The sequence below is a fragment of the Salvelinus sp. IW2-2015 genome, linkage group LG8, assembly GCF_002910315.2.
Source record: "Salvelinus sp. IW2-2015 linkage group LG8, ASM291031v2, whole genome shotgun sequence".
NCBI lineage: Eukaryota > Metazoa > Chordata > Actinopteri > Salmoniformes > Salmonidae > Salvelinus > Salvelinus sp. IW2-2015.
This window is the reverse complement of record NC_036848.1, coordinates 39,209,523-39,353,701: the sequence shown is the minus strand read 5'-3', so window position 1 is coordinate 39,353,701 and position 144,179 is coordinate 39,209,523. Positions and strand designations below refer to the sequence as shown.

The following is a 144,179-nucleotide window of genomic DNA, read 5'->3' as shown; positions in this document are numbered from 1 at the left end:
TTTGTAATGACTATYCAACACCACAAGATGGCAGTAAAGTAAAGGTCTTTGTCATGGCTATTGTAGTTTTACCACTAGTCACCAGTCTATGCAACAGACATGTTTTATAGTTCACCTGAATTACCAAGGTTTCTAACTCGTAATTAGGGCTTCAAATCAAATTGTATTTGTCACATGGGCCGAATACAACAGGTGGTAGACCTTACCATGAAGTGCTTACTTACAAGCCCTTAACCAACAATGCAGTTCCAGAAAGAGTTAAGAAAATATTTACTAAATAAACTAAAGTTAAAAAAGTATCAAAAAGTAACGAGACTGTATACAATAACGAGGCTATATACAGGGGGTACCGGTACCGAGGCATCTCTGTATACCTGTCGCAAGACCCACTGGTTGATGCTTATTTATAAAAACGTGCTTAGGCCTCACTCCCCACTATCTGAGATATTTACTGCAGCCCTCATCCTCCACATACAACACGCGTTCTGCCAGTCACATTCTCCCAAGAGCACACACATCCCTAGGTCGCTCGTCTTCTCATTTCGCTGCAGCTAGCGACTGGAACGAGCTGCAACAAACACTCAAGGACAGTTTTTATCTCAATCTCTTCATTCAAAGACTCAATCATGGACACTCTTACTGACAGTTGTGCCTGCTTTCCGTGATGTATTGTTGTCTCTACCTTCTTGCTGCTGTCTATGCCCAATAAATGTTTGTACCATGTTGTGCTGCTGCCATGTTGTTGTCATGTTGTGTTGTTACCATGCTGTGTTGTCTTAGGTCTCTCTTTATGTAGTGTTGTCTCTCTTGTTGTGATGTGTTTTGTCCTATAAAAAATATWTWTTTTTTAATCCCAGCCCCCGTCCCCGCAGGAGGCCTTTTGGTAGGCCGTCATTGTAAATAATAATTTGTTCTTAACTGACTTGTCTAGTCAAATAAAGGTTACATTTWWAAAAAACAAATGGGGGGGGGCAGGCTATGACTTGGGTGACTGGAGTCTTTGACAATTTTTTGGGTCTTCCTCCTACCCCGCCTAGTATATAGGTCCTGGATGGCAGGAAGCTTGACCCCAGTGATGTACTGGACCGTACGCACTACCACCTGTAGCGCCTTATGGTCGGATGCCGAGCAGTTGCCATACCAGATGGTGATGCAACCAAACTTTTTGAGGTTCTGGGGACCCATGCCGAATCTTTTCAGTCTCCTGAAAAGCTGTTGTCGTGCCCTCTTCACAACTGTCTTGATGTGTTTGGACCATGATAGTTAGTTGGTGATGTGGACACCAAGGAACTTGAAACTCTCAACCTGCTTCACTACAGCCCCGTCGATGGTAATGGAGTCTATTCGGCCCTCCTTTTCCTATAGACCACGATGAGGTCATTTGTCTTGCTCACATTGAGGGAAAGGTTGTTTTTCCTGGCACCACACTGCCCGGTCTCTGACCTCCTCCCTATAGGTTGTCTCGTCATTGTCGGTGATCAGGACTATCACTGTTGTGTCGTCAGGAAACTTAATGATGTTGGAGTTGTGCTTGGCTACGCAGTCGTGGGTGAACAGGGAGTACAGGAGGAGACTAAGTACACACCCCTGAGCGGCCACAGTGTTGAGGATTAGCGTGGCATATGGGTTGTTGCCTACCCTTACCACCTTGGGGCACCCCATCAGGAAGTCCAGGATTCAGTTGCAGAGGGAAGTGTTTAGTCCCAGGGTCCTTAGCTTAGTGATGAGCTTTGAGGGCACTATGGTGTTGAACGTTGAGCTGTAGTCAATTTTAGTGCACTCATTTGTTTTAATCGTATTGTCTGAAAGCGTTCAGAATACACTGAAAGCATCCAAAATACATAAGTGATGAAAACAACAATGCGATGTCAAAATAAGTTGATATTTGGATGTGTGGGCTTTATCAACGTGTGCTTTATCAATTTAGACTTCAATATTCTTGTAATGCTTTTTGTATAAAAAAAATCTTAATTTACAGTTCAATTTGAGAAAATGAATTGTGATTAACCACAGCAAATCCTGCAACTAACTCAATTTTTTGTCTATTGTTTGACAGCCCTACTCCTAATACATTGTTCTGTGAAGTGTAGAGATAATTAAGACCTGACGTTTAATAAAAATAATTTGGCAGCGGTGGGATTCGAACCCACGCCATCGAAATGACTGGAGCCTAAATCCAGCGCCTTAGACCACTCGGCCACGCTACCTTCCGAAGACTTCCAGCGTACAGAAACGGATTTGAATATATACAATATTTCGTAGGGGGTTCCAAAAGCAATAATATCTTACTTGTGATCTTACCTTACCAACACAACAGACGGAGACGTCCATAACACCAGTGGTGGTAGGTTTACTTCGCTGGAAGATTGCTAACTAGTTGCCGCCAGGGACCTACCCTTTCATGGGGCTAACTGCTGTAGCTAGACTTGGGCTAGAAAGTTCTAGCTGCAGAATCATGCATTGCAGTCTTTTGAAATGTCGATAACCTTAGAGAAGAGAACTTCAGGCAAATATTGTGATAACCCCTTTCATCTGTGGCTACTTACATGAGATCCACTTTTAACACTTAACAGTTGTTTTTAATTTTGACTTTCACCACGTGGCTCACTAATGCTGCGTTCATAACCAAGATGGAAGGTTGTAATTTACCTGGATAACAGAATTTACGGAAGTAAAATCAGAATCACCTTTATTCGCCAGATACATTTGCATGTAAAGAAATTTAACTGTGAAATGGTGCTGCCACAATAAAAAAGAACATGCACACAATAAACAGAATATAGAGACAGGATATATAGACGCAGAATTTACACAATCCACATACAGTATGTACACAATGAACACTAAGCAAAAAACTAGACTACACTATAAGCTACAATATGAATTGTGCATGTATAGATGTACTAATAAAGACATTTACAGGATGATGTGCAAATTGTTCACCTAATACCTTTTTTGCACTATTGGTAAGTAAGCATTTCATTGTAAGGTCTACCTGTTGTATTCAGTGACAAATAAACGTTGATTTGATTTAAAATTGCAATAATCTGTGTGTGTGTGACCTTGTGTGTAAGAGATGGGTGCCTTTTTAGAAGTGTAACTTGGTCCCAAAAAACGTTTGATTTCGCCTAATTTTAACATTCTGTCAAAAAGAGCACGTTCCACTTCATAAAAAACATGTTTACCCGTCTCAAGAGATTAAATAAAAWWAAAAAATACTATAGTAAGTGCCTGTTACGTGCCAAATAAAGTCACAGGGTTGAAAGTAACAGGGTTGACGATTTCATCTTAAATCAGCCATGAATCCGCTGGTGACGTGGGAATGGAAGCTTGTTGTATGCAACAGGGAGGGGCAATTGAATGCAAGCTTCACAAAAAAATAAATACATGTTATATCATTTCTAGCCTGTCTATGGATAAGAGGGTCGACTTGTTATGCTTGACCCGCTCAGTTTCCCTCCACAAAACACCAGAAAATGGCCAAATAGAGTAGAACCAGCTGGCCTGATATAAAGAATGATAGTAAAAAGCTTTGGAGTACCTTAAATAAAATGTTGGGCAAAAAGGCAAACTCAGCTCCATCATTCATTGAATCAGATGGCTCATTCATCACAAAACCCACTGATATTGACAACTACTTTAATGATTTTTTCATCGGCAAGATTAGCAAACTTAGGCATGACATGCCAGCAACAAACGCTGACATTACCCATCCAAGACTTGCCTCATTAAATAAAGGTTAAATTAAAATTTTAAAAGTATAACTGACCAAATTATGAAAGACAAGCATTGTAATTTTGGATTCCAAAAAGTGTGTGTGGAAGAGGTGAACAAATTATTGATCCAAGACATGTTAGCTGTTGTCTATCAACAATAACAAGCCACCTGGGTCTGACAACTTGGATGGAAAAATACTGAGGATAATCGTGGACGATATTGCCACTCCTATTTGCCATATCTTCAATCTAAGCCTACAAGAAAGTGTGTGCCCTCAGGCCTGGAGGGGGAAAAAAGTAATTCCCCTACTCAAGAATGGTAAAGCKCCCTTTACTGGCTCAAATAGCCGACTAATCAGCCTGTTACCAACTTAGTAAACTTTTGAAAATAAATGTGTTTGACCAAATGCAATGCTATTTTCAGTAAACAAATTGACATCAGACTTTCAGCACTCTTATAGGGATGGACATTAAACATGCACGGCACTTACACAAATGACTGATGATTGGCTGAGAGAAATTTATGATAAAAAGATTGTGGGAGTTGTTTTGTTAGACTTCAGTGCAGCTTTTGACATTATTGATCATAGTCTGCTGCTGGAAAAACGTATGTGTTGTGGCTTTACACACCCTGCTATATTGTGGATAAAGAGTTACCTGTCTAACAGAACACAGAGGGTGCATCTCCAACATAATCCAGGTAGAATCAGGAATTTCCCAGGGCAGCTGTCTAGACCCCTTACTTTATTCAGTCTTTACTAATGACATGCCACTAATGACATAGACACACAGGCTTTCAGTAAAGCCAGTGTGTCTATGTACAGTATGCGGATGACTCAACACTTTACAGATCAGCTACTACAGCGAGTTAAATGACTGCAACACTTAACAAAGAGCAGCAGTTCATTTCAGAATGAGTGGCAAGAAATAAGTTAGTCCTAAATATTTCAAAAACTAAAAGTATTGTATTTGGGACTAATCATTCACTAAACCCTAAACCTCAACTGAATCTTGAAATTAATGATGTGGAAATCGAGCAAATTGAGGTGATTAAACTGCTTGGAGTAACCCTGGATTGTAAACTGTCATGGTCAAAACATGTTGATGCAGCAGTAACAAAGATGGGGAGAAGTCTGTCCACAATAAAGCGCAGCTCTGCCTTATTAAAAACACTATCAACAAGTCAGGTTCGACAGGCCCTAGTTTTGTCGCACCTGGACTACTGTCTAGACGTGTAGTCAGGTGCCACAAAGAGGATTTAGGAAAATTGCAATTGGCTCAGAACAGGGCAGCACGGCTGGCCCTTAAATGTACACAGAGCGCTAACATTAATAATATGCATGTAAATCTCTCATGGCTCAAAGTAGACGGGAGATTGACTTCATCACTACTTGTTTTTGTAAGAAGTATTGCTTTTCAATGCTGGCGAAAACTTGGACAAATGTTGAGATTAAGTGAGTTAAAATCTTCCTAGAAGTCACAGAGGGTACATTGAGGGATGTCAAAATGCTGAATCTTGGCACTTTAGCAAGTATAATTCATATTACATTCTCCATGTGTTCTATATTAAAGGACACTTCATTTCATAAAACAGGCTTTTAAAACTCAATATTGGGAGGCAATTTCTACTTCAAATATCAAAGAGGTAAAAGGCACTCTTCATGGAATGACCCTTGTGCAGTTGAATGAGTATATAATAGAACAGCAGCGTCGATTGTGTGTTTATGTAAGCGTGTGTGTGGTTGTTATGTGTGTGGTGTGTGTGTGTGGTGTGTGTGTGTGTGTGTGTGTGTGTGTGGTGTGTGTGTGTGTGTGTGTGTGTTGGTGTTGGGTTGTGGTTGTGTGTGTGTGTGTGTGTGTGTGTGTGTGTGTGTGTGTGTGTGTGTGTGGAGAGATTAATGTGTGGAGAGTCAGTGCAAATAGTCTCTAAGGTGCAGGTCTGAGCTGATAGACAGCTAGGGTTAGGTGTTCAACAGTCTGATGTCTGATCGCCTTGTGGTAGAAGCTGTCTCGGGGGCTGTTGGTCCGAGACCCGATACTCCAATACCGTTTGCCAGATGGTAACAGAGTGGTGATAAATATACTTGTATATTGTGTACAGTACTTACGGTTTCAATTGGCTCGCTGCCAGCTGCACAAGAAGGGGTGTGGCCAAATTCTATTTGGTGTGACTATTGGCCAGAAATACTTTGTGGTTGTCACTGACAGTAAGCAATACGTGCAGGGAGTGCATGTTGCCATGGTGGACAGGTGGGCCACAGGCGTGTTTAGCAGGACACAAAGTTTTAAAACATGCGTTACATTTCACATATTAAGGAAATTACTTTGATAACAGAATTTTCATCAGTTAAATCAGAATCACCTTTATTCACTAAATACATATGCATGAAAAGGCATTTGACTCAGTAAAATGGTGCTGCCACAATAAACAGAATAAACGGACAAGACAAGTATTCAGACCCCTTGACTTTTTCCACATTTTGTTACGTTGCAGCCTTATTCTAAAATGGATTAAATATTTTTTTRTTTCTTATCAATCTACACACAATGCCCCATAATGACAAAGAAAAAACATTTAAAACTGAAATATGACATTTACATAAGTATTCAGACCCTTTACTCAGTACTTTGTTGAAGCACCTTTGGCAGCGATTACAGCCTCGAGTCTTCATGGGTATGACACTACACGCTTGGCAAACCTGTATTTGGGGAGTTTCTCCCATTCTTCTCTGCCGATCCTCTCAAGCTCTGTCAGGTTGGATGGGGAGCGTCGCTGCACAGCTATTTCAGGTCTCCATAGATGTTCAATCGGGTTCAAGTCCAGGCTCTGGCTTGGCCACTCAAGGACATTCATAGACTTGTCCCAAAGCCACTCCTGTATTGTCTTGGCTGTGTGCTTAGGGTCTTGTCCTGTTGGAAGGCAAACCTTTTCCCTCCCTCTATCCTCACTAGTCTTCCAGTCCCTGCCACTGAAAAACATCCCCACAGCATGATGCTGCCACCACCATTCTTCACAGTAGGGATGGTGCCAGGTTTCCTCCAGATGTGATGCTTGGCATTGAGGKAAAAGAGTTCAATCTTGGTTTCATCAGACCAGAGAATCTTTTTTCTCATGGTCTGAGAGTCTTCAGGTGCCTTTTGGAAAACTCCAAGTGGCCTGTCATGTGCCTTTTACTGAGAAGTAGCTTCCGTCTGGCCACTCTACCATAAAGGCTTGATTGGTGTACTGCTGCAGAGATTAACTCTGTCAGAGTGACTATCGGGTTCTTGGTCACTTCCCTGACCAAGGTCCTTCTCCCTCGATTGCTCAGTTTGGTCGGGAGGCCAGCTCTAGGAAGAGTCTTGGTGGTTCCAAACTTCTTCCATTTAATAATGATGGAGGTCACTGTGTTCTTGGGGACCTTCAATGATGCAGAAATATTTTGGTACCCTTCCTTTGACCTCATGGCTTGGTTTTTGCTCTGACGTGCACTGTCAACTGCGGGACCTTATATAGACAGGTGTGTGCCTTTCCAAATCATGTCCAATCAATTGAATTGGCCACAGGTGGACTCCAATCAAGTTGTAGAAACATCTAAAGGATGATCAATGGAAACAGGATGCACCTGAGCCCAACGTTGAGTCTCATAACAAAGGGTCTGAATACTTATGCAAATAAGGTATTTCTGTTTTTGCTTTGTCAATATGAGGTATTGTGTGTAGATMAATGAGATATTTTTTTTATTTAATCCATTGTAGAATAAGGCTGTAACAGAACAGAATGTGGAAAAAGGGAAGGGAACTGAATACTTTCCGAATGCACTGTATAGTGTACTTCTGTCTTCGTTAAAAGCAAGTTGTCATCCAGTAGACTTTGATAAAATGTCCAATATCCTTGCACACGTGGATATTCTGTGAATGTTAAAGGTTTTACTCACATCGGCTATGGAGAGCGTGGTCACACAGTCGTCAGAGGACGTAGCGGGATTTCTTTTAAGTGTCCAGATTATTGTTCCGCTCCTTGAAAGCGGCAACTCTAACCTTTAGCTCAGTGCGGATGTAGCCGGTGATACATGGCTTCTGGTTGGTAAATGTACGTATGGTCAATGTGGGGAAGACATCATTGATGCACTTATTAATGAATCCGGTGACTGATTTGCTTAGGGAGTACCGCTTCCCTCAGATTCAGCTCATACCGAGACTTGAACTCAGGACCTCTGCCTCGCAAACACACATGACCACCCTCGTGAAGTGTTCCAACGTACCGTGCAAGGCCTCTTCAATTGCGCAAGGGCACTTCAGGTTGATGAGTGAGTTCCACAGATTCCCATCTGCTACATTCTCCCCCTAAACTCACTCCACAGCAACCCCAGGGGTTGAACCAGCGCAGCTGTAGATCCAAGTCCAGTGGCACCACTGTAAAGGACATCACGCTGCCTGCCCAGCGAGTACTGCTTCCCCCTGATTCAGCTCATATGGAGACTTGAACTCAGGACTTCTGCGGAAACACACGTGGCTGTCCTCCTGAAGCATTCCAACACACCGTGCAATTAAAAAGTTGACACTTCAGGCTGATAAGTGAATTTCACAGATCCCAAACTGCTGCACTAATAACTAAGATCCAGCAAGGTTGATCATCAAAAGAGCATGGTTTGGTGATCCATGCTTATGTGATAAGAACCTTGCCTGAGACCTGAAGACCTGTTAGTTTGACATGTGTTAGTTTGTGTTAGACGTGTTAGTTTCAAGTTTCCGGCAAGGGTAGTCATTATAAGGTTAACATGTGACTGACTGGGTTAAGACTGTGTTAGCCTGTTGAGCTAAACGCCTAGGAATTGGCCCTGTGACATGGATCCGTCTCTTCAAGGAGAAGGTCAAAGGGGGGTGAAGTGTAAACCAGGTGGTTCGGTGACCTCGCTCTTGTGATGAGTAACTTGTCTGAGACCTGAAAAGTTACATTGTCTGGCGCACAGGAAACCTGGGTTAGAACCCCATCAGTCAAACTGTCACGTTGTTAGAGGGATTTTATTTCCTATGTTTATCAACCAATTCAATTAAAACACTCTGTCCATACATAAGAATTTGTAAGATACTTATCAGCATAAAATGGACAGAAACCAGTCTCAAAATCAATCAATCAATAGCGTTTATTCTCGAGAGTACTGATCATAATGCATTTTACATCAGGTTATATAATAATAATGACGTCATAGGTTTTAAAATGCCCTTCCTCCTTTCGGATACAATGGCAGTATAGTTAGTGTTCTCATTACTGTCTGCCACCTGTTAAACTATCTGCAACCAACCCAAGGTCTTTCCCCTCCCTGGGTAGATACATCATTCAAGCCTGTCTGAAGATAAACCCATTCTTTCCAACAAGGAACATATTACACTCAGCATTATGATTATATTAAGTTTCATTCATACAGTAACATCTAAGTCAAATGTATACATATTTTAGTCATTTATTCATAAAAATCCCATAACACACGTGTCTTCAGGTCTCAGGCAAGGTTGTTCATCACGTGCATTGATCACCAAACCACCTCTGGTAATCTGTCATTAAATGGGGTGCACAGATCCTTCTGCTTCTGTTTTCCACAGAAAGTGTTGTTGTGTTGTAGGCCTGATTTCCAACCCAGTCAGTTATATTGGTGCCGTGATCTCTGAGTAGGAGGTGAAAGGGGGTTGAAATGTAACTTTTGATGTGTAACCTTGCTGGAGACTTTATGACTTGTGTTAGCTTCCAGAACTCATCCATATGGGCTTTAGCTAAGTGGGCTAACACAGTCTTGTGACATGTAGGAGACCTGGTTCGAACCCAGTTCGTCACAAGAGCAAGATTTAATAGGGAGTGGACAGGCTATGCTTAGAAGGACTATGACAGGGCTATTCAACTGTATTCTTATGGAGGCCAATTTGTCCTTTTTAATGCGAACTGTGATCATCATAGAGMGGAACAGAAGGTACATTCATATTCCAGAGTCTTAGCTTTCAGGAATGGAGTTTATAGTTTATAGCTGAAACGGTTTGAACGCTAGAGCCAAATTCATAGGAAGAAAATAAATTCAACATGCCACATTAGCTTCAGAAAGCTAACCAGAAGCTTCTGTTTACCACAGTGAGCATTTCATTATATCTGTTCTCCTGTACTTTTCCTGGCTGGCTAAGTACCAGGATGTTTTTGGTTTTGAATCTGACTTTAGAGAAGTGAATTTAAAAACTTAATCTGAATGCATCTGAGAAGTTGAATATATGAAACTTTGATCAACTTGAAATGATAGTTTGTAAACTTGACACACAGACAATGAATGCAATAACTCAAATCATATCAAATTTTATTGGTCACATACAGTCGTGGCCTAAAGTTTTGAGAATGACACAAATATTAATTTTCAAAGTCTGCTGCCTCAGTTTGTATGATGGCAATTTGCATATACTCCAGAATGTTATGAAGAGGGATCAGATGAATTGCAATTAATTGCAAAGTCCCTCTTTGCCATGCAAATTAACTGAATCCCCCAAAAACATTTCCACTGCATTTCAGCCCTGCCACAAAAGGACCAGCTGACATCATGTCAGTGATTCTCTCGTTAACACAGGTGTGAGTGTTGACGAGGATAAGGCTGGAGATCACTGTCATGCTGATTGAGTTCGAATAACAGACTGAAAGCTTCAAAAGGAGGGTGGTGCTTGGAATCATTGTTCTTCCTCTGTCAACCATGGTTACCTGCAAGGAAACACGTGCCGTCATCATTGCTTTGCACAAAAAGGGCTTCACAGGCAAGAATATTGCCAGTAAGATTGCACCTAAATCAACCATTTATCGGATCATCAAGAACTTCAAGGAGAGCGGTTCAATTGTTGTGAAGAAGGCTTCAGGGCGCCCAAGAAAGTCCAGCATGCGCCAGGACCGTCTCCGAGTGCATCTCCACGCACAGTGAGGCAAAGACTTTTGGAGGATGGCCTGGTGTCAAGAAAGAAAGCAAAGAAGCCACTTCTCTCCAGGAAAAACATCAGGGACAGACTGATATTCTGCAAAAGGTACAGGGATTGGACTGCTGAGGACTGGGATAAAGTCATTTTCTCTGATGAATCCCCTTTCCGATTGTTTGGGGCATCCGGAAAAAAAGCTTGTCCGGAGAAGAAGACAAGGTGAGCGCTACCATCAGCCCTGTGTCATGCCAACAGTAAAGCATCCTGAGACCATTCATGTGTGGGGTTGCTTCTCACCCAAGGGAGTGGGCTCACTCACAATTTTGCCTAAGAACACAGTCATGAATAAAGAATGATACCAACACATCCTCTGAGAGCAACTTCTCCCAACCATCCAGGAACAGTTTGGTGATGAACAATGTCTTCTCCAGCATGATGGAGCATCTTGCCATAAGGCAAAAGTGATAACTAAGTGGCTCGGGGAACAAAATATCGATATTTTGGGTCCATGGCCAGGAAATTCCCCAGACCTTAATCCCATTGAGAACTTGTGGTCAATCCTCAAGAGGCYGGTGGACAAACAAAAAAACACAAATTCTGACAAACTCCAAGCATTGATTATGCAAGAATGGGCTGTCATCAGTCAGGATGTAGCCCAGAAGTTAATTGACAGCATGCCAGGCCAGATTGCAGAGGTCTTGAAAAAGAAGGGTCAACACTGCAAATATTGACTCTTTGCATCAACTTCATGTAATTGTCAATAAAAGCTTTAGACACTTATGAAATGCCTGTAATTATACTTCAGTATTCCATAGTAACATCTGACAAAAATATCTAAAGATACTGAAGTAGCAAACTTTGTGAACATTTATATTTGTGTCATTCTCAAAACTTTTGGTCACGACTGTACACATGGTTAGCAGATGTTAAAGCGAGTGTAGCGAAATGCTTGTGCTTCTAGTTCCGACAGTGCAGTAATATCTAACAAGTAATCGAACAATTCCCCAACAACTACCTAATTAGCTAAAGTAACAACAATAACATTTGATTTGATTTGATACGCACAAATCTAAAGGGATGGAATAAGAATATGTACATATAAATATATGGATGAGTGATGGCCGAGCGGCATAGGCAAGATGCAATAGATGGTATAAGATACCGTATATACATATGAGATTAGTAATGAAAGATCTTTAAACATTATTAAAGTGGCATTGTTTAAAGTGACTAGTGAGTCTCTATMTAGGCAGCAGCCTCTCTGAGTTAGTGATTGCTGTTTAGCAGTCTGATGGTCTAGAGAATTTCAATAAGCATTTTTCTACGGCTGGCCATACTTTCCACCTGGCTACCCCTACCCCAGTCAACAGCCCTGCACCCCCCACAGCAACTTTCCCAAGCCTCTCCCATTTCTCCTTCACCCAAATCCAGATAGCCGATGTTCTGAAAGAGCTGCAAAATCTGGACCCCTACAAATCAGCCGGGCTAGACAATTGTTTCAACCGTTATTATTAGCCTGTTCAACCTCTCGTATCATCTGAGATCCCCAAAGTTAGGAAAGCTGCCGCCGTCATGCCCCTCTTCAAAGGGGGAGACACTCTAGACCCAAACTGTTACAGACCTATATCTATCCTACCCTGCCTTTCTAAGGTCTTCAAAAGCCAAGTTAACAAATAGATCACCGACCATTTCGAATCCCACCGTACCTTCTCTGTTATGCAATCTGGTTTCCGAGCTGGTCATGGGGGCACCTCAGCCACGCTCAAGGTCCTAAACGATATCATAACCATAATCGATAAGAGACAATACTGTGCAGCTGTATTCATCGACCTGGCCAAGACTTTCGACTCTGTCAATCACCACATTCTTATCGGCAGACTCAACAGCCTTGGTTTCTCAAATGACTGCCTCGCCTGATTCAACCAACTACTTCTCAGACAGAGTTCAGTGTGTCAAATCGGAGGGCCTGTTGTCCGGACCTCTGGCAGTCTCTATGGGGGTGCCACAGGGTTCAATTCTTGGGCCGACTCTTTTCTCTGTATACCATCAATGATGTCGCTCTTGCTGCTGGTGATTCTCTGATCAACCTCTACGCAGACGACACCATTCTGTATACTTCTGGCCCTTCTTTGGACACTGTGTTAACTAAACCTCCAGACAAGCTTCAATGCCATACAACTCTCCTTCCGTGGCCTCCAACTGCTCTTAAATGCAAGTAAAACTAAATGCATGCTCTTCAACGATCGCTGCCGCGCACCTGCCCGCCCGTCCAGCATCACTACTCTGGACGGTTCTGACTTAGAATATGTGGACAACTACAAATACCTAGGTGTCTGGTTAGATTGTAAAACTCCCCGCGATTCAAACCGACATAATAAATAAAATTAAACGCAGACTAACGTGGTCAGAAATCTCAATGGCAAGCAAGTCGCAGCAATGAATAATTGAGTGCGTGCGTGTTCACGCGAAGGGGGCAGGGGAGAATTTTGGCAGGTGGGAGCTTTTCGCCACAACACCGGCCCAATGGTAAGGATAGTTGGTTAGCTAGCATGTCACCACTTTGAAAAATCTGACTACACGAACAGTGAGCTAATGTTAACTAGCTAGCTAGCTAAATATCACCTGGTAGGCTAGCTAGTAAGGCACTTGATTGGCTAGTTAGCTACATTAGCTAAAGTTGGCTAGCTAGCTCACAAAAGGATTTGTGGGCTCAATGTTTTCCCCATACAAAACACAGAAACAGTTTTGTTCCAAGAGTGCATCTGTTGTACATGACTAAGCAAATGACCTGTGAAGTCAGTTAGAAATGTCAGCAGGGATGGAAATTAAGCTAGCCCGAGGCTAATACTTTTCAGACTGGGGTAGTAGAAAATGTGCCAAACTAGCCTGACACAGCAGGGAAATTTTTGAATTTCCATTTCCAATTTCCAATAAATACCATTTAAAATAACACAAGCATATTGCTATTACGTTGTTATAACTAACTTCTTTCAAAACAGGGTTTCTCACAAACTCATAAGCAGATACTGAGACCCACACACACCACCAGAGACAGATGGCTGGCACAGACCTTTCATAACCTGATAAGGCAGGAAAGGCCTTGATCAAAAGGGTGCTTGGGTCTGCATTTCACGAGATACTGAGACACACACACCCAAGGACAGAGGGTGAGGCAAACCTTTCATAAAAACTGATAAAACAGGAACGTCTACGCACACACAAAATCTCCTGTTTTAGCTGACATTTCACAGAGACACACAGATATGTCAAAATAGGAACATCTACGCACACACCTAAACTCCTGTTTTAGCTGAACATTTCTGAAGACAAAGAACTCTACCTAGAGCCAATGGGACAGTGATACTAGCCTGAAGGGGACCTCGCCCAACTCATCAGGACCAACCAGAAGACCAGACCAGCCAGACTCAACCTACTTTATTACCTGTATAAAATACATTTGCACTATGTTTTCGGGGCTCTTTCCGACGGTTCCCTATGAGCCAGACAGAACGAGTCCATGCACGCTTGTACCAGATATCTTTACTCTGAATAAACTGCCGCTTGTCATACAATTTACCACCTAGTCTGAATCGATCCTTGACCGGCTCACCCTTCTCCATATCCCATTATCAACAGAAATTTGGTAGCAGAGGATGGTTGTCTAGATACCGCGGTCCAGAGTGGTTGATGTGGATGTGAGGGGGCGAGTTGGTGAAGGACGGTTCGCGGAGGACAGGTGAAATCTTTGGGGGGAGGACAACAGTTCTGCTCAGCTCGGGAAACTGATCTCCTGGTCGACCATAAACAAGGTAAGCAAGACCTGTTAAATCAAACTTTGCATATTGTCGTATAGTCTATCCAAATTTCGATCAGTATTACCGAGTGTGGGTAAGAATTCTTGTTTAAATTTATGTGCATAGATGACATGTGAATGACAGTGAAGTAAATATATGTGGCCATATAATTCTATTCAATAAGTCCGGCTGAGACCGGTCCGGCAGAGACCGGTAAGGAATAGAATTGTGTTTTGATAAATCTATTCAATAAGTCCGGCTGAGACCGGTCCGGCAAAGACCGGTAAGGAATAGATTTAATTTGTAATTCCTGATTAAGAGTTATCCATAAAGTCCGGCGGCCGTGACTGATCGGTAAGGGATAGACTTAATTTGTATTGTTGCTAAGTGATAAGTTATCCAATAAGTCCGGCTGAGACCGGTCCGACTGAGATCGGTAAGGGATAGACTTAATTTGTATTGTGATAAGTGATAAGTTATTCAATAAGTCCGGCTGAGACCGGTCCGACTGAGGTCGGTAAGGAATAAACTTAATTTGTGTTGTGATAAGACCTACTCAATAGTCCAGGCTGAGACCGGTAAGGAGTAGGTTTGAATTGTGTAGTGATAAGTYATAGCTATTCAATAAGTCCGGCTGAGACCGGTCCGACTGAGYTCGGTAAGGAATAGGTTCAGWGTGTTCGAGAGATCTTTAATGTAATGTGCAAGTGTTGAATGTATACTGATTAATGTGAAGTATTTTAAGTGACAAATATTGACTATATTGAATGAATGCTTAAATGATGAGTTTAAATGTGCTGATATAATCTGTTGGTTYCGCATTCCACAACGCCTTATAAATTAAATAATACATATAKAWTTCTGAGTGTACYAGGGAGGAGCTCTGAGATAAGACAGAGTACGTGTCTCCAAGAATTCATCACGGGTATTTACCAGTGACGGGCTAAGTATATTCAGATAGTCTAATATAGTGATGAAATTTAATCAGATGATTTAAAATATAGAGATAAAAGTTAAAATATAAAAAACATGACAATATGACGACCCCAAATACTCCAAAGCTAAAATTTWACGATTTTCTAGATCAGAAGATACAAGACAGGTCAGGGGGAAAAGAACAGTGGAAGTCTATAAAGAAGGTTTGGGAAGGGTTGAAGTTGAAATGGACACAGGCAGGTTATCTAGGAGGGGGGCCGCCAAGCCGGGTCCATTGCAATACTTCACCTCTTCCGGCAAAAGGTACCCTAGACTGTCCTGATCATCTAGTTGAGCATTCCAGATAATTCCTCCATCCCAGCAGAAATGTCCCATCCACATAGTAGTATTTTAGATCTGCAGATAGACCAAAGCCCAGTCTATTTTAAAATTACTATAGTCAAGTCTGTTGATTATAGTATTTAGAAACAGATGTTATCATTTTAGTAATCAACCTAGCTAGCTAGTAAAATTTACTTTTTTTTGTCTTTCAGATGTGTGGACCGGAAGCCCAATGACAACAGTCGGGTCTGCAGCTGCCATTTTCCGTTGGGAAAGAGAAATGGCCCTATTTTTACCAGAAAAGGTAGCTCATCCACCATGGCAGAAGATGAAGATTCAGACTGTTGATTGGGAAACAAGAACAAAGGCATGTTGAGGGACCACTTGCCACGTTGTCCAAGTTGGGTTTGTGTTATGATAAACAATGCATTTTCTGTCCAGATAAAGATGATGATACAGCATTGAAAAAGACCTACCAGTGCATCCCTCAGACCATTCGGTGCATGGATATCCTGTGCCAGTGTGATGACATCCTGTACCAGTGTGATCTGAGCGCAAGCGTCCAGTTGTAGAGACTACAGCAGATCGAGCCTGTGGACAGACAGGTCAGTAACTCATCGAATGTGATACAATTCATGTGTATATTTATCTGCAGAGTATGTTTGTGTATGGTTCCCATGATTTAAGATTGGGTGTTGAGGGACCACTTGTCACATTGTCCAAGCTGTGTTTGTGTTATGATAAACAATGCGTTTTCTGTCAAGATAAAGATGGTGATACAGCATTGAAAAAGACCTACCACTGACCAAATGTCTCTTTGTTTTCCAGTCTAACAGGAGTGCATCCTTCAGACCATCCGGTGCATGGACATCTTAGGCCAGTGTGAATGAGCACAAGCGTCCAGTGATACTAGGCGGTGTCGGAGGAAGGCCCAAAAATTGTCAGAGACTCCAGTCACCCAAGTCATAGACTGTTCCCTTTGGTAACGCACGGCAAGCGGTACCAGAGTGCCAAGTCYAGGTCCAAAAGGCTCCTACCCCCAAGCCATAAGACTGCTGAACAATTCATCAAATGGCCACCCAGCGCATGTGACAAACAGAATTTGATTCGATTTTTGATTTGATTTGGAGACTACAGCACATCGAGCCTGTGGACGGACAGGTCAGTAACTCATCAAATATGATACAATATTGTGTAAAACATTGAATTTGTAGATGCATCGAAATGTTGACTTTATGTTCCCTTTTCCCCATGTTTTAGACYTGAGGCGTGACATACGGAACATCAGACTCACCCCACGAGAAGCAGTGCATGATCAATGACACCCTCAGCAGGGAGATCTGCTGGTGGTGATGTACTGTACTCTCTCACTCTGGTGATAAGACATAATTTAAACATCCCAGATATAAATTCCCAATGTACCCATGATAAAATACAATGTGAATTCAGACCAGCCTTTGTGATTGAATTTACATTAACTAAATTACTTTAGTTGGCTGCTTTGAGCAAAACTTGAATGTAATATAACCTATTCTAGGAGCCTATTGTTTGTATGATCTTTATATCTTGTTCACTTGTTTTTCAACAATGTCATGTACAGGCAGGGATGACTGGGGCCTTCAGCAAGTAAGACACAGGGGTAAGATATAATTTGAACATCACAGATTTAAATTCCCACTGTGCCCATGATAAAGTTAACCACATTTCTTTAGTTAGCTCCTTTGAACAAAACTTGTTTGCAGTGGTGATTTTAGGATGTAAATCTTGGTGGGGCAAGCTCACACTGGCCTAAGATGTCCATGCACTGGACGGTCTGAAGGATGCACTCCTGTTAGACTGGAAAACAAAGAGACATTTGGTCAGTGGTAGGTCTTTTTTTTATATGCATGCCAGCAAAGCCATTACACAACACAACACTAAACAATGCATTAATTGGACTATAACTGTGACAAACAGTGCCCACAAACTGTGATGGCCTACATAAAGCTGTCCTAACATAGCAGTCCCAAAACCTTACAACCACTACACATGGCTGTCAGCGGAGCCTTGTCTGGCAGCAAAACACTTAACTCAGCCTCATTTACTGCCTTTAAAAAAAAATAGCTGATATGGCTGACTTGCTTTAAAATGTTTTGGTTTCTACTGACAATTGAGATGTACAAACATTCGACGATGACATTTCTCTAAAACAGGCTATAGGCTACATGTGCACCACCAAGTCAGAACAGTATGCTAAGTTATGAAGGGAAAAGGGACCAAATTAATAGGGTGAGGCACATGGGCTACTAACAGCTTACTACACAACATACACTTAGTGTTAATGTCTTAGCTACAGTATACATATCTCCCTGGCATATTACCTCATTTATGCAGCAGCATACAATTTTTGGAGTCACCTTGTTGTTCTCACTTGAACAGGAAGGTGGCACGGCGGTCCTTCGTGGGCAAATTTTGTCATCAAACTTGGTCATTCTCTGGATTTATGGTGCTTTCAATACAACTGGAAACTCATGATGTTAGTGATCTTCAGGCTGGAGCTCTAGAAAGAGGCCTGAGTTCCCGACTTGGAATTCTGAGTTGGATGACCATTCAAAACATATTTTCCCAGTTGGAGCTCGTTTTTTTCAGAGTTTCCAGTTGTCTTGAACTCATTGAAGTCTGAGATTTCCCAGTTCCGAGTTTCCAGTTGTTTTGAACYCYGCAGAGGTCATGCTGGATTGACAYCATGGCCAATGTTGAATGTTTATCCTTTTAAGCTTGGAAAAGAGACCCTTAAACRCAGACTTGGACCACACAACCACMCCACTGAATAGCAGGCTAGTGATTGCTTTGCAATGCTTGCAGTTAGCCACTAATTCCTTCCAAACTGCTCATTGTTGAATTTGCAATTTCCAACTTGTTGTGTAATGTTTATATCCAATGGCCGACGAGCACCGAAACATTTTATCTATAATTMATKTTTTTAATTTAACTTCAAATGACAAGGATTGAAAAGGATTTGCCAGTAGATTGTTTACTTGATTCATGATGACTGCTAGCTTGCTAGCTAAGATTTTGAAAGTATGATGTTGACATCAGTCCAYTCAAAGCTACTGTAGATATTGACGTCATTTTGTCTGTGGCCAATGACCTTGAGCCTTCTTGGATGGGCACTTCTAATGTAACTCTATGGTAGCACCCAAGGGGCTTGAATTTTCTAGCTCTCCCTTTAGATTTTGCGGTGACGTAGTGTCCCCATGAGTGAGAAAACACTGAGCCAATCATGGCGCAACTAGAAAACATTACCAACCCCTACGCTCCGTATTTTCCGCTGGCTCCCCCACAACCACAGAAAGCACTGAGTTAGGCTGAAACGCCTGCATTTTGGAACAGCCTTACACAAGAAAGCAAAAAAGAGACCATGTTTGTTTGTGGCTTTATTAACTCAATGATTATTTTTTATCATGTTTTACATTGTTTGCTTACTGATATGTGACACGTATTAATGCCAAAATAACATTCAAAACAGGCAACAAAAAACATTAGCTCAGCAAAAAAAGAAACAACCTTTTTTCAGGACCCTGTCTTTCAAAGTTAATTCGTAAAAATCCAAATAACTTCACAGATCTTCATTGTAAAGGGTTTAAACACTGTTTCCCATGCTTGTTTAATGAACCATAAACAATTAATGAACATGTACCTGTGGAACGGTTGTTAAGACACTAACAGCTTACAGACAGTAGGCAATTAAGGTCACAGTTATGAAAACTTAGGACACTAAAGAGGCCTTTCTACTGACTCTGTAAAACACCAAAAAGAAAGATGCCAAGGGTCCCTGCTCATCTGTGTAAACGTGCCTTAGACATGCTGCAAGGAGGCATGAGGACTGCAGATGTGGCCAGGGCAATAAATTGCAATGTACTCTGGAGCGGAATCGATTTGGAGGTGGAGGGTCCATCATGGTCTGGGGCAGTGTGTCACGGCATCATCGGACTGAGCTTGTTGTCATTGCAGGCAATCTCAACACTGTGCGTTACAGGGAATGCCAAGAGTGTGCAAAGCTGTCATCAAGGCAAAGGGTGGCTACTGAAGAATCTCAAATATAAAATATATATTGATATGTTCAACACTTTTTTGGTAACTACATGATTCCATATGTGTTATTTCATAGTTTTGATGTCTTCATTATTATTCTACAATGTTAGAAAATAGTAAAATAAAGAAAAAACACTTGAATGAGTAGGTGTGTACAATCTTTTGACATATATATATATATATATATATATACATATATATATATATATATATATATAGCTAAACAGGTGGGGCTCAAAATGATGGGTCGCCCCTGCTTGTTTGTAATATAATATATTGGGTCGCCCCTGCTTGTATGTAATATAACCTATTCTGGGAGCCTAGTGAGTGTGTGTGTACGAAATATTTGAAGTGTTTGTAAAATTCACGATGTCAAAAATGAATGGCGGAAAAACGATTATAACGATTTCCGTGTTTTACTGCTAGTTTTTATGGATATTATGACACGCCCACCCTGGCGAACTATAAAATCTATGACACGCCCACTCTGTCGAACTATAAAATCAAAAAGATTAAAAGCCGGAAAAAGAAAAAAAAATCACATTTCACCCCCAAAAAGTTGTGGATTTTTGTCAACCCTCCCGATTCAGGATATATCATTAACATAGTCATGGCACGCTTTGTGTAAGAGCTATTGAAGATTTATTTATTACTAAGGTGTGGATCGTTCTCCATTGTTCAGAATATACTGTACCATCTTCCGTCATATGCTTGGGTCAATAGCTTTTGACGAGAGAAAACCAAATATCCACCAAATATCAAATATAAAACACATTTTATCTTAGTAAATAACCTTGTGTATTTGTGTACAGTACTTGCAGTTTATATTGGCTCACTGCCAGCTGCACAAGAAGGGGTGTAGCCAGAAATACTTTGTGGCTGTCCTAGACTGCAAGGATACGTGCAGGGAGTACAAGTCGTGGTGGCGGACGGGTGGACCAAGGGCGCGTTCAACAAAAAAAAAACGTTTTGGAATGTTCAGATAGAGATGTCATGAATAGATGCAACATGATTCCTTGGTGTGGTTCTTCTATATATTTATTTCTGCAACGTTCGACAACGTTTGGTAACTGAACGTGGCCCAGGGAACAGACAAAACAGAGAAGCGCGACTCGCCCTGGATCCTCAGGCCATTTCCGAGGGCCAGAATCCACCACAGTCCAGCAGTGATCCTCTGATTTGGCATGCACCTGGTTTAACAGCTGTCAAGCTAGCAGAAATACCTGAAAACTGCAAATACCACCAGACAGACAAAACGCAGGAGACGAAGAGGAAATTGGTGGAGGATTTTCAGGGCATGCATATTTTCATCAAGTAGTCTCTGTCCACCGTTGTTCAGATTAGGTAAGCAATAGCAGTACTGTCTGTCTTTGCACACACGTGTTACGTAACTGCACTGCAGCAAATGTCTTTACAATAATATTGTTAACAGGTGAATTGGTGAGAAGGGTCTAGTATCAGCGTACAGCAGACTGGGGGTGTGTCGTGTGGGGATTTGTGTCGTGACGATCGCCTGCACACCAATACGTGCCACGCGAGAGTTGGTTTGACTACACTAGGAAGCTAACGTAACTTCTCACGCCATAACGTTATCAGAACTACGGGAAAGCAGTGCTCGACAGGCGGGGGCGAATGACACTGTACCGATGTTGTGAAAATCTGACTTTCCGTGCAGGCTGCTATGCTATTTTTTTTTAAACTTGGAAGAAAATATTTGGCCAAGTTAACTACTGCCGGCGTTGTGCCGAAAATCTCCACCTGCCAAAATTCTTCCCCCCRTTCGCGTGAACGCGCACACACTCAATTCTTCCACGCTTCGACTTGCTTGCAATTTGAGATCTTTGTTCTTCCCTCCGTTGTCAGTTTAGCCTACATTTCACTGATCTTAGCATTTTTTATTAGTATCCCTTCAAGGCAAGGCAGCTGTCAATGATCACGTTAGGCAGCATTTCATTATATTTTTGTTCTGGCGGTTTGATCGCAGGGGAGGTAATGTGCAGTTTTCGGTTTGGCTATTTGTTTCAAGTGTATTAGTCTATAATTACATCTCTTTGCCAAAATTCGTCATCTCTCCCATGTCTTATTCGACTAGTAGTTGTTCTTAACTTGTTATTGCTTGCCTACATTTTACTCCCTCTGTTTAATATGACACACATACATTAATTTATTATTTTCGGCAGGCAAGAAAATGGCCTTACCGACCGAACCCCCCCACAATTTTGTAACTAGAGTCAAATACTTTCTGTAGAACAAACTTCACGTCAGGATAGGCAACCTAAATTAATAATGAATGCATGTGTGTTATATTAAACACAGAGGGAGTAAAATGTAGGCAAGCGATAAACATTTCAGAACAACTACTAGTCGAATAAGACATGGGAGAGATTATGAATTTTGGCAGATTTATTTATAAACTAATACACTTGAAACAAATAGCTAAACCGAAAACTGCAGACATTGCTAGTGCCTCCCCTGCGATCAAACCTCCATTAAAAAAAAAAATGAAACGCAGCCTAACGTGATCATTGACAGCTGCCTTGAAGGACACAAATAAAAAAAAGTATTTCTGCTACTAAGATCAGTGAAATGTAGGCTAAACTGACAACGGAGTGAAGAGCAGAAATCTCAACCTGTAAGCAAGTCGCAGCAATGAAGAACGCGAATGGGGGGAGAATTCTGGCAGAGGGGAGATTTTCGGCACAACACTGGCACCGTGATACAGCTGCCCAGTGGGAAACACCTCAATTCGCCAGGCACCTTGATACAAGGGTTAGCCAGAACTGTTCCGATCTGAGATTCAGGCAGGCAGTAAATACATTTTAACCTTTCAGGTTGGAATGTACAGCTGCCGGGCCTGTGCCCGAGCATCGGCCCCTTTGCCCTCKTATAAATAAGTGCCCTCGCAGCTCATGGATTTTTTATTTAAATTTATGAATAACTTTTGAGTAATTTTTGTTGTTGTTTATTTTCAATGTTTTAATTTTAAATGTATCGAATTGCAAATCAAATTAGCTAATTTCGTAAACTCTTGAACCAATGAATATTCCCCGCCCCGTGTCAGCAGTATTAACTGGGGGGTTCGAGCCCTGAATGCTGATTGGCTYACAGCCATATACCACKCGTATGACAAAACATTTATTTTTACTGCTCTAACTAGTTGGTAACCAGTTTATAATAGCAATAAGGRACCTCAGGGGTTTGCGGTATATGGCCAATTTTCCACGGCTAAGGGCTGTAGCGTTGCGTCGTGCTAAGAACAGCCCTTAGCCGTGGTATGTTGGCCATATACCACACCCCCTCAGGCCTTATTGCTTAAGTGGCTATTTGCCTACATTTCAGATGTATCTGTAATGTTTGTCTTTCACTTATGGACAGAGAAGAGGGCAATTTTTTTTTTTTTTTTTTTTTAATTGGCAGCCGAACAAACAAGCATAACTAGCTAGCAGATAGACCTCATCATTCGCTATCAGCTGATAGCTTCTCTTTTCCTGAAGTCAATTGTCTCCAGTAGTCAAGTTAAAAGGCCTAGCTGGCACTTGCTTGCTAAGAATGTCAGGAGTGCCTGTGTTGCAGAAAATAAGTAGGCCTGTAAATATTGACATTTTGGCTACGGAGGTGGTTGGTGTGTATTTAGAGTTATGTATTATGGTGGTACCGTTTTTTTATTCTGAAGCGGCTCGGGATATTTTTGGGAAAACATACCTCAATCTAAAGATGGAAGATGTTGCTGTACCCCTAATTATACCATTATCCAAAATGATTGAAATGTGGGCGTGGCATGTAGTAAAATGCTAATGAATGTTTCGCATGGAAGTGTACCTTGTAGGAACTGCAGTCCGTAGATAGACATGGAATTGACAGGTGTGATTGAGTGAAKCCTGACCGAGCAGTCCTACAGTTCTGCTGCATTTTTTAAAATGGTAATGCCTGTAGTAATAAATATAACTTAGTTATAAAATAGTTGTAATATTGTTATTTTCAAAATTGTTCCTGTATGCAAAGTAATACTATCTTCCACATGGGACAATTTCATTGTTGTATTTGTGATTGATTGAACACAGTTAAACGCACTTAGCTAGATTGTCATTGACTCAAAAGCAGCCATCTGTCGGTTTGTCTCTGTGTGTACATTAATATTCACATCTTTGTGTGTGTGTATTTTTTTTCTTGTGTTAACCCATCCCAGTACTCATCACACAGACCCCTACCAGTCAACATGGAGGATGAACTGATGTTCAGTATGGACGAGGTGGGCAGTGCCCAGCGTAACCCACTGCAACAGAGGACCCCTGATCAACGGGCCCCATCTCTTAGCAACGCTTACGATAGCGACGAGGACGACTACTACATCTGTCCAATCACAGACGACCCTGTCAGCCAGGCCGAAGACATCTGTGGCTATTTAAAGAATCTCGTCCACAGCAAACAGCCGTCTAACTCCCCCAAAAACTCKTTCTCTTACAAGGTGAGCAGCAGTAGTGTAGGTGCAATATTCACACGGTTCAGTACATTCTGAATGGTGTGCTGGGCAAAAGRTGACCGGACAAGAGCTGACTTGTTGCTTTGTACTGTTGCTCTATTGTCAGTATGCAAAGTGGTGCCCCTGCTCTCACTGCTAGAGATGTGGTCAGAACCACTCTGCCTTAGAGAGAGGGCTTTCTCCTTATATCCATCTCTGCATGTGTGTGTCTGTCTGTGTATCTGCTGTGGCTGACAGCAGCAGCTCAGCTGCCTCTCATCTGTGTGCTCTTTCTCTCTCTCAGAACAGTAAGTACCCAAAGAGCGTCTCTCCCTTCGCATGATGATGTCATATGTAAACATCCCTCACAGTGCGACCCTTGGCCTTCTGATCCAGTAGGCCAGCCTGTAGAGTGGGCTTGATGTGAAGGAATTAATAGCCCTTCCTCATCAGAGTTATAGTTATACATACAGAGTTGGGAAGACTCTGTTTGAGATGTAGAATGTATGGGTCGCAAGGTTGGAACCAAGTTCCAAAACACATTCTACTGTCAATAAGACCAAGAATTCTGTTTTCATGGAATGTTCAACAACATAGTCAACTTAACTCAATAAGTATTTTTCTCTCCTGCTCGTGWATGGTTAATTTGCTGATATAAAACAGTTAATTTCTCTACTCCACATAGAATGAAACTCCACAACAACAGTCTGTCAGGTTTGGGGCGTTTTCTGACAATGCACGGGTACGTTAATCATCATGTTGTTTCATTTACCCCTCCTTTTGCATCAGTGACTGCCTCCTTCCTCCTCACCTTCCTAACATGAATTTACTCTTTAAATCATTTATTCCTTCCTCCTTTCTTTTTCCATTGTACTTGCATGATCGTTTCCCTACCGAAGAAATGTGTTTTTTTCTTTAGTTATTAAACAAAAATCTAGATCCTTAATCRACCTAACTGTCATTTTTAATCTCCCCTAACCCATGCAGCAGTCCTCAGGAATCTTATGAAGAGTTATGCTAATGTAAATGTAATAAGCAGCAAGTAAGCACATTATGATAATGGTTGGAACAAACAGTATTGTTTCTCTTATRCTAAATGTAATTTTCAGCTCCAGTGCAGTAGAAAAGCAACAACCAGGCAGGCTGTTTATACAGTACCATAGTTTACCATTACCATACCACTACTATATCTTATGTGGTCCAGTTTTGTGAGTGGATAGTGTCTCTCATCACAAGGGTACAACTGCACCAGAGACACAGTATATACTACCAATTGGGACGTGTGAAGGGACACACAAACGTCAAGTGACCAGGGACTGATGTGCAATATCTGGTGTATGTTTCTCACCAACCAGCAGTGGCCCTCAGCCTGTTAAAACATGACCTTCATATATCAATGTGAATAGTTCWGGCTAAATATACACCAGCCTAAAATGCCACATGTTTGTGAGTAGGAGGGTGCTACTGTAGGGGAGGTTCAGGTTACCAACAGGTTTACGTTAATAGCTAATGCCACTTGAACCACTGTTAGTTCTGAGAAAGTGGAGTACAACAGTCCAGAGTTTTTGATTGGGAAAACCCCTGGCCCAAGWGCTGGCTGTGGTTATTAGCTGGTTATTGTGCAATGTATGGCTCATGGGTGACTGCCAGATAGGACAGCTAGTGTGAGACTTCTTAATTTTCTAGTAGGTCATATGTGGTCAGAAAATACTTTTGGCCCTGTATCATATAATCATGATTGATTACGCTTTTCTTATAATGAAAGTTCCTGAAGCAACCTCCTCATGATCCTCTGTTGATGTGTGTGTCTGTTTGCCACATCTCTCCCTGTATTTTGTTTTCCTCTATCAATTCAAAAGAGTGATTTGCATGTTCCTCAACACTTCCACAGAACCGGAAAGATTAGCAATCCACCTGTCAGGACACTTAAAGATGGAATCCGCAGTAGGGTACCCCACCAGTGTTATGGTATTTATCTTGTTGATGAACCGGATGTGAGAAGCGTTACGCAATGTGGTAAATAAAAATGGCAGCTCATATTCTGCTGTTCTATTGCGCGTGAAATGATGTCGGAGGGGYAAAACTGTTCGTTGTTTGCAGTAACTTCTTTGTTTTTGTAATATTGCAAACTGTCGTGGCAGTTTCACCATTAAGGAGTCCAGCTTTAATCCTTCTATCTGGGTTTGTGTGTAGACAATGTATCTGTCTGTTRCATGTATATATCCCCAGTGTCTGCAGCTTCCCTTAACATAAGCTGTATTACACAGTGAGTGTGATAGTTACCTAAAATATTTGCCATATTTCCCATTGTCCCAGGCGGTGTGGAAAAGAGCCATAGAGAAGGCCAGGGCCATGCCTGACCCATGGGCTGAGTTTCACCTGGAGGAAGTCAAGACAGAGCCATGCATACGATACAGGTACATATTCCTGTGTTTGTGTGTCAGTGGGCTTGATCCCTACCCTGTACTGGAGTTGTTGACAAATACACACCATRCCCCACCCCTGCCCTTTCTGAAGGTACAGTACATGATATCACTCCATTTCCAATGGCCCTTCCAAGTTTTCTTGGCCAGTGCGCAAAGTTCCCTCGTGGCAGATATCAGGGCTGCCTGCCCACACCAAAACACTTCGTTTGAAGCCAAAAGGTGCATTCCGGGTCAGTCTTTCCAGTAACGTTGCACAACTAAGAATAATGCTATATTGTTGTTCCTGAGACGTTGAACATTTCTCCAGGCATTGAGATTACATGGAACTCGCCCAAATTCTTCAGGTGAGAACAACTAGAGGGATGCCCCCCCCCAATTAGATAATAYGGGTTAGACTTCTGCATTCTCTAACGTGTTTGTTTGTATTACTAATCACCTCTTACTGTATTACAAAACCCTGCCTAGACGGAGCCAGGTTAGGGGAGAGGTGTGTCTGGGTTGATTTTTAACCCGGTTGTAACCTTACTCTTCCTAAGCCTCTCTGGTCTCTTGGCACGATGCCAATAGCTATCTTCCTTTCCCATGCGCCTAATATGACAACCATGGTACACAGAGTTCTAGGCCCGAGAAATACGCACGGAAGGGCAGGACCGACTGTGTAAATATTAGCCTTAGCCTCTGGGTCTGCTGTGTATCTTCTTATCTGTGTATGGCTGACCCAGTCTCAGTCAAACCAAGCTTTCAATATCAGTGTGCGTGTTTGAAATGTTCCCCTAGTTTATTGTGACATGTAACGTCAATATCATATTGGTGATAATGGTATTCCGACAGAACAGAGTACAAACAGGCATATTTGTTGAGTTTGTTGTTGGTAAACACACACTCAATTGGTTGACAATAATAACAGGCTATTACCACAGACCTGAGGATAAGCAGCTCAGGTCCTGGTCAGAACAAATCCATGTACTCTGTTTCTATTTTCTGTCCTAATCCGGACCCCTTCAGTGTACATGGATCATTGTGGTCGAAGTTACACTTCCTAGTCATCACCATATTGGTTACACAAGTCCAGAATTCTGGCCCATATAGAATGGAATAATAATGTTTGAATGTTATTTGCTTTATCTTTCCTCAGGTACAATGCTATCACGGCGGCGTGGTCTCAAGACACAGTGCACATCAAGGTTTCTGGCCAGGTATGCCTCCGCTCCTAAATCATCAGTAATCTATATTTGTATTATTGATCAGAACATATGTATGTGGAATATACACTGAACAAAGATATAAATGCAACATGTAAAGTTTGTTTCATGAGCTGAAATAAAAGATCCCAGAAATGTTCCATACACACACAAAGTTTATTTCTCAATTTTGTGCACAAATTTGTTTACATCCCTTTTAGTGAGCATTTCTCCTTTGCCAAGATATGCCACACCTGTCAAGTGGAAGGATTATCAAGAAGATGATTAAACAGCATGATCATTTCATATGGGGAACCTTGTGCTGGGACAATAAAAGGTCACTCTAAAATGTGCAGTTTTGTCACATAACACAATGCCACAGATGTCTCAAGTTGAGGGAGCGTGCAATTGGCATGCTGACTGCTGGAATGTCCACCAGAGCTGTTGCCAGAGAATTGATTGTTCATTTTTCTATCATATTTTTCTATCATCTGGCTGTTGCCAGAGAATTGATTGTTCATTTTTCTATCATAAGCTGCCTCCAACGTTGTTTTAGAGAATTTAGCAGTACGTCCAACCGGCCTCACAACCACAGACCACGTGTAACCACGCTAGCCCAGGACCTCCACATCCAGCTTCTTCACCTGCGGGATCGTATGAGACCAGCCACCCGTACAGCTGATGAAACTGTGGGTTTGCACAACCAAAGAATTTCTCCACAAACTGTCAGAAACCGTCTCAGAGAAACTCCTCTGCATGCTCGTTGTCTTCACCAGGGTCTTGACCTGTCTGCAGTTTGGTGTTGTAACCAACTTCAGTGGGCAAATGCCCACCTTCGATGGCCACTGGCATGCTGGAGAAGTGTGCCCTTCACGCCTGAATCKCGGTTTCAACTGTACAGGGCAGATGGCYGACAGTATGGCGTAGGTTGGGCGAGTAGTTTGCTGATGTCAATGTTGTGAACAGTGCCCCATGGTGGCGGTGTGGTTATGGTATGGTCCAGCATAAGCTATGGACAACAAACACAATTGCACTTTATCAATGTTAATTTGAATGCTCCGAGATGCCGTGATGAGATCCAGAGGCCCATTGTCGTGCCATTCGTCCGCCGCCATCACCTCATGTTTCAGCATGATAATGCACAGCCCCARGTCACAAGGATCTGTACACAATTCCATGAAGCTGAAAAGGTCCCAGTTCTTTCATGGCCTGTATACTCACTAGACATGTCACCCATTGAGCATGTTTGGGATGCTCTGTATCAATATGTATGACAGCGTTTTCAAGTTCCGGCCAATATACAGCAACTTCACACAGCCATTGAAGAGGAGTCGGACAGCATTCCACAGGCCACAATCAACAGCCTGATCAACTCTATGCAAATGAGATGTCGCACTACATGAGGCAAAAGGGTGGTCACACCAGATACTGACTGGTTTTCTGATCCACGCTCTTAGTTTATTTTTTTTATTTTAAGGTATCTGTGACCAACTGATTCAAATATGTATTTCCAGTCATGTGAAACCAATAGATTAGGGCCTAATACATTTATTTTAATTGACTGATTTCCTTATATGAACTGTAACTCTTAGAAATTGTTGCGTTTTTCATATTTTTGTTCAGTGTAGTGACACTGTTTACTTGAATGTGAAAGTTTACAAAAGCTTGGTGAATTGATTGACTTTCTCAAATGATTGATTTGTAATTGTTGTTTCTCACAGCCTTTTGGACGCGGGGCCATGAGGGAATGCTTCAGAACGTAAGTTTCACTCATTATCTAACCTGTACCCCCGCACATTGACTCGATACCGGTACCCCCCTGTATATAGCCTCGTTATTGTTATTAATGTTTCTTATATTTTTTACTTTATTTAGTAAATATATTTTCTTAATTCTATTTCTTGAACTGCATTGTTGGTTAAGGGCTTGTAAGTAAGCATTTCACGTTAAGGTGTATTAACGTATTCGGCAAAGGTGACAAATACAATTTGATTTGGATTTAATTTGATTATCGTTCAGAATAATTAGTCATATTTGCCATACAGTCTGATTTCCTATTTCTGAGGCGGTTGGCCTTTTGTTCCTGCTAGTTTCAGAGCCATGTGCACAGTCCTCTTCATGTAGTCTAAATAAAATGAAAAGACGGCACAAAATTCACAGGTCCCCAATTCACATTCCAGAAATATCGCTCTCAGACCCATTTAGTCCYGCTGAGAGCAACACATAGATATCCAGATGGAACCAAACATTCCATAACTACAACATTCTAGTTCACATTTTTTATGGAATGTGATCACCATTAAACTTGCCATGGCACCCGGTAGAGTTCTCTATCTCAAACTGAGTTTGCTGAACTCTGTGTATATAGTACGTAACTCTGGTCTAGCCTGACATTTGCAGCTATAGGCAGCGGGAATATTATTAATATTATGACCTTATTATGATTTGACCTCTTTCTGTGGGAACAGTGTAGGGGAGGCAATGAGYCATCCGTCATGTCTWGATCACACCACTGGCAGTCCATGCCTTCCACAGAAGAACATCCCTCTCACAAACAACACATAGAGGAAATAAGCCCTTATTCACTAACAAGCCCAAACACTGTTTCTAACCACAAAAAACATGTTTATGGTTTATCATCAAAAATACACAATGTCCAAGAGATACACAATTTCAAAACCTTAGGAATATTGTATGATTTAGTTGGGTAATACCATCTTAGTTTGTTGTCAGTCTGATACACAACTAACATTCTTCAGGGTTTATTTTTTTAAATGTTCCTTTCGTTTTAGTGCAGTGCCGTTCTTGTCTTTCGATGCCTTTTTTTCCATATTTCCTTTCCTTCTTCTGCAGGAAGAAGCTCTCTAACTTCTCCCACAGTAGTAACTGGAAGTGTGCGTGTAACTATGTGACGAAGCGCTACATGGAGCCTGTGGACAGGGATGTGTACTTTGAGGATGTCAGGCTGCAGATGGAGGCCAAACTCTGGGGAGAAGAGTACAACCGCCACAGGCCACCCAAACAGGTATGGATGGAACATTTAATTAACCAATGAGTCATCCCATTGATTGATGGATTGATTGATTGATAGGAAATTGTGGAAAATCCACAATCCTAAATTAAACTAACCCCCCCCCCCCCAGGTGGACATCATGCAGATGTGTGTGATTGAGATGATGGAGCGTCCAGGTAAACCTCTGTACCACCTGGAACACTACATAGAGGGGAAGTACATCAAATACAACTCCAACTCTGGCTTCGTCAAGGATGACAACATCAGGCTCACTCCACAGGTACAGTGGGTGTTACTACTGTACATGTATTGTCAAACTTTATGGATTACTCCTGAGCTGCAGAACCCGAAGATGCATCTTTATCTTTCTGTTATCAATTGCTAGATTTTTCAATATAATAGATGCGGTAAAGAGGTCAATAGAACTCAATTATGTTTACATTGTTTATTATCCGTGCCAATTTTTGGGTGCCAGCACACATCTAACTCTTTCTAGTCAGTCAAGTGAGGCATCCATCCATCGACATGGTCTAAATAACTCAACAGGCTAGTGTGCCTGTTTGTAAAGAGCGGGGGGGCTGTACATTAATCCTGATGCTCTGATTGGATAGAGTGAAGCTGTATTTCTCTGTTCACTCGCTTCATAATTTCACCCGATCACTTTCACTTCTCTGTTTCGGTATGATCATTCAGACTGCTGCTGCCTCCTCCTATGATATTTGACCTTTATTGAACTAGGCAAGTCGGTTAAGAACAAATTCTTATTTTCAATGATGGCCTACCCCGGCCAAACCCGGACGACACTGGACCAATTGTGCGCCACCCTATGGGACTCCCAGTCACGGCCGGTTGTGATACAGCCCAGGATCGAAGCAGGGTCTGTAGTGACGCCTCTAGCACTGAGATGCAGTGCCTTAGACCGCTGCGCCACTCGGGAGCCCATAAATCAAATGGTAAAGACGTTGAGGACAGACACGGGTCAGATATGCACATCCCTCCACTGAGTTTAATCTGCAGCTTGTTTGGTCTATAAACGTGCATGGAGATGGGTATTTTCTACTTAGGCATATTAAAACATTTAGTTTTTTTCGATCACGAGTATCATTCGATCCGACTATCAACTGTCAATTTATGGATACGAGTATGGCCATGTCGGCACACCCCTAGCTTGGATGGATGTCAACCCCAATACATGTTTATCATCACCAATCAACTGCATTGCTGTTAAAAAAGACTGACTAACAACACCAATTTCTGTATGTTAGCTATGCTACCAGCTTATACGAACGGGAGTTAGCATTTAGCAGTCACTTCTTCTAAACCTGAAAAGGAACAACTTCTAATGTTATGCAGCGAAAACAGCCAAATAGATCCAAATGGGACTTTAGTAACCAAATTGTGGGCCTTCTACAATACATCAGTCATGGCGAATATCCACTTTGTTAGATCAGATTTGTTGAATGTGCGCCAATCCAGCGTCCTTCTATCCCTCATGGTCTGTGATCCATTGACCTCTTTACCATATCTATGCTTTCCCCCCCCTTTGTTCTGTGTGTGTGAACCTGCAACCTTTCCAAAATATCTGTAAGCCGCCATCTTTTTGTCGTCTGCCAGTAACCCTAGTATTTTTCTTTCTGCCTGCAGGCATTCAGTCACTTCTCGTTTGAACGTTCGGCCCACCAGCTGATTGTGGTAGACATCCAGGGGGTGGGGGACCTCTACACGGACCCTCAGATCCACTCAGAGAGGGGGACAGACTTCGGAGACGGAAACCTGGGTACGGCTTTCTCTCACACAGTCACACTGTTAGCAACACAAAGGTAGACTGACATTTTCAGTTGTGACCCACCTAGCGAAAGACTTTCAAATAGATTACAACATACGTGTGTGTGTGTGTGTGTGTGTGTGTGTGTGTGTGTGTGTGTGTGTGTGTTACAGGTGTGCGGGGAATGGCACTGTTCTTCCACTCCCACCTGTGTAATAAGATATGTAAGAGTATGGGGCTCACACCCTTTGACCTCTCCACTGCAGAGAAAAGCCAGCTAGACTGCACCAACACACTGCTGGTGAGACCATAGAAATACAGTGCATTTGGAAAGTATTCAGGCCCCTTCCCTTTTTCAACATTTTGTTCTGTTATTCTAAAATGTATGAAATAAATAGTTTTCCTCATCGACACACAATACCCTTAACCTTATTAATAACCTTCTTTACATAAGTATARAGACCCTTTGCTATGAGACTCGAAATGGAGCTCAGGTGCATCCTGTTTCCATTGATCCTCCTTGATGTTTCTACAACTTGATTGGAGTGCAACTGTGGTAAATTGATTGTACATGATTTGGAAAGGCACACACCTGTCTATATAAGGTTCCACAGTTGACAGTGCATGTCAGAGCAAATACCAAGCCATGAGGTCGAAGGAATTGTCCGTAGAGCTCCGAGACAGGATTGTGCCTAGGCACAGATCTGGGGAAGGGTACCAAAACATTTCTGCAGCATTGAAGGTCCCCAAGAACACCGTGGCCTCCATTATTCTTAAATGGAAGATGTTTGGAACCACCAAGACTCTTCCTAGAGCTGGCCGCCCTGCCAAACCACGCAATCGGGGGAGAAGGGCCTTTGTCAGGGAGGTGACCAAGAACCCGATGGTCACTCTGACAGAGCTCCAGAGTTCCTCTGTGGAAATGGGAGAACCTTCCAGAAGGACAACCATCTCTGCAGCACTCCACCAATCAAGCCTTTATTGTAGAGTGGCCAGATGAAAGCCACTTCTCAGTAAAAGGCACATGACCGCRCGCTTGGAGTTTGCCAAAAGGCAKCTAAAGGACTCTGACCATGAGAAACAATATGCTCTTGCCTGATGAAGATTGAACTCTTTGGCCTGAATGCCAAGCATCATGTCTGGAAGAAACCTGACACCATCCCTACAGTGAAGRGTGGTGGTGGCAGCATCATGTTGTGGGGATGTTTTTCAGCTGCAGGGACTGGGAGACTAGTCAGGATCGAGGGAAAGATGAACGTWAAAKAAAAAAAGTCTCTGAATGTCCTTGAGTGACCCAGCCAGAGCCCGGACTTGAACCCAATCGAACATCTCTGGAGAGACCTGAAAATAGCTTCAGTTTTCTATTTTTGATAAATTTGCAAACATTTCAAAAAAAAAAAAGGTTTTTGCTCTGTCATTGAATAAATGTATTCAAAAACAATTAAATACATTTTTAGAACAAACCTGTAACGTGACAAAATGTGGAAAAACTCAAGGGGTCTGAATACTTTCCAAATGCACTGTATAATTATATTGAAGTAGAATCAAAGGGCGTGTGGCTGACACACAGCATCACATATCTCCTAGGTATACCCACAGTCGTCATATTACCACAGAAATGATTATCAGTACATCAGACAGAATACTACCTCACCACAGGCTAAGACCTGTTTGCAGCTTTAATGCAACAATTTAGAATGGTCATTTTAGTCATCTTTTAACAATATTTTCAACCCTCTACTCCAATCAGAAGTCGGCCCAGACGGTACTGAGGGGTAGTGAGGAACAGTGTGGTTTCGCTCGTTTTCGTACTATATCAGGGGGCCGTGTGCCCCCACTTCTCTCCCACCTGTCGGAGACATCGTCTGGGGACGACTCTATGAGTGACATAAGTGACTCCATCCCCTGCTCGCCCCTCGCCTTCCCCGGCTCTCCACTAGGACAGCACTTCTCTATGGGCTCCATGGGCAGGTCTCCTCTGGGTAAGAACACTTTTACGAGGTTATAGTTCACCCAAATTACAAACGTATCAAATTCTTTGAAGATCTAGAAGGTAATCTGTGGGCCTATAAAGTCAATGACCCACCATATGGGTTTGTTTTCTTATTTTCAGCCCAGCATTAGCATTATGTTCCAAATAGCATGCCTAAATCCCCATAAAACTAACTTCAAAACAGTTTTATTTGGTACCATAGGCTTGAGTGCCCTGTTTGAGATATGGTTGAACTACTTCAACTTGATTTTTTTTTTTAAATAAGAATTATCKGCCATTAAACATTTTAATCTAACGTCTCGTTTCTCACCCTCAGGTTGGTCTTTCATAAATGAGATGGATGAACGGGAGAAACACAACCGCAGCCACAGCCCAGAACACAAGGTCAGTCAAGGCTTTGTGGAAATGACTCTGATGATTCTGATCACAAGAATGGCATTAGTTATGGTTGGTTGGCATGTACTGAGGGCTGTTTTTTTTTTTTTTTTTTTTCTGTAGGACTCAGAGAATGGAGGAGACAGTGGTTGTCCGAGTGAGAGGAGGAGTGAAGGGGACCCAACCGACCATGCAGATGGGGTACATCTTCTCCACACCAACACTTGGTCTTAGTGAGCCTGGCCATCATAAATGCTTTATGGAAACTGTCAAATGCTGTAACACTTTGTACTCCTCCTCTTTTGTCTTCTATTGGTTATCTGTAGCTGACACCAAAGTTATTGTTCATGTTTGCTCACCATGACATGGATTCTTTCTTGACTCACCAGCATTAAAAGCTGTTTAACTATTACCCTTTGTATAGCGATGTTAGTGTGAACTTGGCCCTCTCTTTAGCTCTGTTTATGGCCTTTTAGCAGTAGGTTTTATACTGTATGATGTCACCATGTAGGCCCGCCCCCACCGCTACAACAGATACTACTCTGAGTCGGACGAGGACAGTGTGAGACGGGTAAACAAAATAACGATGTCTAATCTTCATCACCACCATAATCATCATAATCAACAAAGCCACCGTCGTCATAATCAAATAATCCTGTACTCATCCCTCTGTGTCACCCACTATCCCCTTGCTCACTAGTGTAGTGTTCCTGCTATCTAATCTATGCCTTCATCCATGAGCTAACTTGAGTTCTTGCTGCTGTCTATCTCCTTACTAGAGAAAGGTTCCCAGCAGATCTTCCCCAAACTTAAACTCTCCTGCCGTAAACACCCCCAACAGCCAACCGGTGATTCCCTGCCCTCTGCATGAAGGCCTCTAACACAGGCCTCTCCCTCTACTGTGGAGCAGCTGTTGATTTGACACTTGCTTGTTTTCTAACGATACATGCTTAGTATTGGCAAAAGTTTGAGTACACCCAAGAAAGGGAATGCAAACTTGTTGAAACACAACAGAGAAATCACCAGCAGCCCTGTGTTTTAGTCCAATTCCTTGTTTGGCCTGTCCATGTCTACCTGCCCCAATACTTATCAAATCACCTAACCAATCAATCAGTCTAACTGCCTGTTCACCAGAATCATGTTCCGTCTCTTAGTGCATGCCTAGAGTGTGAAATATGATTTGCATTAGTGCTTGAGTTGTTGTTACTTTGAACAAGCAATACTATAGATACAGTGCTTCGTTGTCCTTTCCTAAGCTCTGTGTGTCTGTGTCCCAGCTGACAGATGATAAATGGAGTGTCTACCACTCGTCTCGTTCTCACGTCCACCGGCCATCCTGTGTTGCTGTGGAGATGGAGAGACTTGACTCGCTGATCCTGGAGAGGAAGATTGGCAAGTCCATCCTGGGGAAGGTGAGTGACGCGCACATACATACACACACACACACACACACACACACACACTAAAAACACACACTATATCTCCTCTGGCCTCTCCCCCAGGTGCACCTGGCGATGGTGCATTACCACGAGGCTGGTCGGTTCTGTGACAAGGAGGAGCAGTGGGACCAGGACTCAGCCATGTACCACCTGGAGACGGCAGCCATGTGTGGGGAACTAGAGGCTATCGTTGCCCTGGGACAGTGTTACCTACAGCTGCCACACCATATATTGTCAGAGATGGCGCTCGAGGTATTTAATCAAATCAAATTGTATTAGTCACATGCGTCGAATACAACAGGTATTACAGTGAAATGTTTACTTACGAGCCCCTAACCAACAATGCAGTTTWAAAAAATTCCGATAAGAATAACAGATAAAAGTAACAAGTAATTAAAGAGCAGCAGTGAAATGACAATAGCGAGACTATATACAGGGGGGTACTGATACAATGTGCGGGGGCACCGGTTATTTGAGGTAGTATGTACATGTAGGTAGAGTTATTAAAGTGACTATGCATAGATGACAACAGAGAGTAGCAGTGTTGTGAAAGGGGAGGGGGCTCTGAAAATAGTCTGGGTAGCCATTTGACTAGATGTTCAGGAGTCTAATGGCTTGGGGGTAGAAGCTGTTTAGAAGCCTCTTGGACCTAGACTTGGCGCTCCGGGTACCGCTTGCCGTGCGGTAGCAGAGGGAACAGTCTATGACTAGGGTGGCTGGAGTCTTTGACTATTTTTAGGGCCTTCCGCTGACACTGCCTGGTAGAGAGGCGCTGGATGGCAGGAAGCTTGTCCCCGGTGATGTACTGGGCCGTTCGCACTACCCTCTGTAGTGCCTTGCGGTCAGAGGCCGAGCAGTTGCCATACCAGGCAGTGATGCAACCAGTCAGGATGCTCTCGTTGGTGAGGCAGTAGAAACTGAGGACCCATACCAAATCTTTTCAGTATCCTGAGGGGGAATTGGCTTTGTCGTGCCCTCTTCACGACTGTCTTGGTGTTTTTGGACCATTCTAGTTTGTTGGTGATGTGGACACCAAGGAACTTGAAGCTCTCAACCTGCTGCACTGTAGCCCCGTCGATGAGAATGGGGGAGTGCTCAGTCCTCTTTTTCCTCTAGTCCACAATCATCTCTTTTGTCTTGATTACTTTGAGGGAGAGGTTGTTGTCCTGGCAACACACGGCCAGGTATCTGACCTCCTCCCTATAGGCTGTCTCGTTGTTGTCGTTGATCAGGTCTACCAATGTTGTGTCATCTGCAAATTGAATGATGGTGTTGGAGTCGTGCCTCGCCGTGCAGTCATGAGTGAACAGGGAGTACAGGAGGGGACTGAGCACGCACCCCTGAGGGGCTCCTGTGTTGAGGATCAGCGTAGCGGATGTGTTGTTACCTACCCTTACCACCTGGGGGCGGCCCATCAGGAAGTCCAGGATCCAGTTGCAGAGGGAGGTGTTTAGTCCCAGGTCCTTAGCTTATTGATGAGCTTTGAGGGCACTATGGTGTTGAACGCTGCGCTGTAGTCAATGAATAGCATTCTCACATAGGTGTTCCTTTTGTCTAGGTGGGAAAGGGCAGTGTGGAGTGCAATGGAGATTGCATCATCTGCGGATCTGTTGGGGCGGTATGCAAATTGGAGTGGGTCTAGGGTTTCTGGGATGATGGTGTTGATGTGAGCCATGACCAGCCTTTCAAAGCACTTCATGGCTACAGACGTGAGTGCTACGGGTCAGTAGTCGTTTAGGCAGGTTACCTTAGTTGTTATTGGCACATGGACTATGGTGGTCTGCTTAAAACATGTTGGTATTACAGACTCGAACAGGGATAGGTTGAAAATGTCAGTGAAGACACTTTCCAGTTGGTCAGCGCATGCTCGCAGTACACGTCCTGGTAATCTGTCTGGCCCTGCGGCCTTGTGAATGTTGACCTGTTTAACTTCTTACGGCTGAGATCGGCTGAGATCCCGTTAACGGGATTGACTTGACAACAGCCAGTGAAAGTGCAGGGCGCCAAATTCAAACAACATAAATCTCATAATTAAAATTCCTCAAACATACCAGTATTTTACACCATTTTAAAGATAAACTTGTTGTTAATCCCACCACAGTGTCCGATTTCAAAAAGGCTTTACGACGAAAGCACACTAAACGATTATTTTAGGTCAGTACTTAGTCACAGAAAACAACAGCCATTTTTCCAGCCGAAGAGAGGATTCACAAAAGCAGATAGAGATAAAATTAATCACTAACCTTTAATGATCTTCATCAGATGACACTCATAGGACTTCATGTTACACAATACATGTATGTTTTTGTTTGATAAAGTTCATATTTATATCCAAAATCTTAGTTACATTGGCGTGTTATGTTCAGTAATGTTTTGTCTCCAAAACATCCGGTGATTTTGCAGAGTGTCACATCAATTTACAGAAATACTCTAATAAACATTGATAAAAGATAATAGCATTATACATGAAACTTTAGATAAACTTCTCCTCAATGCAACCGCTGTGTCAGATTTCAAAAAACTTTATGGAAAAGCACACCATGCTATAATCTGAGTACAGCGCTCAGAGACAAAACAAGCCATACAGATATCCGCTATGTTGTGGAGTCAACAGAAGTCAGAAATAGCATTATAAATATTCACTTACCTTTGATGACTTCATCAGAATGCACTCCCAGGACTTCCAGTTCCACAATAAATGTTTGTTTTGTTCGATAAGTCCATAATTTATGTCCAAATACCTCCTTTTTGTTCGGGGTTTAGTTCCAAAATCCAAATTGATGACGCGCAGGCCAGACAAAGTCAAAAATTCCATTACAGTTCGTAGAAACATGTCAAACGAAGTATAGAATCAATCTTTAGGATGTTTTTAACATAAATCTTCAATAATGTTTCAACCAGAATTCCTTTGTCTGTAGAAATGCGATGGAACGCAGCTACTCTCACGGGGGCACCTAGGTGAGCTCGTGGCACTCTGCCAGAGCCCTGACTCAAACAGCTCCCATTCCCTCATCCTTCACAGTAGAAGCATCAAACAAGGTTCTAAAGACTGTTGACATCTAGTGGAAGCCTTAGGAAGTGCAATATGACCCCATAGACACTGTACAGTGGGGCAAAAAAGTATTTAGTCAGCCACCAATTGTGCAAGTTCTCCCACTTAAAAAGATGAGAGAGGCCTGTAATTTTCATCATAGGTACACTTCAAATATGACAGACAAAATGAGAAAAAATCCAGAAAATCACATTGTAGGATTTTTTATGAATTTATTTGCAGATTATGGTGGAAAATAAACTTTTGTTATTGACAAATACTTATCTCAATACTTTGTTATATACCCTTTGTTGGCAATGAAAGAGGTCAAATGTTTTCTGTAAGTCTTCACAAGGTTTTCACACACTGTTAGTGGTATTTTGGCCCATTCCTCCATGCAGATCTCCTCTAGAGCAGTGATGTTTAGGGGCTGTTGCTGGGCAACACGGACTTTCAACTCCCTCCAAAGATTTCTATGGGGTTGAGATCTGGAGACTGGCTAGGCCATCCAGGACCTTGAAATGCTTCTTACGAAGCCACTCCTTCGTTGCCCGGGCGGTGTGTTTGGGATCAATTCTCATGCTGAAAGACCCAGCCACGTTCACTCTTCAATGCCCTTGCTGATGGAAGGAGGTTTTCACTCAATCTCACGATACATGGCCCATTCATTTTTCTTTACACGGATCAGTCGTCCTGGTCCCTTGCAGAAAAACAGCCCCAAAGCATGATGTTCCCACCCCATGCTTCACAGTAGGTATGGTGTTCTTTGGATGCAATCAGCATTCTTTGTCTCCAAACATGACGAGTTGAGTTTTACACAAAAGTTCTATTTTGGTTCATCTGACCATATGAATTCTCCAATCTTCTTTCTGGATCATCCAAATGCTCTCTAGCAAACTTCAGACGGGCTGGACATGTACTGGCTTAAGCAGGGGACACGTCTGGCACTGCAGGATTTGAGTCCCTGGCGGCGTAGTGTGTTACTGATGGTAGGCTTTGTTACTTTGGTCCCAGCTCTCTGCAGGTCATTCACTAGGTCCCATGTGGTTCTGGGATTCTTGCTCACCGCTCTTGTGATCATTTTGACCCCACGGGGTGAGATCTTGCGTGGAGCCCAGATCGAGGGAGATTATCAGTGGTCTTGTATGTCTTCCATTTCCTAATAATTGCTCCCACTAGGCAAAGGCAAACCTACAAACCTTAGATTTCCCACTTCCTGGTTGGATTTTTTCTCAGGTTTTTGCCTGCCATATGAGTTCTGTTATACTCAGACATCATTCAAACAGTTTTAGAAACTTCAGTGTTTTCTATCCAAATCTACTAATAATATGCATATCTTAGCTTCTGGGACTGAGTAGCAGGCAGTTTACTCTGGGCACCTTATTCATCCAAGCTACTCAATACTGCCCCAGCCATAAGAAGTTTAAGGTCTTACTTACATTGGCTGCGGAGAGCGTGATCACAGTCATCCGGAACAGGTGGTGCTCTCGTTTCAGTGTTATTTGCATCTAAGCGAGCTAGAAGTAGCTCGTCTGGTAGTCTTGTGTTTCTGGGCACTCTTGGCTGTGCTTCCCTTTTGTAGTCTAATAGTTTGCAAGCCCTGCCTCCGATGAGCGTCAGAGCCGGTGTAGTACGATTCGATCTTAGTCCTGTATTGATGCTTTGCCTGTTTTTGATGGTTCGTCGCAGGGCATAGCAGGATTTCTTATAAGCTTCCCGGGTTCGAGTCCCACTCCTTGAAAGCGGCAGCTCTAGCCTTTAGCTCAGTGCAGATGCTGCCTGTAATCCATATTCTGGTTGGGGTATGTACGTACGGTCACTGTGGGGACGACGTCATCAATGCACTTATTGATGAAGCCAATGACTAATACTCCTCAATGCCATCGGAGGAATCCTGGAACATATTCCAGTCTGTGCTAGCAAAACAGTCCTGTAGCTTAGCATCTGCTTCATCTGACCACTTTTTTATTGATATAGTCACCGGTGCTTCCTGCTTTAATTTTTGCTTGTAAGCAGGAATCAGGAGGATAGAATTATGGTCAGATTTGCCAAATGGAGTGCGAGGGAGAGCTTTGTATGCATCTCTGTGTGTGAGTATAGGTGGTCCATAGATCTTTTTCCTCTGGTTGTACATTTAACATGCTGATTAGAAATTTGGTAAAACGAATTTAAGTTTCCCTGCATTAAAGTCCCGGCTACTATGAGCGCCGCCTCTGGGTGGCGTTTTCTTGTTTGCTTATGGGGAATACAGCTCATTCAATGCTGTCTTAGTGCCAGCCTCTGACTGTGGCAGTATGTAAACGGCTACAAAGAATAAAGATGAAAACTCTCTCGTTAGGTAGTGTGGTCTACAGCTTATCATGAGAAACTCTACCTCAGCGAGCAATGGCTTGAGACTTAGATATCGTGCACCAGCTGTTGTTTACAAAAATACATAGACCGCCGCCACTGTTCTATCCTGCCGGTACATTGTATAACCAGCCAGCTGTAGGTTGATGTCGTCGTTCAGCCACGACTCCGTGAAGCATAAGATGTTAGTTTTTTTTACAATGCATTCGGAAAGTATTCAGACCCCTTGACTTAAAAAATACATTACAGCTTATTCTAAAATGTATTAGATTGTTTTTTCCCCTCATCAAATTGCACACAATACCCCATAACAAATGTATAAAAATAAAAAAAATGAATATCACATTTACGTAAGTATTCAGACCTTTTACTCAGTACTTTGTTGAAGCACTTTTGGCAACGATTACAGCCTCGAGTATTCTTGGGTGTGACGCTACAAGCTTGGCACACCTGTATTTGGGGAGTTTCTCCCGTTCTCTGCAGATCCTCTCAAGCTCTGTCAGTTTGGATGGGGTGCGTCGCTGCACAGCTGTTTTCAGGTCTCTCCAGAGATGTTCAAGTCCGGGTCTGGCTGGTCCACTCAAGGACATACAGAGACTTGTCCCAAAGTCACTCCTGCGTTGTCTTGGCTGTGTGCTTAGGGTTGTTGTCCTGTTGGAAGGTGAACCTTCACCCCAGTCTGAGGTTCTGAGTGCTCTGGAGCAGGTTTTCATTAAGGATCTCTCTGTACTTTGCCTTTTGGCAAACTCCAAGCGGGCTTCATGTGCCTTTTTACTGAGGAGTGGCTTCCATCAGGCCACACTACCATAAAGACCTAATTGGTGGAGTGTTGCAGAGATGGTTGTCCTTCTGGAAGGTTCTCACATCTTCACAGAAGAACTCTGAAGCTCTGTCAGTGTGACCAAGGCCCTTCTTCCCCGAATACTCAGTTTGGCRGAGCGGCCAGCTCTAGGAATAGTCTTMGTGGTTCCAAACTTATTCCATTTAACAATGATGTAGGCCACTGTGTTCTTGGACCTTCAATGCTTCAGAAATGTTTTAGTACCCTTCCCCAGATCTGTGCCTCGACACAATCCTGTCTCAGAGCACTATGGACAATCCTTTACGAGCTCATGGCTTGGTTTTTGCTCTGACATGCACTGTCAACTGTGGGACCMTATATAGACATGTGCCTTTCCAAAACATATACAATCAATTGAAATTACCACAGGTGGACWCAAATCAAGTTGTAAATGACTTTGTCATTATTGTGTGTGTAGATTGAGGATTTCTATTTTTTTTTATCCATTTTCGAATAAGGCAGTAACATAATGTGTATTAGAGAGGTGTCTTTTGAATCTCTCTTTTATTACATGCTATATGTTGCTGTCTTGTCATCAGGACAACTCAGGGAGCCGTATGAAGGGCTTTAAGTTCCTGCTGCAGGCTGCTGAGGCAGGACACAGATCCTGCATGGTCCTGGTGGCCAGGGCCTTCGACACCGGCATCAACCTCTCACCAGACAGGTCAGAGACTGGTGGAACATATTAGATACAGTATCAACTTGTGATGGGCTGTGACTAAAATGGCACCATATTTATTGATTAGCCTACATGGTGATATCTACCTAGAGATCTGAGAAAGATTAGAATTGATCAGGACTGTGTAATGGATATTATAAAAACTATTATAAGCCTTCTCTGTGGTTCTCAGGTCCCAGGACTGGAAGGAGGCGATGAGATGGTACAACTGTGCCCTGAACATGACAGACTATGATGAGGGGGGCGAGTTTGACGGCATGCAGGACGAGCCTTGCTACCGGCTGCTGGCCAGAGAGGCTGAGATGTACCAGGAGGGGGGCCACAGCCTGGACCCAGACCCACAGAGAGCAGGTAAGAAACAGCAGAGAGAAACCACACCTGAGCTTAGAACCTAGAACTATTAGCCAACAGTCCTAACTCGAGCCMTCAGTGTGATAACCTTTGTTGTAATTACAGTAACTAACCAAAGACTCACTTTCTCTCTCTCCTGTGCAGGTGATCTGTTCACAGAGGCAGCAGACGCAGCCATGGAGGCGATGAAGGGCCGACTGGCCAACCAGTACTATATGAAAGCAGAGGAGGCCTGGGGCATGATGGAGGAAGAGGAYTAGGAGACGGGCTGGCACTCTGCAAGGCCAAAGGAATCGGCTAAAGCAGAAACAAGCTGGCACCCAGGATAATGTTGTGATGGATTTTCCTCCCTAATGGTTTAAAGTTTACAGACACATTTACTGTGTGATTTCCAAAATGCTGTGTAATTGTTTGATCTGTATATGACCTTTTATGCAGCCGTCCTCCGGCCTAGCTATCTTTCTTGGTGCTTCAGAGGGAATTATGTCTGGTCCTGGTCTTGTACATTTTTCCCCTTTTCTATTCCTGTCCCCATTGCCCTTTGGACTAATGAATATGGTTGCATTTGAGGCAATTTACCTAACTGAAAATAAGCCATTTCAAACAAGAAAAGTAAATTTCCCCCAAAAAATTGTGCTTGCTAGCGTAAAGGGATATTTTTAATTTTTTTCAATGAGGCCCTTCATCTACTTCCCCAGAGTCAGATGCACTTGTGTATGCCATTTTTAAGTCTTTGTGTCCAGTAAGAAGGAAGTTGGAGGTAGTTTTGTGTGCCAATGCTAACTAGCATTAGCACAATGACAAAGTCTATGGGTAWCTGCTAGCATGCTAGTAGATACCCATAGACTTAGAGTCATTGTGTTAAAGCTAGTTGTGTTAATATTTGTAGCTGAAATTGTTACAGATAATTAGCATTGGAAGTGTCTACCATTGTGTTCTTACGGTTGGCATTGAATTCATGAAGTTTCATGATAGTTTATACAAATTAATTGAAGTTGGGATAGCCTAAATGTTTTAAAGTTGGTATTGTAACTTATTCCATGGGTCTCATTCAAACCCATGTTAATATATGGTAATGTGAAATGGTTATAGTTTAAAAAATCAGAATGCAAGCACGCTAAGTTATTTCAGTCTGGTTGGAGTTGATAGCTAAGCATCCCGACACTGTACAGCATCCCTTTCTMAAGGCGTGCTTCTGGTCGGCTGGCCCTTAGCCAAACTCGGCTAGCCAAACTGAACGAGTGTGCTCACATACTCCCTTAAAATACATTCGCTTGAAAAACAGAAAAAAAAAGCGCCAATAGTACGGTTTGTCCATTTTGAGATGAAGTAGCAAGTATACACTTCTTCWAAATAGTCAGAATTAATCTAAGATAACTCAAGAAATGTCATTAATTTTGATGTTTTTGCCTAGGAGATCTTAGACCTGCAATTTTACATCTAACTAGGWTGTTTGGTGCAGTATTATTTTATGAAAACGAGTCWTCTCTCGTTGAATGACAGACGTTATGGAAGAATCCCTACTGTTGACCTACAGTAGACTTCGTTCGGCTCCAAACTTCGGCTTGCCTCCAGAAGGAAATGTGTGCCCGAGTCAGAAACGTCACAAAATGTCGTCATATGTGCACGAACTCTACCAAACTGTTTCGGCTGGAAAGTGTGCAGAGGCCTTTTTAAAAATACGGTGACAATTTTAGAAATGAAACAGGCTGTTACTGCAAGTTCAGGTGAACACAAAACGACTCTCAAATATAATGAAAATGTCTATACATTTCAGCTATTTCAAAAACATTGCTCTGCTATTAGTATTTTTACTGTATAAATGTTGGGCTCAACGAGACAATTCTGCTTACACTGCCCTGCTTCTGCTTAGAGGAGGGCAACGGTCGGCCGAGTGTCGTGCGCGACCTCCGGAGGTAGCYTTCGAGACGTGAGAAGTGCAAGTTTACATTACGATTATGTCTCTCGAGAATCCCTCAATTCTCCWTAATACTCGTCAATGAGAATAGACTCTTAAACGGTTCAAGAGGAGATGCGTTTTGACTTTTAACTAAAAGGGCCATTAACTCAAAGGTAATGGCCCTTTTATTGCCATTAAATGCATTGGAGATCATGTAAAAAAAAATATATATATATAAATATAGTTCAAAAAGTATAAATGCTCTAAAATGAATACAAATTCTCAAGCAATCTAGGTTTGGGCTGGRTGTATGTTTTTAAAGTTGGTTATGAGTTCATAACTTAAATCATTTAAGCTCTAGAGCGGGAGGAAGAAATCCAATCATAAGAATGCATATTACATTTTAAGAAGTCTAGAGGGGTCGTGCCTTCAGCAAGCACATTAATTAATGTTTGATTCATGAAATAAACATTTCATCAAATGTTTACTTTGTGTTGGTTTTGCCTAACACTTTTGTAATAGAGGGCACTTGTTGCATTGTTTGCATACTTGTGTATATGAATGCATGGAAGTAGCTATATGTAAATGTCTCTTGACTTTGGAATAAATATAATATATATGACATTGTAAATGTTTTTTTTATTATATACATATATATATATATATATATATATACACACAGACACACACAGTGCCTTCGGCGAGTATTCTGACCCCATCACCTTTTCCAGATTTTGTTAGGTTACAGCCTTATTCTAAAATCGATTACATGTTTTTTCCCCCCCAATCTACACACAATATCCCATAATGACAAAGAAAATACAGATTTAGACATTTTTGCAAATGTATTAATAATTGACTGAAATATTACATCTACATAAGTATTCAGACCCTTTACTCAGTACTTTTCTGGAGCACCTTTGGCGGCGATTATAGAGTCTTCTTGGGTTTGACGCTACAAGCTTGGCGCACCTGTATTTTTGGAGTTTCTCCCATTCTTCTCTGCCGATCCTCTCAAGCGCTGTCAGGTTGGATGGGGAGCGTCGCTGCACTTCTATTTGCAGGTCTCCAGAGATGTTCAATCGGGTTCAAGTRCAGGCTCTGGCTGGTCCACTCAAGGACATGCAGAGACTTGTCCCAAAGTCACTCCTGTATTGTCTTGGCTGRGTGCTTAGGGTCTTGTCCTGTTGGAAGGTGAACCTTCATCCTCAGTCTGAGGTCCTGAGTGCTCTGGAGCAGGTTTTCATCAAGGATCGCTCTGTACTTTGTTCCGTTCATCTTTTCCTCCATCCTGACTAGTCTCCCAGTTCCTGCTGCTGAAAAACATCCCCTGGTATATGCCAGGTGATGAGCGGTGCCTGGTTTCCTCCAGACGTGACACTTGGCATTCAATCTTGGTTTCATCAGACCAGAGAATCTTGTTTCTCATGGTCTGTCCTTTAGGTGCCCTTTGGCAAACCCCCAAGCAGGCTGTCATGTGCCAWTTACTGAGGAGTGGCTTCCGTCTGGCCACTCTACCATAGGGCTACCAGTCCCTGATTCGAATCCAGGCTGTATCACATCCGGCCGTGATTGGCAGTCCCATAGGGTGGCAAACAATTGGCCCAGTGTCGGCCYGGGTAGGCCTTCATCGTAAATAATAATTTGTTCTTAACTGACTTGCCTAGTTAAATAAAAAATATATAAAGGCTTGATTGGTGGAGTGCTGCAGAGATGGCTGTCCTTCTGGAAGGTTCTCCCATCTCCACAGAGGAATTCTGGAGCTATGTCAGAGTGACCATCATGTTCTTGGTCACCTCCCTGACCAAGGTCCTTCTCCCTCGATTGCTCAGTTTGGTCGGGAGGCCAGCTCTAGGAAGAGTTGGTGGTTCCAAACTTATTCAATTTAAGAATGACAGAGGTCACTGTGTTCTTGGGGACCTTCAAAGCTGCAGATGTTTTTTGGTACCCTTCCCCAGATCTATGCCTCGACAAAATCCTGAGTTTTACAGACAATTCCTTCGACCTCATGGCTTGGTTTTTGCTCTGACATTCATTGTCAACTGTGGGACCTTATATAGACGGGTATGTGCCTTTCCAAATCATMTCCAATCAATTGAATTTACCATGGGTGGACTCCAATCAAGTTGTAGAAACATCTCAAGGATGATAAATGGTAACAGGATGCACCTGAGCTCAATTTCGAATCTCAAAGCAAAGGTTCTGAATACTTATGTAAATAAGGTATTTCTAAAAATGTGTTTTCGCTTAGTCATTATGGGGTATTGTGTGTACATGAGGAAAAACATTAATTTAATCKATTTTAGAATAAGGCTGTAACATAACAAAATGTGGAAAAAGTGAAGGGGTCTGAATACTTTCCGAATGCACTGTATGCAAGGAGTACCTGTACTGAGTTGATGTGCAACGGTACGAGGTAATTGAGGTAGCTATGTACATATATTTTGGCTTCCAGAGTGGCACAGTGGTCTAAAGGCACTGTATCACAGTGCTAGAGGCATCACTACAGACCCAGGTTTGATCCCAGGCTCTATCACAAACGGCGCACAATTGGCCCTGCATCGTCCGGTTTATGGGAGGGTTTGGCCGGGTGGGCTTTACAAGTAGGCCGTCACTGTAAGTAAGAATTCTTTCTTGATTTGCCTAGTTAAATAAAAGGAGTAAGTGACTAGCAACAGCGTAGTGTGTGTGTGTGTGTGTGTGTGTGTGTGTGGCGTCAGTATGCATGTGTGTGTATATTTGTGCCTTCAGAAAGTATTCACACCGCTTACATTTTGTTGTGTTACAAAGTGGGATTTAAATTAATTTAAATGTTTTACAAATTGTCAACGATCTACACAAAATTCTAACATTTGTAAAAATAAAAAATAAACATGATTTGATTAGATAAGTATTCAGCCCCCTGAGTCAATACGTGTTTGAATCATCTTTGGCAGCGATTACAGCTGTGAGTCTTTRTGGGTAAGTCTCTTAGAGCTTTGCACACCTGGATTGTACAATATTTYKACTTTATTATTTTTTTTATTATTCAAGCTCTGTCAAGTTGGTTATTGATTATTGCTAGATTTTCAAGATGATTTAAGTCAAAACTGTAACTAGGCCACTCAAGAACATTCAATGGCATCTTCAACTCCAGTGTATACTTGGCCTTGTGTTTTAGGTTATTGTCCTGCTGAAAGATGAATTTGTCTCCCAGTGTCTGTTGGAAAGCAGACTGAACCAGGTTTTCCTTTAGGATTTTGCCCGTGCTTAGCTCTATTCCGTTTCATTTTATCCTAAAAAACTCCCTAGTCCTTGCTAAATGACAAGCATACACATAACATGATGCAACCACCATGCTTGAAAATATGAGTGGTAGTCAGTGATGTGTTGTGTTGGATTTGCTCAAAACATAACGCTTTGTATTCTTGGTAGCTAGCTAGCTTCTTAGTTTGTATCCCGTGACGCAGTTGGCATCAGTTGCTGGGACTGGTTGTCTCTCCAGTGATCCTGCCGACCAAGGACGGGTCTGAGGAGCTATTTGGCATCGCAGCTAGCCTACCTGCTAGCTAGCTGCATATCAAGCTAGCYGGGTTTTCTTGAACGCAGCCCGTGACGCTATTAGCCATTGTAGCTGGGACCGTGGATTGTCCCGGGTTTGTGGCTGTCTAGAATCCTGCTGTTTGTTGTTTTGAATCTTCACCATGACCTGCCCTGTCTGGAACTGCGAGGAGTAACAGCATAACCTACGTTGCTAGCTACCGTGACAAAGACCAAAGCCGGCAGGAGTACCGRTGAGGACAGTGGTGTCTCTCTATCACACGTGAAAGATCTTTTAAATGAACAAATATAGACCTACAAGCAGTTGTTACAACAACAAGAAAATAGCTTCAAGTGTTTTGTCCAAATACTAGTGGATTCTACTAATAAAAGAATGGACGACCTGACCAGAGAGGCCCAGGACCTGAAAACAGTTTGCAGTTCTCCCAGAGTCAGCTTGATGAGTTGAAACAGGAGAATGGCAAGATGACAGCAATCTGTAAGTCATTGAGAGAGGACATCAGTTCTGTGTGTGAATCCATGATAACAATGACCAGTAAATCAGACTATCTCGAGGGACAATCAAGGCGGAACAACATGGCTGTGGATGGAATTGCAGAATCTCCACATGAGACCTGGACGGAGTCTGAGGACAAAGTGAGGGAAACGATCTCTGAGAAATTGAAGATTGAAGATTGAGGTAGAGCGCTGCCTACAGGACTGGAAAACCCACCACCGGCCCAGGTGATAGGCCCAGGCCAATAGTGGTCAAGTTCCTGAGGTTCACGGACAAGGTAGCTGTTCTGGAAAGAGCCAAGAACTTGAGAGGAACGTATATCTTCCTCAACAAGGACTATCCTGAAGCTGTGCCACAGAAGAGGAAAGATCTGATCCCAGCCATGAAAGCTGCCAAAGCGGGTGGGGWWATTGCTTACATCCGCTATGACAGGCTTATTGTCCACCCTCCCTCCCAGAAGCTTGGAAGGGTGAGAGAGCCGAGCCTATGGGTTCGTAGCTTCAACCCCGCAGCACACACACACACCAATTGATTAATGGACTGCTGAATTAATATATTGTTTCTCTTGCTTTGTTTGCTCTTTTCAGTGTTATATCTATATCTGATAAGCTACCCAGGAAAGGGCTGAAAATAGCCCATATTAATATATGTAGCCTTAGAAATGAGGTTAATGAAATCAATAACTTGCTAACATCAGATAACATTCATATATTAGCCATTTCTGAGACTCACTTAGATAATTAATTTGATGATACAGCAGTAGCAATACAAAGATATAACATCTATAGAAGAGATAGAAATGCTTATGGGGGAGGTGTTGCTGTATATATTCAGAGCCATATCCCTGTAATGCTTAGAGAAGATCTTATGTCAATTGTTATTGAAGAGTTGTGGTGTGTGAAATGCTTGATAGTGTATGTGATGTAAACAGAGAGGTCTACTTTCTTTGGGACCTGAATATAGACTGGTTTTCATCAAGCAGTCCGCTCAAGAGGAAGCTTCTTACTGTAACCAGCGCCTGCAATCTGGTTCAGGTAATTAATCAATCTACCAGGGTGTTTACAAACACTACAGGAACAAGATCATCCACATGTATCAATCACATTTTTACTAATACTGTAGAACTTTGTTCTAAGGCTATATCCATACCCATTGGATGCAGTGATTAGGGCTGGGCGATATGGCAAAAATATCATATCATGGTATTTTTCAATTTTTTTGACGATATGACGGTATTTGACTGTATTTTATGTTTTATATTGATAAAAGTTCTACATTTGCTTTATGAGTGGTACGTGACCTTAGGGTGGCAACACATACATTCTAAATTATTTCAATGGGTCTTTCTCCATTCTGATTGTTTTATACTGTTCAATTCAACTTCAACCTAAAATAATTTCCTGCATTTCCATCAATTTCTGCATTTCCTGCACTCATTTGAGATAATTTCCATACTGCCACAATATGGGCAAAAAAACTAGGCCTTATATTTAACCAAATGTTGCAATTGCGATTTAGATCAAAACACTTGGGTGAACTTTTGGAATCATGGAAATAGATGTTTTTTCTAATTCTATAGTTAGAATACAGTTAACTAGCGATTAGCATTAGTGGCTAACACAATTTAGCTTAACTTGCTAAGAAAATACAAACTAGCTGTTTGCAGATGTAAAAAACAAACTAATTTTGTAATTATAGAACACTTGTGGATTTATATTAAGATCAAAGTGGAAACAACATTGTTGTCATCAACATTGTTGCATGTGCTGCATTGACCATGCAGACTGAACGAAKGTGTCTCGTGGTCAAGCAACAACAAATGTGCTCCTTGAGTGACAGGGGGTGGGACTAGGTCTGTGTGGAAAGCGGCATGGAGAGAGAGAGAGAGCAGAGAYGGATGACTCAAGTAGCGGAGTAAACTATACAAATGGACGTTACACACGGCGTATCACATTTAACAAACCAAACATTCAAATACCGTTACAGAAGGTAAAGTAAAAACCCAAACCGGTCCGTGCATCAATATCGGTATATAGTAAATTACGGTATACTGCCAAGCCCTAGCAGTGATCACAATATAGTGGCTATATCCAGGAAAAGCCAAAGTTCCAACAGCCGGACCTAAAATAGTGTATAAGAGATCATACAAAAGATTTTGCTGTGACCCTTATGTGGATGATGATAYAAGTATTTGTTGGTCTGATGTGATTAATTAGGAGCATCCAGACGCTGCACTTGATGCATTTATGAAATTGCTTCTTCCAATTATTGATAAACATGCACCTGTTAAGAAACTGACTGTTAGACCTGCTAAGGCTCCATGGATTGATGAGGAATTGAAAAACTATGGTTGAAAGAGATGGGGCAAAAGGAGTGGCTAATAAGTCTGGCTGCGCTTCTGACTGGCTTACTTACTGCAAATTGAGAAATTATGTGACTAAACTCAACAAAAAGAAGAAGAAACTGTATTATGAAGCCAAGATCAATGATATAAAACTTTGGAGTACTTTAAATGAAATTATGGCCAGAAAGACAAATTCAACTCCARCTTTCATCGAATCAGATGGCTTATTCATCACGAAACCATTTGATGTTGCCGATTATTTAAATTATTATTTCATTGGCAAAGTGTGCGAACTTAGGCAGGAAATGCCAACAACGAACAGTGAGCAATTGTATTCATGCATAAAAAACAAACAAATAATGACAGAAAAGCATTGCAAGTTTGAATATTGTAAAGTTAGTGTGGGAGAGGTGGAAAAATTATTGTTATCGATCAATAATGACAAACCTCCTGGCATTGACAACTTAGATGGAAAGATACTGAGGATGGTAGCTGACTCTATAGCCACTCCTATCTGTCATATTTTTGATCTGAGCCAAGAAGAAAGTCTTTGTCCTCAGGCCTGGAGGGAAGACAAAGTAATTCCGCTACCCAAGAGTGTTAAACAGGCCTTTACTGGTTCTAACAGCAGACCTATAAGCTTTCTGCCAGCTCTAAGCAAACTGTTGGGAAAAATGGTGTTTGACCAAATACAATGATATTTCTCTGTAAATAAATTAACAACAGACTTTCAGCATGCTTATAGAYAAGGGAACTCAACATGTACTGCACTGACACATATGACTGATGATTGGTTGATAGAAATTGATAATAAGAAGATTGTGGGAGCTGTACTGTTAGATTTCAGTGCAGCCTTTGATATTATTGACCATAACCTGTTGTTGAAAAAACATATGTGTTATGGCTTTTCATAACACATATCGTGGATTCAGAGCTATCTATCTAATAGAACTCAATGGAACCTTCTCTAATGTCAAACATGTAAAGTGTGGTGTACTGCAGGGCAGCTCTCTAGGCTCTCTACTCTTTTCTATTTTTACCAATGACCTGCCACTGGCATTAAACAAAGCATGTGTGTCCATGTATGCTGATGATTCAACCATARACGCATCAGCATCCACAGCTAAGAAGTCACTGAAACGCTTAACAAAGAGTTGCAGTCTGTTTTGGAATGGGTGGCCAGTAATAAACTGGTCCTAAACATCTCTAAAACTAAGAGCATTGTATTTGGTACAAATKATTCCTTAAGTTCTAGACCTTACTTGGTGTTACTTTAGATTGTAAACTGTCATGGTCAAAACATATAGATTCAATGGCTGTAAAGATGAGGAGAGGTCTGGCCGTAAWAAAGATATGTTGTGCTTTTTTGACACCACACTCCAAAAAGCAAGTTCTGCAGGCTCTAGTTTTGTCTAATCTTGATTATTGTCCAGTTATGTGGTCCAGTGCTGCAAGGAAAGACCTAGTGAAGCTGCAGTTGTCCCAGAACAGAGCGGCACGTTTTGCTCTTAATTGTAGTCAGAGGGCTGATATTAATACTATGCATGCCAGTCTCTCTTGGCTAAGAGTTGAGGAGAGACTGACTGCATCACTTCTTATTTTATAAGAAACATTAATGTGTTGAAAATCCCAAATTGTTTGCATAGTCAACTTACACACAGCTCAGACACACACATGTATCCCACCAGACATGCCCCCAGGGGTCTTTTCACAGTCCCCAAATCCAGAACAAATTCAAGAAAGCATTCAGTATTATATAGAGTCCTAATTGCATGGAACTTCCTTCCATCTCATATTGCTCAAATAAACAGCAAATCTGGTTTCAAAAAACAGATAAAGCAACACCTCGTGGCACAACGCCTRTCCCCTATTTGACCTAGATAGTTTGTGTGTATGCATTGATATGTAGGCTATGTGTGTCTTTAAAGAAAATGTATGTAGTTCTGTCCTTGAGCAGTTCTTGTCTAATGATGTTCTGTATATGTAATTCTGTTTTGTATGGACCCCAGGAAGAGTAGCTGCTGCTTTTGCAACAGCTAATGGGGATCCTAATTAAATACCAAAAATACCAAATATTCATGATAAAGATCATTTTTTAAATATATTTTTTGCAGTTTTACTTTAGTGCCTTATTGCAAAAATGTATATATATATTTTTTTTTATTCTGTAAAGGCTTCCTTCTTTTCACTCTGTCATTTAGGTTAGTATTGTGGAGTAACTACAATTTTGTTGATCCATCCTCAGTTTTCTCCTATCACAGCCATTAAACTTTATTTATTTGTATTTATTTATATCTTATTATTATTATTCTTTAAAAAAAAATCTCCCCAATTGGTAGTTACAGTCTTGTCCCATCGCTGCAACTCCACTACGGACTCGGGAGAGGTGAAGGTCGAGAGCCATGCATCCTCCCTGCCAAGCTGCACTGCTTCTTGACACACTGCTCACTTAACCCAGAAGCCAGCCGCACCAATGTGTCGTAGGAATCACCGTCCAGATGGCGACCGAAGTCAGCTTGCAGGAGCCCGGCCCGCCACAAGGCCAAACCCTCCCCTAACCCGGACGATGCTGGGCCAATTATGTGCTGCTTCATGGGTTTCCTGGTCATGACCGGCTGTGACACAGCCTGGAATCGAACCCAGGTATGTAGTGACACCTTATACCCCTGTGCCACTCGGGAGGCCAACTCTGTAACTGTTTTAAAGTCACCATTGGCCTCATGGTGAAATCCCAGAGCGGTTTCCTTCCTTTCCGGCAACTGAATTAGAAGGACGCCTGTATATTTGTAGTGTTTGGGTGTATTTATACACCATCCAAAGTGTAATTAATAACTTCCCTGTGCTCAAAGGGATATTCAATGTCTGTTGTTTTTTACCCATCTACCAATAGGTGCCCTTATTTTTGAGGCATTGGAAAACCTCCCTGGTCTTTGTGGTTGAATCTGTGTTTGAAATTCACTGCTTGACTGAGGGACCTTAGAGATAATTGTATGTGTGGGGTACAGAGATGAGGTAGTCATTCAAAAATCATGTTAAACACTATTATTGCACACAGAGTGAGTCCATGCAACTTATGTGAGATGTTTTATCCTGAACTGWTTTAGGCTTGCCATAACAAAAGGTTTGAATACTTATTGACTCAAGACATTTCAGCTTTTCATTTTTTATTCATTTGTAAACATTTCCAGAAACATAATTCCACTTTGATTTTAAAAGGTATTGTGTTTAGTGAGTCCGCCAGATCAGTGGCAGTAGGGATGACCAGGGATGTTCTCTTGATAAGTGTGCGAATTTGACAATTTTCTGTCCTGCTAAGCATTCAAAATGTAATGAGTAGTTTTGGGTGTCAGGGAAAATGTATGGAGCAAAAAGTACACTGGATCTGTTGGGGCAGTATGCGAATTAGAGTGGGTCCAGGGTATCTGGGATGTTGGTGTTGATGTGAGCCATGACCAGCCTTTCAAAGCATTTCACGGAGTGCTACGGGGTGATAGTCATTTAGACAAGTTACCTTGCAGTTCTTGGGCACAGGGACTATGGTGGTCTGCTTGTTAACATGTAGGTATTACAGACTGGGTCAGGGAGGGGTTGAAAATGTCAGTGAAGAGTCTTGCCAGCTGGTCAGCATATGCTCTGAGTAAGCTTCCTGGTTATCCGTCTGGCCCTACGGCCTTGTGAATGTTGTGAAGATCTTACTCACATTGGCTTCAGAGAGAGTGATCACACAGTCATCCGGAACAGCTGGTGCTTTCAGGAATGGTTCAGCTTGCCTCAAAGCGAGCGTAGAAGGCATTTAGCTTGTCTGGTAGGCTTGTGTCACTGGGCAGCTCGTGGCTGAGTTTCCCTTTGTAATCCGTAAAGGCCCTGCCACATACAATGAACGTCAGAGCAGGTGTAGTTGGATTCGATCTTAGACCTATATTGATGCTTTGCCTGTTTGATGGTTCGTGCGATTTCTTATAAGCGTCCAGTTAGTGTCCAGCTCATTGAAAGCGGCAGCTTTAGCCTTTAGCTCAGTGCAGATGTTGCCTGTAATCCATGGTTTCTGGTTGGGATATGTACATATGCTCCAGAGTGTGTGTGCAGAGTTGACAGCTCAACTGCATCGCTCACAGGAAGAAAAAAASTGTCGCTCCAAATTCGCTTCATTCATTAAAATCCCCATTTAACAAACACCCATCTATTTTTGTGACTACATGGACCTACCATTTGGTTTTGAAGTATTGAAAGCAAACCATATGATTTGAATGAAAATGAATTTAATAAACAACATGAAAAACTGACTGTAAGAAGCGCTCATCATTTCAAATAGTCTACATCTCGTATTAAACATCATATAAACACTCTAAATAGGTCCGGTGCCAGACAGGTAGCAAAAGAAGGAACTAAACTGAATAATTTAGGCTTTATTATTAGCCTGTTATTTCAATTATTTCAAGGCTGTAGCCTACAAATAAATACATTGTGAAGCATATGCAAGTGCAACACACTAGGCTGGCAGGAACATTATGTGCTCAGCATTTAAACAACATTTCGTTGTAGTAAATCATTATAGTCTATAAATGTGAATTACTGTGACTTAGAATTAAATACAAATTAAATGGAAATTGCTTTATTAGGCTCAGTCTGCAGTGCCTTGGAATTCACTTTTAGAAACACGAGTTTGTCCAGGGTCTGGTGGCTTCAGGTTCAGGTTCATGCAATGGTGCCTGGAGAGCAGGCCAGCATTGGAGAATACCGTCTCTGTGCTTGCAGAGCCACTGGGGTAGGAACCATACTATGAATGCTAAACACCCTTCGGGCCACTCTTGCCAGGCTGGGCAGGGATGCAGACTTGTTTTTGGCAACAAAACAAAAACATTTAGGCAAAATAACCCTATCAAAACGGAAAGCTCCTTGAAAGAGGTAATGTCAGGCTTATCGGGACAAAATCAATGATAGTCTATTGTATTGATAATATAACGAAAATGAATTAAARGTTTAAGAGATTTGATTGTTTGTTTATAAATACTTTGCTACAGTGACTGACACACTTAGCTAGCTATCCACCTCGTTCCATTCTGTTAGCATGTGCACTTAGTACATTCATTATGTTAATTTATGAAAATATTTAGCAAACTCCATGACAGTAGCTAAAGCAAAAATCAAATCAAATCAAAATCAAATGTATTTATAAAGCCCTTTAATCGCTTTTAATAGTACTGGAGCGAAATTGGAGAGGGCAAGAAGGCCAAAGCTCCAGTCTTTGGGAAGCTCGCTCTGCGCTCGATTCAAATTGGGCACGCTCTCCAGCTCGGCTCCAGRTCGGTATGGTCACTGTGGGGAGGAGGTTGTCAAAGCACGTATTAATGAAGCCGGTGACTGATGATGTGGTAAAATCCTCAATGCCATCTGATGAATCTCCAAACATATTCCAGTCTGTGCTATAACAGACCATATACAATGGGTGTGACGAAACAGTTATTTGTACTGCTCTAATTACATTGGTAACCAGTTGAAAGGTGCCAAGATGGCGGCTTGAACAGATGCTTTTTTACCGAGCTCCGTACCAAACTTCAGAAAGATTGTGGGAAAAAAACAAGTTTACAGTCATTACTATTTTTATTTGTTCAAGATATAAGACCTTTCCTGTTACTGGAATAATAATTGGATAATTTATTTCGGCATGTTCATGCAAAGTCGTGACAAAAAAAGAAAGGAAGAAGTTAGCCGTTCTATTGCTAATCAACAAGAGAGGAACGTGCTTATAGACAACTGCCATAACTACGCTTGGCCTATGGATAATATCATGCTTTCGAYTGCTGTTTTTAGATGACGAATTCCCCTCTTTACCGGTTACTCCGTGCAAACCTCCACCCTCCAAAAAACCCAACATGAACTCTGACATCGTGGCTACCCTCTCCTTACTCATCAACTCCAGGTCTGACGCCATTGAGAAAATGGTTGGCGCGAACACCATGGTTATCGAAGGCTTGAAAAAGACTGTGGAGTTTGCATGTGGTGAAATCAAGGATGTGAAAACGAGAGTGGCAAAAGTTGAAAAAAGTGTGGAAAATGTGGAAAAGAATAACAATGTCTACCATAGACGTCTCACTGATCTGGAACAATACACAAGAAGATGGAACCTGAGACTCTACGGCTTGCCAGAGGTGGAGAATGAAGATGTGCGAGGAGAGGCCATCCGCATCTGCCAAGAAGTTATGCCTGCAGAGAAGAACAAAGTTGGTGATACCATCGACGTTGTGCATCGCCTCGGCAAGAAGCAACAGCAAAACGATTCAAGACCAAGGGGTATCATCATCCTCTTCACTGCCAGATTCTACAGGGATGCTGTCTGGAAAGCTGCTAGGAAGAACGCCTTCCTTCAGAGCCATGGTATGCGTTTCGCCGAGCATCTCAGCCTGGTGTACATAGAAAGAAGGAACAAGTTGTGGCCAACGATCAAGATAGCATGAAATGAGGGAAAGACTGCTTACTTCATCGGAGGACGAGGCTTCATCAACGGTTCAGAAATCCATATTCCTCCCTAAAATCCCACCAGAAGGAACAGGGTGATGGTTTCAGCCATGGTATTCTCATTTTCCTTATGTTGTTTACCTAACAAGCATCAGGTGACTATTTTTCAGGAATACTCAGGTACTTCAATTTATTAGTTTGTTCTTGTATGACCAGAAGACCTATTTTGTTTACAAACTTATGAAGAAGATTGAAAGCTGTATTTATTTTTTATGTATACAGTAACTAAGATACTGTTTTAAAGGGGCATACAGGTCTGCTCTGACTTTACACGGTTATTGTTCCATTTAGTTATTAATACTTATTTCCCKAAAAAGATCTTAGGAACGTGTATATGTAAAACATTTTTTATTCAATTATTTTATGATCAGTTTTCATATGCACTTAAAATAGTTGTCACGCTCGTCGTTAGGTGGAAGAGAGGAGGACCAAGGCGCAACGTGGTAAATGTTCATGATGATGAATTTTAATGATGATCCAACAAACAGAACACTGACAAAATACAAAACAATAAACGACGTGAACAAACGAACGAAAACAGTACCGTATGGCGAACAAACAGACACGGCAACAATCACCCACAAACAAACAGTGAGAACAGCCTTCCTTAATATGGTTCTCAATCAGAGACAACGTAAAACACCTGCCTCTGATTGAGAACCATATCAGGCTAGTTAGACAACCCTAAACCAATGAAAACACATAACATGGAATATACCCACCCAGCTCACATCCTGACCAACTAAACAAAGGGCAGCTCATGACTGGAGGGCAGCTCATGACTGGAGGGCAGCTCATGACTGGAGGGCAGCTCATGACTGGAAGGCAGCTCCTGGCTGACTGGCGACTCTGGCAGGTCCCTGGCTGACTGGCGACTCTGGCAGGTCCTGGCTGACTGGCGACTCTGGCAGGTCCTGGCTGACTGGCGACTCTGGCAGGTCCTGGCTGACTGGCGACTCTGGCAGGTCCGGCTGACTGGCGGCTTCCTGGCGACTGGCGGGCTCTGGCGGCTCATGATGGCGGGCGGCACTGACGGCTCCTGACTGGCGGGCGGCACTGACGGCTCCTGACTGGCGGGCGGCACTGGCAGCTCCTGACTGACGGGCGGCTCTGGCGGCTCAGGACAGACGGGTGGCTCTGGCGGCTCAGGACAGACGGGCGGCTCTGACGGCGCTGGGCAGACGGGCGGCGCAGGCGGCGCTGGCAGAGGGCCGGCTCAGACGGCGCTGGGCAGACGAGCAGACTCTGGCCGGCTGATGTGCACAGTATGCCTGGTGTGTGGTGCCGGAACTGGTGGTACCGGACTAAGGAAACGCACATCAAGGCTAGTGCGGGGAGGAGGAACAGGGCATACTGGACCCTGGAGACGCACATTAGGCCTAGTGCGTGGTGCCGGAACTGGTGGTACCGGGCTGGGGACACGCATCTCAGGGCTAGTGCGGGGGAGGAGGACAGGGCGTACTGGACTCTGGAGACGCACAGGAAGCTTGGTGCGTGGTGTTGGCACTGGTGGTACTGGGCCGAGGAATTGCAATTATAATATTGACAAAATTCCAGTGAAACTTTCTGCTTTTCAACGGCAGGTTTTCTTGTCATGGTCCTTAATTTATAAACACAATTTTTCTCCACACAGATATTATATATAGAATAATCGGGATATATTGTATAAAAATACTTCTTTGTTTTTAGAATATTGGTTCCCGAAATAATATCCTATTGGTGGAGCCAACTGGTAAATGCAGAGGGTCTTTTACTCAGTTATAAGTAATTCTTATCACTTTACAAGGTCCTGTAACACCTAAAAATGTTGGCAATTGTTTTAGACGCCATTTCCTCAGGTGTTGCTCTGTTATTCAGGAACGTGTCAAGACCTGACCCTCAGAGCCTACCTTCTATTGACCCTGTTGACTCATCAGTAGGAAAGATTTGTTTCTCTTTTGGTCCATTCAACAACAGAGCGATACAAACCTTGTTTCAGCAGGATGTTGTATCTATACCTTATGTCATGCCTTATTGGAATGCATTTATTGWTAATATCTGTTGGAAAAAAGTTTGGATGTTGCCACACACATACCTACTTGTTAACAAAATTAAGGAAGTTTCCTTTAAAATTATTCATAAATATTATCCTGCCAACCACTATATGAAGAAGTTTAAGGAAAACATCAACTCAAATTGCTCCTTTTGTAATGACGACCCAGAAACAGTGTTGCATCTTTTTTGGCATTGTATATATGTAAGAAAACTGTGGCAAGACATCAGTAGATTTATAATTGAACACATTTATGAAGATTTTACACTATTGTGGAGATTCTTTACATACGATAGAAATAAGCTGAAACATTTTTATGTAATTCATTTCATTATTCTTTTGTCCACATTTCATATACACAAATGTAAATTTACTAACAAAAAAACACATTTTCTTACCCTACAAAAAGAAATGTAACTGTATTTTAAGACAGTTAAACACTCTACTAACAAAAAGCTGTTAGAATTGTAAGTGTATGTATGTRCCTTAAGGTCCTTGTGTAATTGTAATGTGATATTGTACCCCCTAGCTCGATTGTCCATTATATATAATCTATATATACTTGTGTTCCCTTATGTACTTTCTGTATTGATTTGTTGTTAATAAAATAAAAAAACATAAAAAAATAAAAAAACATTGGTAACCAGTTTATAATGGCAACGAGGCACCTCTGGGGCTTGTGGGACATGGCCAATATACCAAGGCTAAGGGCTGTATCCAGGCACTGTACCACACCCCCTCGGGCCTTACTGCTTAGTTATCAATATTTAGCGGCAATACTGACTGTTTGGAAACAATTAAAGACGACAATATCTTTGTATTAACTGTGTTATTTTCCCCGCTTATGTTATATGATAGCGTGGCCGAGCGGTCTAAGGCGCTGGATTAAGGCTCCAGTCTCTTCGGGGGCGTGGGTTCGAATCCCACCGCTGTCAATYTATATCTTTTTTATCCCGGGTGATGTACTCAGACAGTCCAAGCGGTAACTCGCGAACAGAGCAGACTATAATTATGGATACACTGTATTAACAAAACGTAGCAATGCTACTCAATTTCACACGGTATTATGACATCAAGTACATTATCTTATTTTAAGAGCTTTTGCGACATCTGCAGGCAAGAAAGTTAACGTTTTTATCGCTTTGCATTGTGGGAACACAAATAGCAGCTCCTCCCCACGTGTGGCCATGTCTGTGTGAAGCTCTAGAGCCAAGCAACATGGCAGCATTCGCAGACAGCTACCGCAACTTTAGCCAGCTCACTTGAAGTGAACGTGAATGACATAAACGGAGGGGAACGGTCAAATGGGCAGGTGAGATTTAGTCCTCAGTTTAATTGATATACCAGTGAAAACTTATTTTAAAACAATCGAGGCCTGGCAAATAACTTTCAATTATTTTCATTGCTCGGTACATTAATAGCTAACGTTACAGATATAACGTTAGCTAGCTAGCCACAATTACTTTGCGGTTTTGGACCGCGTTACTCTTGTTATTTCACTAATTCGTTTTAGCGATTCGTTTTGACTCACTGGGTTTGGTCGAATGACTAGCTCGCTAACACAGATATACTAGCTCGTTAGCTACTAACGTTAGCCGTCTTAAGCAGGTGACTTGTCATGATGTGTCAATGTAAATAAGCTATGTACGCTAACGCTAGCAAATTCCACTAACGCATGCTATTTTACTGCGATAACTACACACGATGATAAAGGTATTTAGTTTACACCTTTAACTTAGCTACATAACTAGTTGTTGGCTAGTTAGCTATGTTGCTTAWGGTGATAATGTGTGTCTGTAGCTAACGTTAGCTAGCTCGATGGTAGTCTAATTAATCAGGCTGTAACACACAAGTAATTGGGAACGTTACATAGTTCGTCTGCAAAATAGGGGAAATGTTCCTTACCAGCCAGAATGTTCAATACAATTARACTTACTCGACCAGTTGTCTGTGGGTTTTGTCCTTAAGCTGCTGGAATTTGAGACAAGGTATGCACAGGAAGGTATTGTTTACCTAATGAAATGTTATTTGTCACATGCGCCAAAACACAACAGGTGTGTAATCTTGACTGAGCTGCTAACTTATTGACCCTTGATCAACAATGCAGAGTTTAAAAGTAATGCATAACAATAACAAGGCTATATACAAGAAGGTACGAGGTAGTTGAGGTAATATGTAGGTAGGGGTAAAAGTGACTAGGCAAACAGGATAGATAATAAACAGAGTAGTAGCAGCTTTTGTGGAGAGTGTGAAAGTGGTTGTTGTGTCTGACATTCTCCCTGTAGTCTCATCATCGTCTCAGCAAACTTGATGATGGTGTTGGAGTCGTTCATGGTCAAACAGTCGTGGGTGAACATGGAGTACAGGAGGGGACTAAGCACGCACCCCTGAGGGGCCCCAGTGTTGAGGGTCAGCATGGCAGATGTTGTTACCTACCCTCACCACCTGAGGGTGGCCCATCAAAGTCGAGAATCAAGTTGCAGAGGGAGACAATGATTATGGTATATTCTGAATCAGGGGAGAATGGAGAACACACCTTTTTTTATATCTACTTTTTTTTTTWTATATATATATAAATCTCAATCCTCCCCTGATTCAGAATATAAAATGTTCATGGCATGCTTGGTTCAATAGCTATTGACAAAGAAACCCAAATATCCAATAAAAAACAGATTAATGTTCTCGGTACCGAACCAGACTTTTAAACAAGTTAACCTCACTAGGGTATGTGGGACGGTAGCGTCCCACCTCGTCAACAGCCAGTGAAACTGCAGGGCGCCAAATTCAAAACAACAGAAATCCCATAATTAAAATTCCTCAAACATACAAGTATTTTACACCATTTTAAAGATACACTTGTTGTAAATCCAGCCACAGTGTCCGATTTCAAAAAGGCTTTACYACGAAAGCACACCAAACYATTATGTTAGGTCAGAGCCAAGTCACAGAAAAACACAGCCATTTTTCTAGCCAAAGAGAGGAGTCACAAAAAGCAGAAATAGAGATACAATTAATCACTAACCTTTGATGATCTTCATCAGATGACACTCATAGGACTTCATGTTACACAATACATMTGTTTTGTTCGGTAAAGTTCATATTTGTATCCAAAAATCTGAGTTTACATTGGAGCGTTATGTTCAGTAGTTCCAAAATATCCGGTGATTTTGCAGAGAGCCACATCAATTTACAGAAATACTCATAATAAACATTGCTAAAAGATACAACTGTTATGCATGGAATTTTAGATCCACTTCTCCTTAATGCAACCACTGTGTCAGATTTCKAAAAAAACTTTACGGAAAAAGCACACCATGCAATAATCTGAGTACGGCGCCCAGAGACAAACAACCCAAACAGATATCCGCCATATTGTGTAGTCAACAGAAGTCAGAAATAGCATTATAAATATTCACTTACCTTTGATCTTCATCAGAATGCACTCCCAGGAATCCCAGTTCCACAAATGTTTGATTTGTTCGATAAAGTCCATCATTTATGTCCAAATACCTCCTTAGTTAAAGTAGCTACAAATATTCAAATGTAAACTTTTTTTTCTTTTTCTTGAATCGTACTCCAACAATTTTTTGATACTTAAACTCCATGACACTCCCTCCATTGTCACTATTAACTTATGGCTGGGATGATACCAGTATCGCGATCCTCATTAGTATCTTGGCAAGGAAACAAAACATGAAGCGGATTTAACTTCTTTAGGAAAACAGCCCTAATGTTAGAAACAAGCAATTTTGTTATCCAGAGTCAGATGTAGTTATTTTCCAAGCTATAGCACACAAGATATTACATACAGCAGGTTTTTAAAGGACCAAAGAGTGTGCTTTGGTCCTTTAAACCACTAGTTCTTTCCTTCCCCCTCTATGGGTGACAGGGGGTCTGATTGAAGTTATTCATTGCAAACCTGATCTGACATATTTGGATTCTTGTAGTCAGTCATGACATTGTTTTATATTTGCGAGTTCCAGTACTAGCTGTATATACGGGAGACGTAGGTCTATATTCTGAAGACGCGGGTTTGATTTTAGCGCCATTCTTCTGCGTCATAATTCACAAGACTTCTTTCCAACTTCGCCACGGTCTCCACCTGGCTAGCTAAGCTTATGCGCAGAAACACGTAATTAGGTCTAACGGTTGTCTCGTGCCGAACTGCTCATGTGCAGGCCTTGAAAGGCACTCTGTCGATTTTAGAAGATTTTTGACAAAGGAAAACATGTCACTTTAACAAGATGTTGAGCTACTTAAGACATTGGCTCGAATTTACGTCGTGCCTTTAGATTTTGAGAATTAACAACTAAGGACGAAATGTTATTTTCCCGAACTCGTCTGGTCTGTCGAATCTGCTTCACGAAAGGTTCCCGGAAGTATCGCAATGTTGGGCCTCTGGGTTTAGAAATTCTGTGGCATCTCTAGCTAGCTTTCCATCCAATTGGTGACAGATTTTCATGTGAATATCCAATCATCTGCATTAAAACAATATGTACATTTTCCCAACAGAGATGTTTCCATCAAATTGATAAACGGCTGCGTGTGATGAGTGCACATAAAAATATCTTTGGGAGTTAAATTCCCACATACCAAATAAAAAAGTTTTTTATTTATCGCATTATCAACTCTACTGATGGTTTTCTCAAAGAAACATTGCGTTGTAAAGCAAGTGTGCCCACTCTGGTATTGGCACGTGCGCTCTACACTGTATCTGCACGTATAGTCTACATGATGAGATTATTATGGAAAAATGAGCGAGATTCTTTTTGTCAAACGGAAGCCGAGCGTTGATCATGTAACCAGAATAAGACCCTTGATATTTATTGGAAAGTAGCCTCTGTTAGTGTCTCAGTCACTCAGCATTTCTTTCATCCTAGGTTGGGTCCCCAGAGGTCTGCTGCTGCTCTTTGACGTCTTCCCCAGACCTCTCCCCTCACTATGGCCAGTGAGGAGGACGATGACCCCATCATACAAGAGGTGAGTGACTAGGTTCCCCATTTTCCAGTATGTTTCTSCCCAAGCCTAGGTTTGATCTTCTTGGCAAGGCGATGGTGAGTGATGAAAAGAATATGAACCCAAGCTTTCTCTCTTTCTGTGTCTTTAGATTGATGTATACCTAGCTAAAAGCCTTGCGGACAAGCTATATCTGTTCCAGGTAAACCTACATCTATTCGGCATCAAGCTGTGTCGATTTGATATGTTTGTGGTAAAAATAATTTGTTAATCTTTATCTTGATTTTTTTCTCCTTTTTATAGTATCCAGTACGCCCTTCCTCTATGACCTATGATGATGTCACTCATCTATCTGCCAAGATCAAGCCCAAGCAGCAGAAGGTGTGACAGGGCTCCCTTGTTAGAGATTTCCATCTCCCATTGATACCTAAATGACAACTTATGATTCATCTTCCTCAGCCTGTTAATTATAAAACATTCTCAGCTTACGATTTGTCTCTCTGTAGGTGGAGTTGGAGATGGCCATTAACACTCTGAGTCCTAATTACTGTCGAAGTAAAGGAGAGCAGATTGCCCTCAATGTGGACGGAACCACCTCAGAGGACTCCAACACCTACTCTGTGTGAGTGCAATACTTAGTACACGTTGTGCTGGTTCACTTCTTAGTACTCTGTTAGTCCTTACGTCTCAGTTGTGTATGTGGCATGCTGGGAATTGACACTGATCATTGATCAATCTCCTTGCAGGAAGATGATGGACAAACAGACGTTCACATCCATCCAGTCCACAACCAACACCTCCAGATACGCTGCTGCTGTCTTCAGGAAAGGTAGCTGTGTTTCTGTACATTCATATCCAATCGGCCCTGATCAGCACTGTCAATGCTCCTGCTTGTGTTTATGTTAGTGTCAATATCTAAATGTTTGTCACTGACTTGTGTTGTCACCAGGGGAGCTCCACATCACGCCGCTGCACGGTATCCTCCAGATGCGACCCAGCTTCTCCTATCTGGATAAGGCTGACGGCAAACACAGAGAGAGGGAGGCCGCTAACGAAGGGGGAGACTCTTCTCAGGATGAGGTGGAGGAAGACGTCAAGGCCGTCACTGTAAGGAAACACACAGTTACAATCACAGTTCTCACACAATGATCCTCTTAAAACAATTGTTGAGCTCCGTTTCTTCGCTCTAGGTGAGGTTTTCCCGTCCTGAGTCGGACCAGGCTCGTCAGCGGCGTATCCAGTCGTACGACTTCCTTCAGAAGAAACAGGCAGAGGAGCCCTGGGTCTACCTGCATTACCACGGCCTCAACGTAATGAGGCGTTCTCATGCACTCTTTTCTGGCCTCTGTTAATCCAAGTCACTGCCAATACCAATTCAACACCTGCTTTATGTGTGTGTGTTTAGGATGGCCGGTCAGACCACGAGAGGCAATACCTGTACTGTCAGGCCATGGGAGGCTCTGAGAACACAGAACTGGTAAAAACACCAAAGTGAGTACTAACCCGTAGTGTCCCTATTTAAGTGTCTGCTTTTGCTTTATTTTTGTGCTGTTTTTTGACTGTCAGGCTGCTTTTGTGTGACCTCCCTTATGTCTCTTTCCTCCCACTCCCTTTATTCATCTCTCTTCTCTCAGGGAGTACCTGGCAATGCTCATGCCCCCTATCACAGAGGAGAAGATGTAAGTAACACTTACATGAAGTGTGTAATGTACTACTTATTCCATGTAAAATTTCAGGTATGAAACCGATGTCCTGTGTGTGTATCAGTGTGAGGCCCGTAGGTCCCAGTAATGTGCTGTCCATGGCTCAGCTCCGGACCCTGCCGCTAGGTGACCAGGTCAAAACCCTGTTGAAGAATGGTACGCTCACTAACGGCTAACCTTGTTACTTTCAATCCAATAAATTGTTATTGTCCCCAACGGAAATTGAAATATTTGTACACGCTTTTCTCCATCTTATTCTTTCCATCATTTCTCTCCTCCCCTCTAGTCAAAGTGATACCGTTTGCCAACCTGATGGGTTTGTTGACCCCTGGGACAGACTCCACTGCAGTGCTGCGCTGCATCCAGCAGGTGGCGCTACTGGTGCAGGGCAACTGGGTGGTCAAGAGGTGAGACCAGCAGAGCAGGACTGTGGAGGCACTCGGCCCTAGGGACCAGGTTCACAGATCAAAATTAAATCGATCCAAAATGTAGTTCTATTTCGGGTTTAGTTTTTCAATAACTAAATATGTGATTTCATGAACAGAGATTATGCTTGAATACTAAAAATATATTTATATTGTCCCAGAAATATTTCAGGTCATGTTCCTGAAACCAATTGAACAGTTTTTTTCTTCCCTCAGTGATGTGCTGTATCCTAAGAACAGCTGTAGTCCCCACAGTGGTGTGCCTGCTGAAGTGCTGTGTCGAGGAAGAGACTTTGTGGTGAGTCACACTGTATATATCCCTATCATATCTCATAGCATATCTTCCTACACAGGTCCACAGTAAAATGTACCACACGTTCAAATTTCAAGAGAATTCGTGGTGAAATAAAAACATTTTCGTTTTGAATCCTGTTAATTACCTGTTTCTCTTTTCAGATGTGGAGATTCACTCAGGAGCGCTCAGTGATGAGGAAGGAGATCACAGCCATCATCAAGGTAATCAGCTGTTTAAACAGTTGATACTACTAGTGATACATAGACCTATAGTCTCGCACCTGGCCAAAGATGATATACCCAATTAAAGTACAACTTTATTTAAAGTACATGGTGTAACACACTCACTAACAGTTAGCCCTAGAGGGTGTTACTAAATGTCTGTCCACACCTATTATTTTCAGCTCCCGCCGGAGGATGTGAAGGACTTCCTGGAACACATGGCGGTGCCTCGTATAAACCGTGGCTGGGAGTTCATGTTGCCAAGCGACAGTGACTTCATCAAAAAGCACCCTGACGTGGCCCAGCGGCAGCACATGCTGTGGATGGGGATACAGAGCAAGTAAGAGACGATATACGCGAACACACACTATCACTCACTGTTTCTCTTGGTATGGTAATGTGGAAAGAGACTATGGGTTGATTTTATTGTTCATGGTGGTTTTGTTTGCAGATTGGAGAAGGTCTTCAACTTCTCTAAGGAGGACGTGGTATCCAAAAAGCACCCACAAACAGGTGTGTACTGATTGTGTGCTCATAGGAAAGTCCCTCTGGCATAAGGTATTTATGTGTCTCTAGCTGAAAACTGTGTGCCTCTCTGTTACAGAAGCTATGCATGTGAGTGGCGAGCAGCGTCTGAAAGCAGCCCAAGAGCGTGCACGACAGAACCAGCCCTCTCTTCAGAAGGACCTGAGCGCTCGTCGACAGGGAAAGGGTGGAGCCGGACCGAGCGGTGGAACCGGAGTCAGAGTCAAAGAGGAACCTGTCAGCGACGGTGAAGACGAACCCATGGACACATCCTCTTCCTCCTCCGCTCTCCCTAACGGGTTGGTAAACGGTTACCCATCCGCCGCCACTTCCGCTGCCTTGAATCCTCATAACGGGCACGGCGGGACTCACACGCACTCACCGTCCCCTGAGCTGAGGGACTTTGTGTGGAACATGTTCAGGAAGCAGCATGTGCTGACGCTGAGCGAAGTCAAGAGGCTGTTCAACCTCCACCTGGCCTCCCTGCCTCCCGGAGACAGCCTGTTCCACTCCATCTCAGACCGCCTGCTACAGGATACTATACTGATGAGCCACTGCAAACAGATACTGGTGCCTGTGAGTATTAGAGCCCTAACCCTGCTACAGGATTACTATCCGATGAGGTTTGGTCTTGGTTTAAGATTGTGAAAAGGACATGGGGATGGGGTTAGTTCCACTGGAAAGCGTAAACTGACAACCCACTGTGGTACTGGAGGACTTCAGTTAGACAGGCCTGTTCTTCCACCCGATGAGTAAGCCTGGATATCCAAAGAAACATCCTCTCCCTGAACTAAAGACATCGGCGTTAGGCTCCCAGCCAGATGAAACTTAGCCTGCCTGGGCTCTCTGCTACTCCTGAATGGTGGTCTCTTGCTTGCCTCAGGAGTGCGGCTATCACCTTTCCTAAACAGAATAACAAAGTAACGGTGGTTTTGGTATGTGACCTATCCCTGTAGCAGCACACCAGCTTTGCTCCTGAGGGTAGTAGGTAGAGAGCAGTGATGCACTGGAGGGTTGGCCTTCTCAGGTTCAGCTCTGAATAGAGCCTGATGACTGTGGGATTGTAGAATCTAGCTGTTCAATTGAACTACAACCCACCAGCRTGCACTGTACCTTAGGCGAAGCCTACATTTCCCTGTGAGGTGTGGCTCTTCAAACGTTGCTCTCATTGTTATGTCTTAATTCCATAGGACACATCAGAGAAACAGTTGAATGAACATTGTTAGCATTAATACCAAGACATGCCTATTGTATGGATAAGGAGCTCATCTTCTCCCTCGTATCAGATCCCCTTTCAACCTGGCTTAGGTTCTTATCCTCCTCTCTCTCCTCAGGAGGTGGTAGGATTTTAGGCCCTGGAGGGGTGGAGTACCCCAGCCCACTGTTAAATAGCTTCCGTTATTGGCTGAGAGGACAAAGCCTATTACTGGTTAGAAATTGGCTAGGATCAGATTAACTGTAAACATTAGGCAGACTGAAGGTAAAATGTTTAGATCATCCTCTAGGGCAACTTCATCCTATCCCAGCAGAGGTTAATGCTTACTGGGAGTGGAGAGGGTTGATTTAGGGATTGGTTTATTTGTTTTGGTCATTTAGCAGTTGCTCTTATCAAGAGCGACTTAGTCATTTTATGAACACAGCACGCCTGTCTGTAGATGTGCATTGCCTCAGTGTTTTGTTGGGATTGGGAATAATACAAAGTGTTGTAAAAAAGGTCTCTTCTGTCTGTAAATCCAAGTGCAATGAGATTGTGTGGGTCACTTCAGCGGTTTCTTTCCTGTCCCCTTAGTTTCTTCAGTTGTCTTTCTCTTCTCTTCACTCCATTTCATTGGTTCTATCTATTTTATCCTCTCCTCTTTCTTGTCATTTCAATAGTTGTTTCCTTCCTCTCTTTTCTTCCCTGTAGTTTCCAGCCCAGAGCACAGCAGCTGCTGATGAGCAGAAGGTGTTTGCTGTGTGGGAGACAGGAGAGACCTTCGACAAGGTAACAACGACAGGGGCAAGGGTGGGGTTCTATATATCAAGTCTGTACAAATGTTTTTTTTCCTGTTTGTTCCACATTCCTACTGAATCACTCGGAGTATGTGTATGTCCTGTATTATGGTTTTGAAGTCATTGAGAAATACATGGATCGTGTCTTAAGCCGTTTGCCTTCTCTAACTTGAGATCAGGATGTGTTTAAGGATTCTACTGTCTACATTTCAAGATCTTGTTGTATGTCCTGCCCCTCAGCATCGTCAGGTCCTGTATGAGATCTTCATGAAGAACTACCGAGTGAGGAGGAACGTGATCCAGACCAGGCTGACGCAGGAGATGGGAGACCAGGTTACCAAGGCTGATGTGGACCGCCTGCTTAAGGTACGACTGGTCTCCGAACATAGTTATAGAACAGACTGTTGAACAGCGTCTCAAACTGGCTTTAGAAACAGGCTCTAGAATGGGCTGTTAGAACCAACTTTATAATAGGCTCTGGAACCAGCTTTAGAATGGGTTCTAGAACCAACTTTATAATAGGCTCTGGAACCAGCTTTAGAATGGGTTCTGGAACCAACTTATAATAGAGTTGCCATTGAGTAACTGAGTGGGTACAGAGTTGACACAGTTGCAAAGCTCTAGGAGCACCTTCAGAACTGTCTCAAGAACCAGCTGTGTTTCTAACCTATGTTCTCTGGTCCTTTCTTATTAGGAGTGCTGTGTGAGCTTTGGAGGGATGTGGTACCTAAAGGGTACCCTACAGTCCTGACAAAGTTGAGGACACGCCCCTGTGGCCACCATCAACCAACCAAACCCACTCCCCCAGAGCCTAGTGGGAGGGCTCTGTACGGGGAGGCGGGACAGCCAGACACGCAAACCAATTGTAGCCCTCCTGCCCCCAGCTCTCCGGACTGGGATTGGAGGACTGAGATGTCCGTCATCTGCTCCGGTCAGAACATGACACTTGTTGTTAATGCAGCTAAAGAAGTCACTTCTAAGCTCGGCCCAAACGGAGCCGATCTGTTGGACAGAAGACCTTCCATATTCACGCTAAGGGCTGGAGCAGGAGCAGAGGAGATGTATATGACCGAGACAATACTGAAAAAATTGGAGGTGATGTACTATGCCATTATTTCCCAATCTGTTTCTCTAGTACCCCCCCGAACTGCTCATTTTTGCTCTATCCCAGAACCGGTACACTTGATCCAACTAATGTAGGTGGGCTGGTTCAGGGTCTGAGCACAAATGTGCAGTCCTGGAGGTACTCGAGGAATGGATCGGGGAACACTGTACAGTCGTGGCCAAAGTTTTGAGAATGACACACCCATTAATTTTCACAAAGTCTGCTGCCTCAGTTTGTATCATGGCAATTTGCATATATTCCAGAATGTTATGAAGAGTGATCAGATGAATTGCAATTAATTGCAAAGTCCCTCCTTTGCCATGCAAATGAACTGAATCCCCAAAAAATATTTCCACTGCATTTCAGCCCTGCCACAAAAGGACCAGCTGACATCATGTCAGTGATTCTCTCGTTAACACAGGTGTGTGTGTTGACGAGGACAAGGCTGGAGATCACTCTGTCATGCTGATTGAGTTTGAATATCAGACTGGAAGCTTCAAAAGGAGGGTGGTGCTTGGAATCATTGTTCTTCCTCTGTCAACCATGGTTACCTGCAAGGAAACATCATTGCTTTGCACAAAAAGGGCTTCACAGGCAAGGATATTGCTGCCAGTAAGATTGCTCCTAAATCAACCATTTATCGGATCATCAAGAACTTCAAGGAGAGCGGTTCAATTGTTGTGAAGAAGGCTTCAGGGCGCCCAAAAAAGTTCAGCATGCGCCAGGACCATCTCATAAAGTTGATTCAGCTGTGGGGCACCACCAGTACAGAGCTAGCTCAGGAATGGCAGCAGGCAGGTGTAAGTGCATCTGCACGCACAGTGAGGCAAAGACTTTTGGATGATGGCCTGGTGTCAAGAAGTGCAGCAAAGAAGCCACTTCTCTCCAGGAAAAACATCAGGGACAGACTGATATTCTGCAAAAGGTACAGGGATTGGACTGCTGAGGACTGGGGTAAAGTCATTTTCTCTGATGAATCCCCTTTCCGATTGTTTGGGGAATCCGGAAAAAAAGCTTGTCCTGAGAAGACAAGGTGCGCGCTACCATCAGTCTTGTGACATGCCAACAGTAAAGCATCCTGAGGCCATTCATGTGTGGGGTTGCTTTTCAGCCAAGGGAGTGGGCTCTCTCACAATTTTGCCTAAGAACACAGCCATGAATAAAGAATGGTACCAACAGATCCTCCGAGAGCAACTTCTCCCAACCATCCAGGAACAGTTTGGTGATGAACAATGTCTTTTCCAGCATGATGGAGCACCTTGCCATAATGCAAAAGTGATAACTAAGTGGCTCGAGGAACAAAATATCGATATTTTGGGTCCATGGCCAGGAAACTCCCCAGACCTTAATCCCATTGAGAACTTGTGGTCAATCCTCAAGAGGCGGGTGGACAAACAAAAACCCACAAATTCTGACAAACTCCCAGCATTGATTATGCAAGAATGGGCTGCCATCAGTAAGGATGTGGCCCAGAAGTTAATTGACAGCATGCCAGGGCGGATTGCAGAGGTCTTGAAAAAGAAGGGTCAACACTGCACATTTTGACTCTTTGCATCAACTTCATGTAATTGTCAAAAGCCTTAGACACTTATGAAATGCCTGTAATTATACTTCAGTATTCCATAGTAACATCTGACAAAAATATCTAAAGACACTGAAGCAGCAAACTTTGTGGAAATTAATATTTGTGTCATTCTCAAAACTTTTGGTCATGACTGTACTATGCCATTGAGAATTAGACTATTTTGATAGTGATCCTTAATTATTTTGTTTTTGAATTAAGCAAATCAAATTGTATTTGTCACATGCTTCAAATACAACAACATGTGTAGACCTTACAGTGAAATGCTTACTTACAAGCCCTTAACCAACAATGCAGTTAAGAAAATTATCTAAAAAATTTAAATAAGAAATTAAATAGAAGTGTTTTACTAGACTGAGGGTGGTGTCCACTAAGGAAGCAAGTGAGTGCAGTTCATAGTCCAATTAGTTTTTATTTTTTTCTCCACAATTTCGATCTTGTCTCATTGCTGCAACTCTCCAGCCGGCTTGGGAGGTGAAGGTCGAGTCATGCGTCCTCCGAAACATGACCTGCCAAAGTGCGCTGCTTAACACCGGCCCGCTTGAACCCGGGTCTGTAGTGACACCTCTAGCACTGCGATACAGTGCCTTGTACCGCTGCGTCACTCGGGAGGCCCAGTCCAATGATTTTAACCTGATAGTGGCCTCTAAAAAAATATATATATATTTAAAAATCCATTTTACTATTCGCCTCCCCTGGAGTTTAAGGCCGTAACCAGGGTAGCACATTGCCAGGCTTGAGTTTTAAAATTCTCGTTACTCTTTTCTTGACTTTTAATTCAGGGAGAGTGGAGGAATTATAACTTTGGTTKGATATTCACTCCCCCGTCACTGATACAGAGGACAGCCCAGCATCGTGTTGAGGGTTATAGATGGGTTGGCGAACATGATGCGCGCATCGATGTGGCTGGAAGGCGTGAGTTATGATTCTGAACGGTCAGATGGCTAGCAACAATGACAAGTTGCCATGTGGGTGGCTCGTTTCAGCTTGTAACTTGTTAACCCTTTGACGCATACAATCACTTATTTGTGATCAATGTTGAGTGGTCCATGCAGCGTACGATCTCAAATACGTGATTGGAACAGTAGCAACAGAACGTATGACGCCACAAACGCATCTAAACAGCATTGTTGTCTGAACAGCATCTAAATATTATTTTGTACTGATGGAAAGTAAAGGTCTTAAACTTTATTCCTCCATTTTACAATAAAAGGTCAAAGATAAAAGAACTTCATCATCCAAGCATCACACGGAACACATCCACAGCTCAAACTCATTCAATAAACCAGTCTAAGTTGTGCTGACAAAAAAACAAAACAAGTTGTCGACCTAACAGCTAGACTAGTTTACAATATACCACATCTCTGGTGGGCACAAAAGACTAATGTAATGTTTAGAAAATAAATGCGTCAGCTAAGCTAACAGCAGCTACATTCTTTATGATGGCAGCCATGTTTCTTTACGTTTTGCGAGAACTCCCTAATCCCAGACTTCACTATAATGCCGCATTCAAAACTGGGAAATTGGAAATCTCCGACTTCAGTGTATTGAAAACCACTGGGAACTCTGAAAATAATGAGCTCCGACTGGTGAAAAATAGATTTGAACGTCGTACAACTCGGGACCTCTTTCTAAAGCTCTGACTTTCCGACGTGAAGCTCACTTGTGTCATGATTTTACCTTGTATTTTTCAGAGTTCCAAGTAGTTTTGAACACAGCATAAGATGCAAATAAACAAAGTCAAAGATGGTTGCACCCATTGCCCAGAAAATATCATGTTAGTTTGGCCACTTCAGCATATTACAAATCTGCATGAGCTTGTTACTAGAGAACATGAAAAGTTTTTAGTTTTTGACCAATCACAAAGCAAAAAAAATTGTTATCGCCTCACAGATCATCACCCAAATACAAGCCTACTGCCAAGCCGTAGCACTAACAGGGCTGACAGATTTGGTTGAAACCATTTTAGTGGAGTTTGAGGGGCATTCATTTAATTTGTGGGGGGTTTCAGTGCACTGGYGAAGGTATCGTGGGGGGATATGATGGACGAAATAATACTATGAAGGGGGATTTATCAATAAATTGGTGGACAAACACAGAAGTTTATAAACTATAAATATACTGTGTACTTCAAGTAATACTTGAAGTTTATATAAATGTAACCAAGTTTTGGAAGGAGAATGATAACTGATCCACCCACAACATTCATCCCCTTAGATGGCACCAAAGCTTAATCCTGTCTAGCTCCATAGTTTACGAAAACCCATTATCTACAACCTCGCTTCACTCATGCCACGTTCTCTGCATACAATATAGCTGATTTAGACGCACGCACCATTCAATCTGATCGCCTGCACAAACTACCTCACTTTGTTGCTTACATGACTTTGTCCACCACCCTGTTCTCATTATCCTCGACCAGGCTAAAACCTATCCAAGCCATAATACTCACCGCATTTGAGAAATATCTTCCTCGCTTGGTGACGAGGCAGGCATCTGTAGGCTACATGTGGTGATAATACGTTGACATGGTGATGAAATGTAGCCACCACTATAGCCTAGTTTTTCCAGGGGAGAATAAATTTGTCATTTTTAAAAATGAAGAAAAAGTATTTAGGATGCCAGCCTTTCCCGGCCTTAGACATGGTCGCCATATGTACTATATATGCTCATACCACTCTCACTTGTTGTATGCCACTATTGTATCAAATACACCGGATTTAGTGCCTCAGGTTTCCCGCCCTATCTCACACGCAGCCCCGCAGATAGGCTAATACCAAAGCCTAAAGTGCTAAAAACTCACTCTGTAAGGGCTGTTTATTCATATTTAGATCGTACGTGTCAAAAGGTTAATGATACCATGTCGTGTTTTGACTGATGTCATTTCTATGCTATTATGGCAAAAATTCACAAGCTCGCTAACCAACAACTCTAATGATGTATTTAAGGAGACAAGTGCTCATTGTGCAAATGTATTTGTTTTCAATTAACATTTGGAGAATATAATTGACATGTCAACAGTCTAAGGCGCTAACCCCCCCCCATCTATTTTTCCCCATAGTTGCGCACGCGTTGGTTTTGTTCCTAAACAATTAGTCTAGAAAACAGATTGTTGTACAGCGATAGTTGGATCAACATGAGTAGATAGACACATTAAACTACTGTTGTGAGTAAATTAAAAGAGAGGAGTGTGTCGAGGACTGAGGTGAATTATAATACAGGAGTGAATTGGTGTTGAAGTTATCGCAATAATTTACAACCAAATACTATCTGAATAAAACTTACATTTTTTTATTTAACCCTATAGGACTCCCAATCACAGCCGGATGTGACGCAGCCTGGTAGCAAATCCTTTAAACTGTTAACCCAAAGTTGTACCACGAGTGGAGGTGAATGTTACTTTGAAAGAAACTTAAACAAATTAATTTTATATTCGATACAGACATATTTCAAAACTGCACAGTTATGCACTTGGTAGTGGATCCTCATGGAAAATGTGAATAAAAACAATTGATTGTTGAGATTGGTTTGCTATTATTTAACGGTTAGAGTATTTAGAAGAAAAGAGGATTGGCGATGTCTGGGAGATGAGTGGATTTAATTGTTGGCGCATTCAAAGGAAGCCAACAGAGTACATGTTAAAATATCTGCCAGCATTGTTTGGACCTGGTATGATTTGGTTAAGATATGCTTACTGCTGTGTGTCGCCCCTTGCTCCCATCTTAGGTCTCTATAAAAGTGCCTCCGCAGACATTCAGGACAAACTAAGTAATCACTGATATTAATATAAAAGAGGTCAAATTAGAATGTTTTTCTGACTATAGCTATTTTCAACATCAACAAAAMAATCTATCTGGCATTTCATGAAGACTTGCACAATCAGTGCAACCGTCTGAAGCATTCCACAACTTTCTGTCCATGCAATATTCACGTTTTTCAGGTGAATTAATTTGATCAATGATCTCAATAGGCTATTGGTTATTTTTCCGTTGGTATTATCTTTTGCTCAATAAAAATTGCAATAATGGAAAGCCTATTGTCTGATTTTCATCTCCTTCAGATAAGCTGTCACACAGGAGTGGATTGCCTGATATGTCAGTATTACATGTCAAATCAAATTGTATTTGTCACATACACATGGTTAGCAGATGTTAATGCGAGTGTAGCGAAATGCTTGTGCTTCTAGTTCCGACAATGCAGTAATAACCAACGAGTAATCTAACCTAACAATTCCACAACTACTACCTTATACACACAAGTGTAAAGGGATAAAGAATATGTACATAAAGATATATGAATGAGTGATGGTACAGAACGGCATAGGCAAGATGCAGTAGATGGTATCGAGTACAGTATATACATATGAGATGAGTAATGTAGGGTATGTAAACATAAAAGTGCATAGTTTAAAGTGGCTAGTGATACATGTATTACATAAATATGGCAAGATGCAGTAGATGATATAGAGTACAGTATATACATATACATTATATTAAGTGGCATTTTTAAAGTGGCTAGTGATACATTTTTGATCAATTCCATTATTAAAGTGAGCTGGAGTTGAGTCAGTATGTTGGCAGCAGCCACTCGATGTTAGTGGTGGCTGTTTAACAGTCAGATGGCCTTGAGACAGAAGCTGTTTTTCAGTCTCTTGGTCCCAGCTTTGATGCACCTGTACTGACCTCGCCTTCTGGATGATAGRGGGGTGAACAGGCAGTGGCTCGGGTGGTTGTTGTCCTTGATGATCTTTATGGCCTTCCTGTGACATCGGGTGGTGTAGGTGTCACACACAGGAGTGGATTGCCTGATATGTCAGTATTACCAGCCCTTTGATGTACAGGTCTTGATGTGATTTAATGAGAAACAGCAGAGACACAAACGACATCAGAGGGAAACAGGATCTTTTAGTGGTGATAAATGATTCACTGAATTGTAATGGAGAGAACACAGCCCCTTTCATCCATCATTCAGTCTACTCTGTGGCCAGTTCCATTTTTAAACATTGATAATTAAAGACCTTTGAGTTGAATGACTCAGATCTAAGGTCAATTTTGTGGTGAGGTCTAAGGTGAGTCAGAGGAAAAGGAGAGGTGCAGGGACTGACCCCAGTTTAGCCCCTCCCACCAGCCTCCACTGGTACAAGCCTTATCAGCATAATGTGTCTGCCAAGAACACTGCAGTTGACATTTACAGTAACTGTAAAATACATCAGTTAACAGTGTTTTATCACTCAGATTAAAGCAGTGATGTGTGGAKTCAATGGTAATCTATTTTATTCCTTGATTACTATCAACAGCAACAGCATCATAGGACAGTTAATGTTACATACAAAAAAATCATGATGCTGCATTTATCAGAAAGATTACACAAAACATTGGTAATTTAGCAGACGCTAATTACATACAACATTACCATATAAACAGCAGTGAATGAAGTGTAGTACATGTGTCCCACACAAGGACTCATCTCCCGTGGGCAGATTCTGCGTGTACGCAAGATTTTACTTCTGGGTTAACCGATTATACAAGGTCATGTTTTATGTGAAGAAAAAATGCTATGTGCAAATGTATGGCACGTTTGTGTTTGAACCGGAGCATGACTTCCCTGAGGACTCAGGACACAGAATGCTGTTCTCCGTCTTACCGAAGAGCCTTCACAAACTCCAAARCCTATATAGAGGGGCTCAGTGAATTTGGCGTGGTGGTTCAGTGCATCAGAGGAGACTGTAAAAGGACAGAGTGCCACCAGACCAGTCCAGATACACTCTTATTCTGCAAGAGTGGGAGGAGGGGACTTGTTAGGTAGTGTTTTCWTTATTGTTCCAGGCAATGTAGTTGCCATCAGAGCAAACCAGCAGTCTCCAGGACTTGGCATTGCAACCGAGCCAGGTATCGTCACCCCTTCCTTTTCTGCTGATTCCTTTATACAGTTGAAGTCGGAAGTTTACATGCACTTAGGTTGGAGTCATTAAAACTCGTTTTTCAACCACTCCACAAATTTCTTGTTAAGAAACTATAGTTTTGGCAAGTCGGTTAGGACATCTACTTTGTGCATGACACAAGTAATTTTTCCAACAGTTGTTTACAGGCAGGTTATTTCACTTAGAATTCACTGTATCACAATTCCAGTGGGTCAGAAGTTTACATACACTAAGTTGACTGTACCTTTAAACAGCTTGGAAAATTCCAGAAAATGATGTCATGGCTTTAGAAGCTTCTGATAGACTAATTGACATCATTTGAGACAATTGGAGGTGTACCTGTGGATGTATTTCAAGGCCTACCTTCAAACTCAGTGCCTCTTTGCTTGACATCATGGGAAAATCAAAAGAAATCAGCCAAGACCTCAGAAAAGAAATTGTAGACCTCCACAAGTCTGGTTCATCCTTGGGAGCATTTTCCAAATGCCTGAAGGTACCACGTTCATCTGTACAAACAATAGTACGCAAGTATAACCTCCATGGGACCATTCAGCCGTCATACCACTCAGGAAGGAGACGCGTTCTGTCTCCTAGAGATGAACGTACTTTGGTGCGAAAAGTGCAAATCAATCCCAGAACAACAGCAAAGGACATTGTGAAGATGCTGTAGGAAACAGGTACAAAATAATCTATACCACAGTAAAACGAGTCCTATATCGACATAACCTGAAAGGCCACTCAGCAAGGAAGAAGCCACTGCTCCAAAACCGCCATTAAAAAGCCAGACTACGTTTTGCAACTGCACTTGGGGACAAATATCGTACTTTTTGGAGAAATGTCCTCTGGTCTGATGAAACAAAAATATAAATGTTTGGTCATAATGACCATCGTTATGTTTGGAGGAAAAAGGGGGACGCTTGCAAGCTGAAGAACACCATCCCAACCATGAAGCACGGGTGGCAGCATCATGTTGTGGGGGTGCTTTGCTGCAGGAGGGACTGGTCACTTCACAAAATAGATTGCATCACGAGGACGGAAAATTATGTGGATATATTGAAGCAACATCTCAAGACATCAATCAGTCGGGAAGTTAAAGCTTGGTCGCAAATGAGTCTTCCAAATGGACAATGACCCCAWGCATACTTCCAAAGTTGTGGCAAAATGGCTAAAGGACAACAAAGTCAAGGTATTGGAATTGTTAGGTTAGATTACTGTTGGTTATTACTGCWTTGTCGGAACTAGAAGCACAAGCATTTCGCTACACTCGCATTAACATCTGCTAACCATGTGTATGTGACTAATAAAATTTGATTTGATTTGATTTGTATTGGAGTGGCCATCACAAAGCCCTTACCTCAGTCCTATAGAAAGTTTGTGGGCAGAACTGAAAAAGCGTGTGCGAGCAAGGAGGCCTACAAACCTGACTCAGTTACACCAGCTCTGTCAGGAGGAATGGGACAGAATTGACCCAACTTATTGTAGGAAGCTTGTGGAAGGCTACTTGAAATGTTTGACCCAAGTTAAACAATTTAAAGGCAATGCTACCAAATACTAATTGAGTGTATGTAAACTTCTGACCCACTGGAAATGTGATGAAAGAAATAAAAGCTGAAATAAATCATTCTACTATTATTCTGACATTTCACGTTCTTACAATAAAGTGGTGATCCTAACTGACCTAAGACAGGGAATTTTTACTAGGATTAAATGTCAGGAATTGTGAAAAACTGAGTTTAAATGTATTTGGCTAAGGTGTATGTAAACTTCCGACTTCAACTGTATGTCATAGCTATACCAACCCGCTCTGCCTCCCAGTAACAAATCCCTGACAGACCCTCTCTACACGGCACTTGTTTCAAATGCTCAAATCTTTCTTGGTGGTCAGGGCTGCTTCTCTCACCTCTGTCACCTTTTTGTTGTCTTCAGAAAGAGAGCGTCTGTGTGCTGTGTTAGGGTCCAGTGTGAGCTCAAACAATCATGCCACRGCACTAAATTTCAACTATGAATCTTAAAAGGTTTTCTATTTTATTTATTTTTTTAACAATATGTTCTCATGTAAATAATATGTTGGTTTTATACATATCATAATTGAATTTAGTCCTGGACTCCATAGTAGGCATGACTTACATTTGGTACATCTGCGTTTGAGCCTGCGTTATAGTCCATATTATTTTGACAAACAAAGAATAGATTAAATGCCAGACTGCAACCACTATTCATGTTTTACAAATATTGTAATGATTCATCCAATCCTATATTCATTCTTTTTTTTAGCCCTTTTTCTCTCCAATTGGTAGTTACAGTCTTGTCTCATCACTGCAACTCCCGTATGGACTCGGGAGAGGCGAAGGTCGAGAGCCATGCGTCCTCTGAAACACAACCCAACCGAGCCGCACTGCTTCTTTACACAATGCCACTTAACCCGGAAGCCAGCCACACCAACGTGTCGGAGGAAACACTGTGCCCGGCCCGCCACTGGAGTCACTAGTGCGCGATGGGACAAGGACATCCCTGCCAGCCAAGCCCTCCCCTAACCCGGACGACGCTGGGCCAATTGTGCGCCGCCCCATGGGTCTCCGGCCGGCTGCGACAGAGCCTGGACAAGAACCTAGACTCTCTAGTGGCACAGCTAGCGCTGCGATGCAGTGCCTTAGACCACTGCGCCACTCAGGAGGCCCCAATATTAATTCTTTACCTGAGTTTTTCCAGTCTACATTGTGGATCCACTATAGCAGAGAGCAGCTTCACTCCCGAGGCCCCTGGGTGATTGTAACTCAGGTCCAGCTCTCTCAGGTGTGGGGGATCGAACCTCAAAGCTGCAGCCAGAGAACCACAGCCTTCCTCTGTGACTCTAAAGTATGACAGCCTACAGAGGAAAGCAAGGTTGGGTTCAATTCGGTTTTCATAGTATATTCAAGTATATTCAGGAAGTTAATAAACATTTTATGAATTAATTCCTGAAGCCTAATTGAGGTGTTCATATTAGGGCCATTGCTTTTCCTGCTTTATATACACTACATTGTTTTGACTTAAATATGTACATATAAAACTAAATTGAAGAATTATTGAATGTTACAATTCTGTTTATATACATTATGGTTATAGTATGCATCGCAGATGTACTGACCTTATTAGTGTCTCCAGTTTACAGCTTGGATTCTCCAGTCCAGCAGAGAGCAGCTTCACCCTTTAATCCTGCACCAGGTCATTGTCGCTCAGGTCCACCTCTCTTAGGTGTGAGGAGTTTAAGTTGAGAGCTGATACCAACACTCACAGCATCTCATTGTGATGTTACAATGATTCAGACTGAATAAAAATGATAGAATAAATATTTTTGTTATTTTTATAATAATGATCACAATAATATATATCAATTATGTATCCCAAAATGAATGCAATACTGACCTAAGTTTCTCCAGTTCACAGTGTGGACTTCCCATTCCAGCAGAAAGCAGTGCCACTCCTTAATCCTAAAGGTCATTGTCACTTAGGTCCAGCTTTCTTAGTTGTTTGGAGTTTGAGCTGAGATCAGAGACCAACCTTTCACAGTAACATTGATTCAGACTAAATAGGAAAAAAAGTGAATCAATACACAGACTGAAAGACTAAATCTGAGTTAGAATCTTACATATACTGTATACTCTATTTAAGATATCTGTCAATAGTGTTTGCCTTCTACTGTACTTATAGAGCTGTTCTGGAGGATTTGACTAAAGGCAGCTACCGCAGAAGACCTTCCTCTGATCTGGTGTATTTCTTCAGGTCGAACACATCGAGCTCCTCTTCTGATGTCAGCAACACAAAGACCAGAGCTGACCACTGTGCAAGTGAGAGTTCGGCTTTAGAGAGACTTCCTAAGCTCAGGTAGTGTTGGAACTCATCCGCTAGAGAATGGTCATTGAGCTCATTCAGACAGTGGAACAAATTGATGCACCTCTCTGGAGAGGGATTCCCCCGGATCTTCTCCTTGATGTACTTGATTGTTTCTTCATTGCTTTGTGAGCTGCTCCCTGTCTGTATCAGGCCTTGTAGGAGCGTCTGATTGGACTCTAGTGAGAGGCCAAGAAGACGTCATCATGAAGTGCTTTGAGAGACTAGTCAAGGATCATATCACCTCCACCCTACCTGACACCCTAGACCCACTCCAATTTGCTTACCGCCCCAATAGGTCCACAGACGACGCAATCGCAATCACACTGCACACTGTCCTAACTCATCTAGACAAGAGGAATACCTATGTAAGAATGCTGTTCATTGATTACAGCTCAGCATTTAACACCATAGTACCCTCTAAACTCGTCATTAAGCTCGAGACCCTGGGTCTCGACCCCGCCCTGTGCAACTGGGTCCTGGACTTTCTGACGGGCCGCCCCCAGGTGGTGAGGGTAGGAAACAACATCTCCACCCCGCTGATCCTCAACACTGGGGCCCCACAAGGGTGCGTTCTCAGCCCTCTCCTGTACTCCCTGTTCACCCATGACTGCGTGGCCATGCACGCCTCCAACTCAATCATCAAGTTTGCAGACGACACTACAGTGGTAGGGCTGATTACAACAACGACGAGACGGCCTACAAGGAGGAGGTGAGGGCCCTTGGAGTGTGGTGTCAGGAAAATAACCTCACACTCAACGTCAACAAAACAAAGGAGATGATCGTGTACTTCAGGAAACAGCAGAGGAGCACCCCCCTATCCACATCGACGGGACAGTAGTGGAGAAGGTGGAAAGTTTTAAGTTCCTCGCGTACACATCACGGACAAACTGAAATCGTCCACCCACACAGACAGCATGGTGAAGAAGGAGCAACAGCGCCTCTTCAACCTCAGGAGGCTGAAGAAATTCGGCTTGTCACCAAAAACACTCACAAACTTTTACAGATGCACAATCGAGAGCATCCTGTCGGGCTGTATCACCGCCTGGTACGGCAACTGCTCCGCCCACAAACCGTAAGGCTCTCCAGAGGGTAGTGAAGTCTGCACAACGCATCACCGGGGGCAAACTACCTCCCCTCCATGACACCTACAGCACCCGATGTCACAGGAAGGCCAAAAAGATCATCAAGGACAACAACCACCCGAGCCACTGCCTGTTCACCCCGCTATCATCCAGAAGGCGAGGTCAGTACAGGTGCATCAGAGCTGGGACRGAGAGACTGAAAAACAACGTCTATCTCAAGGCCATCAGACTGTTAAACAGCCATCACTAACATCGAGTGGCTGCTGCCAACATACTGACTGAAATCTCTAGCCACTTTAGTAATAAAAAATTGGATGTAATAAATGTATCACTAGTRACTTTAAACAATGSCACTTTATATAATGTTTACATACCCTACATTACTCATCTCATATGTATATACTGTACTCTATACCATCTACTGCATCTTGCCTATGCCGTTCGGCCATCGCTCATCCATATATTTATATGTACATATTCTTATTCATTCCTTTACACTTGTGTGTATAAGGTAGTTGTTGTGAAACTGTTAGATTACTTGTTAAATATTACTGCACAGTCAGAACTAGAAGCACAAGCATTTCGCTACACTCGCATTAACATCTGCTAACCATGTGTTTGTGACCAATACAATTTGTTTTGATTTGATTTGGAAAATGTCCAGGTGTCCATTCTTCCCCTCCAAGGCCTTGTCCACTGCACTCTTTTGTAAGTTGATCAAAGCTTGATGTTTCCTCGGGATATGGGAAAACAAGTTCCATTTGACCAGTGGATTTCTTCCTCTGTTCTTGAATGTGACAAACACATAAAACAGCAAGCAACTCCTGGATGCTCAGATGCACAAGCAGTGCACCACACTCAAATCAAATTTTATTAGTCACATGCGTCGAATACAATAGGTGTAGACCTTACAGTGAAATGCTTACTTTCGTGCCACTAACCAACAATGCAGTTTAAAAAAATATATATGGATAAGAATAAGAAATAAAAGTAACAAGTAATTAAAGAGTAGCAGTAAAATAACAATAGCGAGACTATATACAGGGTGGTACCGGTACAGAGTCAATGTGCGGAGGCACACTCCTGAGTAGACTCTGATATCAATGCCACACTCTCTCAGGTCTTCCTCATAGAAGATCAGATTGCCCTTTTCCAGCTGTTGAAAAAACTGTTTCCCCAGTAACAGAAGGATCCTCTTATCATTGTGCTGAACCCTGTCATGGTCTCCAAGATATTTCAGCTTCCTCTGTTTGGTTTGAAATACCAGGAAGTGTGTAAACATTTGAGCAAGGGTTTTGGGTATCTCTCCACTCTCTGTTCCACTCAACAGCATCCCTAGAACAGTGGATGAAATCCAACAGAACACTGGTATGTGGCACATGATGTATAGGCTCCTTGACGACTTTACATGTGTGGTGATTCTGTTGGCCAGGTTCTCATCGCTGACTCTTTTCCTAAAGTACACTTATTTATGTGGGTCATTGAACCCACGCACCTCTGTCACCTGGTCGACGCATTGATGAGGGATCTGATTGGCTGCTGCAGAACAGGAAGTTATCCAAAGACGAGCAGAGGGAAGCAGATTCCCCTTGATGGTTGTCAGCAGCACATCCACTGAGGTCGACTCTGATATCACAGTGTAAAGGAACTGTAAAGGAAGTCAACATTCATCCAGACCATCAAAGACAAACAACACTTTGCACTTGTCATAGCGGGAGAAACCAGATTTGTTCAACACCATGATAAAATTATCAAGAAGCTCAATCAAACAATTGTTTCTTCCTTTCATTAAATTAAGTTCCTGAAAAGGGAGTGGGAATATGAAATGGCCGTCCTGATTTGTTTTTGCTTCTGCCCAGAGATTGTTTTTCCAATGCCAGCCACTCCCTTTGTCATCACAGTTCTGATAGGTTGATCTTTCCCAAGTAAGGGTTGAAAGATGTCGTTGCATGAGATTGGAGTCTCTTGTTGCTGATCTTCTGGATGCCGTCTCAATCTGTCTTACCTCATGTTCATTATTGACCTCTCCTGTTCCACCCTCTGTGATGTAGAGCTCTGTGTAGATCTTATTGAGAAGTGTTGAGTTTCCTTGCCCAGCTATTCCCTCAAACAAATTCAGAAATTTCTTTAGGGTAGATTTCAGTTTATTTTGGCAATTTGGCAAGCTCATCTAAATTAACTAAATGGACAAAAATCATACATGTTCATTTAGTGGTTTTTACATTATTTATCTTTTATATTTAGCAATGCTTCTCTTGTCTATTATTACAATCTGACCTTGGCGAAAGCCMTTGAATTTTTTATGAGACCCTCCAGATAAACAATATTTCTCATCACTACCTACGAYGAACTAGCTGCGGTCCACCAGACCTAGATTTCTTAGTTTTCTCCWGTGTGTCAGCAAGCTCCTTCTGGTTCATGTTTCTCAAGGCATGCAGCGTTCTCTTCAGAGCCCCTTCTCTGGCGCTGCTCTCCTGCTTCTCATCTTCNGTGTCAGCAAGCTCCTTCTGGTTCATGTTTCTCAAGGCATGCAGCGTTCTCTTCAGAGCCCCTTCTCTGGCGCTGCTCTCCTGCTTCTCATCTTCATCATCCACCACTTCCTCATCCTCTGCCTGACTCCCAGTGCACTCTGTATAATCTTTAAGGAGAAGTCTCTTGAACCTCCTCAACTCATTCTTGACTAAAGTGATGACATCATGCTCAAGGGAATGAAACAAAGGAGAATGTTTTGAAAAGAACGTTAATCTCTGATCACTGTTTGTTGCCTCCAAGCGAGATCTATTACTGAGCTGGTGATGAAAACACTTCAACTGGCTATATTGGTCTTCATCCAATCACTGACCTATTTACATTAGTCTTAGTTTAAGGCAGCATGCTAGGAAATAAGAATCAAGGTATCAATGTCATTTTCCACTGCATATTAGACAATTAACATGGCCTACCCTGAATATGGAGTCTAGGTCCATTTGATGATTCTGGGCAGACTGACCACTGGGAACCTCTGACTCTGATCTCTCCTGTTGGTCTCTGTGAACTCTGGCAGAACAATAACAAGTGAAAGTCATGTTTTTTTGTGCTTAAAAAAATGGGGCGCGCAAAAGTTCTTACTCTTGTTTAGGAGAAAAGTCTCCCTGCTTGATTTCTATTGACAGTAACATAGACTGGTCACTCTTCATGGACACAGCTGGGTAAAGAGGAGTCTGGTCTCTCCTGCTGAACCCTGTTGAACACAAGACACTGGAATTCCTAAATCTTTGCCAGGTGATACTGAACTTACTTTTAAAATGTGTGTTTGTACAGTACCAGTCAAACGTTTGGACACACCTACTCATTCAAGGGGTTTTCCTTATGTTTCCTATGTTCTACATTGTAGAATAATGGTGAAGACATCAAAACTATGAAATAACACATATGGAATCATGTACTAACCAAAAAAGTGTTAAACAAATCAAAATATATTTTAGATTTTTGATTCTTCAAAGTAGCTACCCTTTGCCTTGATGACAGCTTTGCACACTCTTGGTATTCTCTCAGCCAGCATCACCTGGAATGCTTTTCCAACAGTCTTGAAGGAATTCCCACATATACTGAGCACTTGTTGGCTGCTTTTCCTTCACTCTGTGGTCCAACTCATCTCAATTGGGTTGAGGTCAGGTAATTGTGGAGGCCAGATCATCTGATGCAGCACTCCGTCACTCTCCTTCCTCACATGCAGAGATCATCCGTTCACCTACTCTGCGTCTCACAAAGACACAGCGGTTGGAACCAAAAATCTCAAATTTGGACTCATCAGACCAAAGGACAGATTTCCACCAGTCTAATGTCCATTGCTCGTGTTTGGTTACTAGATGATTCCTTGTGTTATTTAATAGTTTTGATGTCTTCACTATTATTCCACAATGCAGAAAATAGTAAAAATAAAGAAAAACCACCATCTGTGATGGTGGGGTTGCAGGGCTGTGTTCTAAACAAAAACTACAAGTGTGCTTGCTTCAGTTCTTTAATGGCAAAGCTCGGRGAGCTCAAAAAAGCACCTTATAATTGAAGGCTCTTTTCTCGAGTCATAAAACTCCATTGAAATTACTTAGGAACTGTGCACACTTTGGAGAGGTGTGTGGCCACTTGAAGACACCAACTAGACCTCTCACTTAAACCCAGCCTTTTTATTTGTCTTATGTTGCACCTACCCCACATTTMTCATGAATATTGTTATGCTACTGATTGTATCTAGAGTATTTTTAGTTATCYACAAATGCTGCCAAAAGTACAGTAATGTAAAATGAAAATGTTTCGATTCAGTCTTGTGTCAGGTGAACTGTTGTGTCCCCACGTTTGGTCTGATTATGGGGAAATTATCTCCAATGTTCCTATTCAATTGTTACCATGGTTATGCTTAAACTTCTCATATTTCTTCTGTTAGAAACATTTACATTTGTCCCTATCCATATAGGCCAATTCCCACAAGTCTAAAGGGTTAAGCAGAAAATGAATATTTACAGGGCATTGGTGTTTCTACCAAGAAAAGTCATTAAGAAAATGCCAATGTCCAAGAATGCAAATGTCTTAACCTTGTTTATCATAGAAGGCTCCATGCTTGAATTATATCGGCAGTATCATAGACTGGTCATTCTTCATGGACACACAGCTGGGTACAAGTGAATCTGGTCTCTCCCGATTCATTCCTCAYAGAGACTTATAGAGTCAGTGGTCCTCTTCTCACTCTCCCCAGAGACTCATTTTTAGAGTCAGTGGTCCCCTTCTCTCCCCAGAGAGACTGATTTTGGAGGCGGATATAAAGGCTTTGAGAAACCCATCCGTGTACAGTGAACACATGCAGTTTTGTCTTGAAGTGGAACAATGGAAGACAAAGTTTAAAAAAAGTTATCCCCCAGAAAATCTTGAAATCATATTTGTAAAAAAAAAAATAGGTCAGTGATATTAACGTGTCCATTTGTTTCTTAGCTTTTTAAATCTATAACATAGCACCATATGTCCTCATCACCGCTATCTTCATGCCGTTTGATTTCTTACAGAGAAACCAGATCTATTCATATACTGTAAGGTTCAGCAAAAGGTTTGTCTACATTCCAGTTAGTGCTACGTGTGTTTAGTATGTATAAAATAAAACTTCATCAGGAAATACATTGAATTATATCTTTATCTACTTTACCAAACTTTTCTCCTTTCAAAAGAGATAGCCTAATTATGTACAGGTACAATCATAATATACAATTCTTATTGGCATTTGCAACAAACTGATTTTGAGCACAGATTGCCTGGAACTAAAGATTATACTAACCCTCAGAATTTGTCTTACTCCTCATTTCCAATACACCAGACTTGTTACTTCCTTCCAACTAAACCATTCTGTAAAATGCCAAACAAGGCAAGTGAATCTGTTACTATGTAGACTATTAAATACAAATAAATGTAATTTAGCAGCACTCTTACATGTTCGTACTGGTTCCCCATGAGAATCAACCCCACAACCCTGCTGTTGCAAGCACCATGCTCTACCAACTGAGCCACACGGGATAATACACATGCATACAGTACAAAACAGCAACTTACAGAGTCCCACCGTACTCTGCCCTCCATCCTGTCCCTTCTGCGAAGTGAGAGTTGTTTCACTGTCTTGTGATACCAGTGTGATGATGTCCCTCTGTGTATATGTTCTCAACTTGCCTACCTGGTTAAATAAAAGGTGAAATAAAMAAATAAACTGGTTTGTTCAAATTGCATGGATGATGATAGCACRTTGACAAACCACATGACTAGGCATGTAATAACTGACCAATGGAAACACAGAATCCTCTCAGAGTTTGCATTTATCAAAGATGACACATACATTTTACAATATTTTGTTATCTAATACAATGAACAGGAACTACTAATAGCACTTGTTATACAGTACAGTGGCAAGCTACATAAAGTGTCAGAAAAGAACAACGATCCCTGTGCAAGTCTTAAGTGCATCTCAATACAATGTGATTTTACAGTGATGTCAACTAAGGATGTGGCTATCATGAACAATTAGGATAGCATGAGTAAAAAAAAAGAAGATTAACCAGACCGTTTCTGACAAAGATTCAGAACAGCACTTATGAAATGTCTACATTGTCGGTCATTGTATTCGTAAAGCACATCAATATCATAGCACCGTACAGTATATAGCTGAGTTTTGGTATAGCCTCAGTAGATTATCACTAGCTACTACATTATTCATTAACAACTCATTCTTCGTACCCAATTACTTTCGTTTTTAAACTTCAGGATCAGGCAAAACACTTTGAAGACATACAGTACAATTGTGAAAGATAGAGTTCCGGAAATTATAGTGCATCTTGGACCTGATATGAGCACCAAAAATCATCAGSTGTTTTTTCTGGTAAAATATTCAGAAACTTTTAATAATGACAAAGATCTAGGCCAAACATTTCATAGCTGTAGTTGAAGACGCATTGATGATTATTGTATAGCTGCATTGAACAAAAGCGATAACAAGCTCTCCCTTTTTAAAATTCACAGATTGCCTTCACACCTCGCCTTGCAAGGTAACTCATTACCAAGAGTAGGAAACAGTGGCATTTCTAGGCACACAAAGATGGTAACAAGTTCCCGTTTTGACCATCAGGCTCAGACAATTCACTTTAAAAGGATATGCAACTTTTGATTTAACAGTGCATAGAGGTACCATTGAAAAGAGCTAGTCCACAGAAATAGTTTCCAGAGGTCCTTGGTTTCTCAGTGTACAGTAAAGTTGCCCTTAGATGCTAAGCAACTGGCTCAGGTATACCTGGGAGATTGAGGCAGAATTATGTACAATAGACTGAACGTTAGGCACTGTTGTTTCCATGCATAAGAGCTGGTGTATCTTGCCTTTCTTTAGCTGTGCCAACGTCCATAGATAACGATGAGCCCTTTGAGAAGGTTATCAATTCATCTTCACTTCTACCAGATTTAACACATCAGTTCCCAGGCAAACTTTTAAACAATTATTTCAAATTGTTTGAGTATGGTGCTTTGCTTGCACATACAGTATGTCCCAGCTCCAATTGGGAAAAGAAATAGCTTGTTCAGCACAAACCCATTTTTCTACGTTTATTTGCGAAAGTAATGCTACTCCAGCTGCCAAGACTTTCCCCTGTTCTCACTCAGATCCTCTTTGGTTTTCTGGATGCAGGTAAATATCTCCTTGAACAGGGCCTTGTACTCAGGCTGGTGAAGTTCATCCTCCTGGCCCTGGCGGAGGGAGGCTGGGCTTCGTGGGCGGACCAAGGGGGCTCCGCTGGGCTTTTGGACGTCCTTTTGGCTGTGCTGTTGGCTTGGGTCCGGCTCCCCCTGGTGGCAGCGCCGCAGCAGCGCGTCATATTTGACCTGCAGGGCGCTGTACTGAGCGTCAACCTCGTTGAGAAGGGAGATCCCACGCTGCTTCACCACCTCCGAATGGCGGACGCACGAACGCTCGTGGTCATGACTCTCGTATACGTCTGACCCCTCACCCCGCAGCGACCTAAGCTGCTTCTCGCTGTTGCAGTGCTTTAGGACATCACAACCTTTCACCTTGGAATGGTAGCTGACCTCCATCAGTTCTCCCTCACTCTCTCCATCCTCCCCCATCCCCCTTTCCTGGTTCAGGGGGAAGAAGAGGGCATTGGGCAGCATGCCCAGGCTGACCCTTGACCTCAAAGCTTTGTTGCCGTAGTCGGCTCTCCACAGCTGACGAAGCTCCTCAGCCTCACACTCCAGCTCCACTAGTCTGGCCTGGACAAAGAGAGAGAGGACAGATAGGAGAGATAGAGAGAGAAGGCGGAAGAGAGAAAGAGAGACACGATTCAGTAATGTCACATGGAACTCTTGACTTTACCATTTCCCTACATACTATTTGAATTTGAAGCACGCATCTGCTTCAAATTATTCTGTGTGTGTTGCTTCTCTTCCTCACCTGGCACCCCTCCATCATTCCCAAGCGCTGCTCCAGTGCAACATTCTCATTGGCTAGGTGGTCTGCATCTCGCTCTGCCCCCTCCCTCCGAGCACGTTCATTGGCCAACTGGGTCTGTAGGGAGCGGAGCGATCGCCGTAGCGACTCCTGCTCCTCCTCCTGCCACGAGACGTCAGAGGGAGACCAGGGGTCATCCGAATGGTCTCCAGAGTCGACACTCGAGTACCTTGGAGGGGTCAGAGAGAATCCAACCAATCAAACTTTAAAAAGGATGGGAAACAGCTTTTGTTCCAGTCCAGACCAGCACTTACACCTAATTAGTGTAATAAAGTCACTGATAAGCAGCCAATAAGACTAATCAGGGAGTGATCTTTAGTGAAGGCAGAGATGAGTGGCCTTACGGGTGGAAAATTACCTTAAATCAAATCCTGTGGGTGACAACTGTGACCAGTGAGGTCAGTAGGGAGAGAGTACTATAATCTGCTTGGCATGTGTGTTTATCAGTGACCTATGAGTTTAGGCCTGGATTAAAGGAGAGGAGCCCATCCCTAACTCAATAACACAGTCTGAACTGCTATGGCATCAGAGGACAGGAATAGGGCTAGAGTACTAGCAGCAGCACTAGTCCCCTTCAACAGCTGCAGTGTACAGGGCAAGAGAGAGGTAAGAGAGCGAGAGCYAGACAAACCGCAATGCTAGGGCAGGGCCAAGAGGGACTTGTTGAAACAGTGGTATTGAATGAACGCAATCTAAAGTGGGGCTTAGGGCCTTAGGCCATCTAGAATAGAACAAACTAATGGCAACTTCAGTGGGGCTACGTCTAATCACAAAACACTTTCTACCTGCAGCTTAAAAACAATTATTAATGCACAAGCTATTCAGCTGTAAATATATAAAATGTTAATACATTCAGGTCCTTTAGCCATTTTGCCACAACTTTGGAAGTATGCTTGGGGTCATGGTCCATTTGGAAGACCCATTTGCGTCCAAGCGTTAACTTCCTGATTGWTGTCTTGAGATGTTGCTTCAATATATCCACATAATTTTCCTTCCTCATGTTACCATCTATTTTGTGAAGTGACAAGTCCCTCTTGCAGKAAAGCACCCCCACAACATGATGCTGCCACCCCCATGCTTCATGGTTGGGATGGTGTTCTTCGGCTTGCAAGCATCCCCCTTTTTCCTCCAAACATAACGATGGTCATTTTGGCCAAACAGTTCTATTTTTGTTTCATCAGACCAGAGGACATTTCTCCAAAAAGCATGATCTTTGTCCCCATGTGCAGTTGTAAACCGTAGTCTGCCTTTTTTATGGCGGTTTTGGAGAAGTGGCTTCTTCCTTGCTGAGCGGCCTTTCAGGTTATGTCGATATAGGACTCGTTTTACTGTGGTATAGATACTTTTGTACCCGTTTCCTCCAGCATCTTCACCAGGTCCTTTGCTGTTGTTCTGGGATTGATTTGCACTTTTCGCACCAAAGTACGTTCATCTCTAGGAGACAGAACGCGTCTCCTTCCTGAGCGGTATGACGGCTGAGTGGTCCCATGGAGTTTATAGTTGCGTACTATGGTTTGTACAGATGAACGTGGTACCTTCAGGCATTTGGAAATTGCTCCCAAGGATGAACTAGACTTGTGGAAGTCTACAATTTATTTTCTGAGGTCTTGGCTGATTTCTTTTGATTTTCCCATGATGTCAAGCAAAGAGGCACTGCGTTTGAAGGTAGGCCTTGAAATACATCCACAGGTACACCTCCAACAGACTCAACATTTTGTCAATTAGCCTATCAGAAGCTTCTAAAGCCATGACATCATTTTCTGGAATTTTCCAAGCAGTTTAAAAGGCACAGTCAACTTAGTGTATGTAAACATCTGACCCACTGGAATTGTGATACAGTGAATTATAAGTGAAATAATCTGTCTGTAAACAATTGTTGGAAAAATTACTTGTGTCATGCACAAAGTAGATGTTCTAACTGACTTGCCAAAACTATAGTTTGTTAACAAGAAATGTGTGGAGTGGTTGAAAAACTAGTTTTAATGACTCCAACCTAAGTGTATGTAAACTTCTGACTTCAACTGTATATACACTACAGTATGTGGACACCCCTTCAAATGACTGGATTCAGCTATTTCAGCCACACCCGTTGCTGACAGGTGTATAAAATCAAGCACACKGCCATGCAATCTCCATAGACAAACATTGGCAGTAGAATGGCCCGTACTGAAGAGCTCAGTGACTTTCAACATGGCACAGTCATAGGATGCCACCTTTCCAACAAGTCAGTTTGTCAAATTTCTGCCCTGCTAGAGCTGCCCCAGTCAGCTGTAAGTGCTGTTATTGTGAAGTGGAWACGTCTAGAAGCAACAACGGCTCAGCTGCGAAGTGGTAGGCCACACAAGCTCAAGGAACGGGAACGCAGAGTGTGTGTATTTCATGTATGAGTGTTGTGATCTCACCTGTGTGTGCGTTGCAACTCATTCAGGCAGGACACACTCTGCACCCCGTAGGGCCTCCATGATTCTGCAAGGGGTTTCCTATGGGGATTAGCAGGGGCTGTCTTCAGATCCTCTACCTGACGTTGCAGATCCTCCACCTGGGTCTGCAGAGCCTCGATCATCTCTGTGAGCCTGGAGAGAGACTGACTAATCAAGTTGCTTTTGCCCTCACACATTTAGCTCTCATCTCACCAACTCAAGTCGTTCACCATTCCATCTGTATTCTCTGCAGAAAGACCCGGGCTGTGTCCCGATTCTCCACCCCGTCATTGATTTAGATGCATAGGATTGATATAAGCATTGGCTGGAGGGAGTTTCCACCACTGTTACATTAATTTTAGAAAATGTGCGAGAAGGGTGAAGAATTGGGACCGCAGCCTCAGGTTTCAACCCACCCCTGGATCTTGTGCTGGGCGGTCCTGTTGTCCTGTACCAGGCGGGTGTTGCTCTGCTCCTGCTCTCTGGAGGACTGATCTAGCTGCTCGTACACCTTAGCATGCTGATCATTCACCTGTCTCAGGAGGTCCACCTGCTTAGTCAGGTACTGGAGGGAGGGGGGTGGAGGAGAGAGCCAGGACTCAGTATCATCACATAACCGGCCACCTTCAAATTCACAATTAATTTCTACTTTGAATCCAGATTACACATTGGTGTAAAGTACTTAAGTAAAAATACTTTAAAGTACTATGTAGTCGTTTTTGGGAGTGTCTGTACTTTACTATTTCAATTTTTGACAATTTATACTCCACTACTTTCCTAAAGAAAATCTGTACTTTTTACTTCTATACATATGCTGGTATGCCCTTGGCTGTCCGTAAAAAAATATATAAGTTCCTTTAATATAAGGAACTTCATGTATAGCATTTGCTTTAACTCAATTATGACAATTTAGTACTTTTTACACCACCGTACATTTTTAACTATACTGAACAAAAATATAAAATGCAACATGAAACAATTTCAAAGATTTTACTGAGTTACAGTTCATTTAATGAAATCAGTCAATTGAAAAAAATTAATTAGGGCCTAATCTATGGATTTCACATGACTGGGAATACAGATATGTATTTGTTGGTCACTGATACCTTAAAAAAAAGTAGGGGTGTGGATCAGAAAACCAGTCAGTATCTGGTGTGACCACCATTTTCCTCATGCAGCGCCACACATCTCCTTTGCATAGAGTTTATCAGGCTGTTACTGTGGCCTGTTGTCCCACTCCTCTTCAATGGCTGTGAGAAGTTGCTGAATATTAGTGTACACATCGATCCAGAGGGTGACATTTCTGGTGAGTATGCAGGCCATGGAAGAACTGGGACATGTTCAGCTCCAGGAATTGTGTACAGATCCTTGCACCATTTTTTTTACCCTTAATTTTACCAGGTAAGTTGACTGAGAACACATTCTCATTTACAGCAACAACCTGGGGAAAAGTTACAGGGGAGAGGAAGGGGGATGAATCAGCCAATTGTAAGCTGGGGATGATTAGGTGACATGATGGTATGAAAGCCAGACTGGGGATTTAGCCAGGACACCAGGGTTAACACCCCTACTCTTACAATAAGTGCCATGGGATCTTTTAGTGACCACAGAGTCAGGACACCCGTTTAACATCCCATCCGAAAGACACCCTACACAGGGCATTGTGATTTTTTTTTAGACCAGAGGAATGGGTGCCTCCTACTGGCCCTCCAACAGCATCTGATCTCCCATCCAGGGACCAACCCTGCTTAGCTTCAGATGCAAGCCAGCAGTGAGATGCAGGGCGGTATGCTGCTAGCATGGGACTGTGCAGGTGATGGCGGCGGATGAATGGCACGACAATGGGCCTCACGATCTCGTCACTGTATCTCTGTGCATTCAAATTGCCATCGATAATATGCAATTGTGTTCATTGTCCGTAGTTTATGCCTGCCCATACCTTAACCCCACCGCCACCATGGGGCACTCTGTTCACAACGTTGACATCAGCAAACCGCTCGCCCACACAGCGCCATACACGTGGTCTGCAATTGAAAGGCCGGTTGGACATACTACCAAATTCTCTAAAACAACGTTTGGGGCGGCTTATGGTAGAGAACTTAACATTAAATACTTTGACAACAGCTCTGGTGGACATTCCTGCAGTCAGCATGCCAATTGCACACTCACTCAAAACTTGAGACATCTGTGGCATTGTGTTGTGTGACAACTGCACATTTTAGAGTGGCCTTTTATTGTACCCAGCACAAGGTGCACCTGTGTAATGATCATGCTGTTTAATATGCCACACCTGTCAGGTGGATGGATTATCTTGTCAAAGGAGAAATGCTCACTAACAGGGATGTAAACAAATTTGTGCACAAAATTTGAGAAATAATTGTTTTTGTGCGTATGGAACATTTGACACATTTTTATTTCAGCTCATGCAACATGGTTCCAACACTTTACATGTTGCGTTTATAGTTTGTTCAGTGTAGATACTTTTAGACTTTTAGTCAAGTAGTATTTTACTGGGTGAATTTCACTTTAGTCATTTTCTGTTAAGGCATATTTACTTTAACTCAAGTATGACAAGTGAGTACTTTTTCTACCATTGAGATTACACCATTGTACTTGTTCAAGTCAATACGATTGGTTAAGCCACTACATACAAGGCATACACATTATTTAATTTGGTTGCTTGTTCAGCCATGAATGAGATCAATCAAACTTGGCAGAATCAATGACAACTACCTCCTGGCTGGGTGACTATTATTGCTTTGATAGCAGCATGTCTGTAATAGCATTTGAGTGGTCTGAATGAGTGTCTGTAAGAGCGTAACACTTCTGGCGAGAGGCTGACTCCTGAGGAATGTAGAAAGGCACCAACACAAGGTAAAGGTCAGGCTCTTCTCGTTATCACAGGTTGATTCAGACTGAAGAGCTAAATACACTAACAATGGTGCTGGGATAACATAACACTATCTCTCCTCACACATCATTTCTTTGCTTACATTTACATTTAAGTCATTTAGCAGACGCTCTTATCCAGAGCGACTTACAAATTGGAAAGTTCATACATATTCATCCTGGTCCCCCCGTGGGGAATGAACCCACAACCCTGGCGTTGCAAGCGCCATGCTCTACCAACTGAGCCACACGGGACCGTGTTCTCCCTATACCCTTCGTTTTCTGTTTTTCTCTATACATCTCTCTCTCTCTCTTTTCCTTTGAGAACAGTTTATCTTATCAGGGTAAAACAGGGAGAATGTCATAGATAATAACAGTTCAATATCTATGGAGAACGCTGTGAACCTTTAGTCAGCTCATTAAGTAAGATCAGCTACAAAACACCTACTAAAAACATAAATCCTGGCAATAAAACAAATACTGCTACAGTAGATAGGAGCTGTAAATGATCTTGCAACGCAATTCACTTAGATAACTTAGTATTTTGAATTCTGCATGTTAATATCATGAAGAATTGTGGCGATGATCTATAGTGTAACATAACATTATAGGAAAGGTAACATAATTCACAGTATCAGCTTTCTCCTATACCGTTTCTACATGCAGTCAGGTCATGAAATGGATGGCACCTTTAGAGAGATGAATTCTGTCAGTCAGCAGTTTCAGAGACGGGGAAGGATTTAGGAGTCGCACAACCAGAGCTGACCCTGTTCAGGGAAATTAAATCCAGAGCTCATCTGGAAATGAGTGGCGGTTGCTGACCATACAATATAGATTCAGTATTGATACAAGAGAAGAAAACACCAAGACTGAATGTGATATTTAAATACAAACTCAATAATTGGCTTAATAGATTCTCTAGCATGGAGAGGCTATTTAATCTAAAGTTATTTTGAGTCACAACAATACAATGGCGCCAATGTTGGTTCAAAGGTATGTCCGAAAAAATTTAAGAGGACAACTGATATGGGCAGTCTATCTTTCCTAGTCAAATCAAATGTATTTATATAGCCCTTCTTACATCAGCTGATATATCAAAGTGCTGCACAGAAACCCAGCCTAAAACCCCAAACAGCAAGCAATGCAGGTGTAGAAGCACCTGAAACTTCCCTAAACAAGGTGAAAAGCATTGAGGTATGTTGTTTTCAAAGGAGTAAGAGATCCCAATCGGTGCACTACCGTTTGATAATGGTTTTGTAAACTTATTACCTGGGGATTTATAGTATAGAAAAAGAAAGACAAGGATTGGAATATAGATTTTGTAGCCTTGTCTTGACAAAACCATTTCAGATGAAGTCTGCATTATAAAATAGCCATTATATTCTGTTACCTTTGTGTTTCTAGGGTCCTACCCTACATGGACCCATGGTAAACAACAGGTGCAACCGAGAGATTAAGTAATCAGTCCATCAGGGTCCAACCCTCTAATTTCAGCTTCAAAGGGAGTTAATGGTAGCCTGCCTTTTGGCAATATGGAACACTGATTTGATTAAGTAATTAAAGGAGCACAAATCTGAGGAGAGATCCTTTTGTTTTCAACATCTCTTGTTTTCAACAGGAACAGATTGTAGCCTAACGGACAGGCCTCAGGTGTGTCAACTAGTGCTCAATTACTTGGATAATGTGTGCTTGTGCTGGGATGGAAAACAAACCTGCACACACTATGGGAAATGCCTATTGCTATAGTTTGGGACTGTGTCTGTCTGCTGACTCCTGATTGGTCAAGCCCAGTTACCTCTACCCTTGTAGCTACAACCTGATTGGTTAATCCCTTACCTCTATCTCCTGTAGCTGTTCCTGATTGGTGGAGTACATCTGCTGCAGACCCTGCTCTAGCTCTCTGTTCCTGTCCAGCAGGGTCTTCCCCAGCTCAGCAGCTAGGTGCAGGTCTACATGGGAGGAAAGAGAGATCAGAGAATAGGATCGATAAATGATCACTGTGTGTCACCAACAAAATAATGGCTTGGGCAAAGACACGTCCATTAGTGCGACAAGAGGTTGCAGAGTGCAGTGTGCATCTATGTCTGTGTCTGTGCCTCAATGCTCAAGGTCAGGTACATGCATCTATCTTGCAGACATCCTACCTGGGTTGGTGTGTCAAATACACGCTACTTGTGCTGCCCATGATTTACAGTAGTTTGCCAACAATTGCCTACAATGGAACTGATGGAATATAGACCCAAAAAGAGATAAATCAAACACACCTCAAATATATTGGAGATATGTAGGCTATTTGACCCAAGTCAGGGCATTTACAATCAGAAAGGTAAGATATATATATATATATCTCTACCTTCATCACTCTGGCCTAATTCATGCGTTGTGAGACTGTCTCATGTACAGGATTTGTGATGGGGTGAGTTTATGAGCATGAAAAATGAATAGATGTTTCTAGAGCCATTTCCCGTTTCCTTATTTCTATTCTAGCATTCATCAATAGATAGCCAAAGATAGATATTGAACAATGCAATTTCGTGGAATAAAACCTTAATATGCAGAGATGAACATTTTAAAATGTGTAGAAAATCTAAGACAAAGGATTCATTTTTTCAAATGTTGGTTACTAAATCCATGGCAATGGAATGATAGCCTCGGGGGTGATGGAAATTCTGCTTGAGACTACCTTGAAATATTCGTCCGAAGTCCGACAGTGTGTTCTGCCGCAGTAGGCTACCAAATGTGTCTCGTAGCATGTAGGCTACTACATTTGCTAGTGACATGACACCTGCCATATGAAAGTGGCGGTGCACCAGGCGCTCATTGTTTCAGCGCCTGCTTGAAAATAATTTTGTTTTACGCTGTGTCAAATTGTGGCCACTGCCTGGTTTATTGCTGCCGGCCACTGATACGCACAGCACAGGTCGCCCCGCGCTTTCCCAGTCTCGGTCATCATTATGGATATAATCATATTTACCATGCTCAAGGTCCTGCTTGTCATACCAAGGTTCATCCTCCTTGATTTCGAATTCTTCCACCTCAATCATATCTGTAAGCATATTCGGCCAAAATGAATCCCCGACTGATCAATGGGCTTTCATTGGAATTGGTAGGATACTAATTTCGCAGACAATGCAACATGCCTTTGAGATATAATAATCCACCAAATGCGTTTCCCCTCATCAGCTGGTGCTGTCTAAAGCGGATGTCTATTCACCGGCTACAACCACAGTATGATGAAAATGCCTAAGCATCGCACTCCACACACATATCCCCTCCAGCAGCAACGTAGTTTACCACGTCAGTAAACGCGCACTGGTCTATTCTTCTTCTCCTTCTTTGATATCATGGCGTTCGCACATTTTGTTTGGGCATGCTGCCACCTACTGTGCGGTAGTGTGTGGTCTATCGCGTTACATTACATGCTAAAAAAAAGGAAGGGGGACTATCTCTATGCCTATATACCACTATTTAAAAAACATTTTTATAACACCATCCCATTCCACTACTTTGACCTTAATTGATCATACACCATAACAACAGACTCTTTCGTTCAACACACCATGTAACTATTCTGCAGCAAAGCCTTGTACATCAGTGGAGGCTGCTGAGGGGAAGACGGCTCATAATATTGGCTGGAATGAAATCAAACACATGGGTTTTATGTGTTTGATACCATTCCATTCACTCCATTCCAGTCATAACACTTTATTTTAGACACATTATTATTATATTATTTTCTGAAACACAGAAAATCATCACTTTGAGCTACCTTCAGCAATTTAACAGTACCCAATTTATTTTGTATTTATTATGGATCCCCATTAGCTGCACTCTTCCTGGGGTCTGACAAAATTAATGCAGTTATACAACTTTAAAAACATTACAATATATTCATTACAGAATTCACAACACTGTGTGCCCTCAGGCCTACTCCACTACCACATATCTACAAGGCAAAATCCATGTGTACGTGTGTGTATAGTGCATGTTATCATGTTTGTATGCACGTGTCTCTGCCTATGTTTGTGTTACTTCTACCCAGCCTGAGACTACATGTGGGTCAGCCAAAAGGCAGGGATCATCCTTTGCATGACCATCGGGGTGAGGCTCGAACTGAGATCTTCATCACTCGTCAGGTAACATTTCTGAGCCATGGTTTGTATTCTTCCTCAACACACAATCTTCCCTCTGCACTCGGCTCTTCTCCTTCTTCCTCGCTGTCCATAACCACATCTATCCTTTCACAACGCTCATGCCGCGCCTTCATCCGCTGTTCCGTTCACCATCCCCATGCTGCTCCTTCATCCACTGTATTGTTTGCAGAACATGCACTGATGGCCTTTTTCCAATACCCAACTTCTGTTCCTTAGCACAATTTACTAGTCTGGCTATCTCTGACTTCTCCATGTTTGCAAAACGTGCTGCACCCTTGACCTTGCAATTACACAAGTCCCTGGCAACATACTGTACTGTTCTTTTCTATCAGTTACTATTGCACTGCACACTTCCCTTTGCTGATAAGTTGAAATGATGTAGGCATCCTAAGAGTGTGCCATTGGATGACTTGTACTATCGAGTATGAATAGTCTTGTCTTCCTTTACAGGCCTACAAAGCTATGTGCATTTTGTAGCGTCTGGGAAAACATGTGCACATGATTCGTTCATTGATGTCTACTCCAGCCAACCTTAATAGCCTACCTCCGAATATATTAAAGAGTTATCACAGACCATAAAATACATATAATAAATATAGAAATTAACTATTGAAAGCATTATTTAAAAAATATTTTGTATTCACAATCATTCAATACATTTTATTTTTTACTTGAAACAACAAAGCTAAGCCCTATGCATGAGAACAGGCCCAGGGGTCTCATAGGCTACATTTAGACAGGCAGCCCAATTCTGATTTTTTCCCAACAATTTATTTATTTTATCAATCACATCAGATATTTTTCAGAGCTGATCTGATTGGTCAAAAGAACAATTAGTCAAAAATATATCAGAATTGCCCATCTAAAATCAGCCGTAGGGACCATTATTAAAACTGAAACCCTATTGGCTATGATTGGCGGAAAACCCCTTCCACTGTAGAATGAACTACACTACAGCACACATAGACTAGTCTAGTATCTATCTGACAGAATTAAAATGTTAGAGCCTTATCTTAGAAAACCCCTGAACATCTTGAACTTTGAGCTCCACCTTTGTGATGTGATGCTGCTGATAATCACTGTTCATAAACAGATGCTGCCCTCATGTTTTTGTCCAATTATGTAACATACAAAACTGAAAATATACATTTCACCATACATTTCAGAAAGCACAACTTATTTTGACTGACAAAAACAATGTACGTTCCAAAAGCATGGCCCTATCTACTTTTATTCAGAGTGAAGTGTAAATGGATGCTTGAGAAAGACTACCAACTCCCTCTAGCGGCGAGTACAGGTCTGCACCAAAATACACATGGTTTTATTTGAATGGGGATAGATAAAAACCCATTGCCTAACAACCATCCAATCTATTGCATCAGTGTTAATAGCTTGCATTATTTCCAACTCTTGTCCCTTAAAGCATCTCAGGGATACATATTCCCAGACATGTCATGTTTCTTAGATCCTTAATTTTTAAGACAACAATATTTCAGAAAAGATCTAGAATAAGTTCACAACATAGAGGGACAAAATGTTTCATTACTAACATCTATACAGAAAACAAAATACAAAGCAACAAAAACAATTGACTTGAACTTGCTCAGTGTTCTTTCCTGTCATGTGCTTTCAACAGGTCTGCTCGACTGAAAGCTTTCTCACATTTCAAACATTTGTGGGGCTTCTCTCCAGTGTGAATCATCATGTGCCTTTTCCGTTTCCTAGAGTCATCAAATTTTCTTCCACAGACAGAACAAGGATATGGCTTCTCCCCCGTATGAGTTCGCATGTGTTGAGTGAGATAACAGTTTTGAGTGAAACCCTTCCCACAGACTTTACACTTGAATGGCCGCTCCCCAGTATGGTATCTCATGTGTACCTTCACTTCAGATTTTGATTTGAAACTTTTGCCGCACTCCAATTCGGTGCATTTAAAAGGCCTCTCCTGAGTGTGAATCAGGTCATGCCTTGTCAATGAGGACATGTTCAGAAACAGCTTACCGCAGTATGTGCACGGGAAACGCACCCCAGCATGATGTCTCGCCACATGGACTTGTAACGTCCTTTGTAATGCGTATGATTTATCACACTGGGAGCAGGAAAAGTGTTTATCTTCAGGTTTTCTGTGAACACACAGCATGTGCATTTTCAGTTTTGCATTGCTGATAAATCCCTTTCCACACTCCCAGCAAAGGCATCGTTTCTCTCCTGTATGTATTCTCTCGTGTTCGACAAGAACCGCTGATAAGTTGAACTTCCGTGGACAGTGGGAGCACTGGTATGGGAGATCTCCGGTGTGAGTCCTCTCGTGTCTGATGAGAGCTGCTAGATCAGTGTAGCTTTTATCACAGGAGGTGCAGAGGAATGGCCCGCTGAATTTATGAGCATCCAGATAGTGTTTCTTAAGGGGCTTGACCCCATTGAAGCTGTTTTCACACATGGTGCATTTCAAAGGCTTGTGCGACAGCTTGTGCCTGTCTAGCTTTACTGGGTCTGCAAACATCCTACTGCACTCAGTGCAGTGGAGGGGGCTGTGGGTGAGTGCATGTACCTGGGCCTGGGCCTCTTCAGGATCAGCTCGCAGCACCTTGCACACAGTCTTTACAATGTGCTTCCTCATATCATAGATGTTCTTGAACGTCTGTCCACAATGAGGACATTTGTGAGGGCGCAGATCTGAGTGGGATCTCATGTGAACTTTCATGCTGTAAGATTTTGGCAAACGTTTTTTGCAAATGCAGCACACTTTTGACTGTTTGTGTTTTTCGGTCTTGCTAGGTTCGCCAGATGGGTCGTAAGATGGGTCCTGGGGAGTACTGGTGCAGGATGAGTCACTGTCCTCAGGTGTTGCCACAAGAGGAACACCACTGGACGGCTCCGTGTCTCCTCCCTCAGGTTTCTGGACTGTGTCCTTCTCATCACTAGCTGGAGATCTGCTACACCTTTTCTTGGAGTCTTTGTCACACTTTAGTCTCGGTTTCTCCAAGCTTTGTGGGTCCTTGTAACTCTTATCACACATATTCAACTTGCCTTTGAGCTGCTTAGATGTTTCACCTTTAGGTTCTGACACAACTACTTTACACACATTTTGCCGATGTCTCCTCAGATCAAAATGGTACAGGAAGCGTTTCTTACACTGGAGACACTGAAATGGGCGCTCACCTGTGTGGATTTTCTGGTGCCGCTTCATGTCTGCACCTCGACTGAAAGTCTTCCCACAAATTGGGCATTTTTTGAACGTATTTTCTTCTGAAAGTTCTGTTTTGGTTTGTTGCCGTTCTTGTGCTAGCAATGTCTTCATCTTACGCCCCCTGTTTTGTCTAACTGGTCTAGATGGCAATATCAGGTTAGTAGTGTCAATTCTTTGTAGCTCCACTGAAGGCTTGTGAAGCATTGAGGATATGATCTTATCAGATACGTCTATGCTTTTCATTTGCTCTCCATGACTTCCACTGTCTTTATGAGTCTTTATTTTGGGCTTTCTGATGCTTGAATCTTCATAAGGCTGTGCCACCCCATCTTCCCCGATAACCATCACTGTTCCGTACCTGGGGTCCACTTCTTCAACAATACCTTCAGTCTCAACTTGTACTTGTCCAATCCCCAGAACATTCTCTTCTTCATTACCGTCATAAACCTCCATGTCCTCATGTTCCACAGGGTCAGCAAACTCTATAGATTGTTTGTTGTTTTTCTCACATTCCACCCTCTTCTCTCTTTTTATTACATCCATACTTGTCCCGGGTTCCATCTCTGTGTACTCAGTCAGTGTTGCTGAGTCCACCTCCAACTCTTTGGTGAATGTATCCATGAAGACATTCAAGGATAATGTCTGTGTTTCTGACTCTGTCTGTTCAGTTGCAATCACCACCCTTTCTACTGGAGGGAGACAGAGAGCTGAAAGAATGCAGTCCCCATCGGAAGAAGACAGAGTATCTAGAAAGGGAAGCGAGAAATTAAAGACAATGGTTAAATAGTGAATAAATGTCAACGTCCCCTACAGAAGATTGGCCAATATCTACATGGGTCCTGTGAGAGATGTCTACCATGGTTGTCCAGCTGGCTGAGGTCTCTGTGGTACTGAAGCAGGGTTTTCAGCTGCTGAGGGTGAGACACAGACTGAACACAGTCCTCCAGAACAGAGGGGACATCGCTGAGCAGGGACGCAGCCTGACACGGAAGGAAAATAGATACGATTTAGGGGTGATTCAAAATATACTCTATGAATGAACCTTTGTGAATAGTGATCCTTCACAGAATTGATGAAGGTACTATTCTAATTTCAGTACCTGTTGAAAGTTTGATACTGGAAGTAGCTTCTCAAGTCTTGAAAGAAACTGACACATGAGTTTCTCTATTGCTGCATCATACTTGGGACCAAATTCCACAGGAAAAACATCCTGAGAATAAGAAATTAGTATAAAATAAATCATATCTGATATAAGAACATTTGTCACCTGCAACTCACATGGACACATACAGCTGTAATCAGAATAAAAGGAGGTCTTAAAAAAAAGGTCAACATTGTTTATAAATAAGAAGGATTGCGAGTGTGCACTTCTGGGTAGTAGTATACCTACACAGCTATTCCAAAGCCACACTGACCTGGAAGAAGTTTTCCATCTCATTTGGGTCGTTCAGCAGGCTTTGAATCAGCCCCAGAAAGTTAGATTCAGATAAATCTCCATCATCAGTCTGCAAGAAAGAAAACACTTTTGTTATAATGATCATTATCAAATCAGTTGTGTGGGACTGACTGACTGGCTGATGTAAACCTTTGCTGAGCCTCTGACCTTAAGAGCTCACCTGTGTCCCCCAGAGAGGTGTGAGGGTCTGTATCCTGTCTAGGTGTGGCTGAATGGTCTGGAGGTCAGCGATCGGCTTGGAGCGACACAACTCCAGGACCAGCTGAAACCAGAGCAAACCAGTCAGGAGACGTACTTGAGACCATAAACATGACTAATTATGATCATATCTCATATTTCCCCCCTTAATGATGAACACTAGCTCCACCCCTCTCTCTCACCCGTGCTCGAAGACCCAGAATAAGTTGGGCCCTCTGACTGTCATTCAGAAGCTCTGGAACCATCTCTGTAACCATGGTAACAAACTCCTCCAGCATCCCATAATCCATCACGTGTCTCTGCTGGACCGTTTGCCAGATGGCTGCTGAGACCAGCCGCAGTGGTGGGACCATGAGGCGCAGAGCGGGGAGAGGAAGAGGGGGACCTGAAACAGAGAATTTGACTTAAGTTGTTCACAAATCAAGCACCTATTATTGCACGGCACATCAAACTTTAGCGTGTGGAACTACTATGTGTGTCATTGTCAAGAATGTTGTGTGTGAGTGAGAAGACCTTGTCCTTGTCCATCCAGAAACAACCCCTAGCCCTTCCCTTGGAGTCACAGTCTTCCTTTTGATTAGCTTAGGGGAGTTGATCAAAGCGTGGATCTAAAATAATGGGGACAGGTCGTAGGGTTGTTTCTGGAAGGGCCTAGAGAAGCAGTGAAACGACTGCAAAGCAGAAAATAAATTAGCTTGTTAGCTAGCAAGCTAAAACGTCAAGGAAGTTTAATTCTTCTACTGCATTATTCAATAAAAGTCCGGGCATGAAATCAGAGAGGTTTAGAAATGCTGCACAACTTAAATAATTCAAAATAAAAGACCCGCAAAACATATTATAGACGTTCTGGAACGAGTCCAGTTCCCGCACAAAACAGTAGGAAGTTAGCCATACTTAGCTAGCTAGCTAAGTATGGCTAACTATGCCCTATCTAGCTCTAGTATCTTATACATAGCTAACTATACATATGTTACCTTTCCCCCCAGACATTTGTTTTTGCATGTCTCTCCACTGCAGTCACACGAAAATACCAATCGTTTATGCCAATGTGTGCCACCCAATGACTGCATATAGGAAGGCGTCACCAGCGAGGAAGAGGCGAAACAAGAGGGGTTACGCCGCCCAAAATCTGTCCACGAAAATAAGGCCAGGAAGTGAGGCACTTTAGTATGGAGGGCAATTTGGATAACAAAAAATGTAATTGCTAATTTGATACGTCCAGCTTATTTGATTGAATAGACGTTTCGTAATGGTTAGGTTGTTACGAATATACCGATATAAGGCAACGCATGCGGCATTTCGGCAACTTTGATAACAATGACTTTATATCGGAGTAGTGTATGCTGTTCACACGCGTATCTGCCGTCTCATTGGCTAGAATGGTCCCGCCTGATCTCGCCTCCTCCCACCTGCCGTCCATTTTTGAGGATATGCAGTTCCACTTTTGGAGTGGACACTTGATAATCTTGCCAATATATGAAATAATCTTCGGTGCCACTGTGTGTGCGTACTGCGGGGACCTATTTAAATGTAACACATGAGGTAGCGGTAAACGTGTAAACGGGCTTGTTTGACATTGCAGCCGGCTGACTGATCTACAAACCATCATAAATAACAACTCGTTATTATTTGTAGATCAGTCAGTCACCATTTACCCACAATGCCTCATGGATTTCGAACACGACCATTTATAACTAAAGCACCTCTGTGGCATAACAACTTGGGTGCAATCATTCCAAACATTTAAAAGACACACCCTATCCCTTCAACCCTCAAATTAAGTGGACACCTCTGATGACGTTTCATGACATCTGACGAGTATACACTTGCAGGGCGAGGGAGGAATTTTTTTTTTTTTTTGGAAAATTCACAGGACTTGTTTTATTGGAGAATTCCAGAACATCAGAGGGACAGACAGACACGTCAGAGAACCGCTCATCTAAAAAAAAAAAACAGCAAGATGGAGAGCTGTCACACACTACTGCTGTGGTTGCCTAGGGGAGACACGCATGTCACTGTTACAGGGTCACATAGGACACACGCATGTCACTGTTACAGGGTCGCCTAGGAGACACACGCATGTCACTCTGTCCAGAATGTTTCTCATGATCCTCTTCCTCTTTCTTATTGGACAACACACTTTCATCACGCTTAGAACATGTTTCATGTAAAAACAGGAACATTTAGACAAAGCAAGGGAACGTCAGGGAGAACCGTTAATAAACCAGGACTAAGGTAGAACCCTAGGAGAACCAACTGTGGAGGAGGGGGGCACAGGAACACACAACTCACTATGGGATGGTACGCACTTTGCTTCCTACACAATCATGAAATGCTGTTTAATTCAAAAAGATTTTAGTGTGTTCATCTTGCCTGCAGACATTTTGTTGATATGACCACTGCAGATCTGCATCATATTACTCAGCTTTGCTTTGTGCTAAAAATCTATACGGACAGTAGATAGTATACTTATAAAATCACTGATAAAAATATTCCTCTGTTTAACAATACACCTTGGAGGGGGACCACGAACACTGGGGCAGGCTGGGGGGAAGGGTTGGGGCCGGAGGTTAGGTGTCAGGGGTCGGCAGTGTTGCTACTCAGACTTGGCTTCCTCATTCTCCGCCTCGGGAGCCTCCTCCATCTGGTTGGTCTTGGCGCCTCCGTTCTCAGAGTGGTTCTCCTCAGCGGCCTCTGTGTTCTCCTTCGCTGCTGCCTTCTTAGTTTTCTTCTCCTTGTCGTTCACAGCCTTTTCTTTCTTTGCTGGTTTCTCCTTCTTGGCCTTGGATTCAGTCTTGGCTGGGGCTGGTTTCGCTGATAACCGGGCGGATCTCCTCTGGGGCTCCTCCTTGGCGTCCCCAGCGGCTCCCTGGTTTCTCTTGGGCATGTTAGATTCTTGGCGATTCTCTTTCAGATGGAAATATAATGTGTTTAGCTAGCTAGCTGTTGTGAGTTCGGTGCATATGAAGCCAAGTGTCTGCTGCTGCCTGGTCCGTCTGAAGGAATTATTTTTAAATGGACCGCCTATGCCCGGAAATTTGTCAGTCATTCATCCCGCGAGGTTTGTGTTTTCAGCCACCGGTAGCTTGTGGGTGTTTATATGTGCTACAGTCAATAATGATTGCATGTCTACTTATATTAACTATATAATTATTAATATACGCCTATTGTATGATAGCTAGCAAATTAATTAGCTAACTAACGTTAGCCTGTAGGCCATCATTTTTTTATAAGAATTTGTTCTTAACTGACTTGCCTAGTTAAATAAAGGTTAAATAAAAAACTGAAGGAAAATGTTCTACAAATTTCTACAATTTTCAAAAGCTAACCAAACAAAAACATAATTACTTTTACGAGACGTGTTTGTGCCATCATGTGCATTAGTAGCACAATTTCTAACCTTTTTACATTAGTTTTTACTTACATTTGTTTGTTGACATATCCATATTGACGTTGAGGTTATTAAGTTTCGGCTGACTTTTCTTAGTGGATGTATAATCATAGCAAATTGTGAACATAATTGTACACTCACAAACTCGATCAAAAACGATGGCTGAGGGGCTTTCGTTGCAAACTTCCCTTGTTTGGCTAATCGTTTGGACCGACGTCCAAGATGGTGACGGGGATTCCCCCAAGGGCATAAGGCGAGGATATGTGGACGAGGGTGTGTCTTTTATGAGTTTGAAACGCAACCTTGGTGTTGTCGTAGAAATATTTGCTCAATAATAAACATTCCTCCCCATTTTCCCAAAGTTAAATCCAACCAGTCCCAAGCGTGGGTATCAAATCCAGCGTTGTTCTTTACTTCTTGCCGTTATCCTTTCAGTTTGTTCATAGCTTCCGTGAATGATCCATCTGGGGCCGTGTTGTTGGGAATGAAGGTGCAACATTCTTCTCCGAATGTTAAACAAACTCCACCTTTCTCTGCTAAGAGCCAATTCAAAGCCTGCCTGTTCTGCCATGTCCTTTTGCTAGTGGCCTGTACTTGTTCTCCCGAAGCTGTCAATGCAGAGTCTGTATAGTTAATGAATCTTTGTTGGTTATAGTAAATTTAATTGATCCATTCTCGGTTTTTGTTTGGTCATATCCAAAGAAATATTGATTCAAATCCTGACTTAACCTCATCTCTTGCTTTGAATTCTTTGGGGATTCCTCTAGGTTGTCTTATTGCATCTAAATAGACCTTGGGGACTTATATTCTCTCCTTACTCTGTTTTGTAGTTTGTTGCTTAGTATCACTAGGATTCCATTCAGTAACAGTTATCTGTGAATCAACCTAACCATGGCACTAAGGCCTGTCCATCCTTTTGGTAATGTTGCCCTTAATATTTTTGTGGACAAGGACATGGGGGGAACAGAGGGTTAAATACACAACATGTAATGAATGGAATTGAAACCAGGTGTGTGGGAAGACTAGACAAAACAAATGGACAATGAAAAGTGGATCGGCGATGGCTAGAAGGCCGGTGACGTCGACCGCCGAACGCCGCCCATTTCACCACTCTTCAGTTGTTTTGGTTTCCACTGTCTGTCAGGGAGACCATGTGAAGGCAGAGAAGTCGATGGTAGGGAAGTCTCCTTCCCATTCTCCTGTCGTTGTTTCTCCGTCCCCTTGGACAGCGCCTCCGTCAGGGGTATCTGCCAGAGTAGGTATGTCATCAGGAGCAACAGGCATGTCACTCCTCCCCATTCCTGGACTCTCTGGATCTTCAGGCGAGTGTATCTGTTGACTATTGGGGGTTGCGCCTTAGTCCTCTTCTCCTTCTGTTTCCTCCAGGCTCATGCCTGGTGTATTAGCATCATCTCCTTCTGTTCCCTCCGGACTCTTGCCTGGAGTATCAGCATCCTCTCCTTACGTTCCCTCTGGGCTCAATGGTCGCTCGATCACCCTCTGAGCTTTGGTGCAGTGGTTTAGATGGTACCACGTGGTGCTTCCTTCCCCCTGGATGGCTGTTCGTGTCGCTCTGACCACCTCGTAGGGACCCTCTCGCCTTGGCTCGTTGCACTTCCTCCGGAACACTCGGATGTAGACCCGATCTCCTGGTATCACCGGCCGGGGAACCTCTGATCCTGGTTCAGGTTCTCGCCCTTTTTCCTGGAGATAGATAACTTTGTGTACGGCAGTTAGTTGTCTCATATATGCTTTTAACTACATTTCTAATTGTTCTAATGGGGGAACTTTATAGGGCCCTCTTAGATCTGGCACTGGCATGGGTTGACCCGTAAGCATTTCATGCGGTGTTAGATGCATATTTCTGTTAATTTGCATGCGGTACCTCATTAGAGCAAGCTGTAGTGCATCCACCCAATTAAGCCTTGCACAAGCACAAATTGTATTTATSTTAGCCTTAAGAGTTCCAATTATTCTTTCTACCATTCCTTGTGACTGGGGATGATAAACGCATCCTAGTCTTTGTTTAATCCTTAGCTGCTGTATTACCTGTTTTACTGTCTTTTGAATAAATGCTGATCCATTGTCTGAACTCATTTCTGTTGGTATTCCAAACCTAGGTATTACTTCTCTGGTTAAGAATTTTATCACTGTTCCCGATCCCTGATCTGCTGAGGGTACTGCTTCTACCCATCTGCTGAATCAGTCTATGATAACCAGCATGTATCTCTTGCCATTTACTGGTTTTATCATATCCACATAGTCCATAACTAGGTGTCGGAATGGTCCTTCTGGGACCGGTATGTGGTCTATGGGTGTGGTTATCCCTTTTCATACATTGTTTTGAGCACATATCTCACATTTTGCTAATGCCTCATCCACCATTGCCTGTAGGTATGGTGACCAGTAGCCTTGTCTTTTAATCTTTCTTATCACTTTGCACCCCCTAGAGCAATGGTCCAAACCATGTGCATCAGCAATAACCAAATTAAGTAATGTAGTAGGTGCCACTATGGTCCCTTCATGAGATCTCCAACATCCCCTGTCATCTTTGGTTGCCCCCCTTTGGTGCCACATGGATTTCTCATAAGGTCCGGCTCATTCCTGCATCCTAATGATATCATCTGGCTGAGGTATGGGTTCAAGGATAACCATTGGGGCTGTTAAAATTGGAATGGTGCATTTAGATGCCTTTTTTGCATCTTTTTTGCATCTTTTTTTCAGTTTCCTTTAACAACGAAGTAATTTCCTTTTTTATGTGCTTGGCATTTAATTATCGCTAGTCTTTTAGGATACATCAATGCCATCATTAATTTTAGAATTTGTACGCGATGTTGTATGGGAGTTCCATCACTTTTCTTAAATCCTCTTTGTTTCCACACAGCTCCAAATAAGTGGCTTACTCCGTGTGTATATGCTGAGTCAGTATATATATTTACTGTTTTTCCTTTTTTTAAACGCATGCTGCAGTAAGAGCTTTGTCATACGCATACTGCAATGCTGCCACTCCCTGATAACAAGGAGGATATCCCTGGGCAACAGGGTCCAGTTTAGTACTGTAGTATGCAATAGGCTGTTTCTGTCTTCCACTATACGTTTCCTGCATAAGTACTGCTGCTGCATACTTATCGCACCTGCTTGCTAAATATGACAAAAATGGTTTTGTGTAGTCTGGCGCTAGAGTTGAGCTGGTGCTGTCTGCATTTCCTTTTTTAGTATTTCAAATGCAACCAGGGCATCAATGTTCCAGTCTGGTTTAGCCCTGAGATTAAGCTGTCCTGCTTCTTTCATTATTTATCTCAAGGGGGCTGTCTTCACTACATATTCTTCTATCCAGTCTGAGCTAAATCCAGTCATCCATAAAAAGGTCATAATTTAAGCTACTGTTTGTGGCAACGGTGCTTTACTGATTCCTTCCAACTGTCCTGGTGCTATTGCCTTGGTTCCATGAGCTATAGTTCTTCCTAGTTACTCAACCTGGGGCTGGCAGTATTGCAGTTTCTTCTTTGAGACTTTATGTCCTCCCTCTGCCAGTCTTTTTAGCACTTTCATGGAGTCTGTGTGACACTGCTCTAGAGAGGGAGCACAGATTAGTAAGTCATCAAAGTATTGACTCAACGTTCCATCAAGCACCAATTCTTCCAAATCTTCTCTCAGCACTTGATTAAATACATGAGGTGAGTACTTAAATCCATGGGAAGACGAGTATACGTATATTGTTGTCCTCTGTACGTAAACGTAAACAAATGTCTACACTCCTCCGCCAGGGGCACACAAAAAAATGCTCCACATAGATCAATCACTGTAAAGTACTTGGCATGTGGGGAAACATTGGTCAGCAGCGTATGAGGGTTAGGAACTTCCGCAGCCCAGTCCTGTGCTATGTCATTAATTGCCCTTAATAACTTCTTATGGCTGCAATCCCGTTAACGGGATGATATGACAACAGCCAGTGAAAGTGCAGGGCGCCAAATTCAAACAACAGAAATCTCATAATTAGATTCCTTTTTGACTTTGGGTCAATCCGTGCAGGGTAATCCTCTCTTAGGGCCCTCCAGAATCCAGGACGGTATGTATCAAAGTCTACTCCATCCCTCATTGGATCCCATACTGCCGTTCTCAGGCCACTGGCATCCAGTACATCCTACATTTTTGCCGCTCCTACTACTCTCGCCAACAGTGCCTTCAGATCCCCCACAGCCAGTAGTTTCCCCATGGTTTGCTCTTCAAAGGTTCTGATCTATTTTACAGCTCCGTCATGGAGGTCAAGTAGACGGGTAACCAACCCTTCCAGGTCCTGTGAGCCCCATGGAACGTAATGCTTTAGGTCCCTTTTATTAGAATTGGGCAATGCGTTCGGTGCCGGTTAGTTTTTTCCAGCTTCTTTCTGTCTTCCCATGTTCTTGCTTCTAGCTCTTTGTCAATGCTAGTTCTTCTTCCCCCACTCTGTTCCCTGTGGGCCCAGTGTTGTTTTTGTTGTCTTAGTTGTCATTCTACTCTCTCTAACTCTTTATTTACCCATTTAAAGTGTTCATTAGTCTCTGAGTCTTCCTCCAGAGGTTCCTCACACCCATATCCTTCTCTGCTACCCTGCCTTCTTTCCAAGGACTCTTTCATTTCAATTCCTTCTTTCTAAGCTTCTTTTTCTTTTCTCCTGTTCTTCTTCTTCTTCTCTTTCTCTGTAATAGAGTCCTTTCCTTAGGTCAAATCCTTCCCGTTCACTTTCCTCACTCAGTTCCCTAAGATCCTGTTCTCTGAGACCACTCTGTTCTGCCATTATATCTCTGTCTAATGATTACTCATCCTGATCTTCTTCTCCTATTTGCATCTTTGCCAGGGCTTTCCTTAGTCCTTTGTAACAGTCAAAACTTTCCCATCTTGTTTCTGTAACTTGCTCAGTTCCTTTTTCTTTTATCCGAGAGGGCGCAGGGGGAGTCTCCTTCTCATCCTCTATCTCTATTTTTCCCCTCATTTCCACCTTCCCTGACACCAGTGGAAATTGTCCATTGGTGTATGGTGGGGGTTTTGAAAAAAAATCCTTCCTTTTTGTCTGTTTTTTCATCACCTTTCCTATCAAGGCACAAGGCGAGACCCAAATTCAGACACAGGAGGCAGATGGTTGGAGTCTTCCAATGTTTATTAATCCAAAGGGGTAAGCAAGAGAATGGTCGTGGACTGGCAAAAATGTCAAAACCAGATCAGAGTCCAGGAGGTGCAGAGTGGCAGACAGGCTTGTGGTCAAGGCAGGCAGAAAGGTCAGGCAGGAAAGTCCAGAAACAGGCAAGGGTCAAAACTGGGAGGACTAGAAAAAAGAGAATGCAAAAAGCAGGAGAATGGGAAAACCGCTGGTTGACTTGGAAACATACAAGACAAACTGGCACAGAGAGACAGGAAACACAAGGTTAAATACACTGGGGAAAATAAGCGACACCTGGAGGGGGTGGAGTCAATAACAAGGACAGGTGAAATAGATCAGGGCGTGACATTTCCTTAACATTCCTCTTGCTGTTTTCATGCTCTTCAGCAATCCTTCTCCTTATACTTTGAACATTTTTAGCACCTAATTTTCTCTTTCTCTTTTATTTTTCCTTTTCTTTCCTGTATCATGTGTTTTATGATTTTTTTATTCGAATTTCCATTTCCTCACACACTGAGACATCAAATGTTCCCTCCTCTGGCCATTTAGTACCCATTTTCCTGGTGCGTTATTCCCATTTCTTAGATATTTCTATTAGTTCTTCTTGCATAAGGGATGCCTAGGGCCCAGAATTTCTATTGCCGTTTTACAAATTTTTGCTGTTTGTATTTTTGGTCTTCCTACCATCAATCTCAGTTTTATTCCCTTTTCTATGTTAGGTTTGCTAGTTATTAGTATTTTCTTTAATATTAGTCTAATGACAGTTTATACTTTTATTATTGCTGCTCTGTCATGTCCTGACTTTAGTTATATTTGGTTTCTTTATTATTTGGTTAGGTCAGGGTGTGACAGGGGTGGTTTGTTTAGTTTTTGTATTGTTTAGGGTTTTTTGTCTTGTCTAGGTTTTTTTTGTTTATCTATGGGGATTTTGTATTGTCTAGGGGAATGTAGGTTTATGGTGGCCTGAATTGGTTCCCAATCAGAGACAGCTGTTTATCGTTGTCTCTGATTGGGGATCCTATTTAGGTTGCCATTTTCCATTTTGGTTTTGTGGGAAGTTGTTTTCTGTCTGTACCAGACAGGACTGTTTCGTTTCATGCTCGTTGTTATTMTTGTTTAGTGTTCTGTTTTTAAGACATTAACATGAACACTTACCACGCTGCGCTTTGGTCCGATGAGTCCTCATCTTCAGACGAAAATCGTTACATGCTCTTTAATTTATTATCTTCCTTATCTTGTTCTAACGCTACTGATATTCTTGTTTCCGAGTTTATTTGTCTGTTTATTCATTTAGATTCCTGTGATAATCGTATTTATTCTTTGCTTCCTAGTTTAATTTTATTGTGCTATTCACTTTATTAAAACCACTCTCTTTCTCTTGTTCTTATATTTCTCCCTACTGGTCCAGGGTTAAGTCTTCCTAACGTTCTGTTAAGCCCTGGATGGCTTGACCACACCCTATTCCCTCCTATTGATATCCACGTTATTTTTCTTTCTCTGATTATTGCACTCGGTCTATTGGTTAATACCCCTGTCTCTAGGTTTTTWAAATGGTTCTCTCTTTTTGAGTATGTGCTTACTTCAAATGTTATTACTTCTATGTTTCTCTGTACTATATATTATTCTACCTTGCAGCACAGTATGCAATCTTTAATGGCCTTACCGGGCAATCGCTGATTTCGTCTTGACTATTTAATTTGATTCTTTAATGTTCATGTATTTTTTTATTTATCCTGAATGTTCAAAATTCTATTATTATATTACTTCAATTGTTATTCATGTACCATTCACACTCCCTTCCTTTAGTGCGGGACTGGGTGTGTCCTCCCTACCAGGTCACACTTAAGCAATGATTCGGGAGAGGTGCGCGACCCCTTCCCCAGCAACAGCAGAGAACTTTCACACTCACTTTCACACACCTCTTACGCTTTCCTGCAAATTCAGCCCTTCTCTGAAATGGTATTATACAGGATTTTTACCTATCCAAGCAGTCCCTATTGATCTACTTCCTCAACACAATAGGCGATATCATAGAATTTTTACCTATCCAAGCAGTCCTTATACAAGAAGCAGCTCCAGTGGGTGCGTAATCACCAACACTGGACAATTGAGGAGTGGAAAAACATCGCCTGGTCCGACGAATCCCGGTTCTGTTGCGTCATGCTGATGGCAGAGTTGGCGTAAGCAGCATGAGTCCATGGACCCATCCTGCCTGGTGTCAACGGTACAGGCTGGTGCCGGTGGTTTACTGGTGTGGGGAATGTTTTCCTGGTACACATTAGATCCCTTGATACCAATTGAGCAACGATTGAACACCATGCCCTGAAAAATCCAGGCTGTTCTGGAGGCAAAGTGGGCTCCGACCTGGTAATAGATGGGTGTACCTAATAAACGGAGTATATATTTGCACAACGGATTGAGATGTTGAATAAATAACATACGGACTCCAAAAGCTCACCACGCCCTCAGGTTGGTGTGAATGTTATGTTTGAACCTAAAGGTATTCACTTCGTGTGATATCACAATGGGAGACTCTCTGGCTAGCTGGATAGCTAATATTACATCTAAATATTACGTCTGTTTAACAACTTGAATATCTAGTGGCCAGTCAGTCAACAACCAGGCTGCCACAGGCACCTTTTATAGCTGCCAATTATGTTGCGTTATTGTTGGTATGTAACATCTGCAGCTGAGCACATTGCTTTTTGTGGCGTGGGTGTTGGGCTGCATTGCCTTGCTGCTTCGTACTAGAAAGATGTGGATGGGGAAATACGTGCGCAGTCAACCCGCCCGTTCACTTTCATGAACATGATGAGCTAAAGCAAAGAAGCTGGACAAGAAACCCAGAAGGTAATTAGTTAGTTACAGAGTTACCTTTTAAATAAATAAATAACTCTAGCTATTTACTGTCAGAGGATATCACACTTCTCARGGTCATGATTTTTGCTGAAGTGAGCATTTAAAGGCACGAGTGTGCAATTAGCAAGAACAAGAGACCGTATTCCCTTGGTTGCCAGGTGGAATAGAAGTCATAATTCGTTCTGACTCATATTCAATACTTTTTAATTTGATGTCCTTGTTTATGAAGAGATTGATACAAATAACCTGATAAACCAGTGTTGTCATCACTGTAAATCTCGCTCTCGATTCTCTCCCTCTTTCTCTCTCTGTTTTTCTCCTATCTCCCTTCCCCTCTCCCCATCTCTTGCGCTATCCCCTTTGCTCTCTCTCCCCCCTGCTCACAGACTCCCCCTCGCTCAGACTCTCCCCCCCATCAGTGGTACAGGTGCTCTCCAGACCTGTTAGAAAATCGAATTAAATTTACTTTGTCACATGCACATGGTTAGCAGATGTTAATGCAAGTGTAGCGAAATGCTTGTGTTTCCAGTTCTGGCAGTGCAGTAATATCTAACAAGTAATCGAACAATCCCCAACAACAACCTAATATACACAAATCTAAAGTGGTGAATGAGAATATGTACATGTAAGTATATGGACGAGCGATGGCCGAGCAGTATAGGCAAGGTCCAATAGATGGTATAACATACAGTATATACATGTGATGAGTAATGTAAGATATGTAAACATGATTAAAGTGGCATTATTTAGAGTGGCATTGTATAAAGTGACTAGTGATCCATTTATTAAAGTGGCCAGTGATTGGGTCTCAATGTAGGCAGCAGCCTCTCTGAGTTAGTGATTGCTGTTTAACAGTCTGATGGCCTTGAGATATAAGCTGTTTTTCAGTCTCTCGGTCCCAGCTTTGATGCACCTGTACTGACCTCGCCTTCTGGATGGTAGCGGTGTGAACAGGCAGTGGCTCGGGTGATTGATGTCCTTGATGATCTTTTTGGCCTTCCTGCGACATCGGGTGCTGTAGGTGTCATGGAGGGCAGGTAGTTTGCCTCCGGTGATGCGTTGTGCAGACCGCACCACCCACTGGAGAGCCTTGCAGTTGAGGGCGCTGCAGTTGCCGTACCAGGCTGTGATACAGCCCGACAGGATGTTCTCGATTGTGCATCTGTAAAAGTTTGTCAGGGTTTTGGGTGACAAGCCAAATTTCTTCAGCCTCCTGAGGTTGCATCCATCTCTGTTTGCGCAGAGCCATCTGGACCGGGACACCCAGGCTTTTCTGAGATGCAACATAAAGAAGTCTGGCTGGATGTTCACCCAGCTCTACCACTCCTTCATCTCCACTGTCCTCAACCCCCTGGTCTCACGTACATCCATCAACGGGTAGGTAAACACAGCGTTTTAATGCTGTCATTTTCTCTCTCCGTCTGTCTCACGCCCTTTTCCTTTCTTGGATCTTTCCATGCCCATCACTTATTCTCTATTCTCACCTCTTTTCATTGTATTTTGGCCAGGTGCCGCACCCCTCACTCATTCTTCTTTCCCTCGCTACCAGGTTCCTAGGTCGTGTCTCTGTTTGTGTTCACTGCGAATCAGTTTCAGCAGCTGCTCCGCGTCGCTCCCGAGTGGCGAGGGGAGAGACTGCTGGACCTAGGGGTTGGGGACAGGGGAGTCACTGAGGTGATGGGAGCCCATTTCAGAGAAGTCTACACCACTGAGGTCTCCTCCCATGAAGTGGCAAGTAAGTGACACACAAACACACAAACAAACAAACACACACAAACACTCAGTCTCTCCTTTCTCTCAGGCTTTTAGGTATTGATGAGTGGCAMCATACTGGGTTCCAGTATGACCTGATCAGCTGTTTCAATCTGCTGGACCGCTATGACGGCCCCATGGATCTCCTCAGGGGCATCCATCGCTCGCTGGTGCCCGGCACAGGGAGACTCATCCTGGCCACTGTCCTGCCCTTCCAGCCCTGGGTGTAGATAGGTGAGATGGAGCAGAGATCAGTGAGACAGGATAAAGACTTAGGGCCATGTCCTTACTTGAGACTTTCAGCTAAATCATATACTGATGTCATTTGAGATATTTGTGTGAATGCGCATGGAACATCCTTTATCCTTTCGGGCTGGATAGTAACTGTATTGAAAATCAAAGACATGGGAACAGGTAGAATACTTTTATTGTTGTTTCGGCTGCCACAAGGCCTTTTCTAGACTAGTCTCCTGAATGAGTGTTTTTTCTGTCTATAGGTAGGAAGCATCCCAGAGAGCACATCAAAGTGACTGGGAAGAAGTGAGAGGAGCAAGTCACCAACCTGTCAATGAGGTGTTCCAGGAGGTGGGGTTTGAGGTGGAGGCAGGGACTCGGCTGCCATACCTGTGTGAGGGAGACACGTACAAAGATTACTATGTACTGGACGATGCCGTCTTTGTCCTGAAACCTGTGGAGGAGTGAAGTCAGTTACTGTATCTTGAAATGCTTCTGAATTGTCCAAAATTTCATCCATTTCTTCCTTCCTTCATCAGCACTAATCTTAAACTGATTATCTTTCCAACGGGACTGAACAAGTGAGAGGTTTTTACAATGTTGCTTTCACCCAACTTGTGTTTTCAGATGAATGCAGACTGAGTAGAAGAGAGGAAGCCACTTCAGACTATTGAGATGCATCCTCTGAATATTCCTAGAGCGTCTGTGTACAGTAGAAGATTTAATCTTACTGGTAGGTGCTATTAGCAACGTGGGTGTATTTACATACTTACATACTTGCTTTCAATTGTATTGGGTTGCACAAAAACAGTCCGCAGGAAGCCAGAAGTTAAATACAATTCCATTTGAACATACTGTGCCGGGGGGCAAGATGGTTTGTCATTATGACGGAGACATTTTAGACAAAATATCTAAAGGATTGTATTATTTAAAGTCTGATATTTTGTCTCAAATTCCTCCCGTCATAATGATCAACTGTCCTGTCTGCCAGTTAAAATGAAATTGTATTTAACTTCTGGCTTCCTGCGGACTGTTTTTGTGCAACCCAATATAATTGAAAGCAACGCTAATGTAAATACACCCGTGTTGCTAAAAGCCCCTATCTGAATGGGTGCTGGATTTTTATTTAACTGGTAGAGCTGAAGCAAGATATTTTCTTAAACTGTGATTGTCTTTTTAAATCCTGGTTTGAAACTCGGGTAGCTCCACTGTTTACCAACCAGCATGTGTCATACCGTGTCATAGCTCTACATTCTAAGCAAAGAAACACACAAAATGGATGATTGCCATAGAATATAAAAACACGTAATAAATCTGTAAATGAGAGATAGGGAGGATGTCATATACTATTAGTATTTATTATGGATCCCCATTAGCTGSTACTCTTCATGGGTTCCAGCAAAATTAAGTCCGTTATACAATTTTAAAACATTACAACACATTCACAACAGATTTCACAACACACCAAGTGTGTGCCCTCAGGCCCCTACTCCACTACCACACAAAATCCATGTGTACGTGTGTGTGTATGGTGCATATGTTATTGTGTGTGTGTGTGTATGCATGTGTCTGTGCCTGTGTTTGTTCCTTCACAGTCCCCGCTTTACCATAAGGTGTATTTTTATCAGTTTTTTAAATCTAATTTTACTGGTTGCATGAGTTACTTGATGTGTAATAGAGTTCCATGTAGTCGTGGCTCTATGTAGTACTGTGCGCCTCCCATAGTCTGTTCTGGACCTGGGGACTGTGAAGAGACTTCTGTTGGCATGTCTTGTGGGGTATGCATTGGTGTCCGAGCTGTGTGCCAGTAGTTCAAACAGACAGCTCGGTGCATTCAACATGTCAATACCGCTCACAAATACAAGTAGTGATGAAGTCAATTTCTCCTCTTTCATCCAGGAGAGATTGACATGCATTTTATTAACATTAGCTCTCTGTGTACATCCAAGGGCCAGCTGTGCTGCCCTGTTCTGAGCCAATTGCAATTCCTTCTTTGTGGCACCTGACCACACGACTGAATAGTAGTCCAGGTGTGACAAAACAAGGGCTTCTAGGACCTGCCTTGTTGATAGTGTCGTTAAGAAGGCAGAGCAATGCTTTATTATGAACAGATTCCTACCCATTTTAACTACTGTTGTATCAATACGTTTTGACCATGACAGTTTACAATACAGGATTACTCCAAGCAGTTTAGTCACCTCAACTTGCTCGATTTCCACATTATTCGTTACAAGATTTAGTTGAGGTTTAGTAAATGATTAATCCCAAATACAATGGTTTAAGTTTATGAAATATTTAGGACTAATTTATTCCTTGCCACTCATTCTGAAACTAACTGCAGCTCTTTGTTAAGTGTTGCAGTCATTTCAGTCACTGTACTAGCTGACGTGTATAGTGTTGAGTCATCCGCATACATAGACACACGGCACATGGCTCTACTCAAAGCCAGTGACATGTCATTAGTAAAGATTGAAAAAAGATGCCCTGGGGAATTCCTGTTTCTACCTGGATTATGTTGGAGAGGCTTCCATTAAAGAACAACCTCTTTGTTATGTTAGACAGGTAACTCTTTATCCACAATATAGCAGGTGGTGTAAAACCCTAAAACATACATTTGTTCTAGTAGCAGACTATGATCGATAATGTCAAAAGCCACACTGAAGTCTAACAAAACAGCCCCCACAATCTTTTTATCATCAATTTCTCTCAGCCAATCATCAGCCAATTATGTAAGCGCTTTGCTTGTTGTATGTCCTTCCCTATAAGCATGCTGAAAGTAGCATTGTATCTGGTCAACAACAAAAAAYGTTTACTAAGGGTTGGTAACAGGCTGATTGGTTGGCTATTTGAACCAGTAAAGGGGCATTACTACTCTTAGGTAGAGGGATAACTTTTGCTTCCCTCCAAGCCTGAGGGCACACACTTTCTAGTAAGCTTAAATTGAAGATATGGCAAATAGGAGTGGCAATATCGGCTGCTATTATCCTCAGTAATTTTCCATATCACTCTGCAAATTGTCTGTTCTTTGTTGAAGTATATTGCTTTAAATGTATTGTCTTATTCTGGGTTGATACTTAATTTCTCCAGCAATATCACATTGTGAAACTGTTCATATGAATAGTTGGATCTCCATTGATTCAGTCAAGCTCTTTCTACCTGTTGTATTTTCAACTGGGCATTATCGTTCTGTTACAATGTCACTGGTATCTGGATTGATTATTGATAGCAATACGAGGCCTTATCAGTGAATACCTCCCATCTGAAGTGTTATGGGCAGAAAAACTCGTTAACTTTAAATAATGTGCCACTCACTGTGTATTTTACTTGAAAAATAATATCCCCTCAACAACAAATACATGTTTTTTTTCTGCGACATGTCATTCTTGATCTTCATATTCAATAGTAAACTTTTGTATATTTTAGAAAGCGCAATAGACGTTTGAGATGACGTGTAAATGCAGTATCAGATTAGGATGTAATTTGAATGAAGGGTATTTGATGTGTGTCATGTATCATGTATCATGTGCATTTGACTGACTGGTGATTATTTCACTTTCATATGAATATGTTCTGCAAAGTTGTTGTTTATTCCACTGTCAAATTATCAAATGAGTCTGTGGGTTAGTTTTTATAAATATAGTAGTTGAAAATATAAAATACATTTCCGTGATCACGGGCGTGTCCAACCTCTCATTAGGCGAACGTCAATTTTTTCCCGGCTTGCATTGGGCGCGACTATCCTTGGCCACGTCTCCGGGCCACGTCGCGCATTACTCGCCATTTTCCCATCCAGACCGAGGAAAACGTCGATTTAGGTGCCGGACAGACCCTCTTGTAAGGTTTTAAACCTGCAAGTAACAGAGGCTTGAAGGTCGTATTTGATTTGACCCGCATAGGTTCGTTCTAGCGAAGGCACAGCCGCCTGCAGCACCCAGCAGAATCATGAACATTTTCAGACTCACTGGTGATCTCTCCCATTTAGCAGCCATCATCATCCTACTGCTAAAAATATGGAAAACCAGGTCCTGTGCCGGTGAGTAAGATTCACATTTGGGCTATTTGCAAGCTGCATACATCTCCGATTGCCATCTCAATTGCAGTGCAATGTATTTAGCTATTAAACTAACAACGTTTCCTTGCAGTGGATTATTGTTGACAAGCTAACTGCTACTAGGCAACTAACGTTAGTTTGAGGCTTCATCAAATCAGATTGTTAGCATTTGATGCTAGCACGGCCTAGTAAACAGGACAATGCTGGGAAAGGACAAAGTCCAGCAAATCTAATATACCCAAATGAAATGCATGCAATGTCCGTTGCTAAGTAACGTTAGTTGACTTGTGTTGAGTACCCCGCTCATTTATTAGCTAGCTAGCGATATCAGGTCAACATCTGCGCACGTCAGTTTACAGGGCCCACTAAACGCTTTTCAGTGTGTGTGGTATGTCATGCCTCATCATCCCTGTTGTAGTACAGAAACCTTTGAGCTTAGTCCGCTAATTCACCGTCGCTACGGTGGTCTGTCCTTTGACGTGGTAGCGCTGTCACTTAACGCGGATAATATGGTTTTAAAAAATCAAATTGCTGTCAAATGCACGGCTGATACAGGACTTTATTACTTTAACTTATACAGAATTAAAGTAGTCCATTTCCAATGTCCCCTGGGAATACAAGGCTTGTTGCAGTCTGTTATGTAAGGCCATAAGACTTCTAAACAAGACTGCTAACAAGCTAATCAAATGGCTACCTGGACTACCTGCATTGACCTTTTTTTGCACTGACTCTTGCACTGACTCTACCCACACACTCAGACATACTTACACTGACACCCCAACACACATGCGTACAAACACACTTTCACACTCACTTCATATGCTGCTGCTAGTGTCTTATCTATCCTGTTGCCTAGTCACTTTACCCCTACTTATATGTACAGTACATAGGTACCTCAATTAACTCGTACCCCTCCCTGCACATGAACTCGGTACTGTTATTTTCTACTCCCTATATATAGCCATGTTATTTTTATTTGTTATTCACTGTGTATTTATTCCTTGTGTCATTACTTAAATTTATTAAATCTTTAACTCTGCATTGTTGGAAATAGACCTGTAAGTAAGCATTTCACTGTTAGTCTACACCTGTTGTCTACGAACCATGTGGGGTTGAAGGTTAGGTTTAAGATTATCTGAGTTGTCAGATACCTGTCACAATCAACAACTTCAGTAGGCAGGTAGCTTCCCACACAAGAGATTGGATTTGTGACACATTCCAGTCAGGCAAAAATCAGTTTGTGCTCCGGTACTGGGCCTGTCATTAGAAACATAATCGCAGCACTGAAGTTGAATTAAATATTTCATATACTCTAGTCTAACAATGTTATTAATGTATTGTGAGCTTCTTGACTACAAGAGGGTGCTACCACTTGCCAGTGTTTGCAGGTTGGCCCAGGCTGGCCTAGATAGACTTACAGGAGCAGCTGTAAGTCTCTATGCCTGTGTTTAGATCACCTGTAATAAAATGCTTTGGATTTTAATCACAGTTGTCACTACCTGGCCATGCTAGAGAGGAAAGAAGCTCTCAAAACATAACTGAGATTGTAGCCACTGACCGTAGCCATATATCTTTGTGTATTGGTCAGGCATAGGAAGGTTGAGGATGGATCTTCTTTCAGCACAGTCTGAACGAGTAGGTTTTTGCCATGGCGAGCCCAGGATTGTACATCAGGTGGTCTAAGCATTTGTATGTGATAATGCTGTACTAAGCCTACTTCTTATCAGACCCTCAGTTGGTTGTGTGTTTGCAATTCTCCTGTATGGAGTCCGGCTAGCTTTTACCTCATCACAGATGCTAAGTGGATTTGATCTGTCATGTTTTCATTCCTGCAGTTAGAATCAGAAATTAATGTACGCAAGCATCACAAACAAAGGTCACCTTATATTCATTTGATGTTGCTGCTTGTGGAATAAGTCACAGCCATAATGCCTGTAATGTCAGGAATTGCCATAGCAGTACCTTCAAGTTGATGACATTGACAAGTGTAAGATGGAACACAAAACATTGTGTAGTTATGAGTCTGCAGGTCCTAACTGGGTTAGCCAGTGAAATGGGACAAAATTAGCTTTCCAGGTTTAGATTTCTACCAAGGGGCCACCAAAGTCCCTGTTCAAAAACACTTCTTTCCTTTCTGCCTCCCTGAGAAGTAACACTGATCTGACCTGACTGGATAGGTGAAAGCAAGGATTCAACTTCATAGCCTCACACCAACCCTGTCCAGTCAGATCAGTGGTTACTCTAAGGAAAGATGCAAGGCTAACATCTCAATTCGTTCACAATTCAGATGAAGGAAATGAGACTGAAAGAGGGGAAGCCACTTAGGGGTTTTGAGATGTACTCATGGTGGGCTGTTGTGAGTTTGGAAGAGAAGAGAGACATCTGACGTCTCATACACTTGTTGTTTTTTTGTCTCTCTGACAGGTATCTCTGGGAAGAGTCAGATCCTGTTCGCCTTGGTGTTCACCAGTCGCTACCTGGACCTGCTCACCTCCTTCATCTCCCTCTACAACACCACCATGAAGGTGAGACACACACACACAAATAATGGACCTCGTGAGGGTGACAGGCTAATCCTCTTAGAGATCTTTTTTCAAGCAACACACCCTGCCCATTCTCTATAGTAGAGAGATCTCCTCACGAGTCAATATTGAAGTACTGTTAAGTTGACACACCCGTGTATACCCAAGGTTCATTGGTGTATGAGTGGGTGCATCAAGAATGTGTACCTCTAATTATGGAAAGCACTAGTACGTTGAAAACACAAGCAACTAATTTGCTCACTCATCGGTTTCTGAGGTTGCCGTGTGCTTAACCTAATTGGATGTATACACACATCTTCCAAGTTACAGTGAAGGGATCAAGTTAGTGATTGGTGTATTGTATTATGTTTCAGGTAATCTACATTGGCTGTGCGTACGCCACCGTGTACCTGATCTACGCTAAGTTCAAGGCCACCTATGATGGTAACCATGACACCTTCAGAGTGGAGTTCCTGGTCGTCCCCGTAGGAGGGCTGGCGTTCCTCGTCAACCACGACTTCTCTCCCCTCGAGGTAAGGACACACCTACTTGTCTCTCATTAAGATGAATGCATACTGCATCAGCGTATTATACAGCAACCGATATAGTTTAAAAGCAAATGTCACATTCGAGTGATGCGTGCGCATTCTCGCAACAAAACGCCCGTAGCTGATGTCGGGACCTTCAAACTTAGCAGTGAGTGATGACCATGAAAACACACAAGACTAATGACTATAGCTATACTCAACAAGTATATTGTTCTTCTAGCTCCACTTGTGATATTTTACCTTGCTTCGCAATCAATGCTCTGACATTTGCGATGTTGTCAAGACGATAAGTCGGATGTGATRGTATTTACTTTCATGTAAACAAACCGCTTCCTGATTCGGAACTGCGCACTCAACTTTTCATGACACAGCCGGGAAATGTGTCTACACAGCCACAGACTCCACCTCTCACTATCTCCCATCTCCTCTCCCTCTAGATCCTGTGGACGTTCTCTATCTACCTGGAGTCGGTGGCCATCTTGCCCCAGCTCTTCATGATCAGTAAGACGGGCGAGGCGGAGACCATCACCACCCACTACCTGTTCTTCCTGGGCCTGTACCGGGCTCTCTACCTCATCAACTGGATCTGGCGCTTCTACTTCGAGGGATTCTTCGACATGATCGCCATCGTGGCCGGTGTTGTTCAGACGATCCTCTATTGCGACTTCTTCTATCTGTATGTGACAAAAGGTGAGTCGAGCTGCAGTCTTCTGACTTATTAACTAAGTAAGTTTGGTGCAGCATTTCCGCAGCAGTCATTTAACTGTTGCACTGCGCTACGGCAAAATTGCCACCACTCAAAAAACGACATGGAAACATATTTTGGTCGAGGCACATTTTGAAGGTGTTAGAACGGTCTCCATTTACTTTTCCTCTGCAAACAAAAAAAAAATCTGACAACCTTGTAGTAGTAGAATATTTTATCTATCTACCTAGTTGGCTTGTGTGTTCTATACAAGATAAATATTCCTCTCGAGGCGCATTCAAGTTACGAGAGCCATAGGAGGGAAACATGTATTCTGACAAGCAGTCAATGCATAAAAATTCTTGCAATCGCAAGGAAAACAGCAGCTTTAATGACCTTTGTTAAGAGGGTGATCCCAGCTTTCCATTCCTACATTATTTCTCAACTCACAAATGTGTGAACTGCACCATTTTTAAACCGAGTTTTTAGCAGGGTCATGGTTAAGCATGCTCTGCAATTCACTGAGAGTGACTTAAAAAAAGTTGTGCAAGAAGTGGCAACCAGGGAAAGTGTTGGGGGCATAGTGACATGAAGTGGTTTCTGTTGGAGGTACAGGCATGGTCATGTTATGCTGGGTGGAAGGTTACCCCTCTGCCAATAACAGCACATTTTCAGTTTCCCCCCCCCCCACTCAGACCATTCCCAGACAGTCCTAGCAAAATTCCTGCTTGAGAAATTGCCCTTCGTGAAGATATTTTTGTTTGTTTTTTGACCATTTTAATTGAAAACAATCCCAGTAAGGTACTTATCCCAAAATGGCTTAATATTGAGATAAAAATGGCTGCATTTGGACCTTTAAACTCCAGTATATACTATTTCCTTGTCACTGTAAACACTCAAGAAAAAAGACGAAGGCGGCCAGTATGTTGCAATAAACTTTAGTGAACTATTAACAGAAAATATTTACATAATAGCTACATATAGGAGCAGATCATCATTGTACATGAGGACACACAACTGCAACGCATTTCGAATTCTTGTGCACGATGCTTATATGCTCATGTATTCTTTTGTCAGTATTTTCTGTTAAGTTCACTAAAGTTTATTGCAATGTACTGGCCGCCTACTCGTCTTCTTTCTAATGTTCATTCTTGAATTACCTGCCCACTGCCCTCATCTTCACTGTAAACACTCACCAGGAACCTCTGGTATTTGTCACAAAATGTGCTAAGGTCATCTGTTAACAGGTGCGTTGAACCTAAAAATCTCTCCTCTGTTTCAGTACTGAAAGGAAAGAAGCTGAGTCTACCAGCCTAAGTGCCAAAGATCACCGATTTGGCAGACTCGCTGGGGGGGTGGCACATGACACAGTTGCCCCCCCCATCCCCGCCAGTGTAAGATGCCTGAGACAGAGAGCGAGCCGCTTAGTTTGTCCTGTTTTTTGACCACTATCAGCAACACCTGTTCAGGAGGGTGCAAATGTCAGAGCGCTCAGATAGAAATGTATTGTATAGAGCTAGGGAATTGTCAGCTCTATTAATTATATTTCTATCTGCAATGCTTTTAACTCCCACCTTGCTGGATGCAACCCAGAACAAACCCGAAAAGGCCATCCTGAAGCCTTCGGACTTCTGTTTGATGCATCTTGCCTGACCTTTTTTTATTACTCTGTATAAAGGAAGAAAACAGTTTTCTAAATAAAAATGTGTACTCTGTATGATGATTTGACACATTAGGGAATGAGCTGAAAAGATAAATTGCCTGGGATTTGGCACTGTAAAATATTGGAGCGGACTTCTTGTGGTGGGATAGTATTGACTTAAACCGTTTAGTATTTGCAATCTCAAATGTATTTGCAATGTATTTGCAATCTCAAATGTAAATTTTTTCCCCCTTCCTGAATCCAGAAAGAGGGAAAGTGTAATGGGGTGTTATCCCTTTTTCGCTTTCTGACCCAGTGTACATTCCTGTATAAAGACAGCCAGTTACTGTTCATTCATGCCCCGGTCAATACTTAATATCCTCCAAAAAGATTAAACAAATCTAATCAATTTAAAGTTTGAATTGACCTGTAATTGTCACCTGCTATTTGAAATCTATCACTTACACCCCCAAAGAGTTTCACTGAAATAAACTATTGATAAACTGCCTTATCTTCATTGCTGTAAATGGCTTTCTTCATATAAATTTACACCATCAAATCACCTGTATCTATACTTTACTACCTGTGTAAAGTATAGATACATACTGAGTGTCATTTCAAAGGCAATATACTGTAGGCTACCAACGCAGACATCAGCTCCTGAAACCAGTCATGTTTTATGCAGATTCATATGTAGTGTTTCTTAACAATGTCCATAGATTAGTCTACATGATGTGCATATTGTTGAGCTCACTTTAGAAGAGATCTGTTGATCTTCGTGACACATGATTCTATGGGCATTGTTGAATTGGAACCAGACTTCTGCCTTTACTTATTTGGCCTCACATGCAGATCATTCCATTTTTTTACTGAGTTCTTTTGCATGCTGTTGCCACCACAAATAAAGATTTTACGGAAAACACTTGACTCTGACTTGACTGAATGAGAAGTAAGAGGTGGGTGTTGAAGGTATTTTATTAATCCCAGAAGGAGAAAGTCATTACAGCCAAAGCAAAACAAAAACTAAAGAAACATGCATGGTGAGTTTAGGCTGTCATTTGTTACTGGCTACATAAGCAGTTAATTTACAACAATTGCAAAACACAATCAGCATTTATAGAACATTGAGAACAAAAGGATCTTAACTTCAACTAAAAAGATGGATGGCATTTATCTTGATGAGTCCGCAAACGGTCTCTACGATTGAAAGCTTTCCCGCAATCCGTACATTGGTAAGGCTTCTCCCCTGTGTGAGTTTTCATGTGTCTGCTCAACTGATGGGAGGTGCTGAAGGACTTGTTGCAGGTGAGACACGAATACGGTTTCTCCCCAGTATGACTTCGCCGGTGTATGGTGAGATAATGGGCTTGAACAAAACCCTTCCCACAGTCCTTGCACTTGAATGGCCGGTCTCCAGTATGGTATCTCATGTGTATCCTCAGTTCAGATGCAGATTTAAAAACTCTGGTACATTCCTTAAATGTGCAGGAATAAGGATTCTCCCCTGTGTGAATCAACACGTGTCTCGCCAATGGGGCAGGGCTATAGAATCCCTTACCGCAGTAGGAGCACGGGTAACGCACCCCTTTGTGATATACATTCTCATGCATCTTCATTTGACCTTTGTCCCTGAAAGCTTTGTTACACTGGGAACAAGGGAAACGTTTCACCTGAGGAGTGTGAACACGATTCATGTGTGTTTTCAGAATCCCCTTGGATTGGAAGCTCTTTCCACACTCCCAGCAAAGGCACGGTTTCTCTCCTGTGTGCTTTCTCTGGTGTGTCACAAGAGCAGTTTCAAAATGGAACTTCTTGGGACAGTGGGAGCACTTATATGGAAGATCCCCGGTGTGTGTCCTCTCGTGTCGGACGAAGACAGATAACTCAGCATAGCTTCTCTCGCAGTAGGTGCAGCGGAACGGCCCGCTGAACTGATGGTCGTCCACGTAGTGTCTGGAGAGGTATCTTATCACATTGAAGCTCTTCTCACACATGGTGCATTGAACCGGTTTGTGCTCTACCTTGTGTATTGCAAGCGTTTCTTGGTCTGGGAACATCCTTCGGCAATAGGCGCAGCGGAGCGGGTTGTGGATGCGTTTGTGTGCCGTCAGTGTGGATTTTAGCCCGAATTCCTTCCCACATTCATTACACTTGTGGATTTTCTTTTCCCCTAATTCAACAGGTTCACCCTTCCTCACCTTGCAGAACAGTCTCATGTGCCTCCTCAATACAAAGTCGAACTTGTATTTCGACCCACAACGAGGGCAAGCGTGTGGGCGCTCATCTGAGTGAGAGAGAATGTGATATCTCAGGTATCCTGATATAAATTTATGGCAAATAGGACACCTTGCACAGCGTTTGGATGATCCTATAGGTGCGTTTGGTTCCGGGGTAGAAGATGGGTGTTTGGTTGCATTGGTGGAGGATAACTCACTGTCCTCAGGTGTTTCCTCAATAGGAAAGACACATCTTTCAATATGTTCCTGGAAGCTTCTCAAGGTCTTGTAAATCTTCTTACAGGTGGGACATCGATAGGGCCAGTCACCAGTGTGGGTCACCATGTGTTTCCTCAGAACTGCAGGACGCTGTACAACCTTACCGCACACCTTGCATGTCCTACGCTCCAGGGACCTTTTTGCTCTCGCTGATGACCCCTCCACAGAATGCATATAGGTGAAGGCAGAATTCTGTTTGCTCAGAGTGGCAGAGAGTTGTATGATTCCTGCTTCACATGTCATGCTCTGCTGGTGTGTACTGCCCGATGGCCCTGGGTCTGTCTGCCCGGTAGCTGGAAGGACACTGCTCTCTCCAAGCTCCCCTTGTTGACGACTCAGAAACAGACAAGCCTCTTCATGCGCCTTCACACTGTAATCGTGCTTGAAGGTCCTCTCACAGTTACTACATTGATGGATTCCTTTCTTCGGATGGGACTCCATGTGGATCTTCAGTTCGGAAGAGTTAGGGAAGATGTGTTCGCACACTCTGCACTTTTTGGGCTCAGTGTGGATAATCTGATGCCGCTTCATGCTCGAACCTGTTGCAAAAGTCTTCCCACAAACAGGACATGTCTTGCAGACAATGCGTTTGAGGTTTTTTTCATTTGGGCCTGCTTTTTGTCCTGGCGGACGTGGTAAAATTTTCTTCAACATCAGACCCTTGTATTGCATCACTGATATGGATGACTCACTGTCCTCAGGTGTTTCCTCAATAGGAAAGACACATCTTTCAGTATGTTCCTGGAAGCTTCCCAAGGCCTTGTAAATCTTATTACAGGTAGGACATTGATAGGGCCAGTCACCAGTGTGAGTCAACATGTGTTTCCTCAAGACTGCAGGACGCTGTACGACCTTACCGCACAACTTGCATGTTCTACGCTCCAAGGACCTTTTGGCTCTTGGGACCTGTTGATTTGATTTGGGGGTCTGTGTCATGTTAGAGATGACAATCCCTTGTAGGTCCACCGAGGGCTTTTGTATCATGGGGGATCTGATTTCTTTAGACATGCCTATGCTTCTCTTTTGTCCAGGTTTGGGCTTTTTTCTGAATTTTTCATAATGGGTTTCTTCTTGCGTTTTGATTAGTTTTAAAGGCTTCTCTATACCATCTTCCCCTATACCCATCACTGTTTCGTACTTTGGTTCCACCCTGTCTGTCTCTGGGTCAGCAAACTCTGCATCATCCTCTGCCTCCTCATCACTAACAGAGGATGTTTTGTTTTTCTCACATTCCCCTGATCTGCTATCTACCCCTTCTCTTTCTTTAACATCCATTCGTGTTCCTTCTTTTTTCACCTCTGTTGTAATTACCACCCTTTCCACAGGAGGAAGACAGAGAGCTGAGAGAATGCAGTCCCCATCGGTGGAAGATGGAGGGTCTGAAAAAGAGAACCAAAACACAACACACAGACTTAAATTTGCAATGGGGTGTCCAAAACAAATCCATGATATAGCATTAAAATGATGGGTCCTGTGGGAGATGCCTACCATGGTTGTCCAGCTGGCAGAGATCTCTGTGGTACTGAAGCAGGGTTTTCAGCTGCTGAGGGTGAGATATGGACTCAACACATTCCTCCAGAACAGAGGGGACGTCACTGAGCAGCAAGGCAGCCTGACACAATAAGGAATACAGAGTTAGAAGGAATATACGGTACCAGTCAAAAGTTTGTACACACCTACTCATTCAAGGGTTTTTCTTTATTTTTATAATTTCTACATTGTAGAATAATAGTGAAGACATCAAAACTATGAAATAACACATGGAATCATGTAGTAACCTAAAAAAGTGTTAAACAAATCAAAATATATTTTATATTTCAGATTATTCAAAGTAGCCACCCTTTGCCTTGACAGCTTCGCACACTCTTGGCATTCTCTCAACCAGCTTCATGAGGTAGTCACCTGGAATGCATTTCAATTAACTGTTGTACCTTTTTAAAAGATAATTTGTGGAATTTCTTTCCTTCTTAATGCAGTTGAGCCAATCTGTTGTGTTGTGACAAGGTAGTGGAGGTATACAGAAGTCCAGATCCTCTCTTGCTGGGCCACTCAAGGACATTGAGACTTGTTCCGAAGCCACTCCTGCATAGTCTTGGATGTGTGCTTAGGGTTGTTGTCCTGTTGGAAGGTGAACCTTCGCCCCAGTCTGAGGTACTGAGTGCTCTGGAACAGGTTTTCATCGATCACTGTACCCTGCTCTGTTCATCCTTCCCTTGATCGTGACTTGTCTCCCAGTCCCTGCAGCTGAAAAACATCCCCACAGCATGCTGCCACCACCATGCTTCACCTTAGGGATGGTGCCAGCTTTCTTCCAGATGTGACACTTGGCATTCAGGCCAAATAATTCAATCTTGGTTTCATCAGACCAAAGAATCTTGTTTCTCATGGTCTGAGAGTCTTTAGGTGCCTTTTGGCAAACTCCAAGCGGGCTGTCATGTGCCTTTTACRGAGGAGCGATTTCGATAGACAAACTCTAGAGCTCTGTTAAAAAGTGACCACCGGGTTCTTGGTGGCCAGCTCTAGGAAGAGTCTTGGTGGTTCCAAACTTCTTCCATTTAAGAATGATGGAGGCCACTGTGTTCTTGGCGACCTTCAATGCTGCAGAATCATTTTGGTACCCTTCCCAAGATCTGTGCCTTGACACAATTCTGTCTCGGAGCTCTACGGACAATTCCTTCAACCTCATGGCTTGGTTTTTGCTCTGACATGCACTGTCAACTGTGGGACCTTTTATAGACAGGTGTGCCTTTCCAAATCATGTCCAATCAATTGAATTTACCACAGGTGGACTCCAAGTTGCGGGGGACCGAGTGGGGCAGCGGTGTAAAGCTCTGCATCGCTGTGCGAGAGGCGTCACTACTGACCAGGGTTCAATCTTAACCAGCCGTGATCAGGAGTCCCATAGGGCGTACAATTGGCCCAGCGTCGTCCAGGTTAGGGGAGGGTTTGGCCGTCATTGTAAATAAGAATTTGTTCTTAACTGACTTGCCTAGTTAGAGGTTAAATAAAAAATAAAATGTTGTAGAAACATCTCAATGATAATCAATAGAAACAGGATGCACCTGAGCTCAATTTGAGTCTCATAGCAAAAAGTGTCTGAATACAAGGTATTTCTTTTATTTTTAATACATTTGCAAAAAATAAAAAAATAAAAAAAGGTTTTCGCTTTGTCAMTATGGGGTATTGTGTGTAGATTTCTAAGACAAATATTGAACAACTCAAGGGGTCTGAATACTTTCCGAAGYTACTGTATATAATTGTATTTSTACTAGTACCTGTTGGAAGTTTGACACAGGAAGTAGCTTCTCCAGTCTCGAAAGGAATTGCCACATGAGTTTCTGTATGGCTGCATCATAACTGGGACCAAATTCTGCAGGAAAWACATCCTAAAACAGAGTAAAGGAAAACAAGCTATGAAAACATCTTAGAAGAGTATTATTGAATTTCTGGAAATACACAGCAGTGGAAATACACATAATGGAAATGACCCACAACTATTCCATACCCACTGACCTGGAAGAAATGTTCCCTCTCCTCTGGGTCTTTCAGAAGGGTTTGAACCAGCCCCAGGAAGTTGGATTCAGATAATCCTACCTCTGCATCAGTCGCCTTAAACACAGAATATGATTATTTTTGGTTTTTAAACAACTAATTGACCAACCTCGGTTCAATTATTTGAATTCATTTTGTTCTTTTCCCCCCTWCTTCTGTGAGCTCAATGCACACATTGCAGTTTCTCTAGAAAAATAAAATCTAGACGGAACTGTGCAATGTAGTAGGGAGTTGTAGTTTCCAACAGGCCAATATTCTGCATAGTTTAGCACAAACGTAGTAATTAACTACAATGACCATAATTCATTGCGTATCTATTGTGTATCCAGTCTGTGTATCTTTTATGCCTGCTACGAAGAGAAGAATGCGTGACCTTGAGGTGATATAGAGAGCAGCTGTTGCTTCGTGAGGTATCGCTACCTGAAAATACATGATCTAAGTGATTGATAGTTGGTATTCAGCAGATGTAAAAGTAGGCCTCATGTACTTCGAAAAATTGTGATTTTGTCAGACAGCAGCTCTATAGGGATGAAATGACTTGGAATGAAACAATAGTCTTCAAATAAAACCAATGTAGCCTAATATACACAACAACTGAGATATTTTATTAAAGTGAATAAATTATGGTTAATAAGTGATAAGCATTAATGGGCAGTCACTACCATCATGGGACTTTTATTAATTGTTTTATTCTGCGTAGTTTTTWTWTTTTATTTCTTTATTTAACCAGGTAGGCAAGTTGAGAACAAGTTCTTATTTACAATTGCGACCTGGCCAAGATAAAGCAAAGCAGTTCGACACATACTCCATGTGTAACTCTGTGTTGTTGTAAAACAAACATACAGTCAATAATACAGTAGAAAAATAAGTCTATATACAATGTGAGCAAATGAGGTGAGATAAGGGAGGTAAAGGCAAAAAAAAGGCCATGGTGGCAAAGTATATACAATATAGCAAGTAAAACACTGGAATGGTAGATTTGCAGTGGAAGAATGTGCAAAGTAGAGATAGAAATAATGGGGTGCAAAGGAGCTAAATAAATAAATACAGTAGGGGGTTGAGGTAGTTGTTTGGGCTAAATTATAGATGGGCTATGTACAGGTGCAGTAATCTGTGAGCTGCTCTGACAGCTGGTGCTTAAAGCTAGTGAGGGAGATAAGTGTTTCCAGTTTCAGAGATTTTTGTAGTTCGTTCCAGTCATTGGCAGCAGAGAACTGGAAGGAGAGGTGGCCAAAGGAAGAATTGGTTTTGGGGGTGACCAGAGAGATATACCTGCTGGAGCGCGTGCTACAGGTGTGTGCTGCGATGGTGACCAGCGAGCTGAGATAAGGGGGGACTTTACCTAGCAGGGTCTTGTAGATGACCTTGAGCCAGTGGGTTTGGCGACGAGTATGAAGCGAGGGCCAGCCAACGAGAGCGTACAGGTCGCAGTGGTGGGTAGTATATGGGGCTTTGGTGACAAAACGGATGGCACTGTGATAGACTGCATCCAATTTATTGAGTAGGGTATTGGAGGCTATTTTGTAAATGACATCGCCGAAGTCGAGGATCGGTAGGATGGTCAGTTTTACAAGGGTATGTTTGGCAGCATGAGTGAAGGATGCTTTGTTGTGAAATAGTTGTTACAGCATTCAACCCACATAATGTAAAAAAATATATAATACTCAAAACTGAAAACCGTGATTATTTTGTAACAAACTACATAAAAACAGCAATCGCTCAGCACTACATTTAGTCTGCATATGTTTTTTCCATAATATATCATTGTCATATCAGAAATACATGAATGTCTATCACTGACCAATTTAGACATTAGCTGAGGCTCTGCCTTAAGGAGCTCACCTGTGTCCCCCAGAGAGGTGTAAGGGTCTGTATCCTGTCCAGGTGTGGCTGAATGGTCTGGAGGTCAGCGATCGGCTTGGAGCGACACAACTCCAGGACCAGCTGAAAGCAGAGCAAACCAGTCCAGGAGACGTACTTGAGACAGTAAACACTACTAAAAATGTTCATCTCATCTTTCCCGTCATAATGAACACTAGCTCCACCCCTCTCTCTCACCCGTGCTCGAAGACCCAGAATAAGTTGGGCCCTCTGACTGTCATTCAGAAGCTCTGGAACCATCTCTGTGACCATGGTAACAAACTCCTCCAGCATCCCATAATCCATCACGTGTCTCTGCTGGACCGTTTGCCAGATGGCTGCTGAGACCAGCCGCAGTGGTGGGACCATGAGGCGCAGAGAGGGGAGAGGAAGCGAGGGCCCTGAAACACAGAAATTTACCAAACGATAAAACAATAATAAAGAAGTTTGAATGATGAGCAACAAGTAGTGAATTAATGAGTACTGACTAGTGAGCAATAAGTTACACACACCACCAGTCAAAAGTTTTAGAACACCTACTCATTCAAGGGTTTTTCTTTATTTGTACTATTTTATACATTGTAGAATAATAGTGAAGACATCAAAACTATGAAATAACACATATGGAATCATGTAGTAACCAAACAAATCAAAATATATTTTATATTTCATAATCTTCAAATAGCCACCCTTTACCTTGATGACAGCTTTGCACACTCTTGGCATTCTCTCAACCAGCTTCATGAGGTAGTCACCTGGAATGTATTTCAATTAACAGGTGTGCCTACTTAAAAGTTAATTTGTGGAATTTATTTTCTTCTTAATGCGTTTGAGCCAATCTGTTGTGTTGTGACAAGGTAGGGGGGTAATACAGTAGATGGCCCTATTTGGTAGAAGACCAAGTCCATATTATGACAAGAACAGCTCAAATAAGCAAAGAGAAACGACAGTCCATCATTACCTTAAAAGATGAAGGTCAGTCAATACAGAAAATTAAGAACTTTGAATGTTTCTTCAAGTGCAGTCGTAAAAACCATCAAGCTCTATGATGAAACTGGCTCTCATGAGGACCGCCACATGAATGGAAGACCCAGAGCTACCTCTGCTGCAGAGGATAAGTTCAGGAGTTACCAGCCTCAGAAATTGCAGCCCAAATAAATTATTCAGAGTTCAGGTAACAGACATCTCAACATCAACTGTTCAGAGGGCACTGTGCAAATCAGGCCTTTATGGTTGAATTGCTGCAAAGAAACCACTACTAAAGGACACCAATAATAAGAAGAGACTTGCTTGGGCCAAGAAACACAAGCAATGGACATTAGACCGGTGGAAATTTGTCCTTTGGTCTGGAGTCCAAATTGTAGATTTTTGGTTCCAACCGCTGTGTCTTTGGGAGACGCTGTGTGGGTGAACGGATAATCTCCGCATGTGTATTTCCCACCGTAAAGCATGGAGGAGGAGGTGTTATGGTGTGGGGGTGCTTTGCTGGTGACACTGTCTGTGATTTATTTAGAATTCAAGGCACACTTATACAGCATGGCTACCACAGCATTCTACAGCGATACGCCATCCCATCTGGTTTAGGCTTAGTAGGACTATCATTTGTTTTTCAACAGGACAATGGCCCAACACACCTCCAGGCTGAGTTAGGGRTATTTGACCAAGAAGAAGAGTGATGGTGTGCTGCATCAGGTGACCTGGCCTCCACAATCCCCCGACCTCAACCAAATTGAGATGGTTTGGTATGAGTCGGACCGCAGAGTGAAGGAAAAGCAGCCAACAAGTGCTCAGCATATGTGGGAATTCCTTCAAGACGGTTGGAAAAGCATTTCAGGTGAAGCTGGTTGAGAGAATGCCAAGCGTGTGCAAAGCTGTCATCATGGCAAAGAGTGGCTATTTGAAGAACCTCAAATATAATATATTTGTTTATCACTTTTTTGGTTACTACATGATTCCTTGTGTTATTTCATAGTTGATGTCTTCACCATTATTCTACAATGTAGAAAATAGTAAAAATTAAGAAAAACCATTGAATGAGTAGGTGTTCTAAAACTTTTGACCGTACATCAATTAGTTTAAAAAAATGTAATCATATGGGCAATGATCACAACAAATAGGTAAAAAAATGCTAGTGAAAATTATATAAAGAGATATTAGCTTGCTAGCTAGCTAGGTCTAACAACGTTATCTGGAAAAATAAAGAGGCCATTGAGTATCTTTGTTTAGTAATTACCTTATTGCTACAGAACAGGTCACGATCAGACTTCACATTTCTTTGGTTATCATCGATTTGGGCGATTCCACGTCAGCGTGGCACGAAACTATTTTGGGTATCTTACGATTGTTTTGGCAATTCTCACATAGAAACTTAAATGGGAGGAAGAATGTTTCATATGCTTTTTACATTTGTCTCACAAACATTTTTTTAAAATCATGATGTAAGTGGCCATTTTAAGCTCCTTTTAGTCCCGACACAGGGGTTAAAGCAACAACAAAAAAATCCAATGACAAACTTACGTCAATCTCAGATCGATAGTCTGGGGCCAAGTTAACCTCCGCTTTCATGTAGAAAGGTTTGACCAATTCCAGTCCCTTTGCTGAGGGGATCCAGGGAGAATTTTTATAGAATTTGTATGTTGGAATGAGAGGCTCAGWTCTGGTGACTTTTAAAAAGGACATTCTACTCCAAAATCAATGGAAAAAATGATGCTGACACCATCTCAAATAGAACTTCCACCTCTAAAAAGGGGCCCAATAACATATTGGTAAAAATGTTCTACGTATTTTAACATATTGGACGATGCATATAGTCTATGCGTGGTCTATATGATAAGATGTGCAATAAGCATAATTTATCACCTGTTGCCCAACTGATGAAGCATAGTGCCTATAAAAATGGAGATTTGTATTTCTATTTATTAGGTATCCCCATTAGCTGCTGCCAAGGCAGCTGCTTCTCTTCCTGGGGTCTAAACACATTAAGGCATTTACATCACACATAAAACAGTACATAATGTAATATTATTACACCACTACATACAATTGAAGTCGGACGTTTACAAACACCTAGGTTGGAGTCATTAAAACTAGTTTTTCAACCACTCCACACATTTCTTGTTAACAAACTATAGTTTTGGCAAGTCGGTTAGGACATCTACTTTGTGCATGACAAGTAATTTTTCCAACAATTGTTTACAGACAGATTATTTCACTGTATCACAATTCCAGTGGGTCAGAAGTTTACATACACTAAGTTGACTGTGCCTTTAAACAGCTTGGAAAATTCCAGAAAATGATGTCATGGCTTTAAAAGCTTCTGATAAGCTAACTGGCATCATTTGAGTCAATTGGGGGTGTACCTGTGGATGTATTTCAAGGCATACCTTCAAACTCGATGTCAAGCAAAGCGGCACTATGGGAAAATCAAAAGAAATCAGCCAAGACCTCATAAAAATAATTGTAGACCTCCCCAAGTCTAGTTCATCCTTGGGAGTAATTTCCAAATGCCTGAAGGTACCARGTTCAGCGGTACAAACAATAGTACACAAGTATAAACACCATGGGACCACGTAGCTGTCATACCGCTCAGGAAGGAGATGCGTTCTGTCTCCTAGAGATGAGCGTACTTTGGTGCGAAAAGTGCAAATCAATCCCAGAATAACAGCAAAGGACCTTGTGAAGATGCTGGAGAAAACGTATCTATATCCACAGTAAATCGAGTCCTATCGACATAACCTGAAAGGCCGCTCAGCAAGGAAGAAGCCACTGCTCCAAAACTGCCATAAAAAAAACAGACTAAAGTTTGCAACTGCACATGGGGACAAAGATCATACTTTTTGGATTAATGTCCTCTGGTCCGATGAAACAAAAATAGAACTGTTTGGCCATAATGACCATCGTTATGTTTGGAGGAAAAAGGGGGAGGCTTGCAAGCCGAAGAACACCATCCCAACGGTGAAACACGGGGGTGGCAGCATCATGTTGTGGGGGTGCTTTGCTGCAGGAGTAACTGGTGCACTTCACAAAATATATGGCATCATGAGAAGGAACATTTTGTGGATATATTGAAGCAATCAGTCAGGAAGTTAAAGCTTGGTCYTAAATGGGTCTTCCAAATGGACAATGACCCCAAGCATACTTCCAAAGTTGTGGCAAAATGGTTTAAGGACAACAAAGGCAAGGTATTGGAGTGGCCATCACAAAGCCCTGACCTCAATCCTATAGAACATTTGTGGGCAGAACTGAAAAAGCGTGTGCGAGTAAGGAGGCCTACAAACCTGACTCAGTTACACCAGCTCTGTCAGGAGGAATGGGGCAAATTCACCCAACTTATTGTGGGAAGCTTGTGGAAGGCTACCTGAAACGTTTGACCCAAGTTACACAATTTAAAGGCAATGCTACCAAATACTAATTGAGTGTGTGTAAACGTGCGACCCACTGGGAATGTGACGAAAGAAATAAAAGCTGAAAGAAATCATTCTCTCTACTATTATTCTGACATTTCACATTCTTAAAATAAAGTGGTGATCCTAACTGATCTAAGACAGGACATTTTTACTAGGATTAAATGTCAGGAATTGTGAAAAACTGAGTTAAAATGTATTTGGCTAAGGTGTATGTAAACTATCGACTTCAACTACAGTTGCCAAAACTGRTTTCAAAAGTTTTTTCCGCGATTGCACTAAGAATTTCTGTGCATTTGACGGCTTGTCAGAACACATATTTCCCTCCTATGGCTCTCGTAACTAGAATGCGCCTCGAGAGGAATATTTATCTCTCATAGAACACATAAGCCAACTAGATAAAACTATTCTTCTATGGGGTTGTCCGATTTTGTTTTAATAACAGCATTACATGGCAAAAATAGCAGCACTGGAAAGATACATCCTGAGTGAAAGTGTATAGGCTTTGAATTACTTTGCCAGCAGTTGAGCAGTGCATTATAGACTATTTATTTCCCTACATTTTAACATCAGAGTTTCATCAACAATAATGCATGTCAGTTCAGTGCACAGAGCAGCTATTTTTTTGGGAGAATACATTTATTTGGGAATATATTTCGTAGAACAGACATGCTTCTGTCTGTATTAGGCAATGTCATCTCCAAACCATCCCCCCTGGAGATTTTTATTGCGGATCTACACAGATCACAAAAACGACCTCTCTAGAATCCATATGATGGAAATCCGTTGCAGTGATGGAGAGCATTAGCCTCTGCCTATACATGAGCTTATACATGCCTCCTGTAAGACCCTACGATCTGTGAAACGTACATGATACAGACATCATCTTGCTGTCATTATACTCCTTATAGTGTGCTCTAAAATATGTAAGTCTACATTCTGAAATATATATATGTGAAAATTTGTTAAACATAAAAAATATCAAAAGTACCTTTTTGATTTGGTTCATTTTTAGACCGTTTAAAACACTACACTCTATAAGTAGATACCATTTCCAGAGTGAGCTCACTGCTACGTTTTAAGTAATGATCAATTATATGAGCATATGAGGTCTGATTGGTTACATTTTTAAGTATAAAATGGGTAATATTTTCAAAAGTACCAGATAGRACACTTTGTAAATTTGACATATTTGAAGAGTATATTGTACTTTTGAGATATTCATATTAATATGTTGAATAAGTTCTTCGTAAACAATTATTTCAGAATCTAGACTTACTCCATATTTGGGACCACACTATAATGAGTATAATGATACCAAGTTGTCTGTATCATGTAGCTACTGTTCACGGATCATAGGATCTTACAGGAGGCATGTGTAAGTCTAAATGGCCTATAATGTCAACTTTCTTCACAATTTGCAAGGACAAATTGTGTGCTACAAATGTWAAAAAAATAATCTCAAACATTATTCCACCCTATTGAAGTCTGTGACAACTGCCTGAACAATCGGAACAATATTTTCAATTCACGATGGGGGGGAATCGTCTATTACAACATCTACCTCGACATAGAACCTACCTTGTGAAAGTTGGTTTATAAGAATGTTGTGTTCATGTTAATCAACATTCGGTTTCAGGAAGTTAGCCACTTAGCTAGCTAGCTAGCTCGCTCGCCATGTTGCTGGTTACTACAGCTGTCTATCCACTATAGCTATATACCTTCCTTAGATGAGTATGTTTTTACCTTTTGCCCCACGGATGCGTTTTTCCATCTTGAGTGTTCCTTGCAGTTACATCCGAAAACGTTTGGTATGATAATGAGGTTAATAATATCCACGTTTACTCCAAGTTTGCAAAATACGAAATGTCTCGCTTTTACATCCGTGTGGAAGCTATTTCGACAGTGTAATAGTTCCGATACAAGTTCGCTGGAGCGGAAAATTTGAGCAGCGCAATCAATTCCATACGGAATAATTTTAGAGTAGGACTGCCGAACATCGATTTCATTACTAATAATACGGTTAGTGCTACCCAGAGTCCTTGGGACGTCCCTACCCTTTTCCCCCCCTCACCTTTATTTAACCAGGTAGGCTAGTTGAGAACAAGTTCTGATTTGCAACTGCGACCTGGCCAAGATAAAGCAAAGCAGTTCGACACATACAACACAGAGTTACACATGGAATAAACAGACATACAATCAATAATACAGTAGAAAAATGTATATACAGCATGTACAAATGAGGTAGAATAAGAGAGGTAAGGCAATAAATAGGCCATGGTGGCAAATTAATTACAATATAGTATAACAGGGTTGGTTATGTTTCCACTTGCCTCTAAAGAAATGTGTATTTAATGTTCAAGCATTCGTATTGGTTAGTTCAACTCTGATGACAATAAGGTGTGTTGTGATTGGCCCCGCTTGCAGATAGGGGGAGATCGCGAACGTCAGGTCTTCCCAGTAGGAAAATGTGATGCAAGGGGTAGGTCACGTTCTGAATACTGTTTTCTATTTTACAATGTGTACAAGTTTGCTGTACGTTACTGATTTATACATGTGTGGGTATATGGTACC

The 144,179-nt window shown here is 42.3% G+C and overlaps 7 protein-coding genes, 1 long non-coding RNA gene, 2 other non-coding genes and 1 pseudogene across 16 annotated transcripts; 5 read left to right on the top strand and 6 right to left on the bottom strand.

Moving 5' to 3' along the window:
• Window positions 1-2,125: 2,125 nt before the first annotated feature.
• On the bottom strand, window positions 2,126-2,207 carry trnal-uag (transfer RNA leucine (anticodon UAG)). The gene has a single exon. It is a non-coding gene; the product is annotated as a tRNA-Leu (tRNA).
• An 18,433-nt stretch (window positions 2,208-20,640) lies between these two features.
• Window positions 20,641-44,553, top strand: LOC111967889 (eukaryotic elongation factor 2 kinase). Of its 7 annotated transcripts, none has more exons than XM_023993314.2 (20): window positions 20,641-21,100; window positions 23,943-24,221; window positions 24,901-24,957; window positions 26,532-26,632; window positions 27,777-27,837; window positions 29,544-29,581; window positions 30,676-30,847; window positions 30,966-31,115; window positions 32,480-32,612; window positions 32,774-32,901; window positions 34,351-34,582; window positions 34,910-34,977; window positions 35,092-35,169; window positions 35,480-35,539; window positions 35,748-35,816; window positions 36,246-36,380; window positions 36,471-36,659; window positions 43,168-43,292; window positions 43,480-43,658; window positions 43,803-44,553. In XM_023993314.2, the coding sequence occupies exons 2-20, from the start codon at window positions 23,973-23,975 to the stop codon at window positions 43,916-43,918; spliced, it is 2,340 nt and encodes a 779-aa protein (XP_023849082.1). In that variant the 5' UTR covers window positions 20,641-21,100; window positions 23,943-23,972; the 3' UTR covers window positions 43,919-44,553. The 7 variants fall into 7 exon arrangements, with proteins under 7 accessions (XP_023849082.1, XP_023849081.1, XP_023849084.1 ...); XM_023993313.2 differs by lacking the exon at window positions 20,641-21,100 and adding an exon at window positions 23,609-23,676; XM_023993316.2 differs by lacking the exons at window positions 20,641-21,100; window positions 35,480-35,539 and adding an exon at window positions 23,609-23,676.
• A 16,786-nt stretch (window positions 44,554-61,339) lies between these two features.
• On the top strand, window positions 61,340-61,421 carry trnal-aag (transfer RNA leucine (anticodon AAG)). The gene has a single exon. It is a non-coding gene; the product is annotated as a tRNA-Leu (tRNA).
• Window positions 61,422-61,660: 239 nt separating this feature from the next.
• On the top strand, window positions 61,661-77,324 carry LOC111967888 (DNA-directed RNA polymerase III subunit RPC5). Its single transcript, XM_023993312.2, has 20 exons — window positions 61,661-61,798; window positions 65,367-65,466; window positions 65,594-65,644; window positions 65,746-65,823; window positions 65,949-66,064; window positions 66,189-66,271; window positions 66,392-66,549; window positions 66,633-66,752; window positions 66,848-66,933; window positions 67,077-67,121; window positions 67,210-67,301; window positions 67,432-67,552; window positions 67,787-67,868; window positions 68,027-68,086; window positions 68,269-68,426; window positions 68,538-68,599; window positions 68,691-69,187; window positions 70,518-70,595; window positions 70,844-70,969; window positions 71,298-77,324. Exons 2-20 carry the CDS (start codon window positions 65,428-65,430, stop codon window positions 71,352-71,354), a joined length of 2,109 nt encoding a protein of 702 aa, XP_023849080.1. The 5' UTR covers window positions 61,661-61,798; window positions 65,367-65,427; the 3' UTR covers window positions 71,355-77,324.
• Window positions 77,325-89,975: 12,651 nt separating this feature from the next.
• LOC111967887 (cerebellar degeneration-related protein 2) lies at window positions 89,976-100,772 on the bottom strand. Its single transcript, XM_023993311.2, has 6 exons — window positions 100,451-100,772; window positions 99,313-99,425; window positions 95,004-95,152; window positions 94,570-94,740; window positions 92,111-92,336; window positions 89,976-91,929 (listed from the first exon to the last, which is right to left on the bottom strand). The coding sequence occupies exons 1-6, from the start codon at window positions 100,530-100,532 to the stop codon at window positions 91,285-91,287; spliced, it is 1,386 nt and encodes a 461-aa protein (XP_023849079.1). The 5' UTR covers window positions 100,533-100,772; the 3' UTR covers window positions 89,976-91,284.
• A 1,901-nt stretch (window positions 100,773-102,673) lies between these two features.
• On the bottom strand, window positions 102,674-107,576 carry LOC111967883 (zinc finger protein 665-like). The gene is made up of 7 exons (XM_023993308.2): window positions 107,449-107,576; window positions 106,657-106,859; window positions 106,437-106,538; window positions 106,236-106,325; window positions 105,920-106,030; window positions 105,677-105,800; window positions 102,674-105,566 (listed from the first exon to the last, which is right to left on the bottom strand). The coding sequence occupies exons 1-7, from the start codon at window positions 107,474-107,476 to the stop codon at window positions 103,234-103,236; spliced, it is 2,991 nt and encodes a 996-aa protein (XP_023849076.1). The 5' UTR covers window positions 107,477-107,576; the 3' UTR covers window positions 102,674-103,233.
• Window positions 107,577-108,327: 751 nt separating this feature from the next.
• On the bottom strand, window positions 108,328-109,485 carry LOC111967885 (non-histone chromosomal protein HMG-14A pseudogene; annotated as a pseudogene).
• Window positions 109,486-110,929: 1,444 nt separating this feature from the next.
• On the bottom strand, window positions 110,930-111,611 carry LOC139028178 (retrovirus-related Pol polyprotein). The gene is made up of 2 exons (XM_070445035.1): window positions 111,363-111,611; window positions 110,930-111,112 (listed from the first exon to the last, which is right to left on the bottom strand). Exons 1-2 carry the CDS (start codon window positions 111,609-111,611, stop codon window positions 110,930-110,932), a joined length of 432 nt encoding a protein of 143 aa, XP_070301136.1.
• Window positions 111,612-119,502: 7,891 nt separating this feature from the next.
• LOC111967886 (uncharacterized) lies at window positions 119,503-120,333 on the top strand. The gene is made up of 3 exons (XR_002877803.2): window positions 119,503-119,596; window positions 119,663-119,847; window positions 120,111-120,333. It is a non-coding gene; the product is annotated as an uncharacterized lncRNA (long non-coding RNA).
• A 3,233-nt stretch (window positions 120,334-123,566) lies between these two features.
• Window positions 123,567-129,505, top strand: kdelr2b (KDEL endoplasmic reticulum protein retention receptor 2b). The gene is made up of 5 exons (XM_023993309.3): window positions 123,567-123,880; window positions 126,323-126,423; window positions 126,795-126,953; window positions 127,406-127,658; window positions 128,936-129,505. Exons 1-5 carry the CDS (start codon window positions 123,790-123,792, stop codon window positions 128,968-128,970), a joined length of 639 nt encoding a protein of 212 aa, XP_023849077.1. The 5' UTR covers window positions 123,567-123,789; the 3' UTR covers window positions 128,971-129,505.
• A 747-nt stretch (window positions 129,506-130,252) lies between these two features.
• On the bottom strand, window positions 130,253-143,523 carry LOC111967881 (zinc finger protein 11). Its single transcript, XM_023993307.2, has 7 exons — window positions 143,352-143,523; window positions 137,401-137,603; window positions 137,185-137,286; window positions 135,304-135,399; window positions 135,066-135,176; window positions 133,279-133,402; window positions 130,253-133,169 (listed from the first exon to the last, which is right to left on the bottom strand). Exons 1-7 carry the CDS (start codon window positions 143,377-143,379, stop codon window positions 130,447-130,449), a joined length of 3,387 nt encoding a protein of 1,128 aa, XP_023849075.1. The 5' UTR covers window positions 143,380-143,523; the 3' UTR covers window positions 130,253-130,446.
• Between the last annotated feature and the right edge of the window lie 656 nt (window positions 143,524-144,179).

Coding starts and splice junctions, on each gene's coding strand:
- LOC111967883 (XM_023993308.2), bottom strand. CDS start 107,476: ATGCAAAAACAAATGTCTGGGGGGAAAG. Junction 106,031..106,235: donor AGATGGAAAACTTCTTCCAG/GTCAGTGTGGCT, acceptor TCTTATTCTCAG/GATGTTTTTCCTGTGGAATT. Junction 105,567..105,676: donor CAGCCAGCTGGACAACCATG/GTAGACATCTCT, acceptor TTCCCTTTCTAG/ATACTCTGTCTTCTTCCGAT.
- LOC139028178 (XM_070445035.1), bottom strand. CDS start 111,611: ATGAGACAACTAACTGCCGTACACAAAGTTATCTATCTCCAGGAAAAA. Junction 111,113..111,362: donor ACTGCACCAAAGCTCAGAGG/GTGATCGAGCGA, acceptor CTACTCTGGCAG/ATACCCCTGACGGAGGCGCT.
- LOC111967888 (XM_023993312.2), top strand. CDS start 65,428: ATGGCCAGTGAGGAGGACGATGACCCCATCATACAAGAG. Junction 65,467..65,593: donor ATGACCCCATCATACAAGAG/GTGAGTGACTAG, acceptor CTGTGTCTTTAG/ATTGATGTATACCTAGCTAA. Junction 67,302..67,431: donor CAAAACCCTGTTGAAGAATG/GTACGCTCACTA, acceptor CCTCCCCTCTAG/TCAAAGTGATACCGTTTGCC.
- kdelr2b (XM_023993309.3), top strand. CDS start 123,790: ATGAACATTTTCAGACTCACTGGTGATCTCTCCCATTTAGCAGCCATC. Junction 126,954..127,405: donor ACGACTTCTCTCCCCTCGAG/GTAAGGACACAC, acceptor CTCTCCCTCTAG/ATCCTGTGGACGTTCTCTAT. Junction 127,659..128,935: donor CTATCTGTATGTGACAAAAG/GTGAGTCGAGCT, acceptor CCTCTGTTTCAG/TACTGAAAGGAAAGAAGCTG.
- LOC111967887 (XM_023993311.2), bottom strand. CDS start 100,532: ATGCTTACAGATATGATTGAGGTGGAAGAATTCGAAATCAAGGAGGAT. Junction 99,426..100,450: donor CAAGCAGGACCTTGAGCATG/GTAAATATGATT, acceptor CCTCCCATGTAG/ACCTGCACCTAGCTGCTGAG. Junction 92,337..94,569: donor GAGTTGCAACGCACACACAG/GTGAGATCACAA, acceptor GACCCCTCCAAG/GTACTCGAGTGTCGACTCTG.